This window comes from Thunnus albacares, chromosome 7 (assembly GCF_914725855.1).
Source record: "Thunnus albacares chromosome 7, fThuAlb1.1, whole genome shotgun sequence".
NCBI classification, from domain to species: domain Eukaryota; kingdom Metazoa; phylum Chordata; class Actinopteri; order Scombriformes; family Scombridae; genus Thunnus; species Thunnus albacares.
The window spans coordinates 17,336,996-17,458,891 of NC_058112.1; the positions used below are offsets into that span (position 1 = coordinate 17,336,996).

At 38.6% G+C, this 121,896-nt stretch overlaps 1 long non-coding RNA gene across 5 annotated transcripts; it reads left to right on the plus strand.

The window, feature by feature from the left end:
* Positions 1-22,458: 22,458 nt before the first annotated feature.
* Positions 22,459-121,116, plus strand: LOC122985756. Of its 5 annotated transcripts, XR_006404184.1 has the most exons (9): positions 22,459-22,679; positions 23,908-23,988; positions 26,123-26,175; positions 90,041-90,147; positions 92,730-92,821; positions 118,894-119,183; positions 119,283-119,347; positions 119,647-119,692; positions 120,845-121,116. It is a non-coding gene; the product is annotated as an uncharacterized LOC122985756 (long non-coding RNA). The 5 variants fall into 5 exon arrangements; XR_006404183.1 differs by having other exon boundaries at positions 118,894-119,347; XR_006404186.1 differs by lacking the exon at positions 119,647-119,692.
* Positions 121,117-121,896: the final 780 nt, after the last annotated feature.

Below are 121,896 nucleotides of genomic sequence, written 5' to 3' on the forward strand. Positions count from 1 at the left end.
ATTAGCAGAAGCCTGGACTTTGAGCAGCAGGGACTTGGAGAGGGCTACGGTTCCACTGATACAAAACATCTGGGGTGTGGGAGTGGGCTTTACTTTAAAGCTTGTTCCAAATACTGAATGCTTTTTAATTTTTTCCTTACAGTGAATGGCCTCTTCAAAGTCCTGAATTTAGATCAGGTAAAAAAGGAGCCACAAACCATGCTTAATGAGCATGAAATAGTCTGACTGAATCCATAAAAGTAAAAAATTAAGATGATGCAACCAACAAAAAGTATAAGTTTCCCCTTGTCATTATGTTTTTACTGCAGGCAAGCAAACAAATATAATTACTATGGTTATAGCAATTTCCACGTATTACTATCCATAGACTTACTATCTATTACTACTAGATATGAACAACTACTAGTATTACTTAAAATATAGATAATGCCTATGCTTTTAAATTTAAATTTAAGGAGTAATTAAAGAGCAATCTTATCAATTTTGTGAAAGGTTTGGTCAATTTTTGTTGTAACCTATGTTTTTTCCCCCTTTTTTTTATTCAATTTGTGTATTTATAGACAAGGTGTTGCCAATCCAGATATATATATATATATATATATATATATATATATATATATAAATGCATCTTTTCTTTTTTTTCCCCAATGTTTTACACTGTAGGAGGAAATGCATCTCTGTCTCAATCTGACCTGTCGAACAAAGACCACATATTCTGTTTTCCTTTCGTTGCCATGATTTTTTGTGTCGTCCTTTTTCAATCGCCAGTTGGTGGTCACTGAGCCTGTATTTGGTGAGGATCTGTCTCTGCTTTCTATCTCTGACAGTACAGAGATATTCTGCCAATTCATAATCTCTTTTTAGGGCCAGATAACATTCTAATCTACTTTGGCTTTTAGTTTCTTTCTTTCCAAATAGTTTCTTTACATTGCGTTATAATTTGGTTTACTCTGATCAGTGTTTTGGAAAGCAGTGTTGGTGTGAGACTGGTCTGAGTGTCTGAGACGGGGCAGTTAGTCTCAGCACCGACTGACATAGGGACTCTTTTCTGGGCTCAGCTCTTGAGTTTGGAGGGCTTTGGAATGGAGGGGGCTGGAAAAGATTCTGTTCAAGATGTTGGTCTCAACAGGTATAGCTATGATGACTGAGTGGACCCTACACTTCACTGCCATACAGCGCAATGGGCAGGATGACATTACCAAATATTTTAAGCCAGATTTTAACTGAAATTTGGAAATTTTAACTTTTTTTCTTAATTGCATTCAAAGCTCTTCAAGCTTTTTCTTTTAGTGCATTCACTGCCATGTTGAACCCCCCTGATGCTGGTTATACCAAGGTAGGTATAACTCATATTATGTTCAATGATTATTTATGATAAACTGGTATTTGTTCATTTCTTCATATTTACTGCCAGGGTCCAGTTCTGACAGCACTTTTCTACTATGTCCAGCTGTTGCTGTAGTCCTTGTTCAGAAGGAGACTGTAAAACAAGGTCATCAGCATAAAACAGAGAATTCACCTCTATATTTAGGAGGGAGAGGCCAGCAACATTGATCCAACTGAACAGCAAGGTCTTTTAGATACAAGTTAAATAAAGTTGGACTCAAATTGCAACCCTGACAAACACCTCTTCTCTGGGTGAAGAATTCAGCTTGTTTATTTTCCAAATTTCCAAATACATTGATTTAACTACATCATACATTTTGCCCCCTATACCACAATATAGAAGTCTGTAATAGAGCCCTTCACGCCAAATAGAGTTGAAAGCTTTCTTGAAATCAATAAAGCTTAACATTTTTTGTTTGGTGTACATGTTTGTTAATTAAAGTGTGAAGGGTAAATACATGGTCGGTGGTGTTTTGGGAGGAAGCCAATTTGATTTTTACTCAAGACGGAGTATTCGTCAAGGAAATCTTGTATTCTTTTATTTAGAATACTACAGAATAATTTACTAAGACAACTGCTGGCACAGATGCCACAGTAGTTACTAGGGTCTGATTTGTCCCCACTCTTATGAATGGGAGAAATGAGCCCTTTGCACCAGATGTCAGGAAAACATCCTGACTGTAATATGATATTGAACAACTGAGCATTTCATTTTTAATGCTGTCTGGACCACAAGTTTCCCTTGGCCAGAGAGATTTTGTCTGTGTGGTTGATTCTTTCCATGTAATTGGGAAATCAAGGGGTTTTTTTGTCTTTAATGGTTTCTTCTAATGTTTGGAGTTTTTCTTTTGTAATACATTGATCTGAATCATTTAGATTTATTGGTATTGGTATGTCTTTGTACAAATATGATCTCCAGATGTCACCATTTTGGATGGGTAATGCTTGTGGTTGATTTTTGTTGAAGTTCTTCCATATATCCCAGAATTGATTTTGATTAATGGCATTCTCAATATCTTCAGGTTTGATGTGGGTATTATTTCATATTTTGTTCCTAATTGTACATTTAAAATTCCATTGTACCCAATGCGTAAGGCAGGGTCATTTGGCTGGTGATGTGTTTCATTTGCTATTTTTCTCAGGTCTTTTCTGATGGTCTTGCATTCCTGATTAAACCATTTGTTTTGCCTTTTAGCAGGTTTCCTTTTTTGTTTTATAAGGTCAGCTTTAATAGTTGCCTCATGAAATATCATATTGATATAATCAGAAGCCTTGTTTACACCATCTCTGGTAGGGACATATTGATTTTGGTCATATATTGATATGTCATTCATCAGACCAGGTGAGTTCAAGGCCATGATGAATTTGTCACCACTGTCTGAGGCCCATCTGTAAGTAGGATTTAATTTATACAGCTTACTGGGTTCCCTTTTTGTGTCACTCATTTGACCTGAGAGTTTAAAGAACACATTTATTTGGCTGTGGTCTGAAAAGCGGGATTGCTGTCTGACAGTGAATGCACTGATAGTAGAGGGATCCATGTCAGTGATTGCATAGCTGAGGAGTATGTGAATCTCCTCCTGAAGCAACCATTAACTATGTACAGGCCTAAGGCCCGACAGAGATGCACTACCTCCCTGCCACTTTGATTTATTTCAGAGTCAAGGTTGTTCTGATGGGTGATGGTTGGTGTGGTAAACAGAGGGGACTGACCAAACACATGGTTGTTGCCCCGTGGGTCAATGACATCAGGTTCAATTCCTGTTCGTCCATTCAGATCTCCAGTTAGAAGTACGTTTCCCTGGGCTTGGAAATGGGTGATTTCTGAATGGAGAGTTTCAGAAATGTCCTCTTTAAAATAAGGAGAATGTAGTGGGGGTATAGAGATAGAGATACAGATCCCTATCAGTTATATGTAATTTTTATTCTGGACCACAGTTGTGGTTGTAGTTGTAGTTGTGATAAATCATCCTCCTAAGTATACAGCTGAAACTCAGAATTAAGGTGAGTACAAATAAAGTTTCTCCCTTAAGCTGACGAATTTGAAAACAGCCTTTTAGTATCAAATACTGCATACATCATTTTGCACATTGAAGGTCAAATATCCAAGTGAAGAAGCAGAAAACGGTTTTGAGTGGAGAAGGGCTTTAAGTTGCACAAGAAAATTTAATTGCTGCTCCTTGTGAAATACATGGTGCTGGAAGCTTGGTGACTTAGTGACTACTACATCCCTCTGTAACCAGAGTAATGGAGTTAATTGAGGGGATTGTGTTTGTGTATTTTCTTTTGTGGAACAGTTTATACCAGGGCTGAAGGTTAAATAAGACTGGATGGTGAGACACAGCAAATATTATTTTGGAGTCTCTTTTCCCCTCAAGTCTGCACTGTCAAAATGGTGTGCAATCATTCAATGGTGAAAATTTGCACCAAAACTGAACATTTGGCTTTTATAATTGCTAGTGTGACCAATTTGTAATGACAGTAATTCACTGCCCTACCTATAACATATGATAGCCTTAGCAACTAGCAGGCTCATGCTATGGCAGAACCATTTCTTGGCTGATTCTGGAGAGGCCTTGGTCGTCCATTGAAGATACACGTACTAAATGTTAAGTATAGAGCCATATCTGCTGTCTTTTATTATGTATCTATGATATTTGACATCATCCAACAGACAGCAGGATTAGGGTCAGACTTAAGTATTATCCTTCCCACATTAGAGGGATGGAAGTCAGGTTAAAGATCAGCAAAGAGGCCCTTTAAAGCCCCCTGCTGACATCTAAACCAATGTGTAGGAAGCATAGTTTATATTGAATGGGGAGAGGTAGATAGACCATGTCTGCAAAAACAGCTATGGTAAATTTTAATCTACACCTCAATACATGATTTTCTTCTGACTAACATTTTATGTGCTGCAATATCAAAATATGCGTGAAAGAAAGAGAAAATGGTAGAGACTGAAAAATGGAGTGGTAACAGCAAAGAGAATGAGCGAGAGAGAGGACAGGGTGGGGGTTGAGGGGGTACTTAACTCCATTGTTCTAAAAATGTTCACTTCCTTTTTGAACACATATTTGATTTACTATTTGGCAGGATTTCAACACACTTTTACCCTCCATTTTCAGAAGAGGAGGAGTTAGTTGACACTCTCGATTCAGAACTCTAGTAAAAGCTGAGGGGATCCCTGGAGAATCACTCATTCATTCAGCATTCCCATCAGCCCATTAGACTGGCCATCAGCCAATATAACTGCTTCCTGTTTCTCCAAGAAAACCTTTTTCATCCTCAGTATAATTCAGTTGTTTGAGAAACTTCCAATGGGAAGAGGTAGTAGATCACTTTAGCCTGAGGATTCTCATACATTTAACAAACTGAAACTGAACCAAATATCAGGAGAATGGTGGTGCATTCATTCCTGCAATACATCGCCTACTGAAAAACACGAGGATTGGATTGAGATTTGAATCTATTGCATGAGCTACACTGTAGTTGTTGTTAAAGTGCCTCAATATACAGTGTAAGTGAAAAAGTACAGGGTCAACATGTGTAATTGGATTACACAGATGTAACCCCACTGACTCTTTGAAAACTGAATACTGTGTGAGTGCATCACTGACTGAAAGTAGATACCTTGTGTATCATACAAAATAATACTTCTTATTCTGTAGCCTTTCTGATGATTGCAAATAAAATACTATAAATACTAAGAATGTTACTAAGTCTAATTTACTGAAGAAGTATTGATCATTTGCATTTAGTTGCATTTTAAATTTGCCATTAATGGCAGAGGGAAGATTTAAAAAGCTAATTTTGGAGAGATCTTTCAGGTCAGCAGACATATGAAGGAGAATTTACATGAGGTATCTGAGTAGAAGTAACATGGTTATATGTTTTGGAAGTGTTTCACATTAATTCGATTTTGCACTAGTGATATTATGTCGTAATACTACATCACTTACTGTTATGGAATCCAGTAGATGATTCGTATTACATTTATACATGCTACACATTAACCAAGAGGGTGAAAACAGAGAAACAGGATAGTGTTTTTATACATGTAGGGCATAAATTATGTCCGATCGTGCAAGCTTGATGCCACCGTTGAACAGCTAGTCAATGGAGAGGGCAGGGAGAAGCAATGGAGCGAAGTAATGTGTAATCTTACTACTCAATGGGCTGTGCCCAGCAACGGGCCTCTGAATGCTGGAAGTGTCAGAGAGATAAATAGCAGAGTGTCCCCCTCGAAAAACATGATTAATACCCCGCCTGGTGACGCTGCTGAAGATGAAGTGGGAGCAGCTGGCTCAGGCAGCGTAGGCACGCAGGGAGAGGTGGGAGGGGGGACGGGAGCGAGCGCAGCGGAGCAGAGAGGGCAAAGAGTAGGACACACTGGCAGCTAGGGGAAAGGAAGGCAAGGCAAGGGCAATCCGGGCCACCATAGGCACAGGGACCCCTACCTTCTCTCATCTCCCCTTGTACGCAGCTTCATTTCTTTTTTTTTTCTTTTTTTTTGTCATGGTTTAGCACTTAAATAATCTTCAGTTATTCACTTACAGTGCGTACTCTTTGTAAACATGTGCCGACTTCCGTGAGATCACACTTTATTTCTGAATCACCTCATGGAAGTTGAAGCCTGTGTCCTTTAGTTATATAGATCTTACAAGAAATCAAGTTTATCAGGAAACTTATCTCAGTTGAATTAAACAGTCAAACAGTTCATAACCTAGCCATTTATGACATCCGGTATATAGTATAATAACCCCCTAATATTTGGCTCTTAACGATTTTCATGAGTGTTATTAACATGAATGTATAAAGAGGTGAGAGCTGCATGATGTATTGATGAGCCTGCTGTACTTTCTTAATGCAAATTTATATACCCCATTCTTTAATACTATATGTGAACCTTATAACCATTCTTGTATCAGCCAACACCTTTCAATTTTCACTGAACAGACAAAGTTTTGTCAGTCAGTAAAAATTCCAGTCAGTGTTATATACAGTGTCCCCTGATGATTGGGGCTTGTTTCAGTGGAAACAGTTGAAACTCTCAGTACAGAACACATGGAGTTATTGGGTCTGTTCTGTTGTGTAAGTAAACATGTCGAGGGGTGGGCTACTTTTTCATGGTTCAGGGGCCCCAACCCTCCCCTCACACAATTAACTTTTCCAGTGTAATGAGATGATTGATATGCTGGAAGTGTGTGCTTTAAGGAGATATTAATCATTCCCTCTGGTAATTTTAATCATGCGTTCCATCATCCCCAGCTGCTGAGGATCACCTTCCTAGCAAACAAAGGGCGGCCACGCCACTTGCATAGTCATTCTGTTCTAGTTTAACTTTATTTTATGCTGGTTCCTCCCATCTGTTCGCACAAGCCTCCACAGCCCACGTTGCACGTTGACAAGCTGGGGAAGCAGTGTGTGGGTGGGTGATTGTATGAGTGTGTGTGCATGTATGTGTGTAAACTTGAGAAACACAGGCATCTTTGAAATGGTAAATCTAATCCTCCAGGTCCGTGACTAGTTGGTACACCGCCACCAGCCACCTCCACTAAAATGTACAGTAATGCATACAAACAGCGGGCACACATACACACACAGAGGCTCACATACACAATCACTATGATACACAAACTGAGGCATACAAACAGAGACATATACATAAGCACATATACAAACACGCACATACACCACATGGTGTGGGCAATATGTCAGAGCAAAGCATAATTTGGCATTTGAACCAGTCACTATTATTGGAAGTATGAAGAAATGCTGCAGGGAAGATTTGTTTAGATGACAAACAACTTGGAAACTCTCTCTCTCCCTTGACTGCCTTGAAAGTCAAAGAGACTTATATATTCCCAAAACACTGATTAGTTCATGTTGAGCGCCTCCATTGTGTTGTACTGTACCTCTGCGTTGTTGTTCCATGTTTTTACCCAAGGCTATGTAGGATTTGGAAGGGTATTCCACAATCAAAGGCATTTCTCCTATGACTTTAATTCAACTGCTGTGTTGTCACAGTCAAGGCCACAGGGAAGCTTGTGGTGACCCAGCGGTGCTTTCAAACACAAAACAGAGCAAATCTGACTATATAAAAGCAAAAGATGTACCTTCTCAGTGGGAGATAGAGAATCCAAGCTTTTCCAGGAGGAGAAATATAAACGATACAGAGGATGAGATGATGTAGTAATAGTTACAGTAACTGTAAATAATAGGGATTGACAGGATTATCAGTGAAAAATCTGTCAAAGTCAGTGGATTTATCATTTTTGACTTTATACTTTTACTGACAATAGAGAGCCTCAGTTTTCCAACATGAGGTAGTAAACAATACATAGAGGCTCCACAAGGTTGTACAAAAAATGTTGCCTTTGCTCAAAGTAGAAACAGCTCAAAACTTCCACTTGACAAGTGTCATAAATGCACGCTTAATCATGTGCAAAATTAATGACATCCAGCTGACAGATATTCCATCATCAATGCAGAAGTTTTTGAAAGTTATTGAAGGGGGCTTGTCTGGTTGTGCACAGATTAGCATTGCTTGCATGCAGTCAGAGGCCAATGCAAAGTAGATAGGTTAATCCCCAGGATGAGTTGATGGGACACATCCCTAAATGCACTGAGTCTCGCTGCTTCTAAAACCCATTAATTGTGCCCAATATGAAAAAAAGTAATTTAATTTTACATCAAGTCCAGCCTCATCTGTTATCTGTGGCACACTTCTGCAGAGTACATAAAGGTAATAGAGGTTTTCAGGGGCTATTCCCCACTTATTATCTAATAATGATGAATGAATATGCCAGGAAGTGACAGCTGTTTAGACGTTTTGTCTGTGGAAAGGCATCTATTTGTAACTTTCCTGGAAATCAGTTCTTGCTCACTTTGAGGACATGATTCAACTTTAATACTCGGTCTGTTTTAGTCAGAGCATAGAAAACAATTTTAAAACTCAAGACTAATTAGTTTTGGGATGTAAAGGAAAAATATATTATAAAAAACAATAACTTCTGCTTCAGTTTTGATATACCAACAAGTAATGTCTATAATGGCCTTTCCTCAAAACATTTTACCAAAGTCATACTTTAAAAAGATCTATATGCAAACACTTTGCCTTGTCTTTTGTCTGAAGATCAATACTTTAGGAGGCCAAAATGAACAGGAGATAAATTATGTGAGACAACATCACAGAGACCTCTAACCTGACAGGTGTGTTTTGTGGGCCACACAGCACCATTTTTATTCTCAATGTAATGCTTTATTTAAGACAAATGAACTGTTTTGTCCACTTTGCCTATTTCAGTGCAGTTCATAAGCTATCCTCCATTCAAAAGCATTTCACATGTTATTATGACTTCATGCTTATCACCAACGTAAATCGTGTTGATAGAGTGAAGAACCTTAGCAACTGTTTTGTGAAAGGTGCTTATAAAGAAAACATGACGACTGCTGGCTGGCCCTCATTATTTCCACCTTGCTTTACCCTGGCACTCCTGCTCCACTGCATAACTAAAAGACAATTAATCCTAATAATCAGGGCCTTAGCCATCATTCCTCATTCTGGCAGGCCTCTTTTTCCATAGGGGCACAGAAGGAGTGCCCGAGCCATGGATCTCTGCTGCACAGATGAACCTCTTACAGATGTTGAGTGAGCAGCGTGGTTAATCGCTTAGCCATCTTATGGCCTTGACACTCGTACAAAAATGGAAAATTGAAGGTGGTATTTTATCATGTCATGTCTATGTGTAATGTGAGACTGGTTGGATGTGGTATATATTTGGTTTGGTATTCTAAGCAATGTCATACTTACTGCAAAATAAAAAATGTAATAATAGAAAGATGCAAATATGGGCGCCAGCTCGTCGTAAGGCATGAGTCCAACACATTGGCACTGGTAATTTTAGCCTCAGTTAACAAGATATATATATTTCATTAAAACATGAGCCTTTCTGATGAGGCAACAGCTCTTTAAAAAAGCAGGATTGCATGCTGGCACTCATGGCACAACGTGCACATCGTTTTGTCAGCATTGCCAGAGCATAGTGACACCCTTTCATATCACAGTAGAAAGGCTATGATGCAATGTTTGACTTATCAGCATGGGGACCTAATCTTCTCAAATTAGAGCCCAAATGTTTGGTGAGTACTACAGGCCCAGTGTGTGGAAGCAGAGGGAGTGCTATGACCGCCGTAGACAGGAGGCCCAGGCAAACAAGCAGATGCTAAGGGGCTGCTTTAAATGCGGAAGAAGAAAATCACCATCACAATGCAGCAATTATGGCAGTCTCAAACTCACTAAGCCGGAGCACAGTGTGTTCTCACAGCGTCTCAGCAGCACTCACAGCATCCCACACAACAAGCTCATTAGGCCAGCACATCCTCCCTCTGATTTAGGGTGGAGGAATTAATACAACAGCACCTGGTCTCTGAGAGCCATCCATCCTGCCGTATACAGCCGGCCACGCTCAGGTTATGCATTATCTTCTTTAAAAGCATGAATTGTGGTCACCCCTGTTCAGTTTTAAGCTACACCTCTCTTTTTCCAGAGTGCTATGTGAGGGGCAGGCATATTAATCACACTCACAGCCACTAATGCTAACAATCAGTCAACACAGTTGGCCAGGCTCTCCATCTCTGGTGACAGGGAGGTTTGTCCTGAGGCCTGCTGATTCGTCCTGCTATGTCTGCCTCTAGGACAAAATACACACAACACAGGCAACATTATGCTCCAGCAATATCCCAGCATTTTCTAAATTAGTCAAATGCTAAAAATGTACATTAAAGAAAATACAGTTTTCTAGAGTAATTACATTACACACACTAACCCTAACCTTAACTGTAGTATAAACTGGAAACAGAAAATGAATTCCAAAATATAATAATCCTTTGAGCAGCGAAATATTTATTATGTACAAATGAAACGTTGCTCTTTCCGAGGGCAGACACAGTTTGGGGAAAAGTAATTTGTTATTGGAGTGATTTTCTACAACATGGATACAACATATGTCAAACAGTCAAGTTTTGAGAAACTAACAGCTGGCTAGTTCAACTGAGAGGAAACTGCCTACTGAGCAAGAATGATCTCTCCCTGAGTGTCATCCGCCACCAGCATGAGGCAGAACCAGCATGTTTGGATTCCTACTGTACAGCAAGAATATGGCTCCTCTTGTCAACTTCAAGCTGACAAGTGTAACATTGACACAAATTAATACAAAACCTGCACAATTAATTTCATCCGGAGCTCAGGCTTACAAAAACAAATAAATTAACAAGAAATTCTATGAATGTGCTGAGCGCAGTGATCTATGCGTGCATGTGTGAGTGAATGTATGCATGTGTGTGCAAGTCTGAGTGTGCATGTTCAGTTTGTTATTTTTTTCCATTGCTCAAAAAGAAATGCTAATTATTGGGCTTCAGGTAGCGTAAAATGTACAGCTGTGGTGACTGTCAATGCTCGGTGGACTATTGAGCTGGTGTACAACTTGACGGTGGGTGGTATCTCTCGCTCTCATCCCAAGAATCACCCAGTGGCATTGCCATCTTCTGCCAACGTCAATCAGCAGGTTGCTTTTGAGGAACAAGGGAATCAAGCTCTACCTGCCATGCAGTACATAGACCCTTTGCTCCTTGATTGTCTGTAAAACAGTAAGCTAAAAAATGACTGTAGGTTGACCTCTACTGAATTCAAGGTTTCTGTGTCCCAGAAAAAGAGTGCATGCCTTCAGGTGTTAAGGATAGTTTAGTAGGTAGTTAGAATCAGTTTGATCCTTAACTTGTTCAAACACTAAGGTTGAGCTTTAATGTTCGCATTTTAGATCACCTCACCTTCACTGGTAATGGCCAGATGGCAGCGACAGTCCGTGCACAACACATATAAGTGGGGTCTGCTAGCAACAGCTGTGTGTTATGTTCCACTGCTCTACATGACTATATACCACAAGTCACTGCTATTTGTTAATAAAAATGTTTCTTTACACTCCACACCGATGTTGAGCCAGATTGCTCACTCTTGGGAACAAACTTTATAGACCAGCTTGACGTCAACTTTGATTACTTCATTTCTGAAGAATTCCAGATGTTTCAGTCTTCACTCAAGGGATGTCTGGTACCTGAACTGACAGCATTTAGAGCCAGAAGCTATTGCAAGGTAGGGTAAATATACACTTAGGGTACCATTACAAATACAATCAGATGCATGTTTGTAGATCTGTATATTAGCACTTAATGTAATAATAAACATAATTTATTGTTATTTCAGAAGAATCACTGGTAATTTTGTCCGTAGCACCTTTTTATTCAAGAAACATGATTGATTTAAGTATCCAGTTGCTGTGTGGTAATTATATCTCTCTAAGAATATAATCTGTCTGACAAGATTTTTAAAAAGAAAAGTCAGAGGAAGCTTGCAAGGACGATAGTCTATTCTTGTAAAAAATAAGTATACAAAATTGCATATAGAATAAGAATACTTAAGATTTTTTTCAAGTGCACTGATGATTAATGTATGTGAAATGTGCTATTTGTGACAAACTAATGATGTATTTAATGTATCAATGAATTGGAAATATATTAAAATACATTGTACGCTATTTTAGACCATGTAGTTGTAATTCAGTGTGCTAATGTACATCTTTTTGTACCGATACTGCACTTTTAAAAAAATGTACTTGGTATGCACTTAAAATCAAATGTTCCACTTTTAGGATAACTAATACATATTTGATATACAAGAAGTATTGTAAATTTATAAGGTAATTCAATTATGTAAAGAATGTATGGAAAATGTAATCTTAAGATAGATTTGAAGTGTGTCTACATTGAATACAAAAAAGTGTATTTGAATACACTTTACTTTAATCATGTCTCAAAACAGTCAAGTGCATTTAAGTGTAGTTCTGTATATTAGAAATTGCAATTGCTGATCTTACATTGTTAATAAAAGTAAAATGTTACTATGTTGAAAATAGCACAGGTTACAGTAAGTACAGAAATAATAGCACCCTTTTCAATAAAATCAAACATTTTTTTACATGCTACATATTTTATGAACACGCCTGAAGATGTAATTTTAGTCATTTTAGTTTTATTTACAGTATGTATAAAGTAAGCACAGTTTAGCACAGCCAAGTGTATTCAGAAATACTTTTTTTTATACTTTTATCTTAAATTGTTTTAATTACATATTATTTATGCACTTTACACAATGATAAAGTGTAACAAGTGCATTAAGTGTATACTATTAAGCAGACTGCACAATAGTATATGAAATAATAGTACAGTACATGAAAATATAATATGTTATAATAATAATTATATGTGCATACTTTTAAATAATGTACTAATGTACTAATGACTGACATAATGACTGACCTGTGCTATAAGCTAATACTAAATTGCATTTTGTATTCAGAAGATATTTAGCACTATGAAAAGGCAAAGAGAAAAGCTTGCATATTTATGCATGTTTGAAAATGGCTGTAACCTGCAGCACATAATATAGATCATCCAATCGGGATGAGTGTATACATATTATATACTTTGGGAAGCCACCCAACTTCACACAGGCTCTAGTGATGACTTTGGCTTGGTCTCTTCCATTGATAGGTTACATGATTCATGTACCTTGGTGCAGAATACACTGTTGCTAACAGAAGATGGGCAGGAAAGTGCTGAATGCTGGTCCTTTGCATTTGTAAAACAATAGCAGCCATGGAAGTTCTTTCTTTTGAGATTTCTACTGACAAAAGAGAGTGGATTGTTGTGTTGGCCCTATCACATCCTCTGGCCCACTGCTCCTGCACTAGACCCATCACTGCTGTTAGCCACTGTGAAGACGATGATACACATTTAATGTGGTTTTAATGAACTGATAACAAGCTGTTTCCTTCTCTATTGAGAAAGTGTCCACTTTCTGACCTCCAACATGATGTAGTCTACCACTGCACAAGTGCCAGTGCAATGCAAAGTGTTTCCTGGAGTGTGTCTACAAACTGGATACAGTGTAAAACTCCATAATAATTACCCCTTATCCTGAAGAAATATGATACTTTGCAAAACCCTGACGATCTGTTTCGTGGATTTTTGGACATCGTTACAGTGAAAGAGTCACAAAGGCAAGGATCCATTGGATGCATTATTGTCCATGACTTAACTCGCTATTAGGAAATGTGCTTCATAGCAGGTTGGATGAACAAACTCTGCAAGCAGGGATTCAGACTGAAATTAGTCCCGCATTAAAACAGTGCAGGGTTAGGGTTATTTAAGGTATCAATGAGACAATGGAAAACAGTCCAGGAAGTTCAGTTGGAGTAAGAGAATAATGTGTTTAAAGGCTTATCAGATGCCAAAACACTGTACAATACTTTGTAATACGCACAGACAGGATTTTACAACCTTGGAAAGTTATCATGGTGGCAACGAACCGTTGCAGTTATCACGAGGTAAATTGTCCAAATTCTGTGTTCAAGTTACTAAGTAATACACCAGGAGTTTGTGCTTGAATGTATGCGGCTGGTCACCTCAGCGCCTTTCCTGGAAGACGTCATGTTGCATAGCAGCAAAAGTTGAGCCAAATTCAACTGTTTTGTCGGACAACCCCGCATTTTTTTGTCTGCATTGGCACTCTCTCTGCATCGACAGATTGCGTTTTTTTCATGCAGGGTTGATGTTGGTCTGAACGCAGCTTCAGGGAATTGCAGCGTCATGGGTCTAGGCACAGTTGGAGTCAAGCATGATTTGCTAGATGACCACTTTCTAACGTGGAGAAAAAGAAGATCTGGATAATCTGCTGAATTCATGGGGAAGCATCAGTGTTTTTGCCAACTCTTCAACTCCAGAGTTTTGAGAAAGAGAAAGCAGAGCTGAGACAATTCTTCCTTTGGCATCCTTTGGCATCTGCACCCTCAAATTCTGACAGTCAGATCAACTTTTGTAGAAAGTAACCTGCTAACTCTCTATGATCACAGCCCCTTAATGAGTTGTCATTCCACCCATTACTGAATACTTTGAGTTGAAAAGGCAGCAGAGCATACAAATTATAATGTGCTGTGATGCAAAGAGACATAAGTCTATAGAGCCCCATTAGTGGTCTCAGCCAATAATCATAAAACTACACTTACAATATTTTGTAATATTGACACAACATAGACCATCACATTATGTCAGACAATCATTTTACAAATAAAAATGGTCTTCAAGCCTTTCTTCAGTGATGAGGTTGAAAAGATCTCTGAATGCTTTTTAACATTATGTTATGTATAATATTAAGTATGTATTTCACTGTTTTTTTATTGTTTGTAAAGTTCACAGTTCACTGCAGACATGCATGGCATCGATTATGTATAGTTGAGTTACACTGAGTCACACTTGCCGAGTCAAAGTGCACAACAGGGAGATGTTAAGGGAAAAAAATAAGCTGAAAAAAGGGAAAATGTACAACACAGCATATGTAGTTGGGCAGGATTGAAACTTACTTGGCTGATTTCGTCGCCCCAGGGAGAGCTAACACTAAAATGCTCTTTGACCATGAAATGGCCCTGCCCGGTAATGGTGGTTAATGGCTGTATGGTACAGCAGTGCTGAGGCTGGGCAGGAGGGAGACGTAATAGGGGCACCCTGTCTGCTCCAGCAGGCCCTGTCCAATGAAGGAAAGGGGGAAGGTTGGGATAGTTGTTTTACTTGGAATTATAAATGTCAGTAGTCAGGAGATTCTGTGTGTGATGGATAAATTTGAAGAATCATTAAAAAGGAGAGGTATCTGTCAGGTCAAAAGGTAAAAACCAGCCAGTGCTGTATTATTTTTTCACATATTTTTTCACCAATTTTCTAGGTTAATTTGATTCAAGCATACAGTACCAACACCATGCACAAGTGTCCATGATTGATATCTGCAGATATGATAGAGAGATTTGTAAGTAATGTTTTTTTTTATTATCATTTCATTAGAGTCCATGTAAACAAAGGTTATACATATACACTATTTATAGCTACATATTTACAATAAATCTAAATTATTATGGAAAACTGGCACTGACCTCACACTTCTGTAAACACTTATTCATCTAATTAAGTTTGATTGAGTCAACCTTTTTAGATTAGAGCACATATTTTACTCTTTGTCCTTTGACTCCGTGACTGCTGAACTATAGTTGATGCAACTCATGACTTTTGTCCAATTCTGACTTGAAGTACTTCTGACTGACATATTGCCCTCATCACTGCAAGGTTTCACCAACGTGTCCTCCAGCTGAATTCCTGAAAGAGCAAAAACCCAGGGGCAAGATGCGGGTATCAAGACCTCAACAAAGCAATGGCATATTATGGGCCAACCAAGGCCAAATGAGATTACTATTTGAAAGCCATCTAACAATATTGCATATGACAGTACAGAGGTAATGTATGTATTGTAACCTAAAAGTGTCTCTCTCTAAAGGTCATGATTAAGAGACAAGACATTACAGACCTTGTAAGTATTGCCATGGCTTTAATAGATAGTAGATGCTTTTTTGTTGTTTTCCTTTTTCATGTAATGAATAATATAATTTTTAATTATTCTAAAAACAAATGTAGCACAACACCTTTTGAAACACCGTACAATGTGACTCATTATATTGACATTTTCCCCCAATGAAATGGATGAATGGCCTATTACTGTAATATAATCACCAATAAAATAAGGCATTTACACCCAATGAAATGAAAAAGCATTTCAACCTGAGGTTTAAACACATTTGTATGTGCGAGTACTGCTTTTGGACACTTGAACTAAACAACCTGATGCATAACCCGATGACAGAGTATTTAAATTTTATGTAGCCAAATAAAGTTTGGATTCACACCCACTGTAGTATGTGAAAAGTCCTCAAATTTGACCTTGAAACCACAGTTGTTGTATTGGATTGGTTGGATTGATGTCAGTGATTATAAAAAGGTTTTTTTCCACTGTTATTTGGCTTTGCTGCAAATGTTTAAACAATTAAATGAACTAACATGCACATGAGTAAACACATGGACATATTGTTAAAAAATATAGTTACATATGTCTTAAAATAAGTGAGAGAGTTTATGAGCACTGTTTGTCGAGCAAATCCTGTTTTAATCAGATTTGACGATGAGTCGTGATAAGGAACTGAGTCATCAGCTGTGATGTTGGCAGTGAGGAAAGATAGAGACAACTGAGAGTTAAGCTGCAAACCTCTTCTGACAAACCTTGTCTGAGAAAGCTTTAGTGGACACAGTGACAAGTGAAATATGGGGTCAACTATCAGTCATTCATCAATGAACCCATCCTGTCATCATTTGAATTTTGAGCACTAGGCAATATTAACCTTCATAACCCCAAGTCGCATAGGACAGCTTGGCAATGCCTAAGACTGACAGGCACAGTATCAAAGTAACTGTTGGGTGTCACTGTAATAAATGCTTTCAGTCACATAAAGCCATGGATGATGATAGGCACTTGAGGAGCTCTTCATAAAAGTCTGATCCTAACTGCCTTACAATGAGGCTTTGGCAACTGTATGTGGACCATACAAACATAAAATTTAAGTGATATTTTTTGTGAGGATATTTTAAAACAATTACCAATTTTTGTCTGTCCTTTGTGCTCTAATAGATAGTTGTAGGCAAGTAAAGCTGCCAAGGGCCATGCCAAAGCTCAAGGCCATTTAATCAAATCATTATGGTCCATATGAGTGGACAGATCAATGTGGCCTCAGTGTATAGAGGGTATTTCTGTGACCTCCCCTGACCTAAAAGTTCACTGGCCTTAAGTAAGTCTAAGATAAAGTTACATCCAGTGGGAACTGGGTGATATCCACTTGATGCCATCTCCTTGTTGGAAATTACTGTGGTTGACACAAGGGACCATGACTTCTAACACTATACAATATTAACAAAGACACATGATCAGCAAATGTAAATGATAGCCTTATCATGTTTGCTATCTATCTTTGTAGAATAATAACTGGAAATAAGTCTTGCTGTGCTAAAGTTTAAAATGGCTGCACTCCTTTCCTGGGTTTAGCTGGATTATATTCTCTGTGCGTAAATTACTCCCTTTGGAGAGAGAAATTAACCTAGATTTCCATATCAAAGCATTATGAATTGAGCCATTTTCCCTGCCCTCCCGCTCTGGTGAAAAGAGAGAGTGGAGGGAGTCTGCAGAAGTAGCCTGCAGTGATATGCGGGCCATACAGGGCTCCTTTCTTACAGGAGCAACACTGCAACAGAGAGAATCAGCAGCTTTCTACTGAAGCGAAGAATGAGATCACTGGGCTTTTTGTGCAAGGTCAACTTCGAGGCAAGACACATCGTGTTTAAAATTCAGTCCTATCCTCACTGAGCACTTGAAACACACTGTGCCAGCCGGGGAACCTGCTTGCCATTATGCAAAGCGGCGGCAGGCTTAAAGTAAATACGTAATCTTAATGAATGCTGAGATCTGTGGAGGTGGGAGTGAGGGGAGCCCAAGTCAAGTATGGAAGGGTCAGAGACACAGGGTGAATAATCCTGTGTGTCAACAAGACATAACTAGCTCTCTCTATCCCAATATGTAGCCATGTTTACAGTGAGCAGAATTCAAAAGTTTTCTGACATCTGACATTGTTGTTCTATCACAAAGTAAGCAAGAGACTCCAGAAAGAAACTCACAATGTTTTCCATGAGAGAAGGTGTTTTTGAATACCTGGTCTTATGTAGCGTGAGCAAATAAAACCTGAATGTAATTACTGATGAGGATAAGACAGGTTTATGATAAATTAGCAGATGCTAATTGATACTAATAAGGGAAGGCTTTTATATTTTTTGTGAACAATATGGTATTTAACTTATAATCTTAGACTAAACATTATTGGTGCTATTAAAGAGTTTGCTTATTTGCCTTATACGTTGTGACCTATTTCATTGCCCCAGCTTATCTCAGACGCATAAATTTAAAACAAAAGGACAGCCATTAGATGACATGTCACACAATATAGGGGTCTTGTTCTGGCCCCGTGCCTGCTGGCTGTGTCCTTTGCTTTGCCCACTTTGCTCTGTGAGACTGCCAGGACATTGAGCCTGACACATCAGAACTGCTGCTCTCTTGGTGCCCTCTTTCATTCGCACTATCACAGAGTCAAAGCCTGCAGAGACGAAGCTGTCCAGAGACTGAGCCCTGCTGGGTTTGACTGGGCCAAGATCCGATCAAGCCTTGAGGAGAGGGTCATCCTCTTCCCTGACTTCTACTTGCTATGATCTCTGAACCGATTCTAAAAAGGCCTCTGACTTGATTTGAACAGACAGTCCCCCTTGAAAGCTGCCTTTGGTTTGGCTTCTGTAGCCTGGAACGGGAAGAGCAGGGTCAGGCTACACACAGGCAGGAGAAAGCTCAAGCAAAGGCAGTGTGAGGGGGAAAAAGAGAGCTGATAGCCATGCTCCAGGTGCAGATGGCACACTGTTTTATGTGTGGCCTCAATGGATTATGTCAGCCAAGCTACTGGAGGCATATAATATACAGAGATCACACAAAAACATTGTCAACCAAAATCCAAAGATTCATTAACAAAGGTCATTTCCATGACAGCAAATGCCTAATAGATGGCCAAGACACAAGTCACCATGAGAATAAAAGCAGACTGGATAAGGAAGCCTTGAAATGTGAATAGAAGTTATAATTTCATTATAAAACAAACAAATGATTTGTACTATAAATTATGCAGCATTCATACGTGATTTTGTTAACAGGGTCTCATTTACATGAGACTAAAGCAATTTAGTTCACATAATAATCCTCACCACAACAACATCTATGATACATGTAAACCTTCTAAACAAACAAAAAAAATAAGAGAGCACTATGAATAAAATGGCAGTACTATATAAAATGAGTCAGAATATTTTATTCAACATCCAATTATTAGCTAAGTAATATTTCTTATTTCTGCACATTGTGATGATATGATCAAGGCAGACACTGCCTCTAAGGAGCCTGGGCTGCAGCAACCCTGAAAACCAATAATGGTCAAAGGTCAGAAAAGGGGAAGCAAAGATCCAAGTCCCATCCTATTGTGTGACATGTTTCCTTCGCCTGCTCGCCCCAAAGGCTTAGTGTCAGTGTTAACACTTCAAACACTCAATATCTTCACAAAACACAAAGGACACAACTGCTTGCCATCCACATCATTTCTTCCAGGAACAGAGATATGGATCCTTCTCAAAGGTCACTGCCAGCTGAAGTTTCAATGATTAAGCAAAGCTTTGTTGTTTGACTTTTTTCCTGTAGCAAAATCTACTTTTAGGTGCAAATTGAGTAGTTTGCTCAATATTCTGAAATAAAATTGAATCATATTTTATATGTCAACATTAAATTGTAATGGGTGGTTATTTCTGTTTGATAACAATTGTATAATTTAAAGGTGGATAATCAAAATCAAATGAGGAAAAAAAAAGCATTCTGTCAGATAAAAGAACCCATCATCATCTGCGCAGAGATGGCCTTTTTCAAACCATAATGCATATCTGAATAAATAGTATTATTGCTGCTTGCCAAGTAGAATAATACCGCAACAATGATTCAAACAGTAATAATGTATAAATATGCAGAGGGCAGTTTGAGTGGGTGACTATAGCACACCTACATATTTGCTTAGGTTCATTTTTTTTTCTAATAAGGCTGACAGCTTTCTCAGGAACTTTCCTTGTCCTGCTACTCATGAGTGCTGTGCCTGCAAGCATTTCAGAAAGCTACACTCACAGTGAAGCTACTTCAACAGCATGCTCCTGAATCAGTCAAAAGACAGCATTGTTACTAAACAACTGAGTCCACCGTCTACTCTGTTACACATTTATGGAATCATGCGCCAGAACACAGACAATGTTGTTGGCTAATCTCACAAGACAAGCAGGCACGGGTGATTCAAGAATCAATCTGGTTAGCTTCCTGTTTTTAGTCTGCTGCTGTTATACTCTGGGTGTAACTCAAAGGCATCTCCAGTTTCCTGGGAATGTGTTTCTGCTCCTAAGGTGGTGATAAAACACCTTATTTTATGGGTCGGTGATTACTCACCGTACCCTGATGTCTGCACTGATACCAATCTTAGCAAACACAAAAGTAGAGAACTCTCCATATTTACAGTACACTTCAGTTTTGAATTTCTTTCCTATTTTCCTCTACCACCAGACATACAAAAAATAAAGAAAAATCCTCAAAAGTGTGGTGGATAAATATATAATTGTTTGTTCAAGTGTGTTTTGCACAGTATGAGACCTTCCGATTGCTGCACCAAGTAGAATGCACTGCAGGTAGTCTCTTGAGGGAAGGTCTCATTTTCTGCCTCCTGCCGTGAAATATTCAGTCCGGCCTGAAATAATATGGGACTCGTTTCAAGGCTTAGCACTTTTCAAATATGCTGGCAATAATGGACAGGGCATCAAATGAAGCACAGCCTCTCATAGCAAGGGGAGCAGAGGTTTTGAATCCACAGCCAGGGTTTCACATAATACCATTCACGGTTGAAGTGCTGTCTACATAGACTACAGTACAGTGTAGTGATTAGTTAGTTGTGGGATGAGCCTATGAATTCCTGCCAGCACCTTTACTCCAGTCATACAAGGTCTGTTTTGGAATACAGACATTACAAATTTATACCACAATATTATTTGGAAATATCGAAATTTGGAGACTGTAGAATGTCAAATTAGATTTTCATATTTCTCTCCTGCTTTTTGCATATCATCATAATCTGAATTTCATTCAGCCTTAAAAAGAAAAGTGAGGAAAATCAAGGGTGCACCATAAATGCACAGAGATGGAGTGCAGAAGAATGTTATAGGGGGGCTTTGGTGAAAGGATTCAAGGATTTAACAATCCCACATCCTCTCAGCCTGTCCTTCATCTCTAATAATCAAGCTTGGCCGCAGAATATCCCTCTGGATGGGAAAAAAACATGTTGCCTGTCCGCCTCTCACTCATCTTTAGACTGCCAGTCTTGGGTCTTCCTCTTGAAGTCTTCTGTCACATTTATGGCTTCAAACACTAAGCACAGCCTTTTTTTAACTGACTGCCATGTCTTTAAAGCTGGATATCTTTTTTGTACTACATTAGCATGAGATGAAGGGCAGTGCGTCTGATGCAAAGGAAGCCCTGAGAAGGCTGGACCACAGACACTATGAACTTGTTTGTTGCTGTACACCAAAGGCCACTGAAACAAGCTTAACAGTTTCAGCTCAGGTGAAGTGTATAATGTAAGTCCATAGTATTTTTTGCACATTCATTTGCAATGTTACCACACCTAAAGACAAAACCAATGCTTGAATTTCATACATATAGGACTCAAGTCACACAAATCTACCTCTATCTACCTCAAATGTAGACAGGTTTTACAAAAGGTTGTGTGTGCATGTAGGTCCACTTTTGATCACCTGTAACCAAACAATATTAAAAAAAAAAAACAAAAAAAAAACAGCACACTGTATGGACCTGGGTTCTGGGAAAACTACGGTTTGTTAGCGTGTTGAGGTATCACAGACTGCTCTCTTTCTGCTTGTCATTTGCAAGAAAGGAGGACACCCAACTGCACACAGACATCAGATGTAAACTCCTCCAAGCCTCTGGACAAACCTCAGTGACATCTCAGCATACATGCTCAGTTATCTGTAATTAATTGATCTAGCAATGCTGATCAATTTAAAACTTTTGCCATCATTAGCATGACAAACTAGTAGGTTAGAGCAGTTATTTTAACAGTATACCTTAGGATATGTGTAAGGAACGTGTGTATGTATTATATTAGCAATATCTATCTATCTATCTATCTATCGATCGATCGATCTATACTACACAGTAAGGAACAAACAAATATCCTGTATATACTAATATTTTTTTTCGATAGGTATTAACCTATATACTGAAAAATTCAAGCAACAAATTGTTTTTCCTTCTAACTTCTTTCAAAAAAGTATACAACTCTTAAAACCTAAAAGATTACATTTAATGAGTAACTCAATACTTTCTAAAAAAAAAAAAAAAAAAAAAAAAAAAAAAAAGTCCGGGGTTTGAAAACTTGCAGAAGTGTGGGTGCATGTCTTGCATGCCCGGAAGGCTGCCGTGTTTGAGAGCTGCACAGTGAGGAAGCGGCTCCTGAAGCCGGAGCGTCCACTGAGCGGCGCCGCAGCCCACAACTTCCACATCCAGTCGCCGTTTCCTCCCCACTCACAACACGCTGCAGGCCAATCCGCTCATTCAGTCTGTGTTGGGTTACAGTGACAAGGCCCCTGTCTGAACCACGACTTTTAGAAAGATAATATTACAGGTAGGTGCAAGCCACGGACCGTGTCACTATCGATAGACAAATTAAGCATTGAAAAACAAGACCGTGACCCAGAAATTCTCGCTTTAATCGGGTCACCGTGCTCGTTTTCAGCAGTGAGTGATAATGGCACCTCTCACTGTCCTTAGCATTTGAAGTCCCCTTACCACAACCTGTAGCGTTTGGGGCAGTGAAAATTGTCCAGCTGGACGCCTTGTATTTCCCCCTATTGGTGCCTTTGTATGTGTTTTGAGCCATGTACACCTGCCTGCTGATAGCTTTCAACGTTTTTTTTCAATCTAGTTGAAGGTCAAATTACCCCTCTAATGAGCTGCGGTGAGGATTTGTATCTGCCCACCAACAGTATAAGCAAGGATGTAGATAAATGTGTATGGACTCAATTCACTGCTAAATCTAATGCAAGTCAAATGAAAGTGTGGGGCCATTTAAAGAAACAAGAATGGACTAATTTTCTGAAAAATGTAATTACTTTTTTTGTTTATATTGGTGGATGTTTTCCTTATCAGCCTCACTACATGGTGGGCACGGTTTATCTTTTAAAAAACTAAGCTGCAAAATTGACTGCATCATTCTAACCTTTCTTGTTAACTGTGCCATATGCTGGAGGACTATACTGATTTAGTGAAAAGATGCAGTAAAACAAGGGTAAATCTCTTACACTTGCTGGGGTTTCTTTATGTTGCACATGGGGAACAGCCGGAACAGTCAAAGTAGGCTTGTTGGATGTCGAGAGAAATGCTGAGATGTAAGCTGAAATTTCTCTGAAATAGCCCAAACACAAAGTCTTTTTGCTCCTACAGGGTTTTGTTCAGGGTTCCACTGAGAAAGCCCAATGCAAAGTGGGCCTACAGCCAACTGGGATGGATTGTAGGGTGGAACCTAAACAGATGGGAAATAGTATAAAGGTGAATACAAGGTCAATCTGAGCTTCAGTGATAAAGCTGTGGGCACTGCTCATAGCAGTGTTTTAAAAGTTGACTTAAGAAAACAGATTGTGTGGTCAGAATAAACTCTTAAGACCATATTGGACCATTTTTTCCCGGGCTTCTTTTGTCTAGATTGCCACAGGCGGAAGCAGCAGACACCAAATGGTCAAAAAATTGTTATCATTATGTTTGTCTGGAAATCAGCAGAGTGGGGGTGTTGATTTCCAGCGGGTGGGTTTTCCTTTGTCCCTTTTTGTTCTAACCCAGATTTTCATGTTTAACAGGCTCACAGCTGATCCATCTCCCAGTGCACAATTGAGACAGTGGAGGTTAAAACACTCTGAACGCATGGGACCATATTGCAGGTAATTAATATGTTAGCTCAATGATGAACTTGGTCAATACATCTACCACCACACTTACTTGTAACTGGAGTAGCTCATGTGGGATGCTGCAGAGAGCGCAGACTGAGAGTACATTTGTCCATTAGTAAACACTTCATAGTGTGTGTTGTGATTGGGGAGGTAGCGGGGCTCCTCTCTGTCCAGTTGCAGTCATTTTCGCCCGTCACCTCCTCATCGCTGTAAAAACACTTGCTGTGGTTTGGTAGATTAACAGAGAGCCCCCTAATGGAGTAATTACACCGAGCCAAACATCTATTTTTCACCTGTGCTCTGCCATTATTCTCTGTCCCCTATCCACTCCATTGGAAGTCACTTACTCTCCTTACAATGAGTTATCATTGACTGCCATTTAGACGTTCTGGAGCAATTTGTCTTACTGAGGCCACGCTGGCCTCATTGCAAAGAACAATCTTTCTCCCTCCAATATATAAAAAATTCATGGGGAAAAGGAAGAGAAAATGCCCCACAAACAGATAGTAGAGAGCGGCTAATAGATACTATAAAGGTGACAGACAAGGAAAATAATGTAGGAGATTACTAGTGCAGGAACAAGCCTGCACGATCAGTACAAAAGCTTCAGGGACTGTACCGGCGGAAAAAAAAATCCTTCACCAGACAAATGTGTTAAATGGGTAGTATGGCAGTTATTGCTGGTGGTAATTGCTGTTGTTGCAAACAAACTATAAGTCTCTATTTAAATTTAAATTCCAATTATTTTAAATTGACATTGTAATCTATTACTATTTTTTAATTTATTGTCACATTTAGTAATTATTTAGTAAATTTGATTACTGAATTTATTCAGTGTTGCTCTATTATGATATTTATAGTAAAATTTTGGATTTCAGTTGCTATAGTTCAGCTTCTCTTGCTTATTCTGGTTGGTTCTCCTTTGACATGCTTTTTATTGATTGACTTTAAGGTCCTTGATTCTCCACCCCTGGTTTCTCAAGCTTCAGATCATTTGTTCTTATGTAGCACGTTATAGGAAAACCTTTTTCATCTTTTGACCTCTTTGTCATCCAGTCATAGTCTGAGTTATGAGTCAAATCAATGGGAAAGATAATATCACATTGATGTTTGAAGGTATAGAAACTTTAGATTTCTTCATTTGTAAGTCAAAATACACTCCTTTTTAGTCTTTATTACCTTCATTTGAACATAATTGTCTGTGCACAACACCTCTCATACACAATAGTATAGTTGCTGATAGATTGTCCAACTATAAATCCAGCTCTCCTGAAGGCAAACCTTCATTTTAGACTGTGCATAGTCCAACACGTATCCCTTTCAGTCTCCCCACAAAGGGTTAATGACATTCTTAACTCAGTGTTTTGTTAGATTAGTCTCTCTCACTGCTTAACACAATGACAAATAACCATTATTCTTTTTCTTGCACTGATAATCGGGACAACTTAAACATTTCTTACTAGCACAAGTGAAACCATTAATCCTCAGTGATGTTGCCGATAAGTGGTGACTTTGGAGTAATGGCCCTGTCACCTTAAAAAAAGACAGAAAATTTGAACAATTAAAAAAAAGACACCCATTATATTTTTTGCATCCCATCTATTTGTGTCATCGGAAGGGATCTGTCAGTGTTAATAGACTGAATAATGGAATAAGTTTTATTGATTATAAATATAAAGGAAGATGTCCTCCAAACTGAAAATGATCAATTAAAGTAAAGACAGTAAGGAGGAATGACTTGAAAAATATAACATATGGTGTTTGATAAATGTCAATTTTATTGTGATTGTGCTTTTCTGATCATTGAATAGGTTAGAGCAAAAATTGAGTCAGTGAAGATTTGTACAGAGAATTCAATAATAAATATCTAAGGTTGCTCAACTTGAACGCAGGATGTCAAAGTCACATGGTATTTAACGCAATCTTCAAATTATGTACCTTTTGTGCCATCTGTATACTTTGGGTAAACTTGTTCATGTCCTATTTCAGTTTCATGCATATTATCGTTGAATGAAAGTATTTTTTTTCTCCCTCAGAGTTATTGTTATTGCAACAGACTTATTGCATCATAGTGCATTTTGTTGCAGTGAAACGTGTTCTGACAAGTTACGTTTACTTTCTACAGCTGAAGATGCTTGATGACTACAAAGAGTCAGTGTTAGAGAAAAAGAATTAAAGGTAAGTGTTGAACCCCATGAAAATTCTACTTGATAGGTTTGCTAGAATAGTGTTGCTGTATGCATTCAGTTATGTACTGGAAAAGTGTACTATAAATATGTCTGTTTCCTCATATAACTGAGTAGAAACAGAGGAAGGCATAGATTCATTTATCCAGACCCTGATGTTATTCTCGTTATGAAAAGTATGATCCACTGGTATTACAGCTACGCTTGTTACTCTGCATTGTTGTGCCACATCCTGAACATTTGTGTCTTTTAGTTGTAGCTGCAGACAATGTAACTGAATTCCAATGTGTGTGTTGTTGCGGTACACTAATGACACTGTATGACTCACCATGCACCTTTTGAATACTTTTAACTGGAAACATGATGATAACTGTTTAAATGTGAGCTAACCATCACTGCCATCAGGAAATATTCAAAGACCTCGCATAGGCTAATTGAAATTCTCCAATTTAATCGTCTTCTCCATCATATTTTCTATTTGTCATTATGGCTGTCTCCAGCACTAATCAGTTGTTGATGTAGCTACATAGAGGTGGTACACTATAACTGGCAGGATAATAATAAACATGCATAATTGAGTTTTTGATTGATTACGATTTTAGATTATTTGCTCATTTTCATTTAACGACTTCAGGTATCTTGACATTAAAGAAAGAGATTTATTAATCGCATTGTACATTTGGTCAGGTTATACTGTTAGCCTTATTGTCAATTTAGTAATAATAACTTTGAACACGGTGGGATTCTTTTGGACTTAATGGATTTATCATTAGACTAAGATGAAAACATGCCTACTTAATTGCTCAAGGCTGCTCAAGATGGGAAAATCTGCTCAAGTTTGAGTTTGAATCATCTTTATTCTTGTTTGTATCATCAAGCTCACCAACTAAAACAGGACACTTGCTGAGAGTCAAAGTAGAACTAATTAGCCAGTTGAATATTTCCAGAGTTAGCAGATAACTTCCTTTAAAACAGATGGTGAAGAAAAAAAGTTTTTACCACCTGATTGAACCTTAAAACAGAATTTAAAAATGGATCATCCAAACCTGAAATTGAAACATATAAGTAATTAGAGGCTACACTGAGCATCCTTTGTGTTTTTCTTGTTTTTGAACCAAGTGGCTGTGTCACTCATATAACTTGGTATAGAAATGTCAAAATATATTTGAGTGTAGGAATGTTTAGATTAGTGTTGGCACCCATCAATGCTGTGGTCCATCTGGCCAAGTGGACCTGTTTTGGGAAAACGACCTTAAATTGTCCCGGATGTTGGTCATTGGTTGGAGCCCTGAATATTATCTGAATAAAACAGCATTTACCTGCTTCTTAGCTTTTACTTTAGTGATTTTTTTTTAATTGTTACTGAACATACAGTATACTGGGTCATTCCACATGCCAAACTCACGATTCTTTGGCAGCAACACAGTCCCAGGCACTTGATACTTAGTATTTCTATGGCCATAGCTCTGTTTTCATCAAAGGGGTTCAGGGGCCTAACTTTCAAATCCCCCAAAGCCCATTTTGGCTACTCTTTGTTTAGCCCATTGGCATTCTGACCCCATGCTTCTCAGACTTTGAACTCAAAGCTTGCAAAAGCCGTATCGCTTCTTTAAACACATTATCAGTTGGCTAGGTTTTAAGAATATCACTAATCATCTTAAGGTTTTAGTGCAGTGTGGCAGTATCGTTAAAGCCTCGGGGCCCATTTGCTGGCATGGGCACTGTAAGAAATTTTCTGTGAAATATACGATAACTTAATGGCAGCAAGTGGTTTATGCATTTAAGATTAGAGCAGCTTAAACCTAAATCACTGCAATAATTCACTGTAAAAGTCAAATGTTTTATAAAATTCTTTACATTTACAACATCATTTTGGAATAAAAGCAGGATGGGTGCAGTTTTGTTGATAATATGACATTTGAAGCAAATGTGATATTTCTACAGTAGTATATGTTGGGATGTCGTATGAATGCTTGTAGGATGCTCCATGTAGCATCATAGTACAGGATGCACTGTAATTATTTACTTTTAGTTCACTTATTTAGCTCTGAAAATGATTTGAGCCACCGACCTTCAAAGTACAGCAATGGACCTTAGCCCTTAACCCAACTACAAGCTCTATTGTCACTGTTTGTTTTGTTTTTCTCCATTTCATCCTCCATCTCCAAAATGAAACTCAGTGAAACCAGATTTTCAAAAACCTCTTTGCCAACATCAACAGATAACTTTACATTTTACTTAATGTGTCAACTTAAAACTTACTCCTACGCGTTGGAGAACTTCACACGAAGTTTAATGTCAACTGTCAGTGCTGCACTTTAATAAATAATTAATGTATGACTGTCAAGAAATTGGCATGGACTGCATACCTTTTGGCAAGGGTGATACCGCATATGCATATTATACAAAGATTATGTAAGTGGAAATATGAAGTAATCAGATTTCTGTAGAACCTGGTAGTTTGCAAGACATCCACAACAAATGCGTAGCAACATTTTATCCACATCAATCAGTCGAGCTGCTTGATCTTTTTTCTTCCGTTTTTCTTCTGTTTTTTACACAGCTCCAAATTATTTTCTAAATTTGTAGTTTACTGTTTGTCTCAGTGGACGCAGTAGATGATTGTTTTTTGTCTCAGCACAAGTAATTGTTGGTACTTTTTTTAAAACAATTACAACCCATAGTAGTGTAAAAAATGTGAAAAATACATCCTACCACAAATCTTACTTATAAAATCAGTGATTTGTAAGGTTTGTCAGAATTTAGATGCTTATTTATCTCATTATTTAAATGAACAAATGTTATTATTATATTTATATATATTTTATTTATTATATTTTTTCTACATGTGAGCATGCTCTTTGTCTAAACTAAATTATTGAAAATTGCAGTGTTTTATTTAATTAGTAAAAATTGACCAATCAGGTACGTTCCTGAACACATTGAACACTATGAATGAACAATTGTCCATATGTCAGGTGCATCTGCTTCAGCCTATTGAACACAATACATAACTGCAGTGCAGCATGTAATAGCTGTTAATGTTACTAATGATGGATGCATGATACAAACTCATAGCAAAGTAGACTACATTTTATTAGAAAATGTCTTGTAATCACAGAGGCACATCTCTTTCTGCACTGTCTTGAAAATGTCTGTATATACATGATTGCATGCAAGTCTGTTTGTGCCCCTTAGCTCCTCTTAAACCTCTTCAATCTCATCAGCCCTCGTGATTAAGATTTTGCCACCTTGAATCACATTGTCTTCATCTGGAAATATTTCAGCTGCATTTCTGCCACTCTAAAGAGAGATGAAGATAAAGGAGAAGAAGGTAAAAACACACCCTGTTGTGTGAATCCTAGAGAAGGCCTTGAACCCTGCCATTCATCCCTTTCACTTCATCAGCTGAGTCTAATTGCCAGAGAGGACAGAATACCCAGGGCCCAATTGTTCCTTATCCTCTTTGGAGCCTCTGAGGCATGAAAAGCGAAAGGCCTGCTTTTGATCTTTTTTTTTTTGTTAGTTTTTTTTTTCTTTTTTTTCTCTGTCATCCCCTACTATCCTTTCCCTTAGAGTGAGACACTCCTTTCACACTGTGCCCCCTTCTTCATCCACGCAAAATAATTATCAAGCTCTGCTTCATCAAATAATGGTGGATATTGGAGGTCATGATGGGGAGGGCCAGAGGTCTGCAGGGGTGGCTCTAGGATATGGTGGAGCTCCCAACTCATCTTAGAGGCATGCTCCTTAGCTGTGGCTACCTTTATATACCTTGACCCCAGTTTTCGTTTGTCTGTCCTAATGAGACCCTCTCATGCGGCCAATGCAATAGAGGTCTTGCAATGGCAGGGTTGGGAGGCCAAAGTACAATGAGACACAGGGCTCTGCTCAGACAAGGGCGCATCTGTGCTATCTTATTAAGCCTTGGAAAAGAGCTCATGCGTCTCAACGTCCCATAGGCGCTGAGAGCAGATCTATTGACACCTACTTGTCCTTTGCGGTCAACACCTTTCTGTGAGGATTCAGGCACACCCAAGTTCTTGTTAGAAGTAATTCTTGGCAGAGTATTTAGCGAGGCAAAGTGCTTAACTTGGTCTGGGTGGTATAAGGATGAAGAATGCAGTTTTGTAATGCTGAAAATCTCTTTGGAACTAGAGAAATGACAAGTGATGTCAAAGACCCAATTTGTCAAAAGCAAACAATCCTCATATTTAAAGAACGAAGGGCACCAAAGTCTTTCTGAATGCTTACTTCCGCACTTGATTTTTTTATAGGTTCAGAAGCATGCTGTTGGCTATTGTTAATCATCTTTTTTTTTAAATAAAATGGTGTATTCAGAACAGCTTTTTTGTTGTTACTTTTGCTGCCTGTAGTTATAGACTTGGCCATTATCCATGCTCAGAAATTTGAAGACTAAAATGCCAGTTAAAACCCCTGCTGATTTAGAAAGAAAAAGTGTAAGAAACAATGAGACTCAAGATCGCCAACCTAACTACCTATCTAACTTACTAACAAAAGCGACAGCAGGATATACTATAAGTAGAGCAAAATGACAAACAAAAACACAAGTAGGCAAACAAAAACCTTTAAGCAATCATGTTAAGCACGCCTAACATCTGAGCACTGTGTGAGAACAAAGCAGGGCTCCTGTCAGTGCATCGATCCACTCCTGAAGGCACACACATCCATGGCTCTCTGATTGCTCCCTGCCTCTCGCGCCTCTCTCCCCCGCGCCTCTAACTCTCTTCTTTGGCTCCTTTCTGAGAATGTGCTTATCGATCTGGCCTACTTCGTTGGAGTTAACTCACTGATAAAACCTGACCAAGGGCTTCCAATGGCCTGAAAGAGTTTGGAGGGCTGGTGAGAAGAAAAGATCATAAGAAAGAAACTGGTCACAATATTTACAAAAATGTTCTGTCATAAAATTAAGGTAGTCAGCTGTTAAGTTTGTTAATCTTGTCTGGCCATCTAATGACGTTTTTACTGTAGGCAGCTTTGCAGAAGGCCATAATTAGACAAGATAGTTGCTTGACTTAAAATATTAACCCTTATCTGATTTGAATCACAGTATCCTAAAGCTTTATAGATCGTAGCGTTTCTAGAGCAGCTACTAACATGCTGATTTTGAGAGTAAAACAAACCTCCATGTTAGAAATGGTTGTGGGACTTTGATGTAAAAGAATAAAGACGTCCCTTAGTGTATCGTTCATACCATACACAAATTTGATATTTGGAAGTGTTGATCATACTTTCATATACAAACCATTTTGCATTTTCTTTTGTTAACTCATTTGGTATTTATATCTCTATAAATGGTTGATAGATTTTTGGATTTTCTTTTTAAAGAATACGTCCATTTATGAGTCACTTGAGTATGGCATCCCCACTCAAGTGATTTAACCCTATGTGCTCCATTTTGACATGCTGTATACTACATACTGAGTTAGAGTTGTCTAAAAAGCTTTGCGTTACTCGTCCCGACTTTCTCGTATATTTTTTGGTGGAGCTTCTGAAATGACTTGCCACAGAAAGGGCTTATGTTGTAAAATGAAAAGTATATAAATACAACTGGGATTGCAGTGATGTATAAAGTAGCCTTAGTCATTCAGTCACCTTTGAATTACAGTTGATTTAATCTCACTTACATGCATTTACTAAGTTACACTTCTTCACTCAAAGCAGCCGAAGTTGAACATTAAATCATTTCCAATATCAGCCAAGTAGAATATTATTGTTAGTCAAATACATTTATTGACAAGACTCAACTGGTTAAAGTACCAGTTGCATATATACATTTGTGGGAAATTTCATTTTGATCAATGTTTTTTTTCTACTGTAAGACATCTGTGATAAGATTTATTATAAATGAGGAGAAATAACAACATTGTCTTGAATGCAGCAGTAAAAAAATAGTAACTATTATAATGCCATTGTTGTGCAGTGTATTGTAGATCTCAAACAATCAATGGGTACTTGTGATTTTTTTTTCCAAGTAAGCATGCACAAAGATTTCAAAAATAAGCTTCTTAAAAAAAATGTGACTCATGTTTTGTGTGTCAGTATGTGTAATCGCGTCTCCAGAGTGTGATTACATTGTATGTCAGTTTGTGTATATTTTTGCAAGTGTGTTGTGCTGTCATGTTTGTAGCATTCCATGTGGGAGGGTCTGTTGATAAGTAAGCCATCTGTAGTGTTCTGCCGAACGACATGTTGTAAAGCGAGATTTGAGAGTGTGGAGAGACTTGACTTGACAAATCTTGGCACATAATGAGACAGAAGGGAGTAAAGGCAGAAGTCTGTCCAGAGATAAACAATTAGATTTGTCCCTGAGGTAAAGGCCAGGCAATGCAAGGACTCTCAGACTAACAAAATCAATATGGCTTCCAGTAAGAACACTCAGGGGGTAGAGTGATGAAGAGGTTATCATTCATTTTTTCAGATTAGGATACATACACAATAAGGAACAGTCATGCTTTAAAAATCAATATGATTACTAACGTGAAAGCTACTTGTCAGTGATGTGTACATTTGAAATTATGCATGTGCTATTCAACTATCTGTCAAATATGATTGGTCTAATGAGACATGATAACATGGATCAACAGGGATACTGAACTGAGCTATTCAAGCCAGTTTTCTTCAGCAGCCAATTGTGAGAGGATCTTAAAGGAGACAGCATTTGGGAATGATACTTTCACACCCCCAGATAAAACCGTAATGGAGCATGAGCCATAGACAGAGTGGGCAGTCCCTTTGCGTTGCATCCCCTCTCAGGCCCTGCCCAGACTTGCAGGTCTAATCTAACATCTCACCACTGTTCCCAGCAGGCCTCACAAGGGTAGCACTGCCAGGGCAAGGAGGGTTAGACTGTTGGGAGGGAGGGGGGGAGCGTCCGTGTGCTGTGCTTGCACTGGCATTAAAGAAGACAACAAAAAAAGATGGTGAATGGTTTTGGGGTGGAAGTGGGGGTGATCACAACTTGTGTGCAACTGCTGTTAGGCAGGGAAGTCTCCTCAGAGACGCTCAGTCGCTGACCACAAAGGTGTGAGTCTGAGCCGTGGCCAGCCTGTCGCCTCATCTCCATGGAGACAGCGACGTGGCACCCCAGTGGGCTTGTCTCTGCTATGGCCTGGAGCAGCAAGAGCACTTGGGGATGTGGCCTGGCCATCACCTGGGCTCCAGGGGACCAGGAGGCACTGCTCTGATGACCTTCAACAACCTGCCAGTCTGTCATCTCGGCCTGGGGAATAACAAGAAAAAAAATCAGCGAGGGATTTGTGTAGAGGCATTGTTTACTGGGCCATTGTATATTTGCAGGAGGCTCTTTGTTCTAGCAGCAGTGAACTATAGAGAAATACTTTTCAGAGCATTACCTCACTTTCCTTTGTCTGTGTTACCCTTACATGTCAAGGCAATATAGGGCATTTTAGACTATACCGTACTTTTGTACTTCACTGGCATTTTGTGATTGGTTTGTCAAATTGAAACATCTAGCTGAGGAAGTAAAGGGTAAAAAATAAATTAATATAATCAGATTGCAATATTATCATACAGATGCTTGTACTTCTGACTCATTCTTTTCTCAGCAAGTGACAATACAATGAAATCACTGTTTGTTCATGCCCTTATTATTATTATTCACCACTGTAGTTTGCAACATTTTTTATGGTAAAAGAAATATGTTGGAGTTAAAACATGCTGCACTTGTCTTGATTATAGACTGAAGTATAATATGTTGTTGCAGTGTAAATGTTTATGTGGTGCTCACCATTAGCTTACCAAACTAATTACATTAAGGCTAGGTTAACCTAAATTGTGATATTGTCAAAAAATCAACTCTTAATCACCATTATTCAGAAATATATGCATTTTAATGCATACTTCATTCCACTTATGCAACTGCTTTTAAGTTTTTGTTACACCAAAATATTTAAAAAATGAATTGTTTTTGGCTTATAAACAAGTGAAATAAACAACAAAAATGCAACATGCTAAATAAAGAAGCTTGCTATTGTGTCCTTTTTGAGGTGTGTGGACACCATGGTAGTAAAAAATTCAACATGATTAGACACAAAATCAGCAGCATTAGAGTAATTCCTGTATAATGTTATAGACTATTGTTGGTATCACTTGATAAATTATTGCCAAATGGGATCTCAAATCTTCTGCATTGGAGTGTAAAAGCAGCGCCATCCAAACCATTCCCTGGAGACACTTGTGTTGCATTATCTGACAAACCAATACAGGAGATTCAGTGGAAAAATCTGTGCTTTCTTCCTTTCAGCCAAAAAGAAAGAGGATTTTGAATGGTGGGGTGATTCTTTATGCAGAGCTCAGACGCGACACCTTCCAGACGGTGAGAGATGGCGAGCCCTAATAATACAGAGCTGTACAATGGTTCTGACAGGCGAGCAATAAAGCAATCAGGGTCCCAGGCATTCCAAATCTCTTTACCGCCCACCCTCTAACAGACTGAGAGATGGGCGGCTGACCTGTGAGCTGTCAATCATGGGGGATACCTGCTGGAGCCTGATCAGGGAGAGCTGAGGGCACCAGTCCATCAGATCTGTTTTCACACTCCAGACACTAACATTGCAAGCATAACCACAGACACAAAAAGCCCCACCGCCTCACTCTTAATTAGGAGATGTGTGCAAGTGTGTGTGTTGTTTTGATGGGGGGGGGGGGGGGGGGGTTGAGTTGTTTGGTTTAAATGGGTATGGGAGTGTCTTAGATATAGGGGGATAGTAAGTGGAATCCCAGTGAGACAGAGAATAACCTTTTCCCTTGATTTAGGAATCAGGCATTGATCTGTCACGCTGTTTTGTACAAGCAAGAGCTCTTTCAGCATTGCTTCTCAGTGTGTGTTGCCTCTCAGTGTGTGTATATGTGATGTGTCTGTGTATATATGTGTGTGTGATGGGTGGTGAGTTGGGAGGAGGGGGGTAAGGCTTGTTCATTAGCTGTCTGTAGCCCATTCCAGCAAATAGATCACCATAATACTGTGGTTAGTTAATGGCTTTCTGGTGTTTCCTCTAGAGTCTTCCTGTCTGAGGGCTGACTGCTAAAACTCCTCCACTGTTTTTTCCTCCTTTTTTCCAAGTGGGGAGTCTTGTGTTCTCATGCCTAACTCAGACAATTGGCTTCAGCCAGCGGCCAAGTCTGTGAGCAGTCTGGCCGCATGGACTCACATTAAAGAACTAAAAGCAACATCACAAAAAACATGCTGATCTGACGTTCTGTCTCACTGATGACTGGAATCATATTGGTTCTCCACAATAACCCAGTCTGTGACAGGAAACGTTATCAATGTTACAATAAGGAGTTCTATTTTTGTCTCGGCTCTGATATATTTTATACACAATTTATGAAATGTGTAGAGCTGCAACTAAGGATTATTTTCATTATTTTTTAATTGTATTATCTACAAAATGTGAGAAAATTGTGAAAAATGTAGGTATTATAATTTCTTAGAGCCCATGGTGACGTCTTCAAATGTCTTGTTTTGTCTGATCAACGGTTCAAAATCCAGTAAATATTCAGTTTACTGTCATGTATGACACAGAGAAACTTCACATCCTCATATTTTAGAAGCTGCAACCAGGACATTTGGCAATTTTTCTCAAAAATAGTTGCCTATTCATTTTCTGTCAATCAACTAATCTATTAATTAATAGTTACGACTCTAGAAATGTTACATTTTGAATTTTTAGATAAATACATGATACATTAAGGTGAACATAAACAGACTATGAAGATAGTCATTTTCTACAGTATTACATTCTTTGTTTTCTGTCAGACAACACACAAATACAGTAATTATCAATTTCTAAGTAGACATCACATGAAACACATCAGACAGCATCATTTGATCACCATTAAAATAGTAATCAAAAAAGATATGAGGAGTCCAACCAGTAAATCAGCCAGAACTGTAAGTTGGCCGATATTAGTTAATTACAGATATATTGATATTGATGTATATTTCAGCCCACAAGAGAGTAGCAACAAGTTTATTTTTCAGAAATAAAATGTCTTGCCCAGTACGTTGCTTGGTTGAAAAACTGCAGTTCAGAACTTTTGTCTTCCCTTTCTGTCAGTGAGAATAATTACACAAACACTGTTGAAGTCATCGCTACAGACCCCATGACACTTTTTACGTGACCCAGTCCCCGCCCTGGTGATACATGCGGTTGGGGTGCACTGAGGACACCCCAGTCGACAGTCGCAAACTAATCATTGCTGATCCAATCATTGCACCATATCAAGTGTTTGTGTATTTATGGTATGAGTTGTGCAAAGAAAATTAATATCCAGTCGATATATAATTATCAGATTTTTAAAACTCAAATATCAATATTGGTATCTGCCTCAAAAATGCATTGGTCAGACTACAGTTGGAATATTGCTTGTACAGAATTACCATACGTCCTGTTAAATATGTGCTGGTAAATTTACATTGTAGCTGTAGTTTTTTGTATTCTATCAAATAAATAGTTGTTAAACTTTGTAATTTCAACAAAGTTTTCTATTGGCTAATTGCCATGAAATTTGGTATGGATGTTCATAAATCAAAGAATATTAAAATCTAATTGAGAATGATCACCTAACATTTACTCTATGGTTGCCTTTCGCCAACTCTGTGAAACTATAGTGAAACTGTAACTTTTGGATTCTTCTCCAGAAGTAGGAAAAAACATTTAACAATAATGCAGTATGTCATGTTATTCACTCCATATGTTTGGTTAAGGATGGTAATTTAAAAAAAAAAAAAAAACAATCTGATATTGTTCAGTATTTCTGTTAAAGGCCTTTAATGGACCACATTTCCCACAAGCTTTAAACAAAGGGCTGCAAATAGTGTAGACATTTTTAGACAGCAGAGATCACAGCTAAAGAATTGAAAAACTGACTTTAGATGAGTGTGTCTGTGACTACTATGGATATGGATGAAACCATGTTACAATGATTTAAGTACCTGCAATGCTGTGCTGGTAAATTTATATTGTCGCTGTAGTTTTTTGTATTCTAATGAATAAATAGTTGTTAAACTTTGCAATTTTAACAAAGTTTTCAACCTCTAAAAGCAAATTCTTTGGATGCTAATTTTTTGTAGAATATGCAAAGTAAACTCCATGAACATGCTTTAATTTTTCAGAAAGACAGATGAAAGAAATGTGTAATGAGAGATTGCACTGAGGTACAGAAGCTAATCGAACAAAGGCTAGCCCAGATGTGATGTCATAACTTCGGGTCTCTATACTTGGCTGTTTCAGACATGTTTAGATAAGGCAACAGCACACTACCTAATGTGAAACAGCAGAAAATCAAAGTAAACAAGTAGCTGGTGAAGAAAGTCAAGCATACAGCAAGCTAAAAAACACAGATTTTAAAATTTTAAACAGTTTAAAATTTAATAAAAACTGGATGTAAACACACCAACAGTGATGTCAGAGTGTACTGACATACCCTGCAGTACACTTACATCACTGCAGCAAAAAAAACACTGAAGGTCAGCAAAAACAGAATTTACAGCTGGTGTTAAATAGGCAGTTGGTTGATAAGCACTTGGTATGTCTTAAGCCCCTTTCACCTATGCAGTCTGTCCCTGAAATGTTCAGGAACATTTCCTGCATGCGGTCATGTGTGAATGGGAGCAGGGATCGATATTCAGGGAAATATGTACCGCCAATTTCAAACCACGAGACCTAGTGATATTTCAGGGAAAATGGCGGTACAGCTGTGTTGTGAATGAAAGCAGTAACATTGCAGGGACATGCACGTAAAGGGTTATGTCTGTCTGGTTATGCTTTTCACATGGAGCAAGCGAACCAATCACAAGACTCTGCTGATGACATATTTGAATCCGGGACTTGCTTACGGTTGCCTTGCCAATGCTTTTGTGGGTGATTTGATAACTAACAAGCAATACAGGTTCTTTTGTTTGCAAACACTCTCCTTTTTTCAAGAATGGCTGGAAATTGGACCGACTCAGAAATAAGAGAACCTCATTTATGCCGATGCAGAGCAGTTGGCATCCATAAGTGTTCCATGACCGTCATCTTCTGGACTGTCCCTTGCCCCATCTATTCCAGCATTGCCATGGCATATGTGAAGAGACGCAAGACGGAAATGTTCCTGAATGTAGCTGCATGCCTGAATAGTGAAATTAGGCTTATGAATTGTGCATGTGAGTTGTGTATATGGATTTTGGAACCCTCTGCTCTGTGGTGATAAATTCAACTTTGGGAATTTAGTTTTATAAAGGGCACAGAAAGGTTGCATCAGTCAAAATGTAACTTAGAGCAGAGCTGTCTACATTGGTTTTCTTGAGTCATGACAGACCTGCTGCTGTTGTGACTCAAGATGGCTCTTGTAGCAGAACCAGAAGTCATTTTAGAGTCCTTGAATACAAAGGACTGTCTATGCTCTGTTTATGTTTGTTTACAGGATATTATCTCTGGTTACCAGGTCATGGCCATTGGAGTAGACCAAATCGTGTGTAGATTGTGCTTTGGTCTGTCCATATTGCATAGAGCTGTATATCTAGCCAGCACTCTGGAGATACTAAACTGATGTCCTATCAAGGAATACAGTAGCAGTACCTCTGGCTTGGACCTTGGTTACAGTGAACACAGTTGGCGTTATTTGTAGCTATTTAGCATTATTGGGAAGCATAAGGACTAATATAATATTGAATATCATTGGCAATATCAGTAATATTTTATAGTCCAATATAAATTGACCATCAAATGACCCTCAATCAATCACAAAAAGCATGCTATTAATCAAATGACAATATTACAGATCTCAAGTCGATCCTGAATTGGAACTATAACTTGTTACTATAAAGTAATAGAAGGTTTCTAGTAGGAAGTTTGTTAGAGGAACTTTACTCTCTGGTCTGTATGTCCTGCATAGTCAAAATACTAAAATCCCTCTAGTACAGTACCTTATTAATTAAAATGCTTGCAAGTCCTGCACAGTCGATTGGAGCTAATAAAACAGTCAAAATCTGTTTTTCAAGTACATGCTATATAACCATCTCCTCTGCACTGATCCACCGGGGATTTCAGCCACAGGATGTTTTGAAAGGGCAAACACAGAGGCCTCTCTAAATAACACTTTATTGAGAGGACTTGATACTTCTAACATGTAGCTACTGATGTTAAAATACCCACAGCTGAATATCCAACTACAAATTAACTTCACCATGTGCACAGTGAGAAAATGTGCATCCAGCTGGTGAAATCCAAACTAATGTAAACTTGGTGTTTTGAGGTTTACAGTGATGCAAACATAAAACGTGTAAACCTGATCATTCAGTTACTGTCACCTGATGGAATCTCATTGTGTGATCAGTGTAGTTCCTAATTGAAAGGTCCTCATTCATTAAGTGGTCTATGCTGTCTGAAATAGTGTATCTTCCCAGAGGAGGTGAGCATCTCTTGTGGAAAGCTCTATGTGTTAGCGGACATCATCACATGTTGATAGGTTAAAAAACGTAAAATGAAAGTGGAAAGATGAGCAAAACATGAATAAAAGGTGTGATTTGTGTGATTTTCACCAAATAAAGTGACCAAAATACAATTCTGACCAAGGGACACACTCATTTTGATGTCATTAAGATTATTTCTAAGTATAACTTGAAGTACTCTTTTAAGTACCATTAAATGTGAGCTAAATCTTCTGACATTTCTATGGGTAAAAAATATTAATACCTGTTAGTACATCATAAACACTTGTTAAAACTCTAAATCTGAGGAATCAGACAGAATATTACTGTGGAACGGTGCATAACTCTCAAGTGCTTCTTAAAAACTTATCTTCACCAACTGTTCAAATGCAGAAAAACATGACTATACTGTGAGATGTACTCCTGGATGGCTTTTGTGTCAGTATGTCCTCTGAGCAGAATAAGATATCTGGCCTAGAGTTGATTGAGAATCATATCAAATGTTCTTTTTCCATCAATAACTCAAACTCTTCAATTATGTACTGCATGAGAATATAATTCGATCTATATCATTTTCTAAAATCCTAAAAGGTATGCACATCTTTTACACTGTAGTTATTTATTTACACTCTGTACTTAGGACAGTTTGGTTGCTGTGTGAAAGTCTTAATTTTATTTGAGACAGTGTCTTGGGAGTCCTTTTGTCTCTTGACTTTGATTTTACATTTTCAAACATTTTGGGTTACCTTGATAGATTTGAGACCACCTTACAGAGACCATCTTTATACTGAATATTATCGTATGTGGGCGGTGGTTATGTGTGTGTGCATGTTTTGTGCGTGTGTGTCTTGCAGGTGTCTCTTGATGACCGGTTTGAGAACCCTGGAATCTTAAAATCTTGCCCGTCTTTTTGAAAGCTATGGGATAGTTTTTTTATGTGCGGAAAAGTAAACGGTCAATGATAGAGGATGAAAGGATTGTATGTTTAGAGTGGATCGAGGGTGGATTTTTACCTCAACCATATTTGACAATGAATGATGAGTTTCGCAGACGTCTTAACTTAAACTGTCCCTGGTGCTCTGTAGATCTCCCCCCGCCCCTCCCCCTGCATCTGGGAAACTAGATCACTTCTGGGGCCAGCCAGAAGTCTCCAGTCCAAAGAAAGGCTTGTCTTGTTCCTTCCAGATCTGTGATGTCATCCTTTACTGAAAACATGTATGTGATCTTCTGCAGCTGGAAGAGCCGCACATATGCATTTTACATCACCCTCAGTTATTTTTGGGTCAGTGAAAAGCAGGGTTTACTGGACCATTCACAATCTGACATCACACCAAAGTCTGGTTGAGACTGGATTTTTCATCCCAATGCTCCTGTCCATTGACAGCAATAACCTCAACACACATTATGTCTTTTAAATTTTTATATTATGCTATGTGATAAAACTTAGATGTCTGCCTTTAATGGTTTTACCCGATGTCCAAAAGTTTGGTTTGGTTTATTGCCAGTGTTTCATGTTTTATTCCATAAACAAAATGGTCACTACTTAATAGCTGAATGATTTTGCAAGTTTGCATATGGTTTTCCTAGTTTAATTGTGACTTTGATAGACATCCATCGGTCAGAATTTCGTGGAATATTTATAGCAATTAGTGAATGCAGAGATCAGCTACGTCTGAGCTGTACTGTCATTATATGTAATAACTTAAGATCAAACATGGTTTTGAATACGCCAAATATGAGCCATGGGGCCCCCAATGGAATCACACTTCCTTTCCCAATATTATAGATTTTCAGAAATCTTGGAGTCTTGGAGAGAGGACAGAAAGTAGATCATACTCTAATCATACTGGCTGCCACCTCGGTATAGTCTTTAAGTTTTGTCCATTTTCCCATTTCTCAACTTCAGCTTGAACACACAGCAAAACAAACAAACCCCAAAGCCTGCCCCAACAACTTCTTCCCTTTATTGGCAGCTGATACATGAACAAGAGGTTGTCTTGGCTGAAAAAAGCAACTGCTGAGGCGTTGCTGGACCTCCAGACCTTTGTGACCAATGGCGTGTCATCCCTCACTTTGTCATGTTTAACTAAAACCAATCCCCATTCAAAGCAGCATCCATCAGTGTTAGTTGAGAACAATGACAGATTGCTTTTCTGCTGCACTCAAAGCATCTGGATTCTTTCTCTACTGCCCCTTTTTTATTTATGGTAAACAGCCTGAATAACAGCTGGGCAATGGGAATTTACAAGTTAATCAATTTTTTGTTAGGAGCCACAGCGATGCCCTATACCCAACCATCTGCGAGTTAATGTTCATTTACCATGCTAATGTTCCCATAGGCAACAGCGTATCTATGTTGTTTTTTTTTTTCTTGGCATTATGAAATGGTTCATATACAAAATTACACCTTTTTTAGGAGGCTACATGTGGAAAAGTTGAAATCTGTCGATGAGGAATAAAATATTTCGGTGTAACTAAATTCAACTGATTGAAGTGAATTCAGCTGGAATATAAACTTATACGAAAGGTGCCAAAACAAGCACACAGCTTCAAGAGCAGTGAATCTGTGGTCCCCTGCACATTTTACTCTTCCAGATGGATGTCCTGCAAGTCATATTAAGTTTCACACACTGATGGTTCATCTATGCAAGCACTGTTTATCCTGGACATTGTACTTCCAGTTAAAGCGAAGTTGCCTTTGTCTTTCCTCTCAGGTATTTGTGCCTGTGGCAGGGTCTCGGTCTTTTGTACTTGCCTGCTAGTCTTCTGCTCTACAAGACGACCTGCATGCACACCAGCCCCAGACAAGTCGGTCATGAGTATCCCTCAACACGCAGTCAGCAGTCCACATGATTGGCTCTCGTACCATGTCAGCACACTCTTGACTTTTATCATTAAAAAAATCAGACAAAAATAATTTAAAAAATATATATAGATATTTTTTTTATACTGAGGTAAATATGTAAAGATATCGTAATATTTCTTATTTTTTCTAAATGAAAAAAAAAAGTCAAAAGAAAAAAACAACAACAACATGGAAACAAGAAATATAATTTAAAATGACAAAATTAATGATAGCAATGATTAATCGGATGTTAGAATGCCTTGGGAATTCATACATACACAATGGAAAAGCAAAATCTTTGAGAAACATGTAGAAATTGGGCAATATTTTTCTATTAAACCTACTTTATTTGGCCATCCTATCTTGGCAGCCTTGAGCCAATGTTAGGATAGGGCACCATTTACAACTGTGCTGTGAGCACTGGTATTCACCTTTCCTATTTCCCGGCTGCAGCACAGAAACCACACTCTACTTTATTTATAATCCAACCAACCTCAGTGTGTAACTCTTGCCCCGTACTCTTGCTCGCATCACACAGTGAGGTCACTTCCCTCTGCACCTCTACCACTGCTCTTGCATTCCAACATGGCTCTAGGACAGCAGCCCAGCAAAGCTCTATACTCCTCAAATCACAAAGAGGCCCAGATCAGAGCCGAGCTGGACGTGAGCCAGGATCCAGGCCCTCACAGCCCAGGCAGCTGGGGGCAGCCTATAATAAGTGGGAGACAATGAGAACTAGCACACCTCCCACGCTTTGCATGTGGATGTCGATTCAGAATTGAAATTAAATGGTTTCATAGATTTTCCATACACCACACCAATTATAAGAGGAAATAAAATACACTGGTTGGTTTAGATGAGATATATATTAAGGGTATATGTTTAACATCACAGACCCTGAAATGAAAATGAAATGAAAGAAAGTGCAAAGTTTTAAAGAACAAAGATTAATACAACACACATAAAGGAATAAAAAAAATATGTTTTCTGGAGTTTTTGATTTTGCAGAAACTTAGAAAAGTGCAAACAGTTTTTTTTCTCTCATGTTACTGCTTATTAATTTCTAGGCCAGGTTACTTTTAATGTGTTACCTATACTTTTTTGAAATCCATATTTAATTGCACCAGACCAAGTTTACTGTAAAAACTGGGCAACTGAACAGTTTTTCATTTTTTAACAGCCAACAAAAACATGTATGTGCATTTTTTTTTTCACATGGGAAACTAGACATATTAAAGGCATTCTGTTTTAATGAATAATAATGAACAGTTCACTGTGATGTAGATGGCGGTGGTACTTTAATGGTCCCTTGTAGCCTCTTAAGCCTCTGGTGATAAATCTCACACAGGCTCACTCGTATAACTAAAACCCAAACCTCATTCAACTTCACATCCATCAGTGTTTGGCTGAAAGCGATGACAAAGCACTTTCAATTACACCAGTAACTGACTCTGGAAACAGTTCATAGCAGGGTCCAGGCTCGAAGAGTAGGGGAAAACACAAGGGGGAGGGCAGAATGGCTGGTAGGGCATCCGTTTGACTCGCTCCCAAATAATAAAAAGGGTGGTGTGACTCGGGGACACAAGGGATGCCGCCAGCATCGCAAACCCAAGGACAATTCACCTATTTTGTGCGCTGTCACCCCTGTAGTCTGATTTATGGTTGGGACATCCTTCCTATGACCCGTTCGTCCATCAGCTCAACGCTATAAGGATACTCTGGTGATTAGAGGCTGAAGTATCAAAGCGTCCTCAGCCAGGGCCCTTGTCTAGCACCAGAGGGCCTTGCGCTGCTGAATGGGGAGTGTGGCAGTTGGGAGGGAGAGTGTTGCAGCAGCAGAGGAGTGCCATTCTTAACCCTGAGCACCAGAGGAGAGAAGAGCTTTTTGAGAATCTATCAACTGTAAATGCTTCATTCCATAATGTTGGTGTTTTCTTTTCCATTTTCCATCCCAATTTGTAATTATTTTATGTGGAGTGTGTGCTCTCTAAAAGTTAACATGGCAGTGTTTAATTGGAGTGATTTTACTCATAATTGCATGATCCTCTCTACCACTTTTGGCTTCCACTTTGTTTGAATAAGCAGGCTAATTTCAGAATCCATCCTCAAAATTAATCAGTATAGCATACTTAATATTGAAGTTCAAAATGAAATAGCTGAGAAAATGTAAATCTGTTTTGAATAATGGGATCCTTAATCATCAACAAAAACAGCAAACCCGACAATGACAGCACCAGTCTAGAAAATGTCTAATGCAACAATAGATAAATGATGATCATTTTTTTCTCTCTTTTAAAATGCCTTTATTACATAAATAAAAACAGAGACTGATCCTCCAGAGTGCCTGATCTTTTAAAGCAACTTTGACTCCAACCCCCCTGATGAAAGGCCCACACTAACATCAGGAGTCCAGAGCCTTTACTCTCTAACTTCAGGCAATTATGACACAGAGGAGATCTTTGCCTTCTGCACTCCAAAAGAAGAAGAAAAAAAGGCATCTCTTTTTTCCAAGCTTAGTTGTAAAAATAAGCTTGCTCTCCTCAATTGCAGTCACCCCATGCCCTTTGCAATAGCAGCAAGGATGTATCGGAACAAGCCATGGGGCAAAACAAATCACTTGTGATTTACAGAATTATAAAGATTTTAATAGCTGCAATGTTTCTCTCTCAGATTGGTCTTTATTTCCAGGAGTCAAAGTTTCCTGGGTGCCTCAGGCTTTTAAAAAGCAGTAATTGGCCAACAGAGAGACTTTGGATCTCCCCGAGTGATTGAGTGTATTTGTTGCTATGAACTTGAGGGTATCACTCTAAAGATCACAGGTCCAGGTTGTGAGAGCCTGCAACTTATCAAGCACAATTCAGTTTACAGCCATGGAAGTCAGACTACTTTTCCATGCAGTTTTGTTTAAAGTTTTAACCTTTTTGTGGAACTTGATGGGGTTTTTTTGTTTTGTTTTTTTGCTTTTTGGGTTTTTTTTGCTGATTAGTTATGTTTCCAACTAATTCAGCATAAACTAAGGGGCTCTAGTTTGTGAACTAAAGACAGCCTTGAATTAGCGCAGAATAATTGTTATAATGAAGAGCATGACTGTTACACTGATGTGTAAGAAAAGCAATGGTACACAAAGTCCATCTTTGAGAAACATTGATTTTGAAGTGTAATTGAAAATGATTTTCGTTTAACTCTCTAATTTTACCTGGCAGTGATTCAACACACCCATTTTTACCGTGAATATATATTACATACAGTTTTATTTATAATAGTGCAGATACAGCAACAACAACAAACAATGCAAAGCTTTCCAGGACTCAATATGACTTACATAACACAAAAATAATATTTAGAAATATAAAAACTGTAACTAAAAAAAAAAAAAAAAAAAAAAACTCTCTATACCGGTCACCTTTTTTTAGAAGGTCAGAAAATAAACATAAAATAATGATAGCGTTTGTGTTGCATTGTATCCAAGCACATTCTAAATTCAGCATTTTTTGTCCCCCTTTCATGATATAAACTATAAGCTACAAGCTAAAGTTGATTAACTGTCTGTTTTTCTCATTATGCAGTAGATTTGTATATAGATTGTATTTACCAGTTGTACTTGTTAAATATATGAATATTAATAAATATGTCAAATATATTTCTTTTGCACTCTTTATACCACAAAATTGTACCTCACACACCTGCAGAACAACTCTCATTACATTGAAAGCATGTGCTTCCTAAGGGTTAGAAAAACAAGCATGGCAGTAGCTAAGCTATATTAAGGAAATCCACCAGGGAGGCATAATCGAGTTTGACTCTCTACCGGTGGTCTCCTTGTTAGTGTTGTGAGTGTCAGAACTGCCAGTGCAGGTAGCTCAAATGCCACTTAAGGTTTTAGCTTCAGCAGCTTTTGGAAAGAAATGACCGTGACCTGTGTAGCTTGAGCCCACATCCCACACCCTTTCTGCCTGACAGCCGCTCAATGGCAAGTGTCTGCCAGCATGCCGAGGGGAACACTGCCAAGCAGCCGGAGATAGAGATGATTACCACATCCCTCTCTCCCTCTCAGGCTGCTCACTGAAAACTGATACCTACTAACAAACTGCTGTCAACATGTTAGCGAGGCAGAGAGAGTGAGAGCCATAGTATGTGCTGAGAGAGAAAAAAAGGGAGAAAAAGAGATGTGTGGGAGAGTCAATGTGAGGAGTCCAAACAAGTTAGGATTAATGACATTGAAACAAGTTTTTTTTCCGCTGTTTTCAGTGCTAACACTATTGCGGCAGACTTGAAGAATGCAACACTATAAGGAAAATCGTGGTTAGGCAGGAACTCACCTCAGGGTGATGATCAAATGATGGATGTCAGACATTGCAGTCACAAGGTCACTAGTTCTCAGGCTACTGTAGCTCATCACACAAAATAATGTATACTGTATCCATGTGTAGTCTGGAGAGTAACTGCAAGAGAAATGATTTCTCAAGTAGAAGTTTTACTTTTTTCACTTTTACGATTATAATTTCTGCACAATGAATACTACATTGTCAAGAGTTGCTACTTTAAGGTTTTTACAGTGTTCTCCAGACATGCAAATCACTTTAGACCTTTACTCCAGTCACTTAAAACTTAGGCTTTCCTGCTGAGTAAAGAATGAATGCAGTCCTTCCAGAGAGGAGTTATAAATGTCATTGTTTTTGGATAAATCCCCCACTGCGCCACTTTGGAGACTCACATTTAAGTGAAATAAAGGAAAAATCACAGCTGACATATATTTTTCTAATTGTTGCAGAGGGGGGACAGGAAGCAGCATGGAGTAGCTTGAATCATCAGTAATTAGAATATCGCTGTGCTTAATTACAATAGATTTTGATTGTCTGATTTTCAGCAGAAGGACTATTTTAGCTACTGTCTTAATACACATTTGTTTTTGAAGATTGGGAATGACAATTATGATAATGTGTATCCCAGCATGAAATATTTTTGTCAAAGACAACAAAACAGGACATGTTAAGTAGACTTAATGCATATGTAGATTCTTTGAAAAATGCTAATTAAAGACATTGTAACAATCTTTTTTTTTTTTTTTTTTTTTTGGGGTATTTGAAAATGAAGCTTTTTTATTCTAAGATTATTTTCAGGACACTGCAGTTTTATTGGAAAGTAGTGTGACAGGATACACAATGAGGAAAAAAGAAACCCAAAAGACTTTTTAAATGTACCCTCTAAAATAAACCATTGTTCAGTTCTGTTTCTTTATCATCCTACCAGAATGTGGGTGAAAATATCCACGGTCATGTATTCATTTTTCTAGCCTGAGGTTATAGTTAAGGTATAAGTTTTCTGCTAATAAGAGAAATTACTGTGCTCAAAGCGTTATGTGGTTGAGCTTTATCATACAATTTGGCCCTGCACAGGTCTGTGATTTACTTCTTATTTGTTTACTTCAGTCATTAGATGCCACAAATAAATAAAAAATATATAAGGACAAAATAAAACTGACTGCAGTAATTCACTGTGGAACTTTGTTGGGCAACAAGATAAGTATTTCTCTAAAAATCAATTTTCGAGAAGAGAGAATGGAAACAAACCTAAGTGCTAGTTTGAACCAACCCCATAAGGCTTCCAGAGAAACCACCAAGCCTAAGAAGCACTTTATTAGCCAGCAGGGGGGGGTCAGGAGGACCAGCCCTATCATTGATTGAGGTTGGAGGATGCATCCACAGCTGCACTTTCTCTAAATTTCTAAGAGTAAATATGCACCTTTGAAGTGGGGGGTGCCTAGGAGCACTCCTCTGCACAGATTGTGTGGGTTTCTGTGGGGAGCTGTAGTTACGGGAAAGATCAATGGACAGGGCATTAGGGGGAAGAGTACACTACACTGTCCAGCCCTCCAGCCTACAGAACAACTCAGCAGCTCCTAGATGGCCAGTATTATTGAGCTCAAGGCAGTTTAATTCTCCATGCTGTTTTCTCAGACTGAAAAAATTTCAACCTTTCCGGCTGTAATATGTATTGGAGAAAAAGATGAAATATACTATGAACTTTATATACAACTAGAGTTTGGTTCATATGGTTTTGCTACCACTTTTTTTCTTCTTAGCAGAGCAACTTCTGTTGTAGTCGTGATCTTGAGTAAACACATACTGGTTTAAAGAACAAATATATTTTTAAAGGGTCTCTGGCTACTGTACACTTCTTAGCGCAATTATGGTTATTCTTTTAAGATAATGTAGCAACACTTAATAGTTTGGGTCTTATATACATATAGTTGTGGCCATTATTATTTTATTATTTATGTATGATAAGCATGTGGTTCCATGTCTTTTGTTTGTGAAAATAAGCATGCTCTGTGTGAAATTTGAACCTTTTTAAACAATAATGCAATTATATTTTGACTGGAATATTCCAGTCTGCATAATTACTGACTGGAAAACTCCTCTGTCCACTTCGTGAAAGCATGGAAAAACCCATATCCTGCTTATTGTGTGGCTGGATATGTGTACTTGTGGCAGGCTTTAAGTGCATTAGACTTGTGCTGAACACACAGCTTCCATATTGTGGTTTGTAAAGACTATGGAAAAGCCTTTTGGGGTAGCCACACTTCCAGATGATGCTAATCTGCTTGTGGTTGGTACAGTGTGATAAGTGAGTAATGATTTTTTTTCCCTGTCCCTCCTGCTTATGGCCTATAATATGTCTCAAACTTAGTGCTGATTAAATAAACTATTTAGTAAACACAAAACTGACAAAAACAAACAAACAAACTAGCAATCAAACATAAAATTTGCCATGGTCATTTTACTGACAGTTCATTCTGGTGAGTCTGTAATACTGTGCCCCGAGATTAGGAGGATAAGACACATGTATCATCTCTACAGAGTGTCAGAGTGTAGCGCCTCTGCGCTCCCAGGTGTCGCCAGGGTTTGGCTCCACCAGGCTCGGAGATGCAGCCAGAGAGAGTTAGCATTTACAACCCCTGTCACACTCCACAAAACACTGTGTCACTCAAGCACAGCCTGTGTGGCAGCTCTGGCATTAATGGAGACGTTGACATCTTCCGACAGAGTGTTTATCTAATACTAATGCTAAGCAACCAGAGCCATTCGCCCCCACACGGAGCCATCGAACCCCGCCGCAGACCTCAGTGTCTGGCAATCACACTAGTTTTCCCATTCATCCCTCAAGACTTATAGAATTCATAACAATGACTTTGCTGCTGCTCAGTGTCATGTCTGTTTTTTATCATTCAGCCAGATACTTCGTACCATCATCCACTCAACAGCCCGACAGCTTCACAGGTGCTTAACACAAAGTTGAGTAAATTTCTGACATATTGCAGGAAGCATCACCTGTGTATGCTGGCATGAATCTTCGGCTCAGGGCCTCCAACAAAAGTTGTTTACATATTTCTGCTGCAGTGTTATTCTCAGACATTTTTGTCTTGCTGATTCTCTTCACTTCCTCCCTCACACACAGACACACACATGCTGACTCTTATTAAGGGCTATTCAAGCTTGTGTTGAGGAAATTTGTATATTTTTTAACACTGTAAGAACATTTTTAACACTTTTTAAAGAATATATTTCTCCTTGTTAATACATACATGCATACACATTGTAAGTTTAATATTATCTTACAGTCTTGTATTGTAAAGGTACCCTAAGAAGTTGTCAAAGAAACTTGAGTCAAAAATAAATGCTCAGGCAAAACAGCAAAACACAGTTGTTTTGGGACTAAACATGCTTTGCACTATACAATGTACAAAAGGCCGTAAAAATTCCTATATGTTACTATATGTATCAGAGACTGATGATGGGTTCATGAAGTGTATGGAGCTATCTTTAGAGGATTGATTTCCCATACTGCCACGCAGTTGGCTGCATTTATATTCCATGCCTGTGGCTCCGTGACCCCTGGTTCTCCTTTGATGTGGCAGGCAGAAGCACAAACCAGGATGAGGCAGAGAGAGAGAAGGCTGAGGGATAGCAAAAGGTGAAACAGTCTACAGTGGTGGGGGGAGGGGGGATTTTTCTTGTGGTGCAGGTTTCTAGGAGGGATGAGGGAGTGTAAAAAGACTGGTATGAGTTTGCAGGGAGCAGTGCAAACCCAATGAAGCCATCATCTGACAGATCTGTGAGAGTTTGCACTGAGGGCGGGTTGGTGGTGGGTGGGCAGAAAGGAAGCTAGGCTGAGGGAAAGGGATCGGGTGATGGTGGGGGGTTGGGAGAGGGCATGTGGTGGCGCGAGCTGATAGAGACGTCAGCGCCGCTTCAGTAATCTCACGACGGCTGGCCGCAGCGAGGGGCCATCGAGGGGCCCACGAGAGCAGAGGCATGATAGAGCAGACCACCCTGACAACACTAGCAGGGGGCCAGGCAGTATGGACAAATCAAAGCGGGAAGAAGTAATTTTTGAGAAATTACAGAAATCTCCATGGAAATTAGCATGAAACACTTTCTAATCTCTTGCTTTTCACCATGGACGATAGGGGTCAGTGCTTCAAGTTCTCCAGCCCTTGCTTTCTCTTTCTCTCTCGCCCCATCCCTAATTTCATTATTCCCTCTTGATTTTTTTTTCTCTCTCCTGCTTTTTATGTATACTCATTTTACAGCCTGACACTCTGAAATAGCCCCTCCCTCCGCTCATATTCTTCAACCATTCATTTGCTTGAACCCTTTTCATTGACCACAATTAAACGTTTAGATTTCAAAGGCAAATCAAGGGAGAGCCAAGCCATGCCCTCAGAGTGACACAGGATCAAGCTGTTGGGTGCTTTGGAGACTTAGATGGGGTGAATCCCCCAAGATTTGTCCTCTGCACCCTTCCTTTCGTACTTGCGGTGTCTGTCAGGGCTCAGAACACTGTTCAAATGAATGGGAGGAGTGCAGCACCCCTAGGTGTGACCGTGTGGTTATTGGTAATCAACAGCATTTACAGCAATACAAGCAGTACAATGACACCCTAAGCCATAATTCTTCTCATCACAATTGCTCTCGATTTCAACAATATGGGACAAAATGCACTTAAAGAAAAGGGTTGTGGAACAGTATTATAGATGTGCATACCAGAATTTTAAATTGTTCTGCAGTTTGTGTGGATCTTTTCATACTTTTGTTGGTGTTTAATTAGTTTTGATTTGATTTGCATTGAGCCTTTGCATTATAAATTAGATCAATGCAGAGTGTGAGGAGTTTTTACGCTGTCAACTTTTTTAAACAATGGATAAGACCTGTGTTTTTATGTGTTGTATTATCACCCTATTTTCCTGTTTGAATACATTTAAAAATATTAGTGTGCAGTGGAGTTTAAACCGTTAACATATAAGGATTCACCTCTATTATTACATTATTAGTAGTAGTATTATATTTTTTTAAAAACTGTATTGTTATGCTTATACCTACCAAATATAGCATAGCTTACAGGAAATAAGTTTTATTTTTTTCCCGGTTTTGCATCCATGGCAACTGAGAGTGTCCTTTTTCATGGTTGTGGCCATATCATCAAACATTGTACTAAACAGAGCCTCTCCTGCCTCACTAAAGCACTGACAGAGAGCGAGACTTTGTTATTGTGCTACATGTAAATTGTTCCTCCTCGCGTGATTGTTTCAAGGCCGGACAGAATAATAAACTTATTAGGTAAAATACAGGGAGAAACATCATGTTTTTACATAAAAAAAGCCTCAGTCTGAATAGTACAAAATAACATACTCTACCTTGAAAATGGATAATAAATACATTAAATTTCATACAAATTAAGCCATTTGTAAAATTCAATATAAAATAGTTATGTTTTCAGATTAATTGTAGCTAGATAGATAATACATTTTAAAATGTTTTCCCATCCAACTGCCTCACTATTGGGAGAACAAGTTGCCAGAAAATTCAGTCGAGGCATATCCAAAAGAGACCAGGGTCTCTTGAAGCCTCAGTACAAAGAAAAATAATAAAATGGGTCATCTTTCTGTCTTGTTGTACTACAATATAGAAATGTGATTGCATTCAATCACCACAGTAACAGAAATCAAAAGTCAACTAAACTGGTGTTGTCATTTTACCAAGGATTTGTATTATATACAGTTTATGTTTACACTTTTCAGTGAGTCGCAGCAATATTCAGAAAATGTAATTGTTCTTGTCTTGTCATTGTCATTCTGACACGTTTGTGAATGATTTTCCTGAACTCACTTCCACACATTTCTGCCTTATTAAATAAAGACGCACACACATTCACTAATAGGTACAGTAGACAAGATAGAAATAATGGGCATTAGGTCTGAAACTAAAATAGTGGCATTTGATTAGCATTACATTGTATGCTGATTCATGAAGAAGAGCTATATAGTAATGTGGTGGAGACTTAATTAGAGTGCTTGCAGACTTGGCACATTGCAGTGACAAGCAGTAGAAATTTGTGTAAGATATAGAAACCTTTCTAACCTCTAGTTAAACCTTCTCTTCCATTCTAACAGTTTGCCCTCTAATTAAGCTCCGGGGTTGGATTGTCTATTTTTTTAATTGCAACCACAGAAAATTACGCTATTCTTTAAAACCATGATCTATGATATTGTCTGACAAATAGAAGTCTCAGAAACAATCAACTCTAAATATATAGGAACGTTGCAGATTTTGTGAATGTTTATTCACTACACTAAAGCCAAAGAACGTGTAGTTGTGTAGTTTGTCTAAGAAATTAGGATTCCTATCAAAATTAGCTATAGATATTTTTATGTAGAGTCAGGTATTAAAATGTTTCCTGAAGTGTTATTCATTGTAGTTTAAAAAAATAGAGAGATATATAAGCCATGGTGAAAATAAATAAATACAGTCTAATTTTCTGTGAAGCTGTGGTTAATGTGTTCTTAGGGAATATAACAAGAAAATACAGATCTAAAGCTTGAGACCTCATTTAACCTAGATGGTGCAAACATTTGGCAGGGCCTGAGTGTACCTGCTCCTACTTGCGGTTCTACCAGTTATAGATAGATGGCACTGCATCCAAGGTAGAGCAAAGGGCCAGAGACTTCTCCCTACCATCTTTCAGGGTCTTACTCTCATTATCCATCCGAAAATTAACCTGTCAATTTATCAATCAACACCATCTTGAGTTTTCTGCCTCCTGTTTGGCGACTAACATTGCAACGACGCTCACGCACAGATAACCAGGAGGTATGTGTTTGTTAGTGTAGTGAATGAGTGCATTATCACTTAAATGACTGCTATGAATCACAATTGCTGCCTGGCTGTTGATAAGAGGTAAATACATAAGCAATTTGATTTTAAAGTATAGATCCGTTTATGTATTCTTTTATGTGTCAAGAAAATAAGGTCAGGGCAAGGCGGACTATTTCTGCTTTGTTGCACACCGGTTTCTTTAAAAGTCCAATACAATCTAAGGCCAGTTTCTATTGTCAGTGCTGAACTCTCCAGTTTTCTACAATTGCCACCATCCTGAAAAGGAAGAAGTTGAGACTAAATGACAAGCTTGCATTTAATTTAAGAATTGTAAATGTACATGATGACCAAGACAAGTGTGGTGCAGTTTAATTCTCTCACACCCAAAAGGTAGACTTACAAATACAACATTAAAATCTAAACAGAATATCATAACTAATGATAATGTAGTATAATACAAATGTGACATTAACAATAATAATCATAATAATAGTTATAATGATAACAAAAATATTATATTACTAAAAAATAATGATACCAGATGTTTACTATATTATTATTGTTATTATATTATTTGCATTATTAAATTATTTTTATGAAGAGTGCTACTAGTAGCAGTGTCCTCATAATTATGGCCACTTTTATTTCAGGAAACATGCTGTCAGATTGTTTTTTTTTTTATTTTGAATGTTCAATCCAATTTTTATTAGTAATTTACAAGAACAATTATTGCAATGATCATTTACAATTTACAAAAATTATCATTTCAATAAATAATACATAATAGCATGTGTAAACATCAAAATTATAGTTTAAAAGTGTTTCAAGGACATTGCACACATTGCCTAATTCTTCTCTATTGACTTTGGAGTTAATGTTACATCTGCTCTTAGAAATATCTAAAAGGGAGGCGGATTGAAATATGTGTTTGCATGCTCAGCATGCTACAGAGTTATAACAAGCACTGGGACATGTCTTTATCTCTAAATGGTTTATAATGTGATAAGCTAAACTAGACCCTCAAAAATCCCTACCAAGTGCAACCGCGGGTGGGGGACCTCAATTGCTTCTTCTTTTTTCCTGGTATTTTCTTCTTCTCTGTTCAGGTTATTAGCCACTACATGACTGGATCGCCCGAAAATGGAAGGACGCGAACAGAACCAGATAGGGCTTGTGAACAGCGGGAGGGACTTCTCTTTTTCCAATTGTTGTTATTTGCAAATGGCCTTATTGTGTCGAGGTGTTGGAGAGGAGGGGGCGCTAGTGAGGAAAAATGGCGGAGAGTATTTTAAAATGCTGACAAAAAGACGAGAGAAAAAGGAACACAACATCTGGTAATTTGTTTCAGCAAGCTTAGCCTAATGATGTAAGCAGATTACTTTCCAACAGAGTGGGAGAGGGGCATTGGGTGGATTTTTTTTCTTTTTTTTTTCCTTTTTGTGCCCCTTATGGGTCTGCCCCATTAAAGACGGAGACAGAAGCCGCTGCCATACCACACAGTTAGTTCGTATTGCTGACTCTATGTGTGCTCTTCTGTGCCATTTGATAATTCACACTCTCAAAAAGTGGATTTTGATCATAAAATTGCTTGGCACACAGTAAGGGCTTGCGGCTTGTTTTTCAGACTATTTTAGCGCTTTAGAAGGGGAACCTCCCTGACTATCGGAGGTGGGATGTAAGCCACTCGATGCTGTGGGTGCCCCTGGCCTGATTTGCTCGCTCTCCTCAGAGAGCAGAGATCAGTGGTATGCCCAGATTGAAAGGGAGGGCAGCAACCCGGCGTGATGAAGGACACTGGCTCCCAGTCAATGTGTGGAGGAGACTGGAGGATGAAACACACCATTAAGACCAATTTAGAGTGTTGCTCTAAATTTCAGCAGGACTGATCGATCCTGACAGGAGGGCATCATACCGCCTGCCAGATCACTTAAACCACTGGCCCTTGTCTCACGTTGCTTAATGTCATGTCATTGGCTATCATTCCCAGTCGAACAGTGAGCTGCTGGATTTCGTTTCAATTACTACCTGTAGGATTACCTTTTTATTTTTACACATCAGTAATCAATGAGGATTTTGATAATAATGTCATAATGCAATCTCAGTATTGCATTCTGTTCTTTTTCTCTCTATTCTTAATCCAAAGTGAATCCTCTTGAGAGTAGCTGTCGTGTTGGTTTATTGATTTTTTTTTTTTTTTTCCCTTGCTCTGTGAACATTGGACAGAAACTTGAGAGCCAAGGTACAGGAAAGAGACTATACCTTACTCAAGGGTTTAACCATTAAACATGCAGTTTTCATGATAATAACAATAATAGATAATAATATAATTTATTTATAGAGCACACAATTTTAAAAACAGTTGCAGTAACAAAGGAGGAATTAAACCTATTAAGATTAATGATAAAACATAAAACAAATCAGACAACTTAAATTACAAAATACGATAAGAATAAATTACCAAAGAAAAAAAATAAATCTTCAGGTCAGCACTAATTCCAGTAGCAATTGTAATGTGTTATTTGTGACGCACATCTTTAAAGAAATATGCCCTGCTGTCCGTATATCTATTGTGCACATTGTGATATGCCGAGCCCAGGCATTCGCTGTATATTATTATTGCATTGCCACTATCTTCCAGCGCTGTGCTGACATTTTATATGCCATCTATTTATTAGTTGGGATGTTCATTGAGGCAGCTCAGGTTAAGTATCTTGCTCGGTGTCTGACTGGAGATATTGAACCTGTAGCCCTCTTGTCCCAAGTTCAGTTCCCTAACCACAACCAGTTTGCCCCTTTGAAGGATGAGGTCTCAGGAAGAGTGGTGCTATGTATACCACACAGACAGTGATCTATTCTGTGTCTGATATCATGTTGCTCCATGTCACTGACTGATGTTACCTGCATCCCCCTGTGATGATTAGATCCATGACTGCGCCTACAGTTCCCTTATAAAATCACTTCCTTTCTTTTAACCCACAAGGCGCCAAGTCCGCTATCGGGGAGAAAAGAGAGTGAAAGTGAATGAGTGAGGGAGAAAGAATAAGTAAAGTTATTTTAAGGGATGATATTGCTTCATTGTGCGCTGTCACTCCATCCTTGACAAATGTTCCTCATCTGAGTTGGTGACATGTTCCTCTGTATAAATGGGTTATGAGCTAGAATATAAGTTATGTAAGTCACAATGCTTTGAGACACCTGCTAAGCACATTCATATTTAATGAAACATAATGTAATAAAAATAATGGAGGCAACATAGAAGATTTATCTCTCATTATAATCATCCTTGCTCTGCTTTATTGCAACATTCCAACTTCCCCGCTTACAACATGAGGATTCTTGCAAATAGAGAGCTGTCGATAGCTGCAAAATTCTTATTCACACCATCAAGGTGCTGCACACTTTGTCCTCTTAAAATACTTTTTGATTATTTCCTGCTTTTTATGACTACTGTTTGTAATTTAGTGTGAGTGTGATGCACATGTGTGTATGTTCCTTCAAGACTTAATAGCAACAATAAATTATTTCTGTTAGTACTAGCAATGTTAAATTTCCATGTGAATATTAATTAGAATGAGATAATTAACACAGTAAGAAAACACGTTTTAAATATAAACTTTAAGTAATTAGTAAGTAAAAAGTATAAATCAAGTAACTGAGTGTACAAATATTCAGATATTGAGTCTGAAATGTGATTCGGTCCATGATGAGGGAGGTGAACTAGTAGCCCATTGTACCTTTAATGATTTGCCTGGTGCGTATCTTCAGGGGCTGTCTGTGCCACCAGCTGAGGCGTTAATACAAATATAGCAGATAATTTGTGAACTAACCTGTTTTTAAGTGGCTTTCACCAAAAGTGTGACTGGCAGGTGGGAAAACATGGAAGAAGTAATTAGGTATTTGCTTTTACCGAACTGTCCTGAGAATTCAGATTTTTTCAGGTGACACAACTTTTAAATCAGATTATTTTTTTCCCTTGGCTTTATGGGTGTATTTGATGATATATGTATTACCCGTCCATCCATCCCTCTCTTAATGCATAAAAATACAACAAGTGATTCTACAAAAAGAACATCTTGTTAAATAATCTCATTAGCTTTAGCTGTTTTCTTTTAAAAAAGAACTAGTAGGGCAATTGATAAAGTCTAGGCTCCACCTTCGCTGCCTCTCCATTTTGTAATCACAGGCAGTTTGGCAGCACAACGTAATTAGTTTGCACGCCAGATTTCCCATGAGTCCCAACCCAGCTCAAAGCCAATCCCTTCCTCATCAGCAGCCCAGAGACTAAACACCTACTTTATCTGGTTCCCCCAAGGCTGTCCATCCATGGGGAGTCAGGGTGCCCTCAAAAACATTGCCAATGAAGGCTCCAATGCCTCGGGCTGATATGGGTGAAACTTTAGATGGCAGATGGCACAGGGAAGGAAAAAGTCCATATCTTTAAGGTAGAACTGCCAAACAAAAGTGGAACATCATATCCTAGAGCCTTATGTCCCAGGGCCAAGATTAAAGCATGAAATATATGTTGAGAGAAGCCACAAATGTCTTCATTTCAAAAACTGTAAGTGATCAAAGTGTCTGATGTGTGGAGGCATGCTGCAGGGTATTTTTTCATCAGTTGACAATAACCAAGGATGAGTTTCACAGCTTGTTCAAATGTCATCATTGATAACAGGACTGCTGAAGTTGAGTGTCATTTACTACAACAGCTATCAGTTGTATAAAAAGGTAGTGCTGTTCTGTATGTGCTTTACTTTATATCATATGTACATCAGTATCACAACATGATCTCTACATCTTCTAATCTTTGTGGCTGAGTACTGTATTTAAAAGAAATCCTGAAGGCCGTTCTTTTTTTCTCTATCTTATTCAGTGCACTCTTTTCATTGTAAGTATTTGTAGATGTGCATACATCTGAATTACCTCTGCCAGTCAACAGCAAGAAGTGATCGGGCAGTTTTTAATACCACTAGGCCCATCTGGGAGAAGGACCCTTTTCATTCGACATACTTGGCTGCTTGTCGCCTCACCATAATGGGCGCGTTGAACGAGCTCTGAAGCAATAGCCAATTAAATGCCTTGAAGGGGATGCCTCGAGGCCCCGCATGAAAGGCTTCAGGTGTGAAATGCTTGTTTTTCAAGAGTGCTGCAAATGTTGGCTGCTTTCAAGTTTGCTATTGCCCTGCTGGCTTCCCCTTCCAGCCCACCCCAGCAGCCCTTCTCATGTGGAGGAGGGTAGAGGCTAGAGGTGATGGGCAAGAGAAGACCACTTAAGTACAATTTTCTATTCAGCGTTCCAAACCTGTGCGCACTCATGTTTTTCACTGCTGCCTCGTAACAGCGTGCAGAGTTTCAGATGATGCAGACAATAGCTTTTTAGCACACAATGGAGAGAAGAGGAGAAGCTGAAGGGCAGACAGGGGGAAATATGGATGAGACAGAAAGTCTGTGTGCGTGAATCCAAACTAGAGACTGTGGTGGTTGGGTGATGGCGGGGTTGGCTGGGAAGGGGCTTAAAAGGAGATGGATTGTTTGCTAATTGTGGTCATTTCTGACCAGAACATGACAGGTTCAATGACTACTTTAATGCGTTATTGAATACAACAGAAACTTGAAATGCAATTGTGAGAGAGGCTTCTGTTTTAGAAATTTGTTTTCAGCCCCTCCACGGGAGGGAAGAATGTTCATTCATAGTTCAAGTGTAAGAATTTGCTGCCTTGTCTCTGTGCAATAAATTGTTGTTAGCACGACATTTACATTTGAAATGTTATATCCAACCTGGAATGAAGTTATAATTCAAACGGCTATATTTCTACTTCCAAATCTTACAATATGGAAGTTGAGAAACAGTCTGAGATCATTGAGGAGTAACATTAAAAGATGCCTGTGGGGACTAAGAGGGAATAAATCCAGGGGATATTAATCTTGTTAGGATCATACATCACCATAGTGTCAGGTGAGGAGACAAATGAATGGGCGCCTGTTTATCTGAGCTAAGCTATGTGGTTTACCTAGCCATCGCTCAGGGCACATATTGCCACTAATAAATTGGTTAAGTCCGAGCAGAGTGATTGTAATGAAGTTAAGGGACTGGGTTGTCTGAGCTCTCGCCACTACAGCCAGACATTCTCGCATCCCCCTTTTTATCTGTCCAGATTGGGAGAGCCCTTTCGATAAGATGAAGAGAGGAGAAATCAAAATAAATGGAGTCCATTAAAAGCAGCAATGCATCAACTGTTTGATAAAGTGATTAATAAACAGGCTGGGATTGTGATTGATTAAAGCATTTAATCAAAGTGTTAAAAAAAAAGCCCTATTGGCAATGGTGCATAAATGTCTGTATGGTTTAAATGTATAAAACACTACATAATCATTGTTTTGTCTCTCTCAAATTACAAACCTATGCTGATCTGTAACATTTAAAATCACGTGTAATTTTTTTGAAAAAGAAAAAAAGGAAAAGCAGTGCTCTCATTTTTCCATAACTAATTGTGCCCTGATATGTAGACACCGTGGCTCTCTGAAATCTATTCACCATTTGTTCCCATTTAAACAAAAGAGCAGTGATTGACTTAAGTGGTAACATGGACTCATTAAAGATGTTTTAAATTTGCCTGGATACACTTGCAATAGACTTTCAAACACTTAGTAATCAATGACTAAAATCACTTGCAAATTCTAAGGTGGTGGATGAGTGGGTAGTGACAGGCTGGTAACAACGTTTGTGAGACTTAAATGTCACTCAAATTCACTAATGCAAAGGGAAATACATAGAGCAGATTGACTTGTCGAGCTTGGTAAAGTTCAGCCTTGATGTATGGCACATTAAGATAGGAAATTACAGATGTTGTAATTATCAGCAATGAGTGACCTCATGTGCTAAAGTGTGTCGGGTTAAAGTACTTGTACTTTGCTTTTAAGATGTGTAGCACAAGAAAAGATTGGCATGTATCTGCAAATGGCATGCTTTTATTGAAATGAATGGGGCAAAATGGGAGAAAGTAATGTTAAGAATAATTTCCAGAGTCAGAAGAAATGTATGTTCATTCACCTTCATGAGCTGCAGAGCCAGAAAGAGGATACGTTTATTCTGCTAGTTATTTTCATGGTTGGAAATAATCAGTTCACTTTTAATACATACGGAAATTCATGTTAATTTCCATATGTACTGCATGAATGTATGGTCACTGACCAAAAGACGTATTATACTTTGAAAATGAGAAAATACGTCGATTCTCACAATGGACCTTTGTTGTATCTCACCTCCTAGTCTCTCTCTCCCTCTTGTTTCCTGTCTACTCTCTACTCTCGCTGTAATAAAGGCTTAAAAAGAAAAAGAAAAGAAAAGAAAATGAGAAAACACATGCTGAACTGTTGTTTAACACTTTGCTTATTTATGGACCTCAAACCTGTATGTACTACGCTCATGTTAAGGCTTGTCTGAGCTTTTTCAATAATCAACCACAATAATGTGGTTGCATTAAAATACGCTACAGTTGGCTACAGGAGTCTATGGCGAGAATGTATGGTAGGGGACAGTCTATAGAGGCTATATATAGCATAGCAGGTGGAAATCATGCACACATAAATTCATAGGTTTGAACCCAGCACACATCTGCCACATATGAGTGGCGCACTGTCTGTCTGTTACTGTCTCTATCTGTAAATGTACAAAAACGTACTCAAGTGCTGTACTCAAGTATTTTTTTGTAGGTACTTTAGTTAGTGTTTTATTTGAGTATTTCTATTTTGTACTACTGTATACTTCTACTCTGCAATATTTCAAAGGAAAATATTGTTCTTTTTACTCCAAAACATTTCTCACAGCTGTAGTTACGGGTTATTTTACAGATTAAAATTTATTTACAAAATACAGAGATGAATGACTAACTGTATCTAAAGTAGTTAAAATACCCCCCAAGACCACCACCACCCCCAACCAGCTACAACATTAAAATAGTGCCAAGATGTTAATGCATCAGTAATAACAATCCAAATGATATAATATATAAAATAAAACACTACAAGGAGCCATTCTGCCTCCTTAACAAGCACTTTTACTTTTAATAATTTAAATATGATTTGTTGATACTTCTTTATAAGTATGTGGGACTTTTACTTTGTGGTATTACTACTTGTACTTTCTTTCCTTTTCCTTAAGAAAACAATCTACATACTTCTTCTCCCACTGAGCACCAGTATCAAATTGTCTCTCTCTATACTGTAGTGTGCTGGGCCAGCAATTTCACTGAAACAAGGACAGTTCCAGTTCTGCCAGTGGGAATTTTGGAAGTTCAGACTGCTACAGTAAAGCCACCATTGTTAAACTGGAATTCCCATATCTATGTCAACCTGAAGCATTTCTTAAGATGCACATGCCAGACACACAATACCCACTATGCAATGTTTAGTGCTTATGATTGTACATGATTCTTTATCTTTTATCTGGAAATGGCAAATACCTCAATAATAGACTTTAATTTGTGTTTTTTGAGTAATAATTCTGTGACACTTGGTTGAAATTACCAGATACAGTGAATGCTATTTAATCTGAAGTCTCCTACAAATGAATAGAAGTCAAATGAATGACACATGAATGACTTGTTAATTATGCAAATGGGGTGCTGCAGGAACCTGGTAAGTTGCGGGAACTCTGTCATCTAAAAGGGTATGGTGAGTGTGATAATGTAGCGGCTTGGCACGGCTCTCTTGATGTAATGACAGGTCAATTTGACTGCCTTTATGCTTTGCACCCTGGTTCTTTTCTCCAGCTCTGGTGTGGCTGCCCCCGCTGCCTCCCCCACCCCCCTTTCTCGTGTCCCTTGGACTTTGATTTCTCCTTTGTTCCATTGGCTCCTCTACTGACACTTCCCGAGAATAAGAGATGCCACACAACCATGACCCTTTCACACCACAGTGATGACCTCTGTCTCTTCCATGCATGACCTCTCAACTAGAAGCTGACAGCTTGATTAATTGAAGAATGTTATGATTTATGAGTATCTTCTCAGCATGATTAACAAGGCAACAGGTGGCACAACCAAACAGCTAGCAAGAACATTTCTTAGAGAGGAGAAAACAATGGATGATTATATTTAGAAACCGTGTTTTGTCTAACAGTGGCTGTCAATTTGGTTAAGCCATATATCATTTTGACTTTTTTGTCCACCACTGCAGTTAGGATACCTTCACAAAAAGGCTTCCCTTTGTGTGTTACTTGTCAATTCAGTCAGATGCACAGAAGATGTCATATCCCAACAATGTGGCCAAGTAAAAAGTTTATCCAATGTTCTGATTATCAACTCACCACATGTTTGGTCCAAGTTTTGCCTTGTCGGTCTAAAACACGGAAGCCTGAAAATCCAGCAAAAGAAAATGGGTTGATTTCCATTTCTTCAATACATTGAGATCTTTTTTAATGTTGATGTCTGTACTTTATCTATGAATGTCTCTTACTACATGTGGTTACTGATGACAGTGTGTTAATGTTTGACTCCTCATAGCAAAGAGTGTCATTTAGAGAGCAGCATGTAAGAGGAAACGGTGTCAGTCGTGACACAGGGCCATGTCCAATTGTCTACCCAAAGCTTTCTGAGTTAACTCACCTGACAGCTTCCTAGATAAATCTGTCTTGTATTCAAGACACTTAACTGCGTAATGGAAGTTGGTGGTCCAACTCAGGTGACAAGGGGATGGAGGTGTTGAAGAGGTCATATGAGACCTTCTCATCGACTCAGTCAGTCACAGAGAATGACTATAGAGTGGGATAGCAGTCTCTTGACACAGTGTCACCAGCAGACTGTCCAGCTGAGCGAAAGCGCATGGTAAGATGTGGCCTTTTCTTTTGACATGGATTTCTTCTGACCTTAGCTTCAGGCTGTGACAACTGATGGATGATTGATGGTCCAGTTTCCGCAGTGTCAGTGGAAAAGCTAGGCACCTCAGAGAAAGCATTTCTCTGACCCACAGTGACCTGGCTCTAACTTGTGTTGGACAACAAAAGATAGTCAGCTACAGTTTGTGCCTGTCATCATTCCCCTGCCGGATTATTGTCCAAAAAGTATTTGTATTTTTCCCATTAGTAACATCAAAACAATCTGAAGCACTTCCAGACTCTTATAATCTAATCTAAAAAAAGCTATTCAAGTAAGACTCAGATCATTTTTATACTTGAGTTTCTAGGAAAATAGCTCCACCACGCCAAGTTGCAGGTTCTGAAAGGTACTGGGTAAAGAAATGTTGGGGTGTTGTGTTTACAAAGAATTGCCATCAATGAAAAGTGAATTATCTGAGAGTCAGCAAAGGTTAATTTTGGTCAGAAACCTTTCGATCTGGAGGAGCTGACCCTGGCAGCACTGGTCACCACACTTCTGCCTGGATGAGGTGACACATGCAATGACCTGTGACATGGGCAGTGACAGCAGAGTAAACTGGGCCATGCTCCCATGCCTCACTGTGCCTGGAGAGCTCAGAGGGCTCCCAGCTGAGAAGAGCAGGGTAAAGCACAGTGCTGCTCCCATGTCACCAGCCCAGCCCGTGATCAACAGCTCTGTCCTCAACAAACACTCCCCAGTCCTGCCACCCACCTCTGTTGTCTCCTAGAGACAGTGCTGCCCACCGCTGGTTACCCCATATGTTTGGGCTGCACACAAGGTGGTTTCTCGGATACTGTGGTTGCTAATTATAAATTTAATTTGCATTTTAATTAGAATGGTTGAAAATTAAAGCCTGCCAGCTGGAGAATTTCAAAATGCTTTCCCTCCCTCCTTTTCCTCTCTCTCTCTTCTATCCTGGTTTAGACTGAGCATGACTCTGTCCTGTGTTCATTTGTATAAGCACAGCAGTAACACCATCACCCTCGTCATAGTGGGACAGTGTGTGGTATCCCTTCCGAGTTTCTTTTCACTCAGACAGACAAATGTTTTGGCAAGTTTCTATATGTGTGGTGAAGACGCTGCTGTTCACCATCCACATCTCTACAAATGAAATAATTTATGGCTCATTTCACTCCTTACATAATTAAGCTCATAAAATTCATTCATATTTTATAGGAATTCTAATAAGTTATTGAATATCTTCTTCTTTGGTACTTTGATTATAAAATAAGGTCCAAATCCCTGTCATGGTGCTCAATTGACACACTTTATGCAGGCTGGGAAGTAAGCGATCTGCATGTGTGGGCTGGTAATATCATTCAGTTTTGGTCATTATTTTCCAATCTCCATAATTCATCCCGTTCCCCATGTTGTTCCCCCATGGTCATTCTCATTCCCTCTCTCACCTCCCACAGGCGTCCTTGCTCAATAATTGTCATTAATTGATTGACAGCTCTGATAGACCCAACTAACCCCAGTTCTGCTCTCATGTCTATGTTTTAAATGAGAGCTTGTACATCCAGTGACCTTGTCTGCCCATCAGCTGTCAGCGAATGTGAAGCCAATCCAGAGAATGTCTCACCTTAGCAAAGTAGACCATCCTAAATGATTGTAATTGGTTTGTGAATCTATCTTGTGTTGTACTGCACTGTGCGTGGTAAAAGCAGGCTTAAGTTTTGTTTAACTCTTTGTGTTTAATGTATATCAAAAGTATGCATCTATCATTATTATCCCAACCATACTTCTTCCTTTTAATCTAATTTCTGTTACATTTTGGACCAGCTTAAGTTGCAGTGGAAGTGGAGAAGAAAGGTACAGTATATGGTTGTTTTCACTTTTTTGTCACATGCTTTAGGAAATCTAACTCAAGACTGTGCCATTAAATGTTACAGAATTCAAATATGAGCTTTGAATCCTGGAAACCCATCACAGCAGGGTGTCCTCTCATAGTGTAATTTCACTAAATTCATGTCAAATTATGTAAATAGGAATGCGGTTATTTTCAACCAGAAAACACAAGCCTTATTTGCTTTGATCGGAATCCAAAAAAATAGCAACACATCTCAGATGTGTATTAATGCACCAGTGTGTAGGATTTAGTGGCATCTAGTGGAGAGATTGCAGATTGCAACCAACTGAATACCCCTCCCCCTCCTCTTCCAAGCATGTAGAAAAACCTATGGTGGCCATGAAACTCTCAAAAAACGCGAAAGGCCCTCTCTAGAGCCAGTGTTTGGTATGTCCACTCTGGGCTACTGTAGAAACATGGTGGTGCAAAATGGCGGCCCCCATTGAAAGAGGACCTGCTCCCTATGTAAATACAAAGGGCTCATTCTAAGGTAACGAAAACACAACAATTCTTATTTTGTGGTGATTCAATGAAAACATACCTATGAATATTATATTTAATTTCTGACAATATTTGTCTGAAAATAGATCCCCCTAAATGTTACACACTGGTCCTTTTAAAGCAACTATTACTGTACCATACTCCTGCTTTTTTCCACTCAGTATTTTTCTTGTGGTAGGCTATATGGATTTAAAAATAAACAGCTATGCATTTTCTATCAACATAAACATTAACAGTTTTCCAGGAGGCAGCTCCACCTTTTTGTAACAGCAGAGCCACTGTTAACATAGTCTACTTTTTTCTCTCTCTCTCTCTACAATAATCCATGCATGCACTGTGTCCTAGGCACATGTAATGTCTGACATTCTTCCAGGTTGTTTTGGTTTGGGAGGCTGCCAGCCCCAGTTTTGCACCTCTTTGCAGGCCCAGTTTGATGTGGTGTGAATAACATTTAGACATACACACACGCCCTCATTAGCATTCATTCAGGGAAGCAATGCAGGACACCCTCTCTGCTCTGAGGGTGGCATTTGGCAAGGGCCAAATACACCTGGCAAAAAGTCTCCATCTTTCTCTAGCCCATCATATTCATCACATTTAGTTTTCTATCAAGCACACAAAACAGTCTTTGTATTATCCAAAACATGTTTTATAGAGGCTGATTACTTGACATAGAGAGAACATATTTACTTATTTTATACTATGGGTAGCAACAATTACATCTTAGCACTTTCAAATTTCATCAAAATGCCTTAGACAATGCAGTTCTTTTCAAAGTGTGATTCATATCAAAGTCAGATGTGATGCAGAGGGGGGGAAATTGCTGTAAAGCTGTGATTTGACTAATGATTAAATTCAAAACTAATGAAAGCACAAGAGAACAGTCCATTCAATGACCCACAGAAGTCTGGCATGCAGCAGCTTCTTCCTCAAAGGCATGGATCCATCAGCCTTAGTCTGGAGCAACAGTGGCTATGTGAAAAAAGCTTGGCAAGAGGAAGGCACGCATTCTCCAGATCTGAATCTGTGGACTGCTGTGTCTGTTGCTCTGTATAACAATCCCCCTGTCTCTTGACGCAAGACATCCATTCTGCTGCTACTTGATCTTAGCGTTATTGCTCAGACGTGTTTTAGTGCCATTGATGGGGAGACTTCATGTTGATCTTGACATCACATTATATCACACTATAAGGTGATGCAAGGTCTTCAGAGACATGTGGTTTGCAGTGGTTAGCATTCCAGAGGAGCTTTTGCAACTAAAGTTTAAGGAAATAGTTCATAGTCAGTCAAAATCTGAAGGCCTGTATGACAGCAGTTCAAGTTTCTTTTTTTAAACTTTTCTAAACACGTATAGAAATCCAGTGAATAATATTCCTTTAGCTGAAAAAAAAAGTCTTGGCAGCTGACTGTTGAAGATCCCTTTTAGGTTTATCTTTGTCAATTGTCAAATATTTGAGTGTATGAAGTGGTGTGATGAGGTGCAGAGACAGATATTTGAAGGGATTTTAACTCATTTGAGCAATTACATGCTTAACTGGCCCAAGATAATCTGTCATCCAAAGCTTCTGTCTCGGGCTCTCCCTCTCTTTTCCGATCCTCCACTCTCTCATACCCTCCTACGTGGCACAAGAGAAGCTCAGAATAGTGGGATTTAGAGCACAAAAGCTTACCCTGAATGGAATGAAGGCCTCGGAGAAATTAATTGCTTCTAACAAACAGCATGACTGCTAGCATGTTTTGTGTCCCATTCTTATCAGCCTCCAGAGGTAGAAGGGTGGGCGACAGGTCTGGAAAGGGTGAACCTATAATCGTGGAAGTAGGGTATTATTAAGGCATTTGTACTTACAATATTTGAATGTTTTTTAAGGATATACATGAGTTAAAGGTTTATGCTGTGTTTCTCTATAGATACCTGCCATGTTGAGCGTATAATGTTCTCAGTTGTCATCTGAGAGGAGCGTTATAGAGCAAATTCAAGATCAGGAAAGCAACACAAATGATTTCTTTAAACTGTTTATTGAATACATGCTGCTAAACATATATTTAAATGTCCATACAGTGATCCAAAAGTAAAAAGACCAGTGGGTGGCAAGAAACTGGTTATTATGACATGACTTGATTTTCTTTCCGCCTAAGAAGGATTAAACTGTCATTCAATCAATGCAAAAAGGCAAAAAACTTTGTTTAAAGGTTAAATGTTCACGAATCTGTGCTTTCTTCTTCTCAGAAAAAAAGTTTATTTGTGGGCATGAAGATATTTTTTCTCCATCTTATGCAATGTTGATATCTTAAGATTCCATTTATTTCAAAACAGCCACAGACAGCTTGTAACCCATATATTTCCCCTTTAATTGAAAAATATCTGTAACAATTAATTAACTGTATAGATTTGGAGAGCATTCAGGCAAGCATTAGCTAAGGCAGTTATGGGATTTACTTTTGTGAGGGTGTGTGGCATATTTGCCCCAGTTCTGTTCTCTGCTTGCTCCCACTCCCACATGTCACGATTCTGTCTACCACCACCAGCGTGGCATCTATCATCCACCACAGACGCCGCGGCACACCACAAAAGGGAGCTGGAGCATGCACAAAGACATTTGCATTTTTGCATCTCATTATGGTTATAATTGCATGCCAGTGTAAGCAGCTCGCTCTCCATTATCTCGCGTAATTTTATCAGTGACGTTTGAAACGTGTGTTTAAATGTCAATTATTGACTACAAAAAAGGAGTGACCTTTGTGGAGTCATCTCTCTCTCTCCTCAATCCACTGTTCACTCACTTCCTCTCTCTCTCCCTCTCTCTCTCTGTCTCTCTCTTTCTCTCTGTCCATGGTCATAGTATTCCCTATGCTTTATTTGCACCCTCTCACTGTTATGCTAGCTATATGTTGACTAACTTTGCTTTTCGTATTTCATGACAGCAGTCCGTTGACATGCATGCTGCTAATAATAATATACTCACTGTCAACAGCTTTCCTTAAGATCTCATTAAAACAACAGCTATGATAAAGAAGGTGTCTACAACAATGACACAGTGTAACACATCAGTGAGAAAGAGTGAACATGTTCCCAGCTTTACATGTGTTTGATATATGTGGAATTGTTTCAGTAATGTAGTGGATCCATGCGGTAAAATAAACAGTATTTTACAGTATCAAACTACATGTTTCATGTTGCTGTAGCACAGAACAACCATTATTATAAACATGCATAATCAATGTATGATATTGGTTATGTTTGTGAAGTTAAATTAAATCACTGTAACCATCTCATATCTTTTTTATAACCAGAAAAATATCTTATTACAATGACAAGATTTTTTTGTTGGCTTGTTTAAGTTGATAAGTGAGAGCATTTAAATGAACTCATAGTGTGTATATTTGTGTAGTGTATATTTCTTTTTTGTGAAATTTTGTTCCCATTAAATAATAAAGAAGCGTGCCAGTTTTGTCTGGACACTAAGTAATGTACATTATGTCTGCTTTGCTGCTTTATCTGAGAGAGAAGTCCTTCTCTATTAGAGCCTTTTTGGTTATGATATTCAGGTTGTTGCATTGTTTCTCATTCTGTCATCTGACTAACCTTAAGCCATCAGTGTAAATCCTGAAATATATTCTTTTAACAATGGATGTTCCACAATAAACACATCTTATTATATCGAGAAAATGTACTTGTTAAAGCCAGCAACCCCGTCTTGTTCTGACAACATATACTAGTTATAATGAGAGAACTTTTCTGTTATAACGAGATACTGTGAAAGCATCTTTTTTTTTTTTTATGTGTTTGAAAATTTTATTTCTCAGTATGGAAGCTCTGTGTCACAATGTTCATGCATACTGTACATACAGTTTACTGGAATGGGTGTGCTTTAGTGCAGAGGTGGCATCAAGGAAGACAGGAATTTCATTTATTAATGTATAATAAAATCCTTTATCAGTTTTAAAGATGTTTTCCTTGCATAGATTATAATATCAAAATACTGTGTGCCAAACTTCAGTCCCATCTGAAAAGTCCTAAATATATTTTTTCAGAAGCTTTTGAAGAATTCAATTGATTTTAAGTTTCCCTCTATGTAGAACCTTCTTTAATCTCCTCTTTATATGACAGGTCGCTCTTTGTTTTTCACCTGGAAAATGAATAATAAATGAATACAGGACCAGCACTCTTCATTACTTATGAATTCTTATTTGAGTCATTATTGATGAATAGAGATATTAAATGTCTGTATATTCTCTTTCTGAGTGGACTTTTCACATATTATAACTAGACCCTGCATAGTATTGTTAATAATGTGCACGGAAATGCTTTACGCACTGCATAGCACTGCATCAGAACGAGCAGGCATGTAATGAGCTGACAACCACAGGAACCACAATCTTTAAGAGTTTATCAAACTACTTGCACCTTCTAATTAAAGGAAGCACAACCCACCAGGATACATTTACATTTGATTTGATCTTGGAGCAGAAAATCTCCCTATTAGCATCCTCCTCCCCATGAATATGACAGTAATTGCAGTCTCACTCTGTTCCTGTTGTCCTTCTCTAGTTGAACACATTTAGCAAATTTACCTCGTACTGTAGGTTATTATTGTGCCATACAGTCTGGGGAATCAAATAAATCACTTAGGTTATCTTATTAATTAAGTCAAAATAAATGTGCTAGAGCTAATTTATTCTCTCCAAATACCATGGGATCTCCCACTGCAACTAATGGCATAGTCTGACATTTCATAGTCTTAACAAATAACCTGAAGTAATTCATTTAGATTTTTCCAATTAGAGATCATTTCTTATGGCTGTAACATAGTATATATACATATGAATTTGCATCGTAAGTTGAGCAGAAATTGCGACAGAGCTTTGTTGTGTTTTCTTTCGAAATCCTACTAGCAGTGTCTTAATTATGAACTATGAATTTTACCTTACATAAAAAATGGTTTTGCCTTTAATTGCATCAAAATATCAGGTGGAAGTAACAGCTGATTTTATAACAAGCTCACATAGTTTCATACAACAAATTTGGATTACTTAGAAAGGATTCACCACTTTCTTCACTGATAAACACATGAGTAATTTAGCAAGTGTTTTCCCAGCAACAGTCCAAAGTAGACGAAGAGACTTAGAGCAACTGTATAACACAGGCATATGACAGTGCTGAACCTCAGTGCCCCTGCCCTCACCCGCCCCTCAGGCCCTCAGCGGAATAACACTTGATCCATAGCTCTTGAGTCTCTGTCCACGCCTCCCATTTATGGCCCGTGGGCATGTGAAGACCTCGAGCCAGCCGTGCTTATCTGACCCTAACCTTGGCGTATGGTGACCTTGACCTGCACGTCACCCCTTCCTCATCCTCAGGGCTACATCTGTTCCTTTCCCTAGGACACCCAAGTAGTTAGTGATATTGAAACATCACCTTGGGGCTCCATTTGTTTTCTCTGGAGAGGTCAGTAAGGGGTTGTCATTAGGACTGAACTTGATCCTCTGCTTCCCCATAAATTGGTCTGTCCATGCGAGGAGTGAGCACGCTGTAAATAATGAGCGTATAATGCTGAACATGAAATGGAATCTCAAAACTGACACTCTATACTTTTCCTTTTTATATTATATAGATCCATTTGTTCCCAGTTAAATGTGTCATGGTGCCAGAGTAAAACTACAAAACTGCAGTCACATGTAAAGCTGGAATACATTGTTTCTTGGTGTAAAAATGGTTTAGAAACAAAAGAAGCCTATATTCGATCTCATCCAACTTTATTTGATATGAATGGTTAAATTGGGACAAAAAATACATATATGCACAACCGCTAACTATGTAATCACTAACAGATGCTAGAGTAACTCAACACCTGAAGTTGTTTCAGCCAATTGGGTGCTATCATTTCAACTCAGTGGTTTGTCCCAGGATGATATCTTGATTGTGATGCCCTTTATTACTTTGCTAGTGTTTCAGCAGTTCTGTGAATTGGCTGACCTTTTTGGGAGTCTTCCCTTTATTCTCTCCAGCAAAAACAAGCGTCCTTGCCATGCGGCTATACCATGGAAGACAGAGTTGATATAAATATTAATGAAGATACACTGACAATGTCAGGTTTTAATGGATAATAAATTAAAGGATTCTCATTGATAGTTAACTATGTGTGGGCAATAAACATCACCCAAGGCAGGATGCTGCCTTTGTAAGCAATGATATTTTAATAAATCATAAGAGGGATTGAAAGTGGTCTATTCTTTCCTGTCACATAGATCAAATTCATGCCGGGTCCCACAAAGAAAAGATGTGTTTGGGAAATTAAGGGGAAGAAAGAAGGCCGCATAGCAGTATCGTATTCACTAAGCACATGAAAATGTATTTTCCATCTCTATCAATCCCATGGTATCATATCACACCGGAGTCAAGGGGGAGGCTAAAGGTTACAACTCTGAAACATGGCATTGATCCTAACACCTGACAACATCTCTTTCTCTGTTTCTCTTTGTCTGTCTTTGCTCTTTGTAATTATAATGCACGTCATTTGCTGCTTTTGCTACTGTTTTTTTCATCGTAATGTATTATAAAAAAGCTAAGAAACCAAGACAGAATAACTGTGTGCTACACTGTTGTTACCTAGATATATTGTATATCCATTGTGTTATCAAAGACAGTAGTTTAGGGCATATTATTCTTTTTTCTTATTCTCTCTATTACCTCGGCCAGATGTAAGGGCTGAAACCAAAGGTGTTGTCGAGCCCAGTGTGCTCTGCATATCATAAATCAGACATAACTGACATTTTTTTAAAGAGAATGAATATCCACCCACTCTCTGTGGAAGGGCCATGGTATTTGTATGGTCAATGTGACCTTTCTCCATACCCTCTCAGATTAGGTGTACAACATAGAAAATTGCGTTCTTGCTGCAGTCCATAAATCATACCAGGCCATTTTTTTCCTTTAAAGAGGTATGTAAATACCAGTGTACTAGCTAGGTAAACAACACTAACCCTGATACAAATGGCTTGAAAATTGAAGAAAAGCACCTTATTTTTCAGCTGAAATTGCTTTTGAAATCCAGTTCTGGCACATGGGATGAAGGAGCCATGAAATGATTTGTGCTGGGGGAATAGAAATGGGTTGATGATAACCACACTCGACACAGTTCCTGTGTTGGGGAGTTCTAGCAATGATCAAAGATATCATTGTTGCACATTATATCCCCCCATGCAGACCCCAAATGCATCTGTATCTGAAGTGACATCCACCCCCATGCACTCAGAGTATATTTCGTTTTAGGGGACAAAGGCCCTCCACCACAGTACAGCGAGGGCTGAGCTTAACCAGTCAGTCCTGCTGCTGCTGCCATACAAGCCTTCAGAGAACTTGAATTAAACATTGGTTAACATAGTGAGAGCATTCAGTGTGATTCCCTTGCATCATGTAAACAGAATAAGTGTGCAATCAGTATCATGCATACACTATAATTTGCAGATGTGTAGGTTGCTGTTCTTTCATGTGATACATGAAATAGAGAGGTCTTCTTTTTAAATGAAATGACAATCTTAAGTTTCCCAACTCAGTTCAATTTCCAGATTATTGTCCATATCAGGATAACAGGATGCAAAGACATAATTGTCGTAATCTACAACAGATTTATTCACAATAGCAATAACAGTAAACCAATGAACATGTAGTATACAGCTGAAATATTTGGTCTATTGGATTAATCTGGAAAATAATGGGTCCTTCTCATTCTTCTTATAGTTCATATACTACATTGCTGGGTTTGTAGCATTTAAAGCAAATATGGAGCCTCCTGCTCTTCAGTCTGTCTCCTCAGAGTATGCATCCATGTGGAGCTGGATTTCCTTTATTATCCAGTGTTGACAAAAGGGTATTCATCTGGTCAGCATGTTCACCAAGCTTAATGAGCCAGTCTGCATCTTTGGCCACACTGTGACTTTGCCTTAAAAGCCGAAAACATGGTCACTGTTGAAGGCAGAGTTAGTCTGTCTCCTTTTCTTTTAAACACAAATATCTTACTATGGCCTTCTTGGCAACTCATCAGCACCTGCAATCCCACACATTGAGTCTCAAGGAGAGCTGCAGGGCACAACCCATGACAGCCAAAGGGACAGCTAATTCCCAACATCTGGTACAAGCTGGTGCTGTCCGTAGTATCGCCATGATCATGGTATTGCTGTGGTGGACACTGGTTGGCAGCTTGTGGCATCAGACTGTTGAAGAATCACCCCCATCGTGTTCTAAGCAGAACGGGCGGAGAGCAAACTGTTTCATTTCAGCACGGTGGACCATTGATGCCTGCAGTAGATCCCCTGTTATCTAATCAAACAGCACTGGTCAGTTATGATGCCAACTCCTAAATCCACAGCCGTCTGTAAAGCCGCGGGGGGAGATTAACCGCTACAGCGCCAATGTCCTACATTCAAAGACTTCCTCTTAAGATCTCTTTTCCTGGAAAGTACAGTTATCCATACAAGCAAACAGACAGACACAGACATACAGCCTAAAGTAAGAGTCCTTCATGCTGTAATGGGGCTATCACAAAGACCACACAGCTTGCATTTTGGAAGAAGACTTGATGCTTTCTAAACCCTCTTTGTCTGTGACCACTACAATATCTCAAAGAGGCTTGAGCCTCAGCCGTCGTAGAGCATCGGAGGATGCGTTATTTTGCCATATAGGTGCTGCCTTGTGTCTAAGATCTCCACTAAGCAGAGTAGAATAAGAACTCACAAAGAAAGATGGCCCAAGACATTTATCTTTTCCCTCTCGTGGTCTGCAGAAGCCCTAATAAGACCACGTGTTCTACAGTTACCCTGTTATGTGGGTGCACTTCATTATAACCCAAGAAGCAGAAGCTCTCACATAGCAAGCAAAGAGCTCTGGGCACTTTTTTAATATTTATATCACAGTCTGGTGTGGCAGTAATGATATTAGGGAGCTGACGGAATTCTCCACCCAGCTGGACATGTTAATTGAGAAGCCAGGATTTAAAGGCAAAGTTCACATTTGTGCAGATGGTGGGACAATGCAAGATGGCAGACCTAGGTCAGTGTCATTTCCAAGCTATACCTTAATGGCAGCATTTTTTCTCTCCTTTTTTTCCTCAGGTTTGACACATACTAGTCCCTAAGGTCCATAGCAGTCTTTGGGGCTGGTCCCCGTACCTCTGTGCCCTTGACTGAGGACTATATTTTCTAGTTGATATAATCACAAAATTTCTATGTTTCACCTCTATTGTAAGGGTAAGTGTGTGCAAATATGTGTGGCATGAACATGAGACTGTGTGGATTAGTTGGGCATGGAGAAAATATATTGATAAAAGTTAAATGGCAATAATTTACAATAAAGTAAAATCAGTGTTTTTTATATCATCATTGTCATTTTTTCTCATCTTTTCCATTGTATGAGTGATGCATCAAAGTGGCAAGTGTACCTTGATATTAATGAGCTTTGAGGCAGAAATATGTAAATGAAAAATTAGTTGGATTGAGCTGCTCATTTGTTATCAAAAACTGGTAGCAGCTGTAGGTCACTTCACTGGATACGTCTGCCCTGGAGAACTGTGCTTGAAAGTTATTGCACATTGTACATATATCTCATGAAATAGGAAGTAATATTACTGGAGTCAACAGGCTAAAGTTTATCTCCTACAAATACTTGTCCCTCACTTGGAACCTGTCGTTATAAATTATATGCAGCATTGTGTGGTGATAATATGGCCATAGATCAATTGTATTTTTATGATTTCAAATTATAATGGTAGATTTAAAATGGATTATTAATGTTAATTAAATTATGAAGTTATATTACACAAGTATAAACATTAAAATGATTACACTGCGTGCTGGCGTCAGTGAGAGTCATACTGCTGAGAAGTGTAACAGATGGGTTTATCTTTAGCGAGATGGATACTGTCGCACCACACATCTACATCAAATTAGAGTGCCCAGAGTGAGTCCTCCCCCCACTCTGACCATACACCGGAAAGCAGGTGTCTGCTTAATAATTTGGTCAAAGATCAGTGAGTTAAAGGTTGAGGCCAGGGGCAGAGAGGGCTGGGGTCATCATGGTGGTAGGGAGGTGGTGAGACATGATCTCCTCAAGTCTGGAACAGCCAAACCCCAAGGTCATCCATTAGTGCTCTGGCCCATTGGTGCTGGAAGACCCACAATAAATTTACTGTGCACCCTTAACCCTTTTAATACTCACCATGACCCAGATGAGGAGATCAGCTCCCTTAGGGAGGGGCACATTACATTATTAGCACTGTGCATCCATTGACAGCTATTATATTCTAAGGGTGTATTATGGGTGACTTCATACTGTAAATACTTCAACACAAATATTAGACAATGAAGCACATTACAATCATTCTTTTAACAATTTTGTTTAGTTATGAGTTCAGTATATTATAATCAATGAAATTGCCTGAATAAATCTGCTTCTGAGTGGAGTTACTAATAATGTCAGTGAGATTGCATCTTTAATTTAAATTACTGCAAGATATTTTAATATCTAGATTCCCTAGCTTAGCCATGTGTGATCAGTTTCAAACATGCAGATGATAGTGTCAGTGTCTGGCCAAATTCTTAAAGAATATCTGAGTTATGACTGATCATTATCTGGTCTCAAACAATTAACAACTTATCTACCTTTAATACGATGCATTTTTCTATTCTTACAAGAAAAGGTGAAGCTACAAGGAGGAAGGAGAATGAAATGTCAACAGTGTCAACCACTCCCTTTAAATAGGACTCTCCTATGATCCCTTGCCGCCATGCTCGGTCAAACCTTTCCAGGTGTCAAGACTGGGCGTCAGAAAAAGAAATTAAAGTGACATAGTGTTGACAGGAAGAAAAGACATTCCAGTTTTCACCCCTCGCAGGACAATGAGGGAGCCATCACCTTGGCTCCGACACAGGCACTAATGAATCAAGCAACACCTTAACTTCTGCAGTGCAGGAGACTTTTGGCCGGGGGCACTCATATAGTGTCATTGATAATGGGATCCTGTATTGGACTGCTGTTGATTTGATGTCTACTGCAACCTCTCCCATGGCCTGCCATTTTGACACAGCTTAATTTTGCCCCTTGCTCATAAAGACATCCTGTTACAAGGTGTTACACAAGTGTTAGGTCTTCATCTTTCCTGGTTATATCTCCCCGCTCAGTGCTTGAAGACCAAGCAGTGTTTTATTAAGCAAAGGCTGCTCAGTTAAATTTATTTTACCTACAGGGTATATGTGTAATAATGCAGGTGTGGGAGGCAGCAGTGTGTTGAAATGAGGTGAAGTTTTTTCACTTTACCATATAGAATAGGAGTGTTACAGTATTCAAAATGATTCACCGTGTGCAGTTTTGGGGTCAGGATTTGTATGTTTTTGCCACAGTGGGTGAAGTAATATGATCAAATTTATTCTCACACAGGTTTCCTCTGTGTTAGAACTCCTTGTCCAGTGTTGTTACAAATTCACTAGGATATAAAAAATGCTCATCAACAGGGGATCTTGGGAGGCTTTTCAAGTTCTGGCTTTTCACTTGCACTGACCATATGATGCTAGCTAGTGCATAAGCTAACATGACTAGCATTGGTGTGGTTAACAGTCAACAGCTGGCACACTGCCAAACCTTTCCGGGTAGAACTTCTAAATTGATGATCTGCATGTTCCAAGATGTAGACTTTAATTAGACTGTTTTACAATAATAGTGCTGTAATTATTTGGTTCACAGGGTTAACCAAACTGAAAAAAAAATGTACAGAAAGAACTTTCAGTACTGAAAGGTTTGTGGTGAATATGAGTACCATTACACCCCTAATATAGGCTGGTAATCATTTGTTGTGGAACGTTTTATAAATAATAAATTCATTTATTTGCAGGCAGTGATATAGATAATTGGCAGTAAGTGGTAATATTGGTATTGGGGAAATTGGCATAGATATTGATCCACATAAATAGTATTAGATGTAGCACAAAAAATTAGTTTTTAATATTTATCTTTTGGCATTGCTCCCCATAGTGACAGAAATAAAATGTCGGTTTGCATTTGTAGCTGAATATACTGTGCATGAGCAGCATTATACTACATGAGAGAACGGTCATTGGATAAAACAGTCTCTCTGACTTCCTCACTCTAAGTAGGTTTTCTGTATGTCCACCCCCCTTACATGTCTCCACTTTTACGTCTTAAGCTGTCTTTCGTTTTCCCCCCCAGACACACACTACGCACCCCCAACATCCCCCCACATGCAAGGCTGGTGGCTCCTTTGTGTGATCTGTTCTCACACTGTTCCATCTCCACATCACGCAGCCTGCCTTTCACAGCAGCAATTCAGCAGCAACAATCACACACTCACGCCTCAAAAAAAGACCTCTTGCTCCCTTTGCCAACCAATTAAGAGCCATCTGGGCTTGGATGCAGTAAGAAAGCTATTACAAAACTGTTTTCATATTTCCATGATATGTTTTTGATGTGGAGACTCAAATATTTAAAAAAAAAAAAAAAACAGAGCTTTGTTTCCATGATATGTCTTCGCCTTCTTGAAAATTAATAATATTTAAACAGAGATTGGGCGCTTATCAATATTTTGTTTCATTAATTTACACAAAGCCAGTGGAGGGCACAACACAGTTTAAAAACATGACAGAGCCAGCCATTGCTTTTAAAGCTGCCATGCAACTGTGTGATTCCCGATGAACTTGAGGTCATAGATTCCCAGTGGCTGCGTAGGGCAGGGAATGGAGAGCAGCAGGGTTCAAGCCTTGGGTCACTGGAGCTTCAGAAGTGGCCAGCCAGCTTTGTCCCAGGAGGGATGATGGTGACGGATTCACTGGTGTTTTCTCAAGGTCCACTGAACCCTGCAGCAAAGACTCCAACTTAGAGCCTGCAGAAAGAGGGAGCAGTCCTCTCATCTCCAGTTCACAGAACTCCAAAAGAGGGGCAGTCTGGACGGGGTCCAGGATGCCTCGAGATGTACGAAATCCAGCCGCAACCTCACGGTGGCACTGCCAAACCTCATTTCATTCTTTTCCTCCAAATATATATAATCTGCAGTACACATTAGGCCTGTGACATGCACCGTAATGGTTCATTTCCCCACTGTAGGGAAGTGTTGAACCACTGTGTTGTCAAGTAGGCTTTATAAGGCGAAAAGATATGAATGGAAAATCTACCCTCTCTTTTTTTTCTTTTCAATCTAACTAAGTTAAAAGGCTTATTTACCCCTAATCAAAATGGCAGGCCCACTGGCATGGTATGTCCCAGCTGTGGCTCTGGCGCAGCATTTCGCTTCTCCCTGCACATTGTTCTGGGCAGCACATCCAAGAGCTCTTGCTGTGTTATGTACTTAACTGAGGTCAGAGTTGTCATTATCTGGGTCTTGTTGGCACTAAGGCCTCCTCTGATGATAGGACTCCCTTTCAGACCTGCAGCTTTTAGCACTCCCTAAGAGTTAACCTCTGTGAAGACCAGGCAATCGACCACCTGCAAATCTAGCCCAGGGCTGGGACTGTGTTTAAAGGAGTATGCTTTATGACATTCTGTCGCATGTGCGCTGTTTGCCCTGACCTGGTGTAAGTTTAGCACAGATGCTGTAAGATTTACCTCTGATCTTTTTTTTTTTTTTCTTTTTGGTTGCGGGGGATTAGTAAAATTTATATGTACAGACAGGAAACATGTGCAGTTGTTAATTAGGTGGCTCAGAATGACTGGAGGCCAGAGCCCTGTCATCCAAAAACAAGTCAAAATCTAGAGCCTGGATTCAAGCTTGATGACAAACTCAGAACACACTGCATGTGTATTTTTTCTGCATTATTTTCTATCATATCACAATTTTAAAGCTTGCACAACATTGGTACATATTGGAAAATTGATTCTTAGAAGCATTTTGGCATGGATTGAGGAAAAAACACAACAGGAGATGAGTGTTTGTGGAGGTTAAGGTTTTATTTCTTGAGCTAAGCACTGTCTTCTCCATTCTAGCAACATTTCCTCATTCATGCCAACCCCATGGTGTTACTCTGTAAGGAATTATTTTTCAGAATATACTGCATTTTGAAAGGATATATCTCCCCCATGCCTCTCTTGTTCTCTCATTCTCTTGCTCTCCCTCTCTGTTTCTCTGTGTCTTACAAACACACACAACCACACACACATTGCAACATGCACACAACCAGACATGCACAACCCCTCTTAAAACCAGTTCTCCCCCCTATAGCAATTTTGTCAGAAGTTGACAATGTCTTGATTTAGTTGTCTGGCTGTTCCGGCCAGTTTTCCCTGCTGCGCTAATGTGAACAGGACATCCCGCTGGGCACCAAAGAATACCACTTCACGGCAGCCGCATAGCTGGCAGCTTTTATTTATGGCGCTACCGAAATGAATGGGTATTAGTGTCCAAACATTTCACCATGCTCCTGCAGCCACACACAAAAGCCACTGATTTCCAGCAAATCTGCACTTATTTTATTCAAGAAGACTAAAGCAAGGGAGAGGGAGAGAGAGAAACAGACAGAGAGAGAGGGAGAGAGAAAACATTTATAATGACTTAAAAGACCTCAAAAGAAGAATAGGAATTGCGCTTGAAAAGGATTTACGAAACAGAAATCGAAAGGAAAAAAATGGACCATCTATTTTACTGCATTTTTGTCTGAGTTGAAAATGGGAAATATCTATATCCCTAAAATGACTCAACTTAAGTGTTTATATTCACAAAAACTGCACTTCTTCCACAATCACCCAGTTTTCAGTTGCTCTGTTTTGTCCAGTAGTACAAAACATTGTATTTTATAGGACTGTGTTAGGAAGGAAAAAGTAATTTTATCATTGCCAAAATTGTCGATTTAAAGTGTCTTCACAAATCACTCTTGCTACCATTTTGCAATCCAGGCTGCCTACTGTCTTGTTAACCTATGAATTTTAAGTGGATGGTTCCCATTAGATAGCAGTAGCACTGCTGACTCCTCTTGGCTTTTCTGAAGGGAGCAGGCTGAGGCAGAGTGCTCTCCTGGCCCGGTGCTGCACTTTGCCTGGTCTCTGTGTCTAGGACCTCATCAGCACAGAGTCTGCCTGTCCTTGTGTCCCTGCCACTCACCTCCCTGCTCTTCATCTGTCATTCCTGCCCTTCTGCAAACACACCCGTCTGACATTTTGAAAAACTCTGGCATTCACTCTCAATATGGATTTTTGTTGATTATAGCTTTCTCTCTGTGAAGATTGCACATATTATTGACTTTGCAATCCCATGACTATTTGCACAGCTTTCCCCCCCTCCTTATCTCGGCGAAGTCCAGCAATAATATTCACCCTAGTTTCTCATAACCTTTTTTCATTATCCATTCTTTTTTCATATTTTTCTTTTTCCCCCGTTTACTCCATATATTTTACTAATCCCCTTTGGCCGCGACCCTTTCTTTATGCCACCAGAGATCAGAGTTTCTGCAAAGCTTCGGTCACTGATGTCATTAAGATTGGGATCTGATACACTAGATGTCCATTGGTTAAATGCCCCTGGCCTGAACTCCCTATTGTCCCCTAATTCCAAGCGGCAGCTCTGTTTCACTTGCTGCATAATAGCCCATAGGTTAAAGTTCTGCTGCTTTTGCTTTGAATTTACATCTTTCACAGGCTCCAGTCTCTTGTTCTGAGCTGGCGTTTTCTTTTTTTCCTCCTTTCATTTCTAGTGAGCCTCATTGCCTGCAGGCAGCACGGCTGTTTGTGCTGTAGCCTTCCTGACAATCTCCCACATCCAGGCATCTTTTGGAGGGTCAGAGGAGAGCAACTTGACTTAACAGGTCAACGTAAGTGGGCTCCGCCCTTCTCCAGAGGGGAAGCCATGGAGCCCTCCATTAGGAGCTGACCTCCACGTTGCACTGGTCTGGCCCCAGCCAGGGTATCACATGGCTCTGCCTGAGACAGACTGCTCATTAAAGCCTGCTGCCCATAGCAGGATTAGGCCTTTTCATGGTTTATCCTCTACTCTGACAACTGACAATGGGCTAGGATAGCTGCTTCAAATGGAGTGTGCATATGAATCATGGAATTATAATTGCTCTTTCATGATGAGAATATTGGAAAATCTATCCACATGCACAATGCAAAGAATTAATTGGGGTCTGTTTTCAAGGGCACATTGCTACACTATATGAGCCCGAGAAAATGGGAAGGGGAGTAATGAGGCATTTTCAATACAGTACAGCATCTTTTTCCACTGCACCTGTGCACATACCACTGTTTGCACACACAGAGATACCTTCTGCCTGTAACCTTTACCCACCATGATACTTTTACTCAAAGTTTCACTGCACTTAATACACAATGGAGTGCCCTGTTTACTTGTGTTGTGATGTTTTCAAAGAGCAACCCCATTAACAGTGGTGGCCCGTTCCCCACGACCCAGTGGTGTGCGCGTTACGGAGGGCTGTAGCTTGGGCGCTGAGTACGAAACTAAGATGACACTACCTCTTGAGCTGTGTGGGAGGGAGAGGACTGGTGATAGCGAGGCAGCAGAGCCACTATCTGCAGCAGCAAGCCCCAGTCATGCTTCCTATTTACACCACAACTCTGTCTGTTTTCATTATTCATATTTCATGTTGTATCATGGCATGAAAGAGAGTTATTTCCTTCATGGTGGATGGCAGGTTACGGCTGTCTCTCAGGTCGCACGGCTTGCAACAAGTTGGGGCGGGGGGTGGCTTTTCTGGATTTAAAGCATCAAAACAACCTGCACAAATAGAAAAGAAATATTTCCCAGGAGACATAATGCCCATTCCTCTGTAGTTATCCAGAACATGTAGCTTTACATAAATCTGATGAATGAAAGCCTCTAAATAAAAATGTAAAGGTAAAATTGTCACTTTTAAATCATTTCTTATGCGTAATGAATTAAAAAAAAATTAACTAATTAAAAGTGTGAACAACACAATCCCCATTTACATATGTAGTGAGGCTTTTTCACACTCATCTGTAATAAACACAATGTGATAAGGACCAGGTATATTTAAAAGGTGTTAATGAACTGCTGATTTAATACTCTCCCTCCTATTTCAAATTATTCCCTTATCAATAACCAGTTGTTATTTAAAAAAAAACAAAACAAAAAAACATTGCATGCTTAAATTGTTTTGTGTTGTTCTGAGTCAAATGGTAGTAGTGTAACAGACTTTTCATTGAAAAGTCAAATTGACAGTTTTATGCAGTATGTCTAGTGTGCATTACAGTTCTGAACTGAGTTCTGAACTCTTAAAATTAATGTATAAATTAATAATATTTGTACATTAAATTTTACAGTATTTTTCAGCTGATGAATTTTTAAAAAATCATATTTTGCCTGTTAATCCAAGACTTAATATTGCTCATTTTAATTGTAATGACCACAGTGTAAACAGGTCAAGATGTGCAGGTAATTAATTTATTTTTGTAAGCAAAGGAGAAACTCTTTTGGACAACTGTCAAAAACGGAAAGAGGCCAGAGAAAAGAAGAACTGAAACTCTGGTAGCAACGCAATTAAACTCTGGTAATGAGGTCAGACATCAGATCCAGTGCAAGTGATATCATTACACAGGCTGAACGGATGGGCCGCTCCAGCTGCCATGCTCTTGCTGTGGGATTAGACTCACTGTCCTGAGGGCAGCACTTTTACTAGGCTGACCCCTGCCTGCCACTGGGGCACCAGCCACCCCCTGGGCTCCTGGGGGCTCTGGCCCCCAATCCTGGTGCCACTGGCACCAGCAGGGCTGCGGAGAAGTGAACTGTGCTGCCACGTGGGATGACAGGACTCGCTACTCCATTAGGAAGCACAGAGACAGGCAGGCACCAGCACACAATCCACCCTGTGTTGCCAACTACGAATTACTGGGTTCCTCTATTTCTGTCAGCTCATTTGTAAAAACCAACTAACAATGACAAGGTGATAAAAGGACATTGTATCAGTGATTAGAGTGCTGCTTTTGAACCTGTTGATGGTTAAGATATGGCTCACAAATAAAACACAACTTCATGCTGTCTTTCTGGAAAAGGAGTCCTTTTGTTTAGTTAAAATCATGGTTCATACTTGCAAACAAGATTGAAATAATGAAACATACAGATTGGTAGCAGTCTAATTTTCTTTCCCCATTGTCTAAAGCCTCGTTTGCAAAGTCCCTAGCAGGAGTCGGCTTAATTTGTCTTTTCTTATTTGGTCTGCTTGTGTGTTTTGTGCTGTTCTCTTTTTGTCTCCCATGATTACTTTGAGGATATCGTTATGACATTCAGCAGCAACAATAATTCTTCTGTTCTAATTCATATCAATTAGTAGGGGATGGTAATTCAAACTGACGGCACAGTGTATCTTGAAAGGCTTGCGGGGATGTTGTGGCGGCAGCATCACTGTGCAGCCAAAAGCCACCCTCCTTTCCCCTTTCTTCCCCCTTTCTGTCTTTCAGTCCACAACAAGGGGCTCCAAGCAAAGAGGACAATACAAGTCGGAGCCAGTACTTTGATAATTAGTTATTGATTGAGAACAATGGCATGGCGTACACTGTCGTATTAGCTAGACGCCAGTAGGTCGCGACACCAAGAGCAGCCATCAAGAAACGAGGGCCAAAACACGCCTGACTCCCCTAATAAGATATTCCTTCATGTTTTTCTCTTTCATTTCCCTCCTCTTTTTCCTTCCTCAGGCATGTTAGTGTTCAGGCTACATGGGGTCAAAAGTATTAATGCTTGTGCACAAACGAGCGCCTGATGAAGGAGAATTTAATTAGAGAATGCCCACTCAAGCTTCTCATACCACATTGCCCTGTTTTTCTTATTTCTCTCCTTTATTGTCTTTGTTTGTAGGACTTTGCATTGCAAGTGTCCAAAGCTATTAAAAAAATGCCATTGTGAATTTTCTGGCACTGGTAGCATTGTTTTCATAACATACAGAAATAGTGACTGCCAAATTAAAAATTTATAAAAATATTATGAATCAGTGTTACACCACCACCGATTCATGAAGCTCTCAGAATTACATTTAATAGTTAGCCTGTTGAATTGTTTGATCTAATCTTGGCCAGGATTTAAGTAAAGAAAATAAACAATATCTGACATTATATTACATATGTGATTGACCTGAGCTGTGTGTATCACTTTCTTTCTGACAATGTGGTAGCCTGCAGTGAAAACAGATGCATTTCACCACACACTTTGATGGCTGTATACTCAAAGTGGCTGGTGCATGTCAGAGATGGTGTCATTTTAGTGAAAGTTTGGCTTTTAACCATGCCGTGTTTACATATAATAGAATATCCTCAAATAATTGGTAGGTCTGCTTGCTAAAGAGGGATATGTCAGGTTTGGCATCGGTGTGAAAGAAGCTCCCTAACGCACTTCACCTGATCCGTGGCCTGTAAAGATGCACCTGGCATTAAACAGACAGGGCAGGAGCGTCAACTGAACAATGGAGGACTGTCAGGACCGACAGCAGGGCACGGCTCTACCATCACTGCTCTGACAGCGAGGGCCTCAGAGGGTAAACTGCTTTGCTGGAACTAATTAAACAGATGAAGTTATGACATGAATATGCAGATGTTGTTTACATTTTACCATATGGTATTATTTCAGGTAATAACGCACAGGAGAGCCTTCCCACTCATTAATGTGGAGGGATGGAGTGAAAACACTGTCTATCAAGAGACACTCGGTGCATGTTCAAGAAATATGATCAGGCTGACACGCGGGTGTTGAAATCTATTTCAAGCCACTCAATTAACATACATGTTGATAGCTATTACAGTTTGATTTAAATTGTTAGTATGCTAGATGCTGGACGGACTATTCCTTATTGAACGTAGGATTTATCACTTTTCTTCAAATCTATCTAAATGAATCCGATTTCTTCCTTTTTAAAGTGTAAAATTAATTATCACAACACTGGCAGTGTCTTATTAACCAGTATGACAATGTTTTACAATAACTAATCCACAGCCTACTATTTGCACTTAAATTCAATAGTCACGTATGCAGTTAAATCATTTTAGAGAGCTGCAGTCTGTAGATATCTTAGCCTCAGCATTCCTGCCATAAACCCACTTTAATTTTCAATGCACAACCTGCATTTAACTCAACTTCTGCATTTTTTTTTTTTTTTTTTTTTTTTTTTTTTTTTTTTGCAAAGTGTTAAAAGTAGTAGAACTGTCTGAGTTCTTTTTCCCCATTTTTTGTGTGCAGCCTTACCATTCCCCCGGAGCGGGTGCTGAGAGGTTAAGAGGGAAAGGGCCGATGGAGTCGCGTTTAGTAAGAAGTGTGGGATCACGGGGGCCAGCTGGTGGGGTGATGGGAAGCGTAATTGTGCCCGCTGTGTGGTTAGGGTGGGGGGTGAAAGGATGGGTTGAGAAGCCCTGGAAAAAAGGGAGGGGCGGGGACACCTCAATTACCTGTGCTCCCTCTGACCCCTCTCTCCCTCTGTCTCTCCACGGGCAGACCCACTGTCTGAGAGGCGGGGCACATTTCCACAGGCAGATGCACATCCCCCTCCTTTGTTCAAGATAGCATTCGCTCCTTTTTCTGAGCAACAGAAACTTAATTGCAACAATATCTTTTCTAATGTGTCTCTCCTTTATTTGTGCTGTCAAAAAAATTTGAATCCCCTATTCTTTAAAAATAAATAAATAAATCAGAGTATTTTTCTGTTATGTGTTTATGTTTGATCACAGAACTTGGCCAGGCGATATTAGATTAAAGATGTACAAAATAAAAAGCAAATTTACCTGAACTGAGCAGTTCTCTCAAACATATTCAGCAGGTTACATGCAGCTGTCATAGTTTATTTTGGAGCTCCTGCTTGGGCTAATACAGTAAGTGACAGAGACTGGTGTAAAATCAATACTTCACAGGAGTGTGATGTCTTAATAAACTCTCTGTGTTGTTCAGACAGGAAAGCTAGACATGTACGAGAAGGACTACAGCGCAGGCCATTGTGAAGCTGTCAAGCCTAGCCCTCAAAAGCAGATGAAGCTGTCAGATTATTAATATATTTATACTGACAGGCCCCAAGTCCACCCCTAAAACCCTCCCCTCTTTCAATGTCTCTCAAAAAATATGCTCAGCTTCAAAGACAGAGGCCACGAGGTTGGATGCAAGGTCAGAGGCCAAATACATTTTGAAAGCAAATTCTCTTCCTTTTGCAACCTGTTTTTATTGCTGTCGCTCCTCTTCTCTGTGGCGACCATTCAGCTGAAACTTAGGCTGAATTGGCAGCAGCTTTCAAAGCGCTTGGCAGCCTGGTGATCCTCAGGAGCTCTCAGCTGACATCTCTCTGGGCTTGTCTATGCTCTGGGGTCAGCGCGAGCCCTGACTCCCAGGACCCACTCACTCAGGCGCTACCATGAGTCAGTCCCGGAGACTGAAATTAAAATGTGAAAAGCTGTGCGACTGAAGGCATTCCTCACCCCCCATGGCATTTTCCTTTCTCTGTGACAGTTCCTCTGAGACTGCTTTTTCTTTCATGTTTCTCTTTTCCCTTTAGATTATTTAACAACATGCGAACAGAGCTGTCAAGGAGAGACATGCTTGATCGACAGAGCAAGGGAGTGTCTTAGTCAACATGGGGTTAAATTCGATTTTCTGCATGTTCAGTACGCTAGTCTCAAGCCAGTTATTGCCTCGGCTTGATGTTTTTTGATGGATCAATTATCCATTATAACATGTTGCGAAGCCAAACATAATGGCAACTATGACACCTGTCACAATCTTCTATTAGGGTAAGGAAATTGAAATAATTTAATGACAGCTAATTTAGTCTTTGTTTTGAATCTCATTATGGCTGCAGTAATTGTGTTCTATAAAAAAAACTGAAAGTGAAATACATGTATGACTGCGCACTCAAAGTAAAGTACCCTGACTACAGCTATTAATTTGATATCTTTGAGTAAAAACAGAAGTGAATAAATTGCGCTTTATCAGATTCAGACAAGCACAAGTTTGAAAAGCCTATAAGATCTTGGAGATTTTTTTTCCTACTTTAAAGTCCAGTTTAGATTAAGTTAAAGTTGAAGATAACACTGTAGAAAATAGAGACAAACACAACCTTTTTAAAGGAAGTAAAGCATCAGTATTAAACACAGATACAAAGGAATGCTGTTAGTGAACATTGAATAATTGAGGACTCCAGAAAAAATGGGGAATATATATTTTATTATCTTTAAATATATGTTGCACTAGACTGCACTGCAATATAAAACGGTATCTATAAAATCAGGCTAAAATATTATTTCCCCCAGCCGTCGGAAATCTTAATGAGAATTTACAATTATCACCACATCATATTTAAGCATTGCACCACCTAATAAGTCAAAGATATTACTCCAGATCGGGACAAAAGCGCTGAGAGCTGAATAGATGTGATATGCTTGTCAATAACATGTATGTGAGAAAGCTGCGTGGGAGCGTCTTATCGGTACATGTGTGCATATACTTGAATTTGCAAGTAAAGAGCCTTATTGGGATTACCCACGGTACATTCTAGTTGGTATCATAAAGAGAAAGAGGGAGTAGATGTGTGTCTCCTTTTTTTGTCAGGGATTCGGTAAGCTCTCTGTCAATGGTCTGGAGTTGAATTGCCTTGGATAGCTCCCCTCATTCCATGGAATGATCTCAGACCTAATTTACTGGGCAGCTCAGGATCCAAAGCATACAAGGCTCTCCTCTGCATAGAATGTGTGAAATAGATAGAGCAGCCATCCCTCAGATGTGCTGAAGTAATCTTCAGCCAGAGCTGGTCCAGCAGGCCTCACCCCTAAAGGGATTGATGCAGTGTCAAAACCTTTGGCTCAGGGGTCATCCTCTCTTCTTGCCTCCCCAATCTGACAAAAGCTGAATTTCTTTCCCTCACTATTCGTTTCTCTTTTTTCTTCTATTGAATTCATCAGTGAGAGAGGCATGAGATGTGAGATGTGAATGAAACATTTTCATTAGAAGGGAGGAGAATCCTCGGTCAGAGACAAGGCCGGAGCTGATCTGAGCCAATGACATCCCCACCAATCCTTTCTTTCTCTCTCTCTTTTTTTTTTGTCCTGCGTACTTTCCCCAGCTGTCACTCTCTGCGGTATGTGGCAAGCTGATTGAAATCAGCACTGTGTCAGGGCCGTCATATCTCAGAAAGACATAAAACATGCAGAAACATCAATAAGCAACAGGCCGCTGACAGCTCTCCGGCACCGATGCCGGCGAGGAGAGATGAGGGGAAGGTTAGGACTCTGGGGGGATGCTGTGCAGTTGAAGTGTCTTCTTCAGGCTTCACTGAGACCCAGGGAAGACAAGATAAAGTCTATCAGGTTATCGCCCAGTTCAAGTTGCTTCTCGGACAGCAAGGCCACTGGGACATTGGATGTCAGAGGATCTGTGCGTGTGTGTGTAAGCGTATGTGTGTGTGTACAGTAAGCGTGTGTTTCTGTTCGTCTGTGGGCCTCATACGTACATATATGCTCATGCAGGTGTACAGTATTTGGGGGAGGGGGGAGAAAGACGTCTTGATTTTGCTCAGGGAAATTATTTTTCACTGCACAAATAACATTGTGTCAAACTAAATGTAATTTTTGTTATATAAGTTCAAGCTGTCTAATGAATATACTGAATTTTACTTCTTAGTTATTGTGTAGATGTCAAAAAAATGCCAAAAATATATATATATTTTACACTATAACGTGACTAACGAGCCTTTTTTTTTGTCACGTGCTTATAAAATAAGATTGTTAACGGACTAGTTATACCCAGTAGTGATGGCCAAGAGATGCTTTGGGATTTTCAGTGTCTATTTAATTCACTAATGGGAGGTAAAGGTGATAGTCTGTTAGATCACAGCCTGACACTACCTCTTACCACTGCTAATTAGGCAAGTTTTTAGCACAGAAAAACTGCTGAATCTCCTGTTTCTTTCACCTGATAATGGTCATCACGGTGCCCTAACCTACCTGTTTAGAATCATGATACCGGACAAATAATCAGCTACACAGAATCCTGACTTTGACGAAGTAAATTCACCAGTAATTAGCATGACACACACAAGTCGATGAAGGGAGTGGAGTTTTGGCTGAAGTTGAATTTTCCCCAAAGTTGAAGCCTATTATTTTTGTTGTTGATGGGTTAATGTTGTGGACAGGCGCCCATCTGCATATCAAATGTGACTCCCATTATTTTATGTTTCTCTCTGCTAACAGCGCCTCCCAGCACTCCTCCATGTTCTCCTCCATCTGCCTCCTGTCCATTGATCAGCCTTCCAGGGCATCAGTCTGTTTAACATCTGCTACAAGTTCCAGCAGCTCAGGTAACTATCTAACTGCTCTCCACCGCCTATTGATCTTCATGTCCACCTGCAGGAACATCTGTTTCAGCATGTCGTTTGTCAGCGCAACCAGCTACCTTGTTTCGCTTCACGTCTTGTCCACTTTCACTCACTCTCTCTCACAAAGAGATTTGTCTGTTAAGTTGCTGTTTGCATTGTTCTTATAATGTAAAGTAAATTAGTCATTCGTAGTTGTTGCTTCTTGGCAAAGAGTGGGTGTGGTAATTGTACTGGAAAATTAGTTAATTTTTAAATAAGTATTTCTATATTTAATTATAATTTAGTGTAATTACCCGGGTTCAGGCTGCACATTTAGAGAAGCTGCTAAAACTACTGAGCCTATAAAGTTTAGTAATTGCATTTTAAAACATTTATTGTATCTTTCACATATTTATACAGTATTCTTGATTGAATATTTTATTATTCTGCAATATAAAACAAAATAATTGCAAATTATTATATTTCTAGATGACATGCACAAAAGCAAACCACATAATAAAATCTATTTAAATGTAAAAATGATTTATTTTACTTAAATATGATGTAAAAGGTGCTGTAAATTATATTTTGAGAACAGCTGTTGTTCACTGGTTTACATATCATTAAAAGAAAACAGCACACGTTCTAATCATTGTTTTTAATGTTATGAGAGAGAGTCACAGGCCGATAAGAGCCTCGCGTCTTAGAATTTGTCTCCTTCACAGGCCTCCAGAGCTCAGAGGAACCGCTGTTGCACAGTTTAATTTGCTCTTTTGTAATGATGGGGCGTAGGTTAGTTAATTTCAATTTTTGATTTCAAAAGCTATCAAATACAGCTCAGATGAGAAATCAATTTTCCCAGCTGCCCTGGCTTTGTGGTGAAAAGAACTCCCGCCATTGGAGAACAGCCTGTCACATGACCGAGTCAGGGATTAGTTCAGTAGGCCCATTTTGCCACCACCTCAATTACAGGCTGCCTCTTGTCATTTACCTCCATAACATCTCATTCTCAGACACAACTCATATTTAATTCATGAAAGCCACCGCAAGAGTAATTGTAATATAGATTGTTATAGAAAATTTAGACCCAATGTAGGCCGCAACTTTTTGCTTTGCATGCAAGCAGCAGTTATTTCCTGTAATTTGGGATGAACAGAGAATGAACAGTGAATGTCTAATTTAGGAATAGTAATTTCAAAAAATACTCTTAAAAAGTATATAATTTAAAAAGCCTTTTTTTTTTTTAAACCGTGATCGTGTTGAAGCAACTTCATCATACAGCAAATTATGGATATTTTTTAAACAAAATGATACAAATATGGCAAAAATGGCAATGATGATTTTAATTGGAATAGTTGTCTTGTGTCACACTGTAGACAATGACGATCATCAGCGCCATCATTAGGACTGTCATGTCATCAGCCGCCTGAAAAGGTGACTCTGGGCGGTTCCACTGACAGTAAACATTCACCTAAATAAGCCCTGTTCAGTTTAAAACAGTCTTTGATGTACAATAGATAGACTTAACTAGTGGTAAAATTGTCCCATACAGCTTATATTCTCTCTTGTATCAATAAATCACATTTAAAAAGAAAAAAAAAAAAGAGACGCTTGGTTGTTCAAGCCATAAACTATAAACAAATAAAGGTATAAACTGTTGAATGAGTACTATTAAAACTATTTTTCCTTCAAATAATTGCTAGAAATTCCTTTTTTGATACATGTAACTAATTGTTGACACTACAAGAAGCTCAAAGCATCTCGGACTGTGTGCGTGAGCATATTTTTCGTTCTTATGAAGCTTTGGTTTGGAAATTGAATCCATTCCAACATTTCTTTTTTGTCAAACGAACCCTCGTTCCCTTTGCACAAACCAAATTGACAATTTGTTCTGTAATAAAAGAATCTCCCTTTCATGTGGATCGGTTCATGGCACACAAAGTAGAGAGGAGGCAATTTCTGGACATATCATGAGATTATATCCATTTGACAGTTGCGTTATTCTATGTGGTTTCCATGACAACTGTGGGTGAGGCCTCCAATAACACCAAACTCAGCTGTCATCTCTTCACCTAAAAGCTTTGTAATTGCTCTCATTTGCATACTACAATTAAGTGTGTTAGCTCACAGCAAGAACAATCAAACTCCACTAAAGACTGGGGATAGTATAATTATTATATCAGTGGATTTGTATAAAACATCACTGACGAGTCTTTGTTTGACGTTGGTATTGTACTGTCAGGCAGTTTCCCCACATTTTTTCATAAATATACATATTTCACAGACAGTGATGGATAATGTATAGGCACTGTTTAAAATGTTGTGATTACCATTTTCAATGTTTCTGTGTCGCTTTATTATCACATAAAAGTTCTATTTTAGAAATTATCATTTAGGTTTCTGTCTGTCGGTTAATACAGTGAAAGATATTTTTATCCATTTTTGATAGGAGACTTTTTGACTCAGTAGTGCACTTGACTAGCTAGAAACAGAATGATTTGCAGTAGTGGGAGACAGTTTGAACTGCTGATTGAATGGAAAGGTTATGTGCACGGGGCTCTAAGCATTGTTTCTCTTTCCCTCAGATGCGCAGAGGCTGTAATGAAGAGCTCTTGAACTCCCAGTCAGAGAAGCTGTGACAGGAGTTCAGGAGGATGCCTCTTTGGCTCTACTGGACGTATGACCCACACACACACACACACACACACTCACACAGGCACACATGCACCCAGAGACACACACAGACAGCAAAACACAGGTAATACAGGAATCTGAATGAAGCTGTCACTCATGCATAGTTTCACAAATCATCACATTTTCATTTAAAGTGTTCAATGTCCAATCTTCCTACTGATATTGGAAAAACATCAAAATCTACCCCTGTGTTTCTGTGCTTTTATTACCTGTTTTTCCTGTTAATATTTTTTTTGTGGGGGGGTAACAGCTCTGACATGAAATTAGAGGTTAGAAAACTTTATATAAGAAACATCTTCATAGAGGCCTGACTCAAGTTTGTGAACTATAAAAGCAGCCGCATTTCCAGCTTTCTAAGGTTTATTGTCAAGCCTGTGATACTGCAGCACATCTTTGGGCAGGTACATTTAATTTGGAGTTTTTGCCTTCAGGCCCTGAATTGAAATGGAAGACCAAATGGCACGAATGGCAAGTGCACCATTCCTAGCTCTCTGCAGCCTCCCAACACAAACTGGTCAAGCAGAAATGAGACCTGCATCAATTTTAATTTGTATTTATCCTGCTGATGACCCGCTCCTTTCACTCTGCCGTTGGAGGCACAAATTACACCCATCATAACTCTGATTCTAACAGCCCACGGTGTGCTATCAGAAAATTAACATGGTTATATACCACCGGCGGGTTCAAGGTGTCACAACACAATTATACAATCATGCAACCTGACCAGCTCTGACTGGTCGCCAGTGTATGACAACTAAGCTGGAGGGCTACACTGTCTGTCACATCCAGGCGGGTAAGATAAGTTCACTGAAGAGTAGACTGCGCCTCAGTGTCTGCTTCTCTCTATCTAAATCAGTTAAATATCACAAGGCTGGTGCAGTCTGGGGTGATTTTTTGGGGGAAGTATAAAGACCTGCATCTGAACTTATCTTTGACTTGTCAGGTTTTTATTCGGTACAGCAAATTGAGCTTGCAGAATTTGTAAAAACATAGATCAAAGTGATATACCTCGGGCTGTATGTGTATGATTAATACAATTAAGTCATCAATAAGGAAACTTAAATGTAAAACTGTTATACGTACTGCACTGCTGTGCAGCAGCTCACTGTGACTTTCAATCAACCCTAATCCTTGTATCTCATAAAACTTAGACCAAAAAAAAATGAAGGGAAGCTCCCCTGCCTGGATCCCCAGTGTGCTCTCAGTGTCAAGCCATTAGGCTGTGTGAAATGAGGTGCCACTCATGAGTTATAATGCTGCACATCTATAGATGCAATGGTAAAATATAGCCCTTCAATGCTCAGTTCTCTGTTGGAGTTGGGAAAATAATTCTGCTCTGATAGTGGTCCATTCAGCAATATCCCAATTCAAAGTCACAAAGATATGAAGAGGGCTGCTGGATAAATTCAAAATAATCCACTTCAGGACAGTTGGGAGATTAATGGAAAAATGTGTGTATGTGTGTGTTTGCTTGTGTGTCTGTGTGAGGATGACGACTGATGAATAAAATATATCAAAAACCATTGTAGCGCCAAAAACTTTTGCATACTGTAGGATGATATTACTAATAAGATTATCAACCTGGGCAATGAAAAGAAAAGAAACAGAGGAATAAGGAGAATGACAGCTATGTGTGCACTCCCAGAAGAAAGAAAATGCCCCAACTATTCCTTAAGAGCCAACAGAAGAGTTGGATATAAGCTCTCAGGAAATCTTTTTGTATTCTAAAGTTTGTTCATTGAATCCAATTTGAAAGCATGTCAATAGAAAACACACGTTTATATAACCATTTGTTACAGAACTCCAATCAATGAAAGTTTTACTGACTACTGCTATACTTAGAAGCACATAAAAAAAGCACGCTAACAGCAGTCTGTTCCTCTGAAATATTTACCCAGAGGTACTGTAGATGTAACAATGATAAGGAAATAAAGCTAATAAGTGTCACTTTGATGTGACAACAAATTATACATGGTTCTATCAGATCTCATTTCCATTCCACAACACAGAGACAGAGAATACCCTGAAGCATGGCTGTTAATGGGAGCCTCTATCAGCCATCGTGGAAAGCCTGCCTCATTACTCACTCCAGCACAACTGTGCCCAGGGTGGTCGATTTCCCCAACGGACACTGGTTCACAGACCAGAGAGGCACTGTGAGGCATATGACTTGTTTTTCAATGGGCAGGGCACAGATGCCGTTATGCTGCAAGTGTGTGAAATCGTATTATCAGGAAATTCACTTTAACAAAAACATTTTGAATTAAAGAGAATCAACAAAATAAAAAAAATGCATTTTAAAATATGAGTTTAACAGTATTTTTAAATGTTTTATATTGTGCCTAACTTAGAATTATTGGGCTGAAAAATGTATAGTTGAAATGTAGCTGATTTTTTTCCAGCCTACAGAAAATTGCCCTGTGTAGCTACAATATAACCAGCTACCACTCATCTTCTTTGTCATTATACGTCTGATTCTATACCACCTGATTGTTATTCAGAAAGAATTTTCCATTCGGGAGGGTGCCAAATACACACATAACCTTCTATCCCTTCCAACCTGTGCAATGAATATTTTAAAACCTTAATGTGTATTGGCCATCTGAATTTTCAGCCCAAGTCTTCCCTTTGTCCACATTATCTTAGGGACCTGTTTCCCACTATTGTGGTTGTAACTGAGCTTCTTGCACTTGGGTTATTCCACTTCACAATTTGAAATGACTGTTGCTCCCTGGTTTTACTCTCTCTACCCCTGTTTTAGCTTCCCTGACAAAGTCAATAGGGGGCATCCCTCATCTGTCAAAAACAAACATCAGAATACTTCTCATGCTATTTGCCTCTTTTCCCGTCCTCTTCTTTTTGTGTAGTCTCTCTTGCCGCCTGTCGCACGTACTGCAGATCCGCAGTTTGTCGCTTAGTGTAGATTATGAGATTATTGGTTGGGTTGCCTGGCGACTCTAATCAACACAAGCGAGTAAGAGCAGTCAAAACATATAAGCGAGAAAGTCCTGAAGAAGTAGCTGACCCTCTGGTGACTCTCTCACCCAGAGGGGTGGCAGCAGCGCTTGCTGTGTGTGTTTCAGTGCAATCTGTGGAGCAGATGGCTGGAGTCCTGGGCAGAGAGCAGCAGGTCTCAGCCTGCATGTCACCAGGATGATGTGAGCTGGCTCCCTCCGAGCTTTAGTTAATACCTTCCTGTATCACAGACTTGTTAAGGGTGTGGGCAAAACTTACCGCCGCTTTACAAAAGAACAACACTCTCTCTCTCTTGTCTGTCTGTCTGCCTCGCTCTCTTGCTTTGTGCTCTCCCTCCCTGGTGGTAAATGTTTACTGGCATGTTTTACCCTTAACCTCTGTGTGAATATATTGATTTTCTTGTTGGGTAGTATTGTGAAAGACGCCATTTAACACACTTGTATTTATAGAATTTATAGAATTTTATCAAAGTATATGTAATTTTATAATATGGTAACTTTTTTTTAATTTAATTAAGAAACTGTTTATGGTAAATTAACCAGATGGGAATGTTTATTTTTTGAAGAAAATACCTGACAAATCAAGGAATTGATGCAAAAATTGTATAAAAATCTAACATTGCCATAAAACAGTCCTGCTCACACCTACAATGACCTACTACATCCAGAGATATTAAAGGAATAGCTACCATAGTCTAAAAGGTATGACAAATGATACATTTATATCATCTCACAGCATATATCATCATATCACACATAGATAGACTTATAGAAAAAGTGATTGATTAATATGACACATATTAAAGATATAAAGCAGTATATATTGAGTGGCGTACCCTCAAACTACAAAGTCAAAGAATAATTATGGACATTAGTGTTTCTCTATTATAAGATAATGTCCCTGGCTAAGTGGTTTTACATTGACTTTGACTGAATAGTCCCTTGATATGATAAAAATAATTAAAGGAAAATTCAGAGCGAGGTAAACAAACATTTGCTCGACTTTTGTTCATCCTTCTCTCCCTCTGCCTTTTAGGCTTTAATCTTGCTTACTGGCAGGTAGAGCAGGAGAGGCCGTGCCTTGTGAGGTGGAAGTGGTGCTGCCTCTCCTCCTCTCTCTCCTTCTCTCTCTCCTCATTTTATATAAAGAGTGGCAGCAGGCAGAGTGACAGACTGCCCCAAGAGATGACACCTGTCACTGAGGGGAGTGCTGCTAATCTACAAGCCTCATTTTGTTTGAACTCTTTGTCACCTTGCCGTCAAATCCTCATCTTCTCAGTCACTGCCAGCTTCCCTCCCCTCTGCCTCTCTCCTCGCTCTGCTTTGCCCAATCTCTCCAAACTATACAGTACCTCCACCATCACCACACACAGCACGCTCCTCCAGACAAACCAATGTTCTCTGGTGTAACATATTCTGGTCTACAAACATTTATTTATCAAATGAGTATTGTACCTGCTTGTATTGTTTTGTCTATTTTGGATTATTTATAGATAAATACATAGAGTGATTTTTGAGAAAGTCAAAAATAGTAAAAATCTTGGCAGCTCAATGTCTTATTCAGACGTGTAAAATTGCTTATGTACCCCCAGCGTATGAGAAGATGAGGCGTCCTTGTTCAAATGTTTTTATTTTCCGAACAAAGCCCCATTCATTCATATTGAGATTTGTCTAAGTTAAAGTGATCTGAATAGAAATGCAGTCTGGAGTGGCCCAGTCTCTATGGAGCAGCACACTCCACCCCCTGGCCAAATATCTATATTGTCCACTTCTACAGACTGTGCTTTGTAATTATAATATAATTCATTATGTCTATGCTGCATGTGTCACAAAGGAGGAGTCCTCCCCAAAATCCTCCTGCGCTGTTCAAGCTGACCGAACACATTCTTGTTCCCATTTTAAAGGCTGCTGCTTGGAAATACCCTCTCACACCCCCATAAACAATAGATTTTCCTATTTTGCTTAATTGAGATATCACCCGCAAATCTGACAGCTCACACCAGCCCCTTCCTCAGGCTGAGAGAAATCTATAGGAAATGGACGGAAAGAAGAACATAAATGGCAAAGAATATCATAGTAATAATAATAACAATAATAATCAAAATATAAGACAATATCTTTAAGGTTATCATGCCTATCTCAGAATGTAGAAAACCTCAATATTCACTGCATCTTTCAAACTGATTAAATGTTTCAGTGTACAAATTGTGGTAAACATTCATGTTAATGTTTTTCTTCTTTTTTAAGATAAATTAAGACAGCAGAAAGAAATAAAAAACACACACAATATAATCCAAGTTGCGGTGGAAGCATCAGCCAACTTCTTTAAATGCTTCCATTAAGTGGAATTATCTTTTCCAGACACATTTTGTATGAATGCGTCCAAAAATCCCCATTTCATTTGGATTGCATGGGGTTTAATTTAATCCTTTTGCTTATTAAAAAAATAAGATGCAGCATCTTTAACAATAGAAAGGCTAGTCTGCATCGAACACAATGGTTAAGGTTAAATTGAAGGTTGTGTATACCCTTTGCTGTGTTAGAGAGTATTCATATTCAAATAAAAGCAGACATCACTGGTTCCTATTGCATAGCAATGTGCAATTTTGCATTGTACGCACAAAGCAAAAATGCAATGCAGAGTTACAGTTTTCTGATATTAAAAACGAACAACAATCTTAACTCATTTTTTATTTCACAGTTTGTCTGCTTAAATTGTTAAAGGGTGGGCAATAATTTACTCCTATCTAAGTACTTAACGCCTTTCTAAGTCATATCTGATACTTGTAAACATTCAGATAAAACAATGTAAACTGTGGAAAATATTACATTAGTCATAATTTTTCACACATTTTCTCACTGTCAGTCTGCTAACTGGGGACACTTAACATAACTATAACAACATCCTAGATCTGAATCCTTGACATTCTTTAAGTCATCCACATGTTGTTCATGATGTTTTGGACATTTTCAAAAATGTGGGTCAAGATTGAACATGGGATCCTTACAAATAATTCAGAGAGATTCTTCCCATTTTCCAGTAAAGTAATGTTTATGGAGCCTGACGTGTGAAGTAAAGTGGGACTTGAGGAAATCTATCCAAAAGAAGAACCTCCATCTGAGCAGCTACTTCATGATCAATGTACTGTATCAGTTCATAACAAAAGACAAAACAGAAGAACCAAAATATCTTGAACATCTGGATAAGACTTGTTACTATAAAGGATATTCTATGTATACTTACAACATAATGCTAAAATATATGCATTTAAGCTCTCAAATTCAAATGAAACATTTGTTTAATTAATTTGTATAGTACATATATTTTATCTTAACGTGGAAAATATCAGTCAATATTAAACGCACTTAACAAATACAGTCCATCACTATTGACAGTGATAATGCTGAAGCGCCTAATTTCAGCTGAGTTTGCTCATCAGACAGCAGGAAGAAGATGTTTGTAACCAGTGTGCAAAGCAAAATTGAGGATTTTTTTTCACTTAGATAATAAAGGTTGAAAATTTGAAAAAAAAAAAAAAAAAAAAAAGGTTCTTCAAAAACATGTCATGCATTTGGTTGTCAATGTGAATTAAAATGATATCTTCAGACCAGGTAGTAAAAGTTGCCTGCTACTGCATTGGACATCATACATTTGTCTGCTATAGTTTCACAGTGCAATACCAACAACAGGATCAAGGAGCTCTAGTTAATCACATAACCAGCTAACTTCAAGAATGCTTTCCAGCTTTAGTCTGAATTATGTTTTTTGGTACCATAATGAGGAGCTGTTGTTAATTAACGTATCTGGCAAGTCGCACAAATGTGGGCGCTGAATCTGCATCTTCACTGACCATGAATTTTATTTGTTTTGCTTAAAATATTTGATCTTGCAGTACAATATCCACTACTGCATTATTTTTAAAAAATGTGGTTATTTTTAGGTAGCAATTGGTTATGATATACATGCATGAATACAGAAAAAGTCTGCATTGACTTAATGCACAAGACTGGTGTCAGTCCTAAACTTTGTACGCTGACCATCCATCCCAATCTCCCTGCGACTCAAGTGCAATGTATAATGCAGCACAAAAAAACCTCTGAACAGAAGTTTTTTAGTTAATAATTACATTTATTAACTTGTTTATCACAACACAGGCAGTGATCACGTTGTTCTTCACAATGTAATCGTGCAAACAATTAAGTAACATGTGAACATAATCTCTCGGAGACAAAGTTGGCACGTGAAACAGCAGTTTTAATCCAGGAGGAACTAACTTCACAATGTCTCCATGAGCTTAACCATGTAAGTTAATTACATTGTAGTATTTAAGTTAAAACACCACACAAATATAAATTAACAAAATTGCTTGTACCAACAGTGACACACAAGCCTCTTAATACCAGATATCATATAATGGTCAACAACTTGCCAATCATAATAGCAAAGTAGTGAACTCTGTTGTCTTGCACTTAAGTGAATCACGCCTCCAAGAAAACTGCAGGGCATGATATCGATGATAGTATCTCTTCCTATTATGGTTGATTAAGTTCACATCCAATATGTTCTAATTACTGGCAGTGCAATTTCATTTATTAACTAACTAATCACAAATTAGCATCTCACAAACATGTTTGACTTTATGTTCTAAGTTATAAACAAACTTGTGTCCAGCTGCTACAACTCACTTCTATACACACACACACACACACACACACACACTGAATTCTTACCAGTCCAAATAACCTCCATTTTAGCCTAGAGAGGCTCTACCTTCTGATGCATTGTCTTTCCCATCCCCCTGTCTTTGTGTCTGGGGAAAGTCACGTGACTGTTGGGAAACAAATAATTTCATTGGCTATATTCAGAGCATGTCTAAGAGGAGCACAGCAGCTTGTCTTGGGAGTCAAGAACTAGGTACAATGTCTTCTGCGATGGGATGGCCAACACAAATGGGCTGGCGCACCTATCCAATTAACACCCTGCCTGCCAATCCCTGTCAGGTCACACGCTGACTCCCATGGCATGCTCTACCTGTCTCTGCTGCTCTCAACACATGCCCAGCTCCAATATAGAATTAACGCCACTTTTCACCTGGTCACGCTTACATGCCATAGATTAGACTGGTGCAGCATGGAGATATGCAAGGCACTCCAAATGAGGGCACCTGGGGTTAAGATTTCAAATGCAGTGGGGCTATTGTTTTGCCACTGCTTTAATATTAATTAAACTCTGAGGTGAAAATGTTCTTTACCAAACTACCTCTTAATTCCTCCACAAGTGAAAACCTGATAAGAGATTTTATTTAATGACCACCTGGATGTTACAACTTATCACACCAGTTAAGACCTTAATAAGACCAGTAATCTACTGGGGCTAAGTGGTTCTTTTGTATTGTAAAATTTTGAAGATATATGCATTTTTATATAATACTACAAAGCCAAAGGTTTCTTTTTTTTTCATTTTTTGCTTCTGCCCTAGTCCTTAAACAAAACATAATGCAAACGATTAGTAGCCCTGCCAAAGAAACCCCGCATTTTATTCAGTAATATTTCTCAGAGATCATATCAGCTCATTTCTGCACATATTTTGTATCTGTAGATTTATTTGTATTTGCATAACTAGTCCAGCTACGTAGAGTTCAGGAAGGCGAGTTTAACATAGCTGAAGAGGTTAGAAATACTATTTCAGTTTCATATTTGTAGACACAGCTGTTGTGTATTGTAGCTTGCATAACATCTGTCAGATTTACAGTATTCGCACTGTAAAGCTAATGGAAATCATGGTTGGTTAATAAATACAGCTGCAAGCAGCATTTTGGTGGGCAACAAAAAGTTCAACCAGGTAAAGTAATGATAAGTATTGACCACTTCCCTGTTTGTGTCTACTCTGCCAAGTTTTAGTCCTCGTTCATATTGAACTAAGCTTTATCCTGGTGGCAACATGTCTAATGATATGCATGCAACATTTACTTGAGTATTAGGCTGGGTTTTTCTTGTCAGAAGTTCCCGAACATATGGAAGACATGACTGAACAGAACCATGGAGGACTCACATGTTTTGCTGGCCAGCAGTTGATGTGCTGCTTACCTGAATCAGGGAACTGTGGAAAAACAAGTGCAACTCATTCTGTAGTCCAGGCGTTAATTTAATACTGCAAAAACAAAAATGTGACCACTAGGGGACAGACAAATTCCAAAACATGCTGACATATGATCACCTTGTAAGTTGTCATGACTGTGTTCGCAAACATGTTTCCACTCAGACATCTTGCAGACAAGGAGCAACATTGTCATCCCGTTTGAGGCGTGTTTCTGTTCACCTGACAGAAGTAAATACAGTATTCAGTATTGTCCTCTTTACTTGGTCTTCATCCAACTCCTGACAACTGGTAGAAATGACTGTGTCTTTGATTTTTCACAATCTTCACCAGCTAGTAGCTAACTTTGTTCAGTGGGTGTATCTAAGCTAAAATGAGTTGATGAGAACTGTGAGACTCAACCAAACAGTAAATGTGAAGTTTGTAAAACCAAAACGATGAACTACAAAAGGCTACAAATCACCGTAGACCTGTGAATGATAATTCTCTGTGGTTTTGTCACTGGAAGCAACCACTTGAACATTATATGTAGTCCTTTGATTCTATGTTAATATAAAACATCAACTAATGTAAGTTAAAACAGTACACAAAATCTCATCACGGTTATCTATACAAGATGCTGCTATTAAAACACTGTCCTTACCTCTGAAATACCTCTACTTCCTTTCTCTTCCTATACGTTTCAAGACATAATGCTAAGTATTGATTACTTTCACTGTTGATTAAAATTGAGCTTTTTTCAAAAATTCACATAATGTGCTAAACTATGAGCATTTACACATGCAGAACTATGTAGTTGACATACACAAGATATTGGTTGCTAGAGTTGCCAAATTCACTCTTTTTCAGTTTTCAGCTGTTTTTGAGATGCTCTGTCCACTAATGTACAGTCTACTTTGACAAGTTAAAAGCACTTTAATGGGTTTATACCATAGACTGTATAAAAATATGGAGGTAGTTACCGTGACATCACCAGCTGAAGAGCGGTTTTGAAGCTCAAAGTTATCCGCTCCGGCCATCGCCATCTTGGCAGTGCATGACGCTGCCTAACCCCCAGCCAATCAAAAATGGGAAAAGAGGCGGGCTGAATGGCTGAAACAAGCCACCTAGCGGCTGGCGGACCTGTCACTCAAAGCAGCCATGTCCTTCATTATGCATAACTTTACGGTTTAATAAAATTTAAACGAGTGAGTTGTAAAAAATTCACCCTCCATACAGTAGTCATGAAAGGGGAAATTAGCTATAGAGACCCAAACTGTTTTTTGTACCAGGCTGTAAACACGTTTATTTCTATTGTAAAGTTGGGCATTTTAACAAGGAGGTCTATGGGGATTGACTCGCTTTTGGAGCCAGCCTCAAGTGGCCATTCAAGGAACTGCAGTTTTTGGCACTTACGCATTGGCTTCATTTTACAGCCCCAGAGGTTGTCGCTTTGTTTATACCACCAATCACAAGTAACTATGTCACTGTAGGCTGTACAAGAGCGGTGTGCAAAGTTTCCAGGAGGCTATATTATTATAGAATATACTGTGCCTATGTTTTTTTATTTAATACTTAAGAGGAAGCAAAATAAACTCATAAGTTACGTTTCAACAGACTAATAATGATTACAGCCATCCAGTAACTGATATCGAATCACAATTAAACAAAACAAATAAAAACTGCAGTCTTTGAAGATGTCACATGAAAATATATGTAAATCATTCAATTATACAAACTGAACAAAAGACCCAAAGATAGATGTGTTTACCACTACACTGAAACTTACATATAATCATTGTATAATCTATGTTTCAGTGTAGGAAATCCTGAATGGCAGGCAGGTTAAAATTGTATATTAGGACTCATCAAACATAGTTCTGATCAACTAGGTAAACTTTGCAAGAATACCTAGTTGATGTTATATAAACAATTAACAGCCATCCCAATAAATACAAAGTCAAGTACAATACTGTAGACACAGTGCAAAAGATTTCAGAAGCTAGGTTTATATGTAAGGTTTTGCATATGCAGTGATTCCAAAGTTCTTCTTCTCTTGTTTGAAGATATTGTAAGGTGTACAATGAGCACGTCCTGTCTGTCAAAGACCTGGAAATTTACTTATTCAACTTTTTTTTTACTTGTGTATCTTACTTTGGGGCATTTTTGCTAATTAGACATGTGTCTAATTTCACTCTTGCGGTATCTGCAAGAAAAAAAAAAGTTATTTATATGATTTAACCTAAATTAAACCATGTAGACACATACAGGTCATTTTCTCAAAGCACAATATAAACGTTAACACGTTTGCTGAGCAATATGTGTTAACGTGTGTAAAAGTGTTACCGGCGATACACGGTGTTCGGGTATCCATACACCGATTACATTCCTTGTCCACCACTCCCACTGTCATTTTGCTTTTTCTATAGAAATAAAACCCATTTGGTTCATTATCAAGTATCGGCACCCACGTTTATCAAATAAAAAAACTAATTTGTAAAATACTAAGCGTGTCATCAATACCTAGTTGGACAACGGAAGCTACAATTATTGACTGAAAATGTCTGTTCCGTGACCATCAGCAGCAGCAGTAGCAGAGTAGCGGAGTGAGACATCTGTCCTCCTTCCTCCTTGGTTGGGAAGCTGGTGAGGGATCATGTCTTTACACTAGTGACTCCTACTGGTTGGTCATGGTGGCTGCACAGATGCAGGTGAGGTCTTGGGACGGTAACCTCTGGATGTGTTTTCTCCTCTTGGTAAAACTCTTAGTTTCCAGATGAAAAGAAGCAGCTTATGACGCCATGTGTATAGGAGGAGGCACATGGCCATCTATATTGTCCTGAAGACAACAGTGAAGTTGTGGCTGACAAAAACAAAGCACAGGAAACGGGAATCTTGGTCCACTCTCAAATTCTCCTGTCAGGGTTGTTGCCTCAGAGAAATATCTCCATGTGATTTGCCTAACTTGGCCAGAGAAGGATAACATTATATAGGCTTGTAGCAAACAGTCTAGCTATGTTTACATCTGAATATTGTAAAAGCACAAGGAGAATAAAGTTGGCGATGTTGTAGAACATTGTATCAGATTTGTTTAAAATGTTCTCAACGATGGAGCTCTTATAAAGTGAAGTTGAAAAATTCTTGGAGACAAATTTGTAATTTTGTAATTTCTTTTATCTCAAACTAGTCAATCTTCCCAAAAAGCTATAATGGAGAGTAACAAAATAAGCTTCTCTAAGAAATAGACATTAAGGACTATATTTTCTAATTTTCAACTTCTAGGACAGGTGCCAAAAATGCACTTTAATACTCTGAAAATATTCCTTATTGATGAAAAACTATAAATTTGTAACCAGAAGATTATCTGCAGTAGCCAACTGCAAAGCAAAGCACAAAAACCAAAATAAGTGTCTACAGTGTTTCTGAATATCTGAGTGGATTCTGTGATTACTACGTTCAAAACCAGATAAATGAGTTTGCTTTTGTTGGGTTTGATTTTGCGACATCAGACAGTACTAGTGCAGTGCTTGTTCTAAATGTGTTCGGAACAGGCCGATTGTTTGGCCTCCAGCCGCTACTTCGCATAGAAAAAATAATACAGTTAATGTGAGGTGTGAATGATACACCAACAACATGAAAGAAACTAACTTTCAATTATAAACAAGATGTTATAAATAATAAGTATTCTATTAGTAAATAAAAGTTCCTTTTCTCATTTTAAGTAAAATAATGTGCATCCTAAAATAAAGTGGATTGATCATGTTGGGCTCTTAGATCGTTTATTTTCTGTGTCTTCAGTTTGGATTTGAGTGAGTATGTTTGCTCCAAAGATTTGTGCTTTGTCTGTAGTGGTGCTTCAGAATCTCCATGGTCTCGGAGCATATGAGACAAACTGGTTCTGAACTGCCCAAGGAAGTATTTGCTATGTTTTACGCATGTAACTACAGTCATTGTGTATTGGGCTCTGAGCGATTCCAAAATGCGGGTGACCTACGCTCAACAATGTACCTGAATGCCTACTGTGTAGTCACTCGCTGCTGCTGCTGATCTGCTAAATGTGCTGCTAACGTTACACTTTCTGTCTAGACAAGGGGTAAGACATGTCCATTCTTGATTAAATGCTCTGTTTTCACTGTCTACTTTTCTCTTTTCTCTAACATGTGTCACACCTCGTTTCTAGTCTCTCCCTGACATGCTGGAGTCAGTTGGTGGAGCCCTGAAGCTCTACCCTGCTCCTGCACAGAGCAGAGCAGCTCACCGATTACTGGTTGATTCAAAGTTTATTAATATTAAACGTATCACATGTCCAAATTGCACCTCACCCTCCCCTTGTGAGCATGTAGGAGAACCTACGTTGGCCGTGAAACTTGCGAAAAATGTGAAAGGCCCTCTCTAGAGCCAGTGTTTGGTTTGCCCATTCTGAGCTACTGTAGACACATGGCAGTGCAACATGGCAGCCTCTATAGAAGAGGACCCTTCTCCCTATGTAGTTATAAAGGCCTCATTCTAAGGCAACAAAAACACAACAATTCTTATTTTGAGGTATTTATATACTAATTAAAATATACTTATGAATATTATCTTCCATTTCTGCCAAGTCTGTTCCGCTAGATGCCATCCGAGATGGTCCACACTGGACCATTAAAATTTGTTTTTTAATCATACTGTACAGTAATATCTGGACCATGGGTTTTTAAAGTAGTATTGTTTCCTATATACAGCAATAACAATGCTGTGGCAATTGAGAGAAACTAAATATACTTATACGTAGATTTTAATGTGCTTAGTTACAGTACTGTGTTGCCAGCATCGTTTCTCTTTTCGTTCTTTAAATACTCGCCAGATCACCAAAATGATTTAAACCATTCAAGGTACGATGGTAGTACATGTAATTGTAAACAAATCATTAATGAGATGATCAGTAACAGTTTCTTTATTGTACACTAGTACTTTGTTGTTTCTGTAACTTGGGAGCAAGTGAAGAAAGTAACCCCCACCCCCAACACCATCCCCCTAAAAAAGCCTCAGGTGGTCTTGTGTGTAGATAAGAGTTGGTGGAATTTGATACATGACTCCATGTATGCATGTGTAAAAATTCAATAATACTTTAACCATGGCTTTTCTCTCTGTCAACTTGAGCGAGAGAAATATCATTAGGCCAGGTTAGCCAGAGATAAATTTTGCTATCATGGGACTTTACAAACCATTAACATCAAGCAAAGACGTATCACTTTCCAGGACTGAGTATTGTATGTGAAAGGCTACACTCACCTCAGTGGATCCCAGTGGATATTAAGCTAACAGTTCTGGATTCCAGTGGACATCTTAGCAAAGACATCCTCTTTATTACACTGTAAGTCAATGGCACAAATATGATCTGGCTTTTTAGAGGACTCAACCCAGCAGCTTTGTAGGAAGGGGTGCAGCTTGTCTACACTGCATGTAATTTGGGAATTCTTTACACTGTATTGTGTACACTGACAGGTTTGTGATTTGTTTGCACTTCATGGGTGTCTAATTGATTAAGATTAAAGGAGGAAGGTTTGTCTGGCTGTCGAAGAAAATGCCTGGCTGATTTGTATTTGCCGTGCCCCTCCTTTTTAAGTGCAAGTACACCCTCTAACTACACACCTAACATGAGCCAACACAGGCCACATGCTGGTCTGCATGCTGGTTCACATGCACCGCATGACACAGCAACTGAATAAAGCCATCACTTACTTACTGAACAACTGGGCTTGTGGTGTTGCTCTTTCTTCCAGGGTGCTGTATGATTTCCGTACACACTCAAGAACTCCTACTGAACATACTCTGTTCCTGTTGTTATTTACAAAATTGAACTGAGTTGGAAAAATATCACTTTTAAAGGCCATCTTTATATGCTTGATGTTTATTATTTATCCTTAAGGGATTTATTTTATTAAAAACAAAATTCAATAATGAGATTAAATAATCTATAGACGAAATGAAATGACAGTAATAGCAAAAGTGATTGTATTTGACAATATTAACATTGCAGTGAGGACTACGTCATATAATTGAATGAGCAAAATCCCTGAAACTGCTTTAATTAAACCATACATTTGAGGGATGAAGTGGATTCAATAACAAAGGAAAATATTATGTCAAAGTCAGAGAAGTGGTTTTATTTTCCGCAGCAAGCTAAAGCTAAACTACAAAGTACAAGAACTGAATCCTGTCCTACTTCACTTGCTTTGATAGTGGACCACCGTGTTATAAATAATGTATTAAAGGGTTTAAAATGCAGAGAGAGAGAGAGCTGCTTTCAGAAGAATGAAAGTTCCTTTACTAGTGCATGAAAAAAACATGTTAACTCTTTGCAGTCCAGACCCAATCTGAGTTATAAAAGACTTCATATATTTTCTTTTGTATTGTCCAGGTTAAGAGAGTGTTTGGTTTCCTTTTTACAGTTTGTGGTAGCTTATTTTTTCTGCCAAAAGGTGTTTGAGGCCTACTGGGACCACTTAAAAGTTTATGCAGAGCACTAGCCAAGTTGGACAAAAAAGCCTTGAAGTATACACACACTGGCCCCTTTCTCAGAACCTCTCAGCTCTGGCTAGGGGGAGTGTTGTTGGTTTATGAGAGGGAAAATAGCCCCAGCCTTCTGCAAAAGTGAAATGGGATTAAGGCCTTTGTTCGGCCCACAATGGTGAGGGGAATTAGCAATAGTTGTAGGCACTTAGAAGAGCTCTCACACAGAAGCTTATCCCAGATTTTGCACAATAATCATTTGAATATCAACAGTGTTTTGCAACTACAGCGCTAATGTATAAACCTCTCTCTCTTTTAGATATCGAAATCCCCAAAAAGGATTTTTACCAATGGCTACATCACAAATATTCACACTCTTAATGAAGAATCATATTTTTAAGTGTCATTACGCTTCATGTAGCAGAAAACCAAATGGTATTATAAAAATGGTGAGGAGAAGTTAAAGTTTGGGACAGATGTTTTTTGTATTTATATAAGTCATGGCTCAAGCTTTCTATATGTTTCTATAGGTTTGTTGAGTTAAAATTGAATTAAAATACACATTTAAGCAATTTAAGCACAGTTGAAGGACTCTGTCTTGTATCCACTAGTGTTAAATCAAACATAATGGATGTTGTTTTACAATATTTCAACACTGCTACCATATTATTGCAACATTCAATAGAACCTTTCAATATAAGGAATATTATCATGTACATTTTTATAGTGTATTTTCTATTTCTTGACATTATTGCTGATCTTATATTCAAAATAAAGTAGCTGTAGAGTAAGATTAGATTTCAAAGTTATAAATATTGTAAGCAACAAAACTCAGGAGTGCGACAATGAGTAAATTAAAGTTTGAATTGTATTGGATTTTTTTAAAAGTACATTTAAAGTACTTTTCCTGCAGATTCATATAAAACAATGATGTCATATTAGCATAGAAACACAGGATCCCACACTTTCACTTTGACTGCATCCTCAGACTTGACTTGGTTCAAGCGGATGCACTGACAAGCATAACTCTCGCAGAGGAGGAATAATTCAGGGATTCTGCCTCAGTTGAGTCTCACAAGACTGGCCTCAAGGAGTGTGATGGCCTCAGCATTTTTGCCCACACAGTGAAAACGTATTGTCCAAATCACAAAACATTGAGTGAGATCAGCAGACTTGTCAAGAGGCCCTGGCTTGAATATGAATGATGAGAGAAGAGCAGGGTGGTCCTAGTGCTGTTTTGGTGTTAGGCAGGTGAAAATAAGCTCAACTGTCCCTGCCAGCTGCCCATCGCTAAATCAGAAATAGGAGTGCAGAGTTTACCAAATTGGATAAAGGGGGGAAAAAAGCTCTTTAGCAGTTTTGTAAATTAACTCCAGTACACAGAGTCATCTGCAGACGTTGGTGTAATTGTCTAAATGTATTGAATCTCTCTGGCATGATAACATATTTTAAGCCCCAACATGTAATCACGACGCCGTCTTCCTCAAATTAGATACTTCAGGTAGCACTCATACTGAAATGAAAAGGCTGAAGGTGGTTTTTCAAAGTGAACCCATGCATGCGTTTTCTGTCAAAATGAAGAAATTAAGACATAACACCTCCCCGTCTTTCCTGTCCTTAACACATGCACGCACGCTAGCTCAATTCACTCGAGTGTCGGCATAGTTTCTGCATTCAACTGGATACAATGATGCACAAGATGAATAAAGTTATCTCTGCAGCTGAATGGGATGTTGGTGGTGGGAGGGAACAGGGAGGTTCCCTATACGCTTGGCCTGAAAGGAGCTCAGCTTTAAGGGCCAGAGCTGCAGGGTCAGGGCCCAGCTGCTTTTAGGGGTGAAAGGGACACCAGCGGGCTGGACTGGCTCAAGAAACCTAACAAAACCAATCGTGTCAAATAAAGACATCCCAGATTGGACGTTGACAGATCCCTTCCCGAAGTTGCTGAACACACTTCACACATTCAAACTTTGCTCTGGTTTGTATCTTGTGTCACAGTCAGTGTCCAATTTCACTTGTTAAGTTAAAGGTATTATCTATAAATCTATATTTTTGGTTTATTTTTTTTTTAGTTTGTTTTGCTTTATTTTGTTTTGTTTTTTTGCGCTCTGATACTTTGGTGAAATCAACATTTCTACACAGGTAGGATATATTATTTGAATCATTTTATGGTGCCAATATGTTTCGTTAAACATAAAAGTTGTACTCAGATTGTGATTATAAGTGACCCACCAGATCAATATAGTCAAAGTCCTCTATGTTTTTAACTTATTTGTCATTCACTTTCATTCTTTTAAAGATTTATATGACCTTGTTCAACACAAATGTTTGATCTGAGATTTAGAGGATTATTATCAGATGGATATGATGGTTTTCACATGTTGAAATGATGCTAGGTTTATCTTACTTTGGAATGTGTTGTGTTGATGGTGCTGCTACTTGAATGCCATTTGGAGAAAAAAAAGAAGATGTTAGGCCTTCACTATCTGCGAGTTTACAAATTTCTTAGGGTGCAGAAATTCACTAAGTTTGAATTTGTGGGGGGTAAGTAGCATAATAATTAGGCCACATTATAAGGAATTGATGGTTCATTTTCCCTGTCAGCAGTAGCAGAGCTTTGCCCAAAGATGTGCCGACCTGTGCAGATGGGGTTCAAAGCCAATTTCCATGTTAAAAACTCCACACGCTTCAGAAATCCCTGACTGGCTCTTGTTGATCAGAGTATGTGACAAGCCTGTCTTTTAAAACAGGTCTGCTCATGTCAGTAGATGGAAGTGTACAACTGTACTACAAACAGCCTGGCCACGTTTGAATGTAGTAATAGTGTTGTTTTCATGCATAGCCAGAGGCAATGACATAAAGACAAAAGATGGCTCTAGAGTGTGCTGTCAAAATGGGAAATATGGCCCATTATATGTGTCATACAGTAATTACACAAACTGTAAAAAGTAGTCTTTTCTTTTTTCTTTTTTCTTTTTTTTTTTTTTTTTAGTTTTCCTCCCCCTTTCATCAAATGTGTGTCAAGTGTCGTTACAAAGCTTTAATTCTTGCCAGAAAATCAGTTCAACCATTCATCATCAGCTCACATTTAAATTCATTTTCCTTCAGGCTTTTTTTTTTTTTTTTTTTTTTTTTTTGCCTATGTGCTGAGTTTACTCAGAGACAGAAAATCTGTGAGAAGAATAAAGGGATCACTGGGATGGCGGGAATCTGTTTGACGAGTTATGAGATGAACCAATTTTTAAAAAAGGAGAAAAATACAACTGCTAAGTATCACCCTCCTCAGCTTGCTCTGGACTGCAGCGTTTACGTCACTCTTTATCTTGCTGTCGACTGCTGCCTGAATGCTGTGTGTTTGCGCACATGCACAGACACATACTTATACCGTGTATTGTGCATGGAGGGAGAATTTTACTTGTAAGTTCTTCACATAATTACCATGTCCCAGAAATGTCTTCTTTTTTTTTCTTTTTTTTTTTGGGTAAAGCCATCTATCTTAATTGCAATCACATATTCTTCAAGAAGAGAGGCAACTGGAGAACAGTCTCATTTTTTAGACTTTGTTCTTTGTTCACTGTTATCACACGACTCTGTGTAATGGTGTCTGTGCTATAAGCTGCTAGCCTGCTGCTGTGCTGGATATATTATATCCATTGAAATGCCTGCTAGCTGCAGAGTATTAAGCATGGTGAAAACACAATCTTGGTGGGGTCTGTGCGACTAACAATAGATAGAGGCATGATGACTTATTAAACACAGCCAACCTGCAGCATGGCTTTTCTCATTACCTTTTCAATTCCCAGCCTATAAAGCCTATGGGTCTGGTGACAAAACTCTTGCCATGTAATTCTCTCGCAGGCTGCTTTCATCAGCCGATTTCGTGGAGAAATATGAAGCTGATTTTATCTCACTCTATAAATTCACAAAAGGCCCTCAAGTTGCCCCCATGGAAGACATACCTCATCTCAGTCATGTGCCACCACTATTGCTGATCCCAAGCATTTGATAACACTACCTCTCCTTTTTAATGATTTGACAGGCATCAGACATGAGCCCTGTAGACACAGCATTTTTAATACACCTTTCTTTGCTTGTTTACACCAAGCTGCTCAGATGAAAGAACATATCTATCATCTCTTTTTCTCAATAAGTGATATATATTAAAACCTACAGCAGCTTTCCGTTGATATCAATTGTGCACTGTTGTTACCCGTAAAAAGGTTTGCAGTTGTCAAAATAGTAAACTCTTTCAATTCTATAGCTTAATTTTTATAGAATAAATAATAAAAAAAAAAAAAACTTGCTGTATTTCATCAGTATAAATCTCAAGCATAGTTGTTGTCCTCTACAAGTCTTTGTTCATGCAGAAATTGTTTCATCAGTACACAAAACAGGTAAATAACAACAATTCGCAGCTGTCAAGTCGCATGTAAATTACAAAATGACATATTACACAAATTACAAATTGGTTATTGGGGAACCAGAGGAAAATAAGAAATAATAAGACAGTTACTGTCATTTATTGTTAGATTGAATGTGTTTTACCCAGTTGTATTCACATTCCTCTCATCTACTGTACTTCTCTCATGTGGTTTCTGGCACATTTGCAGTATCCTGGCATACAGCAGGGATTGTTTCCTTTGAAATGTTTTGACTATGGTGTCATTTATAAAAACTTTCATCATGCATGGGTACCTAATCAATTGAAATTCAGCTGCCTTAGCCCCCAAGCTTGGGTGTAACTTAGACCAGCTTTCATCAGCTCAGCCTTTTAAAAATAGAAATCCTGCTATGATGAAAATTTCAGTTTGAAATGGATATTCAGCTTCCCCACTGTGTTGTATTTAAAGCGAGAGCGGTTTAGACAGCTGATTGTAAACAAAACTTGTAAGTTTAAGTTTTTATACTTAGTTTTATTTGCACAATATTATGTAATTAGCACTGCGAGGACTTGTTTGTCACGATGGTTAAAATTAGTAGAGATGTTTGTGGTTTATGATATGCCTGTATATAAACAACAATGTAGCCCGCGTCAGTCTGAGCAGTTTATAGAGTCTGGTTTTGATCAGCACATCTTGGAGAAACATCCCCCCTCAGTCCTAATTAGATTTCCTACATTATAATGTTTGATAATGCCTGAAGGTTTTGGTCCCTTCTATCAAAACATTTCTGCAAATATTCCCTCCTGTTAACTCTTTGTGGGCCTGTGTTACATAATTATTTCATATTTGCTATCTTCACCTCCATAGGGAAAATATTATCTGCAATAATCATTGTCATCATCATGATTCTCTTCGTGGTCTGTTGGCTCCAAATAAGTAATTTAGTTGTAAAGCAGCTTCATTTATTTTGCCTATTCATTTTTCTTCCTATCATATATCTAAATACAAATCTTCATTTTATAACTGACAGCTTATTACCTCTGAGCACATGCTGATAAATTTAATTCCAATGAGTTAGCCTCCATTTTCGGATCCCATTATCCACTAATATGGCAGCAGCGTGTGGGAGGAGAAAACTTACAGGACAAGGAATCAGAAAATAAAACATATGTCCTTACATATAAATATAAATGTTTTTAGCTGTGTACCTTTCAGTTATTATTATCATCATTATTATTATTATCATTATTATTATTATTATTGTTATTATTATTATTATTATTATCATTATTATCATTATTATGTGTCATTGCACATATGCAAAAACATACTTAACTTACTTTTAAAGCGTATCTGCCCTTTTTGAAAATTAACATAATCCATACTTGTTTTATTTCATTTCATAAGGTAACAAAATTTTAATTTTAAGGTATTTAAAATATTAGTTATAAAACTGTCCAAGTTTGGAGCACAAAAATGAGCTGTGATTTTCAAATTTATTGGGTTTTTTAATTACTTTTTTTTAAAGAGAGAGAAGTTTTTCATCAAACCAAATTGCAGCAATGCAGTTCTTCAGACTCTTAGTTCAAGCAGAACTGTGAGTTTTTTATTTCTCAAGTGAGACTTTTAGTGTTTTTTTTGTGCTTTATGTTTCATGTGGAAATATAAGTCCCTTTTTGTAAACATATATACCTTCCAAGAGAGCGGCATTATGCTACTGTTGGGTCTATTTTGGAGAAGTGAGTAAGTAAGTAAACAATTATTATTAGCTTTGATGTTGGCCTGAATAGCACTCAATTAACAATGTGGCTAATGAGCCCATTAAGGATGAAAGTGTTCTCAACAGGTATGAGAGGATACTGCTGTTTTTGGAGTCTCAGTTCTCAGCATTGAATGCAGCATGAATAACGGTGCTCTTTCTCAATCGCTTCAAAGGCCAAACCTCTACAGCCTAGAGAGCAGAGTTAAATAAAGGTTTGCTTGCAATTGAAAAAAAATATAGATAGATAAGTATTTTAAATGTGACAAATTTCAGAACAACAAATATCCTATTCAAATATATTTTTTTATTAAAGTAATGTCATGAGTGTGTTGTGAATAAATATCTCTTGGATTTTTTTGCAGCATGATGCCTCATAAAACATGAGAATTAATGTGTATGTTTTTCAAATTTTAGCCAACTTTGCTTTAATTGCATTTTAGTTAAAATAAATATGAGCTTGCCTCAGTCTAATTACTCTGGAGAACAAATAGAGCTCGTCTGCTGTGAGGACAGAAAGCTGAAAGAGAGACTGTGAGTTATTCTGCAGCCCCAGCGTTTTCTCTGAAGGACTTCCCACTGAAACGCGCTGAAAGCCTCATGCGTGGATTATTTCCACATTATTTGCTGCTGGATTCCAAAAGTTCTCGTTAACTGGCAACAACAAATCTTTTATAGCGAGCTTTTTGTTTGACTATTTGTTTTATATCCAAGAAAATATCTTTTTTTTTCAATCCTACTTTATAAAACAAAATGAAAATATAAGAAAATAAATTTAAAAAATGTAATAAACTATCACTTCCCCCTTTTTTAACTGTTAAAAAATGTGACCTTACAAATGATCTTGCATGTTGTGGCAACACTGTTAGATGGCTCATCTTTTCATTGTGACTTTTCATTCTCTGCAGTAAAGCAACAAATGAACTCCTTCTACTAAATATTTAAATCTGCCTTTATTTATATGCAGGTAGAAAGCAAAATTATTTCTAAAAGGAAAAAAAAACAAACCCTGCAGAAAAAATGGTATTTAAAAACAGGCAGTGTGCACCAAAAAAATGACAATAAGTAAATAAAATGATATAAGAATATGTTGAATGAATTTATCTATTTGTAAAACCTGCTTGTCTGCAGAAGTTTCAGAATGTTATCAGGAGTTTCAGCTCAAGAATAGCTTGAGGTGTTTTGAGTGTAAATCCGTCTAAAGCTGCCAGCACTGACATACACAGCATATGCTAAATACAGATAAGAGTATTTTTAATAGATCTGCAAAAAGTCTCCCCACATAGCTCAATGGATGTGCTTTGAATGTAGTTGATAAGTTGGCTTAAGCTGAATGCTGTATCCCAATGCAACATTGTGCTACTGGGTGAGTCCATCACAAACTAGCCTTCCAGTAAAGACCACTTCCAGGGGAGGGATTATAGAAAAGCCTTCGAGATCAGCTTCATGTCTTACTAGAGTTTCTGATTATAAATAGTGCTATGTTACAGGAAAAACTAGGCATTGCCAAGGATCATATGGAAAAATATATTTAAGCCATTTATTTACCTACAATGTCAAACCAAAAAGAAAGAGTAGTGTGAGGGATGTTTTTCAAAATTTCCTTAAAAAATATTTTATTCTCTTTAACTCAAAGATTTACATGTTTTAAATCAATTTTAAAATAAATTCACAACCTACAAAAATAATCTGCCCTGAGAAAAGAAACTTCTCTTTTTTATGTGAAACATTCAGAGTGAATCTGTGAGGTAGAATCAATTAATAAGAGAAAGAAACCTGCAGAAATAAATTCCATACGTTACAACCATTATACTCCCAAAGTTACCATGTGGTCAGACTCCTGTGTATTAATTTATGTCTGCACTCCAAGTTTGGTGAACTCAGGTCACGAACTTTGCCTCTTATTATTTAAAATGTGAGGGAGGGGGTGAATTCTGTTACTTCCAGTTGTATTTCTTTACAACGATTTGTCTCCTTTTAAGTCAAATATAAATTCACAGTTGAACTGCCTGACGTGAAGAAAATTACCCTGGTTTACCATGGATTCAACTGTGATAGATAGATAGACAGACAGATAGACAGACAGATAGATAGATAGATAGATAAATAGATAGATAGATATATAGTATAGTGTAGTAAATGTTGACTGTCTTTGTTTCTCTTTAGCTCTCCTCAGGTCATCTGATTATGTGGCTGAAGAAATGAGGGGCAGATAAGCCTCTTTTATGCTTCCAAGCCACTTAAAGAGCTGAAGCACCAGTTTCTGTTGCTACACTGCGAGGGAAGAAAACAAGTCATTTGTATACTAACTACAAAATGGCTTCTCTCTAAAACGTCTTCCCTCAAATCTGAAATATTTGAGCTCTGGCTTCCTCCTTTGAGTCAGTTGAAGTGCATTTTTAAAAAAAAAAGTAAGGTTCACTTTGACTGGTTTGAATACACATTGTTTCCTTTATAATATATAATAGTTGTAATTTTTAAATGTTTTTGATACAGAAATATTTAATAACAGCGTGCTTGATTTCATTGTTATTCATTATTTCTTTTTACTTGCCATATTTTACTTCATTATAATTAAATAATCTTTTGACAATTTTCTTTCTTATTTCTAAGTAATTAACTCTAGAGTAAATGTTTGTGTATGTAAAAATTTAATTGACATGACTTTTGATGCGCTGCAAATAAAATAGAATCTAAAATTGTATTTTATTCAGTAATATGGAAATGTCCTCAGTTCCTGCTGTATGTCATGAGGGCATCTCTTCTCTGCCTTCTTAATAAGGTGGTTCTGCAGGCTTCTACTGTAATATATTTCACCAATAAAGCAATTCCAAAGCCAGCCTGGCCTTTTGACCACCACTGAGAACGTGGAAAGTAGCAGGCTGCCTTTGCTAACTAGGCTTACTCTCTAATATTAGATACCTGTCCCCTGGCTTTTCAGAGGGGGGCTTAGCAGTTGATATTTTCATTTGGTCCTGCCAAGATGCGACACCCCCGCTTTAATCTTGTGTTTGACGTTAAGCGCTCTGTTCATGAAAAGTCTCAGTGAACTTCAACCTTAGGGTGGTGCTGTCATACAAAAATGATGTGGTGGGGGAGTGAAACTGGCTGGTCTATCCTTGACCTCTCCCATTGGCCTGCCAAAGTCTTTCCCCTGCCCTTCTTAATCAGGTGGGACCCTTCCCTTTTAGAGTGGAAGATAGTATATTCTCTGCATCCAGCTGCAGCTTTTATATTAACTGGCACAGATGTCCTCGGATAAAGACGTAGCAGAGAAATGTTGATGGAAGAAAGCAATGCTGCTTTGTGTGTTTTCTTGGGAATAAAAAAAATGAAACCTTCAGAAATCCATAAAGAAAACTGTGGATTACTGAACATTTATACACTCAAAATAAAAAACTAAATATTAAGAAATAAATTCAGGAATGCATGCTCTTTGATACTTCATTTTTCCCTTAATATTGACATTATTAATTTAAAAAAAATCCAACATTAGTGTTTGAAAAATATTGTTGATAGGACAGATTAATGTACTGAATTTAAACTCTGCTGCGGAGAGGCACCATTTCATCTCAGCTGTATAACATCAGTACACATGTGCAGGTATTAAAAATGTTTGAAAATATCAGAAGGAAGCTACGGGCAAAGTAAGAGTAGACTAATGAATTTCTTATGATGGGTAACTACCCCTTCATTCAGCTGCAGGTATTGTGGCTGCTTCCGTGTTAGCATTTATTGTGATGTTGAGGACAAACAAGCCACTTCTCTGCAATCGTTCAGATGAGTTTCCCTACTGATTGATGTGTGGAATCAATTGCTCCCCATAGCATCCATGTCAGTCTATTACCACACTGCCTGGTAATGATAGGCTGTTCCCCACAAGATTATAGAGCCCTGTCACAAAGCAACAAAGACTTGCTTTCCTGTGTCTGACCTGGTCTACTATAATTGAGAATGGCTTCATTTTACTCTGTAGGTAAACAGAGAAAAATTACAATGTTGATGGAAGGATGTCTTTATTATATTTAAAATAGTGTTTTTTTTATGGTGTAATGTGTTGAATTATTAATATGATCAAATGACTGAATAAAAAGCACATTTTTATTGCAGTGAGCCTTTAAAGTCTTAAAAAATATGTATGACTTTTGCTGGAAACTCATATATATTTAAAACATTTTTTTTCCAGAGAGATTGTTATATTTGCCTTTTAAAATTGAAAAAAAAATCCATATTTCAACAGTCAGGATGAAGTGAAAAAAGTCCACACTTTCCAATGCAAACATATTTGAAGTCATCAAAACAACAGGTGTTTTCTCCTAGAAATGCCCCTCTGTGTAACTGTCCTTTTTTTGTCATGTGAATACACCACAGCTCTCTTACTGCCAAGCTGACTACCATCCAAACCAGCAAGTGCCAGCAGCACTGCAACTCATTTAGTTTGTGGCCCAGAGATGTACCGCACAGCCCTGATCCTGATTACACATGATCAAAGATGAGTTCTTCAACAATTTGATTACTTATTTGAGCTTGAATAAAATCGACATGGCCCGGTGCTGCGAAGTGTTCCTCTGAAACGACTAATTGAAAAGAGTTTTATAATGGTTTAATACAACAATTGGCATTTTCTTCAGGTTGACCTCAATCATTGGAGTAGGACTACAGTATGTGCTGCATTTAATTACCTACAGTGAAATTTGATTATCAGAAAATATGGTGCATATCAAGTGATTTCCTGCCCTAAGTAATATTATTCTGTATAGTCAGAGTTGGAGAAAGATGACATGAGAACTTCAGTCAAGACAAAAGGCACAAGCTAATGAGACTGGTTAGTGATTCAAATTTATGGAAATTTTATTAATTACAGACACCTATCTTTCATCTGTACCATTTGGTGGTGAAGTAATTAAAACCAACAATGACAGTCCCAGCAGTGGAAAAAGCAAACAAGATCAAAGAAAGCGGGAGCAGTCAGGAGAAAGTCCTGTATACTGAACTGGGCCTGGCCGTGGGCAACAGGGGCCTCATTAAAGTCAGACTGTGTTGATCATCAATTAACCTGCTTTGTTTTGCTTCTGATTTAAACTTGCGTAACACTGTTTTTCCCTCTGCGCTCCAATGATTAAGGTTTGTGTATAATGTTTGGCTGGAGGTGACCAAGACACATCATACAGTAAGTTCTGCCTTGTGTCACGGCCGAACGTTTGATTGGTTGATTGGAGGATAATTGACCCAGTGGAATTAAAAGGCTTTAGTGTAGAATAGTTCAAATAATATGATTTTGTAAAGAACATATTTAGGCTTGTATAATCTGCTAATCATTCTCCAAGACGATGGTAGTATTTTGTAAATAAATGTGAAAATATTTCAAATTGGTGATCTTGAATGTTCAGCAAACCCTTAATTTGGTCACTATAATGTTATTCTTGGCATTATTCTTATATTAGCTACGTTAACTGAGTGCAAAAGTTGACGCCATCATGCTTTTTTTGCACCGCCATTCCTATATGACATGTTCTTGTTTAAGGTACCAAATCATGTTTCAAATTATGTGAAACAGAACGAACATATGATACAAAATAAGATTTTTTCATACACACGTCACATGAAAGTTCAGCGAGGGTTTCACAGCGTTCAGAGCAACCACTGATCAAGATATTTAAGTTGTTTAATTGACTCAAACTCTGCAGGGAAGATTAGCACTCAAAGCATATGGATAGATCACAAAACCTTGCTGCTGACAGAGAGACCCTGCTATATGGGCAACAAATGGACGGCCAGCCTTAACTTTTATTATGAGCAGTGGAGGTCATATTTAAAATGAGAGATTAGCTGCTCATCACAATATTGGTGGATTATCAACTACCTGCAATGAAAGCAACCCCTGGCTCTGGGTCGATAAGAGTTTGACTGCATTTCGAATTAATTTTCCTCAGCTTAGAGAGCCGGACTCCTATCTTGTTATTGATCACAGCGTTAATCCATAACCAAGCTCATCCTTTCCCCCACGGAACGAGCAGGAAAATATAAAACGATCACTGTGGAGGACTCTTGACTCCGTATAAAAACTGGAACAGACGCAGAAGTGATTAGAGGTCATTATTTAAGAATACATTCCCAGAGTATTGTTTCACGTGTCACTTCATCTCATATTGATCTCTATTTGTTTGTGCTTATTGTTCCTTTTCCAACTTTATACCAACATTTATTTTTGCTCTGTATTCCTTTGGTCTGGGTTGTGTTTATACATGACGATTGATTGATTTCCCCGACAGCAGGAACACTTCACACCTCAGCTGCTCTCTCTGTTTGTCTTTTCCAACAGAGGGACCTCCACTGCGGATGAAATTTAGCCTCGACCTCTAACCTTTGGGTTCAGCGTTTGTCTCCAGTCCAGTGACCACAAACAACTCCTGGATTGCTGTAAATGTCAGTGCAGCGGTGTCTCCGCCCTCTCCCCTGTGAACCATAGTGCTGCACTCAACCTGCACTAATAGGACACTTTCATGAGAGCTCCATTATGAGTTATGCTGTGTTTGATATCTCAGATTTCCTGCCGATAATGCCTCCATAAACTGAATGACTGTCAAACAAACAGCAATGAGTTTCTTTTTTTTTTTTTGATGCTTTCTTAAATATTCTTTCAATCAGCTCTTCAAACCTTAAATTTGCCTTCACCAAACCTGAAGGAAGTTTATAAAATCTTGAAATGTGAAGTATTGTATGTACACAGAATTTTATTTATTTTTTTGGAGATTTAAGATGGAAAACTTTAAAAAAATATAGCCTAAAGAGTGCAGGACGAGTTGCTGGAAGTGACCTATTTAGCACACAAAGCAGCTGGTTCCATCTATCATAAGGCTCGGTTATAATAGATTGTAATTCATGTTCTGAAGACATTGGTTGTAATGCATCCCATTTTGAAGCACTTTGGCTCACCCTTCCCCCACCTATAAACACACACGCTCCCTTTTTCTCCTCTCCGGGCCTCCCGAGGTTGGTGTCTCTGCGTTAGGACTCTATTGTTGCCTACCGCTGGATAATGCCCTTATTAATTGTACCTCTTTGTAAGGTGTCAGCTGTAGCCTCAGATTGAGATGGATGGATCTCTGGAGTCTGCTCTCTGGCCCTCCACAGACGCTCTATCTCTGCACAACACACAGATGCAACAGTGAGTGCTGCCACACTATGACTAAAAGCTGAGATAAAACAGGCATTTTTTAATTATTCCGCCACAAAAAAAAAAAAAAGGAAACATGTTTCCAAACTGAAAAGCCTATTTCTGTCATTGGTGAGGTGAGCTAGCATGCGATGTGTTTTAATTATCTGAATATCTGAGCAGACGATCCATAGCAGTGATGAAATATCTTTTTTTTA